At 41.6% G+C, this 121,896-nt stretch overlaps 7 protein-coding genes across 21 annotated transcripts; 4 read left to right on the forward strand and 3 right to left on the reverse strand.

Moving 5' to 3' along the window:
• Window positions 1-20,393: 20,393 nt before the first annotated feature.
• Window positions 20,394-23,853, reverse strand: hbegfa (heparin-binding EGF-like growth factor a). 2 transcript variants are annotated; one of them, XM_085290650.1, is made up of 6 exons: window positions 23,613-23,853; window positions 22,578-22,832; window positions 22,280-22,478; window positions 22,036-22,188; window positions 21,832-21,918; window positions 20,394-21,710 (listed from the first exon to the last, which is right to left on the reverse strand). In XM_085290650.1, exons 1-5 carry the CDS (start codon window positions 23,653-23,655, stop codon window positions 21,846-21,848), a joined length of 723 nt encoding a protein of 240 aa, XP_085146776.1. In that variant the 5' UTR covers window positions 23,656-23,853; the 3' UTR covers window positions 20,394-21,710; window positions 21,832-21,845. The 2 variants fall into 2 exon arrangements, with proteins under 2 accessions (XP_085146776.1, XP_085146784.1); XM_085290658.1 differs by lacking the exon at window positions 21,832-21,918.
• Window positions 23,854-27,429: 3,576 nt separating this feature from the next.
• rufy1 (RUN and FYVE domain containing 1) lies at window positions 27,430-33,114 on the forward strand. Its single transcript, XM_085290725.1, has 17 exons — window positions 27,430-27,776; window positions 28,001-28,180; window positions 28,269-28,386; window positions 28,487-28,588; window positions 28,667-28,790; window positions 28,880-28,941; window positions 29,101-29,236; window positions 29,343-29,444; window positions 29,540-29,656; window positions 29,761-29,928; window positions 30,038-30,135; window positions 30,222-30,341; window positions 30,550-30,679; window positions 31,628-31,722; window positions 31,814-31,862; window positions 31,946-32,023; window positions 32,129-33,114. Exons 1-17 carry the CDS (start codon window positions 27,443-27,445, stop codon window positions 32,270-32,272), a joined length of 2,157 nt encoding a protein of 718 aa, XP_085146851.1. The 5' UTR covers window positions 27,430-27,442; the 3' UTR covers window positions 32,273-33,114.
• Window positions 33,115-33,118: 4 nt separating this feature from the next.
• Window positions 33,119-43,069, reverse strand: hnrnph1 (heterogeneous nuclear ribonucleoprotein H1). Of its 5 annotated transcripts, none has more exons than XM_085290757.1 (13): window positions 42,929-43,069; window positions 39,488-39,587; window positions 39,237-39,329; window positions 38,235-38,331; window positions 37,995-38,150; window positions 37,758-37,901; window positions 36,499-36,637; window positions 35,535-35,740; window positions 35,269-35,381; window positions 35,019-35,154; window positions 34,849-34,932; window positions 34,646-34,738; window positions 33,119-33,918 (listed from the first exon to the last, which is right to left on the reverse strand). In XM_085290757.1, the coding sequence occupies exons 4-13, from the start codon at window positions 38,314-38,316 to the stop codon at window positions 33,824-33,826; spliced, it is 1,248 nt and encodes a 415-aa protein (XP_085146883.1). In that variant the 5' UTR covers window positions 38,317-38,331; window positions 39,237-39,329; window positions 39,488-39,587; window positions 42,929-43,069; the 3' UTR covers window positions 33,119-33,823. The 5 variants fall into 5 exon arrangements, with proteins under 5 accessions (XP_085146883.1, XP_085146863.1, XP_085146889.1 ...); XM_085290737.1 differs by having other exon boundaries at window positions 39,191-39,329; XM_085290763.1 differs by having other exon boundaries at window positions 35,562-35,740; window positions 39,191-39,329; window positions 42,929-43,067.
• A 172-nt stretch (window positions 43,070-43,241) lies between these two features.
• Window positions 43,242-76,219, forward strand: ankhd1 (ankyrin repeat and KH domain containing 1). 6 transcript variants are annotated; one of them, XM_085290670.1, is made up of 39 exons: window positions 43,242-43,696; window positions 46,610-46,763; window positions 60,659-60,815; window positions 60,962-61,124; window positions 61,250-61,397; window positions 61,481-61,714; window positions 62,131-62,225; window positions 62,847-63,002; window positions 63,322-63,403; window positions 63,548-63,739; window positions 63,839-63,948; window positions 64,237-64,324; window positions 64,711-64,838; window positions 64,952-65,095; window positions 65,233-65,335; window positions 65,471-65,733; window positions 65,906-66,187; window positions 66,291-66,708; window positions 66,826-66,965; window positions 67,069-67,180; window positions 67,297-67,442; window positions 67,527-67,669; window positions 67,752-67,965; window positions 68,821-68,996; window positions 69,238-69,400; window positions 69,491-69,586; window positions 69,675-69,791; window positions 69,882-70,050; window positions 70,169-70,368; window positions 70,466-70,818; window positions 70,954-71,106; window positions 71,336-71,485; window positions 72,250-73,807; window positions 73,917-74,109; window positions 74,313-74,435; window positions 74,642-74,893; window positions 75,004-75,188; window positions 75,279-75,455; window positions 75,570-76,219. In XM_085290670.1, exons 1-39 carry the CDS (start codon window positions 43,418-43,420, stop codon window positions 75,627-75,629), a joined length of 8,076 nt encoding a protein of 2,691 aa, XP_085146796.1. In that variant the 5' UTR covers window positions 43,242-43,417; the 3' UTR covers window positions 75,630-76,219. The 6 variants fall into 6 exon arrangements, with proteins under 6 accessions (XP_085146796.1, XP_085146805.1, XP_085146812.1 ...); XM_085290679.1 differs by having other exon boundaries at window positions 73,920-74,109; XM_085290686.1 differs by having other exon boundaries at window positions 60,977-61,124.
• Window positions 76,220-77,358: 1,139 nt separating this feature from the next.
• On the forward strand, window positions 77,359-79,036 carry higd2a (HIG1 hypoxia inducible domain family, member 2A). The gene is made up of 2 exons (XM_085290812.1): window positions 77,359-77,583; window positions 78,482-79,036. Exons 1-2 carry the CDS (start codon window positions 77,397-77,399, stop codon window positions 78,646-78,648), a joined length of 354 nt encoding a protein of 117 aa, XP_085146938.1. The 5' UTR covers window positions 77,359-77,396; the 3' UTR covers window positions 78,649-79,036.
• Window positions 79,037-79,781: 745 nt separating this feature from the next.
• cltb (clathrin, light chain B) lies at window positions 79,782-85,727 on the reverse strand. 2 transcript variants are annotated; one of them, XM_085290786.1, is made up of 6 exons: window positions 85,292-85,727; window positions 84,697-84,740; window positions 84,415-84,532; window positions 84,010-84,121; window positions 83,077-83,130; window positions 79,782-80,843 (listed from the first exon to the last, which is right to left on the reverse strand). In XM_085290786.1, exons 1-6 carry the CDS (start codon window positions 85,443-85,445, stop codon window positions 80,672-80,674), a joined length of 654 nt encoding a protein of 217 aa, XP_085146912.1. In that variant the 5' UTR covers window positions 85,446-85,727; the 3' UTR covers window positions 79,782-80,671. The 2 variants fall into 2 exon arrangements, with proteins under 2 accessions (XP_085146912.1, XP_085146922.1); XM_085290796.1 differs by lacking the exon at window positions 83,077-83,130 and having other exon boundaries at window positions 85,292-85,723.
• Window positions 85,728-88,307: 2,580 nt separating this feature from the next.
• Window positions 88,308-121,273, forward strand: pdlim7 (PDZ and LIM domain 7). Of its 4 annotated transcripts, none has more exons than XM_085290823.1 (11): window positions 88,308-88,499; window positions 90,658-90,756; window positions 98,876-99,027; window positions 102,809-102,836; window positions 103,634-103,830; window positions 113,898-113,950; window positions 114,131-114,374; window positions 117,027-117,207; window positions 117,305-117,425; window positions 119,791-119,906; window positions 120,239-121,273. In XM_085290823.1, the coding sequence occupies exons 1-11, from the start codon at window positions 88,470-88,472 to the stop codon at window positions 120,323-120,325; spliced, it is 1,308 nt and encodes a 435-aa protein (XP_085146949.1). In that variant the 5' UTR covers window positions 88,308-88,469; the 3' UTR covers window positions 120,326-121,273. The 4 variants fall into 4 exon arrangements, with proteins under 4 accessions (XP_085146949.1, XP_085146974.1, XP_085146955.1 ...); XM_085290848.1 differs by lacking the exon at window positions 103,634-103,830 and adding an exon at window positions 105,972-105,988 and having other exon boundaries at window positions 88,311-88,499; XM_085290829.1 differs by lacking the exon at window positions 88,308-88,499 and adding an exon at window positions 89,753-89,911.
• Window positions 121,274-121,896: the final 623 nt, after the last annotated feature.

Below are 121,896 nucleotides of genomic sequence, written 5' to 3' on the forward strand. Positions count from 1 at the left end.
TGTTACAGTCAGTGCGGGAGCGGCGTTTGGACGCACGGGTGTGAACGTCTCCTGCCCCGATAGCTGCTGGGGGAGGACTATCCTCCGCTTGTGAGCGCTTTGGCACGGGTGAGGTGCCCACGGCAGCACCGCTGCTTGTTGAGAGTAAGAGCGATACGCATTTCACGTCAAAAAGTCGTCATAAATAAGTCTCCAATAATACCAGAAAAAGTCGCCAGATTTGTCGCTAGTCGCCTTTTAGAAAAAAAGTCACTAAGGGGGTCTGAAAACTCGCTAAATATAGCGACAAAGTCGCTAAGTTAGCAACACTGCAGGCTGCAGTTCAAAAAAGCGCCCCTCCGACAGCCAAACCCATCTGTTCTCTGATTGGATTGTTACATTTGTGATTGACATGACATTGACCAATCAGATCAAAGGAAGAAAAATAGGGTCAAAATTCCTACTTGTAACTTGTAATCTTTTTTACGCACGCACAAATCTTTTTTATACATACAAATTTTTTTTACGCACACACAAATTTTTTCTACACATACAAATCCTGATTTACAAGTACAAAATATTTATGACCACATTTTGAGCCCATAGTATGACCTCCTTCTGTAAATCATGTCCTGTTCTGGTCTTACCTGTGTCGAGTTACAAGAAGAAGCTGGCCCCAGGTTACATTTATTACTTCCGCCCCTCCTTGCCTTCCTTATACTACTTTGCTGGCACACCTTATTTATTGCTTTCCTATTTCCTGGCAGAACCTGCATTTGAACTGTCTGTGTGCTTTATGTATCACACGTGAGCCACCATATGACAATATCACACAGAAATCCTGCCAGTACATTTTGAGATCAAACACATGTACAGTTGCTATCGCGGTCTGCTGTTGGCAAACATTGTTGAAATAGTGACTTCATAAAACCTGGCCGACAGCGGTCAAAAAATACAAGGTGGTTGTCAGGTAGTTGGTCAGAGGAGACAGTGTTTCCCAATCCAATAGTGCCCGTGTCACCCTCTTTCTGATATGGACTGATATTAGTCATAATGCCCTAATAAAAGTGAATGCATGGCATTTTTAATGTAGCAACATTTGAGTGACAGTTTATTGGTTTGTGAAATGGCCGAAACAGCCACTCCACTCTGTTGCTGAACAATTTTTCAACCGTGATGCAACATCTTGAACATCAAACAGCAGTTACTCTGTGAATGCTCACTGGACATTGAACTTCCCACCACAATCAAGTCAAAATCTCAAAGCAGGGGGGACACTGATTTTAGGGGAGGGAAGGAAAAAGGAGTGACGAGGCAATGAAGACAATCATAGACATAATCGGAAATCTCGCAGCTTATAGTCTGGAAATAAAACTTGATGCAGAGAATTATAGTACGTATCGTCTCTGTCTAAAAATGATGTTTTTATGTTTACATATTTACTTCCTCTTGTCCAATTTAGGGTCATAGTAGAGCTGGAGCATCTGCCATAGGATGGAAGACATGGTACACCCTGGGACCAGTCGCTAGTTAACATTGCCAGCACAAAGACGCAGGCAACCATTCATTCTCACGGTCACACCTACAGTCAATTTAAAATCAGCAGTGAACCTAATGCTTGTCTTTGCACGCCCAGTGAGAATATGCAGACTGAGCTCAGAGGCCCCAGAGAAGGCAGAACCTTCTTGCTGTAAGTGTCATGATTCTTGTTTTTGGTTTTCTAGTCTTTTTGACACTTATTGTTTCATTATGGTTTGGATTTTGAGAAGTGCGATTGTTTCTAGATTATATTTATTATGTTTCATTTCCTTGTGTTTGAGTTTTTCTATTCCCTGTCAGTTTGCTACTATATTTGAGATCTCCAGTTTACATCCTGTTCCCTTATTCTTATCAAGTTAAGTTTATCATGTCATGTCTCGCTGCTTGCTTATCTTTGGTCTCCCCAACCCAACACACCCCTCAATCTCTGTCTGACTCTCTTTCTGTCTATCGGGTGTTTCTTACTCTCGTTCTGCGTCAGTTTCTGCGTCATGATTATGAGTCTCTGTATTTGTCATGTTTCCTGTCTTATTTTCATAGTCCTTGTCTTATGCACATTATAGGCATTGCCTCTTTACTCATTACTTCTGATTTGTCCCTGCTGTGTTCCCAGCTGTCTCCACTTTCCTGATCACCCTATTGTGCTTATAATGTCTCAGCCTACCTTTAGTTTCTTGTTGCAATGTCAAGTCAGTCTCCCCTTGTGTTTTCAAGCCTAAGTGCTCTTCTCTGTTTATGTTCCTGGCACTTTGTTTCTAGTTTACCTTTTGTATTTTATGTGTTGCTCATTGTTGCATCCCTGTCTTTAGCTGGGATAAAAGGCTTGTCTTTCATTTTACCCTCTGCCTCTACATGCCTGCGTTTGGTTCATCGCGCCAAAACCTGACAGTGTGGCAGCAGTGCTAACCACACTGCGATGCCTATTGTACCTTGTCTCTTGTCTCTGTACCTTTAAAGTGTAGTAGTTGGTTTCAAAGGAATTCCAGAGTAAACCTTTTTATTTATTCATATTATTCACTCAGTGTATCTATAAAGATTTCCTAGCTTACTGTGGCAATTCAGTTAACTCTTAGCTAAATCACTAGCAGCATGGCTTCTTCATCAGTGCTTTCCACACTTCTCATTCTGGCAAAGTTACACACTCATTCAAAATTAATTTTAGCAAGCTCCATTGATGTCACAGGGTGTCATTACTGCTGACATGAATTTTTGTTCTGACATATGGTACAGAAACTGAACACTTGACAGTATTTCCTATTCTCTGATCATTTCTTAATAACATTTCAATTTACAATTATGGAATGAACCGCGTGTGGGGAATAAACGTCATTAGCAGATGTCTCTGAAAGTGCTGTAACTAAGTTCAAGTTATCTTGGCATATGCCACACAGCACAAAGCCCAGCTCCCTTGCCTTGTTAATAGTCCTACATCCTCACTACAAATACGGTCTTCATTATATCTACAAAAAGAGTTTGTTCCTCTCAATCAATCAACACTTTATTTATATAGCACATTTAAAAGGCCAGAGGTACTCCAAAGTGCTTCTCAATAATAAAATATGAAATAAAATTAATTAGATATGGATACAGATACATAAAGTACAAATACATTCCCAGATTAAACAAAGCACTAATTAACCCGTGAGTACTATGTTAAAAGAAATATTTCACACCTAGTGTAAAAGTTAGGTAAAATCAACACGGAAATATCAACTAGAAAACCCCAGCAACACAATAGGTTAAAATTACATACAAATGCAATAAAAGTACAAAATGTACATCCGATAAATCACTAACTAATCTAAAATGCAAGATCAAATAAATACGTTTTCAATCGTGTTTTAAAAGTTTGAATAGATCCAGACGCGCGAATATCAGCTGGAAGACTGTTCCAGAGGTTAGGTGCAGCAATGGCAAAGGCACAATCACCTCTGGTTTTCAGCCGGGACCTAGGTTGCACCAAGAGCATTTGACTCTGTCCTCTGTATTTAAAAAAAAGCCCTATGTAAAACTATTCATAGCTAACTGAAGAATATAAAAAAAACCTTTTCAGCACCGTAGCCAGACTGACAAAGAGTTAGAGCTCTGTTCAGCCAAACATTCCTTTAACCTTAACTAGTAATGACTTAATGATTCTTTTCATAAACAAATCTTTAACAAAGAGAGAGAAATTATTAATAACAATCTCAAAGACACTACTTTCAGTACTATTAATAGTTGCTCTGACTCTTTCTCTCAGAGCGATCTTTCTCAGTTATCTTTAGTAAAACTGTCAGTGTGTCTATCAGCCTCCATTCCTACAAGAATACTCAAAGAAGTCCTTCCACTGATCAGTGATTTAGTATTAAATATTATCAATCTATCTGTATTGGGCTACATACCACAGGCCTTTTAGATGGTAGGAATTAAACTATTACTTTAAAAAGCCATCATCACACCCAGCTGTCTCACAGACCAATCTCCAAAAATTCTTGAAAGACCATTTGTAAAACACTCAACTTATCATCATGTTGCCCACTGCTTGTCACAGGAGGTTGTCTGATTGCTGGGGTTTTCTCTCTACTGTTATTATTATTGTTATAATTATTATTATTAATATAGGGTCTTTACCTTGCAATAAAAATTGCATTGAGGTCATTGTTGTTGTGATTTGGCACCATATGGGTGAATTGAATTGCATCTAAACAGAGGTTGTTGATCATTCTCTGCTTGTAAAGCATATTTTTGATTGTCTGCAGTTTGGTATCAAAATAAAGTCATAAACTGAAGCCATGAAAGAACAATTGCAATATAACTTCCGTTATGACAATGTTTAATAGACTCCATTACACTTTTTTCCATCAGTGAGTGTTTGAAATGATCTAATCATAGCACAGCAGCTTGAACATGGCTGCATAATATATCCAGGTTTAAAAGGCCTGGTGCCTGGCTGTCTCCTAACATAGCAATGTTAAAGAGTAATGCTGCTTAGTAATGCTTGGCATGCCGGCCTTGTCCACTGGCTGAGGTGGACACTTACTTTAGTTATAAACGAGTAAGGGTCTCGCATAATTTTACACACATTCCATAGAAACAACACAAAAGCTCATGAAGGCAGTTCTCTTTAACGGGAAGCTCAGCTTTTAAACCTTTAAAAATGAATAGCCTTTTTTAATAGATACTAAGAAGGCCAAAAACAACCAGGAAGTGGGTTTTTGACTGTGTGCGTAAAAATACTAACATGAAACTGAAATAGCCCAAACCCGAGGGGAAAATGTGAAAGTGCTACCACTCCGCAAAGGGCTCCCCATTGTGGTATTGTGTTTTTGCCTGTCTGTGAATTGTGTCCAGCCAGGGCATTTTTTTCCCCATTTATTCACTTGAAGGTCAAGACTTTAACAGCAAAACACAAAAATTTCTTCCATAAGGAATACAAAACAAAAAGCTATTTCGAAAAGAAAAAAAAAGGGCCTACTTCTGCTCTTTTATCCTCACAACAATTAAACTTCCTCACATCAAACACTGTTATTTCAGCTTCCCTGTGTTTATGGAAGATAGACTGAAGCTCTACTGTTTAATGGGGAGCTTGTGAGGCAATTTCCTCTTAAAACTGTGCTCTGCTATTAGCTCAATCAGTGTATGAACACTGGCCATGTCACATGTATTTAGGTTTTTCACTGAAAATTATCACGCAGGGGCCAGCGGAGGCCACCGGCATTTCCATGGCATCACAGAGGCGCAGTGATCTCACTGGGCCACCCTCTCTTGACGTCTCTCCATTTGTCACTGCAGCCAGCCTCAGCCCTTGGCTCTGTTCTCCTCTCTTTCGTTCTCTGTTATGAGACAGGACCGGAACTGGTCAGGGAAGAATGTGGTGGCACAGTGGCATGACACAGCCGGAGCTCCCACACAGAAACAAACCAAATTAGAACAAGAAGGAAGGGGAAAGAGTGAGAAAAAGGTGTTGTAGTCAGTGAGACTACAGTATTCGGAAGTCAAGACGTTAATGTGACCACAATGGTTCAAATAAGGCAAGGAAGTGGTCAGTGTGTGTGGTTTCAACTCCAGTTGTTATTTATCAGAGGAACATGAACTCACATTGTCCCACACTTAATCAGTGAAATATGAAGGTTTTTCATGGTCTTTACACTTACAGGAAGAAACGTGAGACCGTTTTTGCAGTGTTTTTGTATCGCACAGTCAAAATCCCACACGTTGTAGGAGGGCTGCTGAAAAGCTAAACTGTTCTCTGGGTGAGAAAAAGCTTATATTTTGCTCCTGGTGGTCTCTACTTGGCACTGCACTTGTGTTTAGGAGTAATAATGTCCCATATAAGTTGGATAAAGAGTGTCATGTGGTCACCATGTAGCTTAAGCTGTCATCTAGTCACACCGAGGTGTATAATTTGTGCACGTCGCACTATTTTCAAAGAGGATTTTGGTCACATTGCGATCTCATGACACGGATGGAAACAGACATGTGTACATGTAGAAGACACCTGACATAATGACGCTAGCTGCACTGAACCTTTTATCTACATCTACTTTTCCCCCTGTACTATACAAAAGCATGGAAACCAATAACAATGGCAATAACTGGACAATCAGTTGTTTTGTGTATGTTTTAGAGATCGTAGTGGAGCTGAATGTGAGATCACAAACATTAGTTTGCTAGCTTTCAAGTACAACGTTGTGATGTTTGATTGCACCCAAGTGAGAACAGAGCAGGTAGCTGTCTGGGGAATAAACAAGATCATTTCAACACCTCTGGTGGACTACAGGTAGGTCCATATGTGTTTAGACAATGACACTTTATTTTGTAGTTTTATGGGTTTTAAATCATGAATAACCATGAATTATTTGCTGTTAGATCGATTTTATACAGCATTTCTGGATCATGTTCACATATGACTTCCTCTTTGCATCACAGAGCTTTAACCTACGTTTGTGGATGGCTGATCCCAGTCTGTGGATCACAGACTGGGATTTACTGGGAGTGTTCCTGAGCCAATGCAGTCATTCCATGTCAAAATCATGCCTGTTTTTAAGACAGTACAGCCTAAAGGGCCCAAAGATCACATTTTTTTACATTAATCAGAGTTCTTCCAGATTCTTTCAGTCTTTTGATGATATTATGTACTGTAGATAACAAGATATTCAAAGCCTTCATAATTTTGCATTGAGGAGCACTATTCTGAAATTGTTCCACAATTTATAGATGCGCTTTTTTTGCAGATTGTTGAACTTCTGACCATCTTTACTTCTAAGAAACTGAGCCTCTCTAAATGCTGTTTCTATACTCATTCATGCTACTGGCCTGTTGTCAATAAAGGTAATTAGTTGAAAAATGTTCCTACAGCTGTTTTATTTTTAGTACCCCCTGACTTTTTTAGCTTTTTTCCCCATCCCAATGTTTTTGACACATTGCTCCCATCAAATTCAACACAAACTAATATTTTTAATGAACTAGTAATATCTCTTTTTTTTGTATTTCTATGTATTTTATTGTGAATAAAATATGGGTTTATGACAAATGTAAAATCACTCCATTCTGTTTCTATTTGAATTTTATACAGCCTCCCAACTGTTTTGGATTTGAGGTTGTAAATCCACCAAAAGAACCTGTGTACAGCTTTTATTCAAAGCATATCTGTGTTTGTTTCTGTGAATATGAAAGGCAGATGAAAGCTGTGACCCTAATCATAAACACAAACTCAGTGTTCAGACATTTGTTTCTATTCCTCCACATCCTCTTCTCCCACTGGTTCCTTCTTTTGTGTATTTTTAGGTCCTTTAGAAATTCATATTTTTAGTGTGTTTGCTGCTAAAGTAACACCAGTTTCTAAAGAAAGCTCCTGAAAATAGCACTACTGACAGACAGATGGAAGAAAACCCTGGTGAGGGACAGCCTGCTGGAAAAACAGAAAGATAAAGAAGAATTTCTGTTTATGCAAGACAGGCCTTTTCTTGGGCGTGTAGGGTCAGCGGTGTGTCATCAGTGTGTGTCTTTATATGTGTATGTGTTTTGGTGCTTGTGTGCCCCTGTGCCTGGTTGTATTTCCGTTTATGACAGTGCAGTAATCAGCCAAGGGGAAGAGCCTGTCCAAGTGCAGACGGCGTATCTCCCTTTTGCGTGCATCCACTCGTTTTGACATACTATTAACACACAAGTCTAAAAACACACTTGTGCATGGGTAGCACCATTTGACAGACTGTAGACAGCAACGTGAGGAATTAGATTACAAAAGTGTTACAAAAACAGCCGGAAAACACTATTAAAAAAACTTTTAACAAAACAGAATGGGCAACAGAAAGACAACAGTGAAGTGCTGTTTGTATGCTATAAATAGAGACAATTGTATTGACAGAAGGCCTATTTTTAACGACATATCAAGATAAGAGGGTGGAAAACTGTGTTAGGAAGAATGGAATGGAGAACTGTGCAGGGCTTGGGAGGGGTGACACAAATGTCAGAAAAACATGAACTAAAATAATTCCTGCTTCTGCTTTAGGGCCAAGAGTTGCCCTAAATCATTTCTAGGGTTTTTACTGTAGAGGCTTAAGCATGTTTTTGTGATTAAGATATAATCTGCTTTTTATCTGTTTTTCAGTAGTTTGGAGCTGTTACCTACAGACATTATTGGCAATCATATCTGAAATGTATTTAACTGTTGCTTTAACCTCCTAAGACCCGAACTCTTCCACGGCATGCATTTTTAATTTCTCTTTGATATTTAGGCTGATTGGGACCTGATGAATGTAAAAACAAAGAATTACCAGAATTTTTTTTTTTTTTTTACCTTATTTTTGTTTTTAAGAAAAATAAGAGCCACATATGAGGATATTCATTTAAAATTTTGATGGAACATTAGCAGTATAATGTCCTCGTAAGTGGATATCAGGCCCTTGTAGAGCAAAATTGAGTATTTTGGTCTAAATAACCCAAAATGTGATGTCCACATATGTGGACGCCAGGTCCTTGGAGGTTAAATAACTGTCAGTGCTGTCAGTCACAGGTAACTATTTACAGCTGCAGAAAAAAAATTTTGTGGGACAAAAGGGGTGCCTCTTGGGGTACAACCTCACAATAAACCCATATCCCAAAGGAATTAAACCCAATTCCTTCGGGATTAATAAAGTATTCTGACACACACACACACACACACACGTACGTGTGTGTGTAACCACTACTATGAAGCCTCTATTTTAGCCTCTACACACACACGTACGTGTGTGTGTAGAGGCTAAAATAGAGGCTTCATAGTAGTGGTTTACACTTAAGCCGAAGATCCTTGGTCCTCAGACCTGGGAGGAGATACAGATTCATCTGGGGTTGTATCAGGACCAGTATCCAATGTAAAAATTTGCCAAATCAGAAGATGCAGATCTACCTGCTGTGGTGTGTCCTTAGTACCATTTAAATTGCTGAGAAATACTTGACTACTTACACATTTTGTAGACATGGAGACACACTGGCATTTCTTTGTTAGTGGCCACTAGCTATAACTGTAAGTTAATTACCCCTGTCCTTTTAGTTTTGAGTGATTAATATAGTACTGATACAGCATAATATTTCGATATTTTGCATTTCAATACAGGGAGACCAAATATTTATATTGAATTACTTAAATTAAAAAACTTTGATTAATTTAAAAAAGAACAGGAGGGTCCATCTCGGTTAACATTACCTGAGAAAACTTACATTGAATTTGATTGAAAAACCATCCTACACTGGACATACCTAGGCAAAACAAAAAACTCCTACACTCACTCACATACAATACATGACAAAAGTTTAAAATAAATAAATAAATTTTAAAAAAAATGCAGGACAAAGAAAATATTTGAAGTTTCTCAAATGATAAGAGACAGTCTTTTGGAAACTGGGTGTGGGATCCCCTGAAGATGACTGACTAACCTTGGCGAGGAAAAATGTGTATAATCTTCACTGTCTCCTGTAATCCTACAGTAACTCACAAGCGCACAAAACATTTCTTTCAGCCTCACAGAGCAACATCTGCAATCAATTACTCCCACCCACCCAGCTATAGAATCCAATAATGACACTAAAGCACAACAGCAATTTTCTTTTATGATGTTGTTTTCCCTGCTTGGCATTGCTTTCGGTAACTATAGGGATGCACAGCAACGGCTGGCACTGACTTGAGAGAATTGGGTGGTCACCGGGTGAAAAATAGGTGCACCATTACTGACTTCACTGAAGGCCCAACTGTTGATTCACCCTCCCTGTTTTTCACTATATAATGTGCCATAATGAGGACTTACACACTCAGTTACACACAAGACGGATTTGATAGTCATCCTGGACGGTAGCCAGGACCTACTCACTCTTCGATCTTGGTAGGACTGAAGCGAGTCCATGCTGAAAGCAAGCCTCTTGAGCAAACACTTGTGATGTGGTAATGTCACTTCCTGGCAACTCTGTTTGAAGTGGGGCCTTTGTTGGTGCTTGAGGGGGCGAGGTGATACCCCACTGGGATGGACGTAAGCTGAAAGAAACCAGAAAGGAAACGGGGCAGCTAATGAGCACAGAAGCAGGAGGATGTTGTGGTTGGTCATAGCAGCTGCTTGGTTGACCAAAGTCAGTTCAATCTGGGGCTTCCGCAGCAACCAGACATAATTGCTCACCGGCCTCTGACTTGAGCGTTAGGTCAGAAAGTAATATAACAACACACAGATATGGAGGGAGTGTCTGAAGAGAGACAGTGAGAGAATTTAGTGCCAATAAAGATGACAGTGTAGACCCTATAATTAGTGTCAGGGAACTCCCATAGCTGAAAACACACCTGCAGCCTCAAACAATCACACCACTGTCTTAGAAAAGAGAAGCGAGGCTTTACAAGAAGACAACGTGTGTTTGTGCGCACGTGTTACTGTGTGTGTATGTGAGAGCGGGACAGAGGAGAAAATGAAAACAGGTGGGAAGGACAGTGATTGAATTCCATCATCAGAAACAAAAATAGCATGAAAACACACACTTGGGCACGCACACACGCACACACTCATACACCAGCTCAGCCTGTTTGATTTCAAGGACAACCCAACAAGGTCCGGGCCAATTCAGTGATCTCAGACAGCATTTTCTGCCTAAAGCCATAACACACAAAGAGAAAACGCAACAAAGGCTGACCTTGTGTCTTCTGTTTAAGTTACACCACAAAGAAGAGCATGTAATATTCAAGGTTTCGTCCCTGTAATTATCCTACTGCAAGTTTGTTTAAAAGGATGTGCTTCATGCTCAGAAAACCAACAGGAAGTATATCTGATAAAGACTTTAACTGGTGTTTTCGGGAAGTGATCTTTTGGAGGAAGAATTTAAAAGACTCTGTAGAAGCACAAAATGTGCTGCTGGTTATCTTTTCAATTGACTCTATTTGAAAAATGGTCAATGTCACGGTAAAGTCACCTAGAGAGTTTTTGGCCATGGCCATCTTGTTTAACATTGGGGAGTTTTAACCCAGACGTGACCATTTTTGGATAAAAGACCAGTGCTGGAGAGTCATCAGCTAAAGTCAGCACTGGCTAGCTAGCTAAGTTAGAGACAGTATTGTCAATTTGTTGTTATAAATAAATGGATGGTTATTTTAGTTAGTGAAAATCAGGCTTTAAATAATTTACTTAGTGAACAACTGACTCATTCTTTTAGTGCAACACTGAAAAATATTAAATTTGTCACTCAAAGTGGACAGTTGTAATAATTAGCATTGCTAGCATGAAGATGGCTTGCATTCAGGAGACAGATTCAAAGGACCACTTGAGGAACTGCATTATTTACAAGGACTCCATACTGTCCAAGACTTCTGTCTTTATATTTTGCTAGGAAATGTGCAAACAAACATGTAATCGTAGGCAAAAAATAACATTTGTACAATTCTAATAAGCTTGAAAGTTATTATTTAGTATGGCCACCTTTATTAATCAACATAGCCTGAACTCTCTTAGACAAGCTTGATTTTCAATACAATTCAATACTGTGGCTATTTCTGATGAGGCTTCAGTGAAGAGTAATGGATCAACTGAAAAGCTAAATGGATCTCTCAGATCTTGTGTCGGGTCTTTGCCGCATTTTTTCTGTTTCTTAAAGATCTGACTTTGAATAAATAAATGAAAACAAAAACGATCAGGTACAAGGCTGGTTTCTTGGTTGGTTTTAAGACTTTTGTACAGATTTGGTGAAATGGGATCTTCCACAGTATTCTACCATTACATCATTTGATATTGCTTCATTTGTCTTAGCAAATCAGTCAGTATCACTTCCACTTTACTTGAATCACAGATAACATAACAATGAGTTCAGCTGCACAAAAAATGATCACCACAGCTGGAGTACTAACATCTGACCACCCAAGTCAACAATTAAACATGCTTAGTCGGCCAAATTAAAGTGAAAACTACTGAACAGTGACAGACACACTACATAAGATATGGGTGATGTTCATACAGTTTATACATTGAGCTGACGATGAACTGTTAGGATATCAATCAACCATCAAAAATGACTCCAACTATTCCAGCTCACGGGAGGAGACCTAAAAAACAACATCTGCTCCCACATTGATGTGTCACATTCGGATGGTGGCCCCATTGTCGCCTGACAAAGCTTCAGTGCTATGTCACATTCCCATAATCCACGCTGGAGTAAGGGGCTCAGGGAAGGTTATTATTTTTCACACACAGGCATAAAGCCACAGAGCGGCGGTCTCCCCTCATGACTCATGCACAGGGAGAAAAAGGAGCTGACTAATCACAATAATAACCATCATCATCCTGCCGTCTCGACAGTTGCTTCTCCTCACTCAATCAGCGCGATAACACAATTCAGATCACTCCTCAAGATGAGACAGTATTGCTGTTGAATCAGCTGTGTCAGTGCATATGTCTGTGCTGAGCATGCTAATTGTAGCGTGTTACTGGTCAGCTCTGTCTCTCAGCCAGTAATGGGGCACATTTTAGTAGGGCTTTTCACATGGCTAAGCTCTCTAAAGTGGTCTTCTGGGGCTTGACTTTACTGCCTTATGCAAAGCCGGCTGTGTGGTGTGTTGATAAAGACAGAGCAATCTGGAAGATTAGCTGTGGTGTAATGGGGCGAGATGAAAACTAGATGTCATCTCTGCTTCCACGGGCTCAGCCCTTCTCAGCATGTGTAATTGTGAGCGAGAACTGGCAGAGGGAGGTCAGGGGCGCGTCTGCCACGAGCTCAGCTTTGGCTCTGAAAGCGACATCACCCATGACCTCATCTAAGGAAAAATCCCCCTCTCCTGCCTTTCTCTCCTCCCTTTTCTCTCAAGGAGCTGAGCTCTGCTTCTGCATTCCTGCTCTCCGAACAGCTCCCACACTGTCTCCAAACTGTGGCAGGAGAGAGGGAACACACAGGGGAACAGTGGGCTGATGGTTAGACGGAGAACAGCAGAGGGGAAAGTCTTGCTGAGGTCATGGACCCCACTAATAGTCTGTGGGCAGTTCAGACGGCCTCCAAAGGAATGGCAATTTGTTAGACAGTCAGACAGATGAAAGCACATAAATGAAGAAATTCAAAAGAGGCTAACTTATTCAGTCACTTGCTTTAATTCACTGGTCTTTGGTTCCATTATAAGGCAGCTTGACACCTTGCCCTTTGATCAAAGGAAATATCCCAACAGTTACTGAATGGACCTCCATGAATTTGGAGGTAGTGAACACTGCAACAACAGTTCACCTGCTGAGCAGTTTGGAGCTTCTTTATTAGGCATCAGAGTTTTGTGATTGTATCTGAACCACTTCATGGAAAATACCCTTCTTGTTTTTGTAGCAATTTGTCAGAGGGACAGTAACTGTCAACACTCCACTCCACCACATACGTATCTTAGAAATGCGCAGGTATTTCTCCACAAGGAAAACCCCTTCCCTCATTTCCTACAATTCATACAGAAATCTGTAACAATGATGATTGCTTAAAGTGTGTGTTTTCTTTGGGGAGTGGGGAAGGTTTAAGTTGTAGTGGAAGGGTGAGGTGTTCTTTCGGTTTCAACAGCAGCCAGCCACAAAGGGGAAACAGCCAATAAGAATCCCTGGAGCCCAATCCTTGCGGTAACCACAACGGGCTTCCAGCCTCTATGACAGCCATCCGCTCCTCCTTTGTCATACGCTGCGGCGTCAGCCAGCTCAGCTAGCCAGCACGCGTTGAGCTGATCCTCTAAAACCATCCTTAGGTGCCTGCTTATCCACACATACACACATGAATGCTGGGCGGATATGGGCGGAGAGATTTCTAGTTATTTTCTTTCAGAGAGCTTCAGGTCATACTGTAAGGGGTAGAGAAAACAGATGAGTCAAGCATGCAGTCATCCGGTCTTCCGGTCTATTTGCCCTTGTTTGTTCAAGTTATTTGTGTGTGTGTGTGTGTGTGTGTGTGTGTGTATTAGACGACAATAGCGACTGAGTATGCTTTCTCCTCATGTCTTTTTCTATTCTCCTGTTCCTTCCTTTCGCCTGCCTCCCTTCCTTGTCCCCTCTTAACCCATCTCCTCTGGCTCTCTCTCCTCTCATTTTAACCAGTAGGTAATGTGATGCTGCCATCAGCCTCCTCTGGGCCTAAATAGACCACAGTGAGAATTTAATAGTGTGACCATGATACATAACAAGTGTCTGTCCAGCAGGGTGACATCAGCAGCGGGGAATCTGCTGGTATCCCTGCTGAGCTCCAGCTAGCTTTGGGGGCAAGAGGAGAGGGGCAGAAGTGAACCGAGCTGCTTTTTTCAACATGACGGACATAGAAAGCAGCAATATGAGTGGAAGCCAACTGTGAACATGGCTTTTTTTTTTTTTTTTTTACCTTAATAACTTTTAAAATCACACCAAGCTGTGATTCTGTGGTAAGGTATGCCTTTGGTCAGCAGCAACTAATGTGTTTGATTTCTGCAAAACAATTAGTTTTTGCATTTGTCACACATGCACAGGCGAATTACAGTGAACCATTGCGGGATGAGTCAACATTAAAACTCATTGTCAACTGTCTTTTCCAAGGTGATTTTGAAAGGAGTTCTGGGAAGTCGACTTGACTGCGTGTTTTACCAAATAAGCATAAAGTAGAAGAGATGGACACAGCCACCATGACATCATCCACTGGTTTGTTGGCTCCCGTTCTGAAGCCTCGTGTTTGGCACTGTTTTCAGCATCACAGTGTCGCCATGTCCTAAATCATACGCTGTTTTATCATCTGCTTTACTCAAAATAGGACTATCATTTACAAAATTATCATTATGTTGTATTTAAATAGACTTAAAACCAGTAACTGAGACCACTCATTTCCATTTAATTCAGTTTTATTTATATAGCACCAAATAACAACAACAAATGGCCTGCATTTGTATAGCGCTTTACTCAGTCTCTAAGGACCCCAAAGCGCTTTACACTACATTCAGTCATTCACCCATTCACACACACACACATTCACACACTGGCAATGGTAAGCTACGTTGTAGCCACAGCTGCCCTGGGGCGCACTGACAGAGGCGAGGCTGCCGGACACAGGCGCCACCGGGCCCTCTGACCACCACCAGTAGGCAAACATGGGGTTAGTATCTTGCCCAAGGATACTAACAATTGTCTCAAGGCACTGGAAGGTAAAGACCCTACAGTAATGGAGAGAAAACCCAAACCCTAAGACAACCTCCTTTGAGCAAGCACTTGGCGACAATGGGAAGGAAAAACACAAATTTTTGCTTGTGGAATAACAATACTTACTTTATTCATCTAATTGTTACAAATGTTGGTTCTTTTTAAGTCAACAACAAAGATATACGAAGACTTATGCACCCTCTTTAGGACCTTCCCATCCTTATCATCTTGAATCAGCACTCCCAGATCCGCGTCCCTCATAGTTTCAAGAACAGAAGAAAAGCCTGAAGTTAAAAAAGAAATTCAATATATAGAAATCAGTGATGCAAATAACAGCGGTACCTACTGACTTTTTCTTAGTAACGAGTAATCTAACTAATTACTATTTCTATCGTTGCAACGCTGTTACCGTTACTAACAAGAAAATGCGGTGCGGACACATTACCATTTTTCACCTCAGACAGCTGTCATCTTCTTACCGGAGCTAGGGGGCGAAACAATCGCACAAGTCCTGCTGATTGGCTGAGGAAGAATGAAGTAGTTGTGGTAAACCAATCACATGACCAATTTAAGATGACATAGCAACAAGATGCTATATACCAGTTTTTAAATTGTGTTGATAGGCCACGTAAAACCACAGTCATGATAATAAAAATATACACGTTGTTTTTTCCTGAATACTATCGTCACGTTTACTGTCTAAGGACAGCGCTAGCCCCCATTCTCTGCTGAAGACCAAAAGAAAACGAAACAAAAAAACACCCCTTTCATATTGGTGGAAAAATGTACCATATCGACCAATCAAAAAATTATATGGCAACGTGGCATTTGGATGTTTAGCAAGAGGGGTAAGTTTTGGGAGTGACGGCAAGAGAAAGTTTTGAGATGTGAGAGATTTGTAACGTTTAGCATGTTTGGAGTGCGTAGTGTAGTGTGTTGTCTTTTGTAGTAAGTGTCTAGTGTAGTGGAGAGTTTTCTTTAGTGTGTCAGAACTATGAGGCGACAGGTGAATGTCACAGATGCTCCCAGAAAGCCACCAGAGGCAGATTGCAATGTAAACACTGTCTCCAGGTGGGAAAACAGGAGGGTTGATATGCCTCCTGTTGTTAGGCCTGCGGGTATTGGGCTTGTGATGTTCTCCTTTATCTGATAGTGGACTGAAATTATTTTTCTGGAGTGGCATGGCTAATTTGTGTGGGATCTTATTTGATGCAGAACACCTGATTGTGCTGTAAATAGTTTGAAATGGTTATTTTAAAAAAACCCACCTTGGCTGCATTTTAGGTAAATGGCTACATATAACTTTGTTGTTTGCAAAACTTGTGCATAGGTTTTTAAAATCTACAATTTCTAATTGAATTTGAAGTTATGAAAATGATTCATTAAACATGTTTGCGGTTGTTACAGTAAAAAATACAACTTTTTTTCTACTCGGAATTTATGTTTTTTGTCTGATTTTAGATCAATTGTGTTAATACAGTATGTCAAGATGAAAAAATAACTGTAAGTTTAGACATGTGAGGTTGTGCTGAAAAGAATGATACCAAACAAGGCAAGATAGTTTTTAAACATGAAAAGTAGTCAAAAACAGCCAATTATACCCTAAAGTTACTTTACCTAGTAATTAGTTCGTTTTAGAATATTGTAACTCAGTTACTAACTCGGTTACTTTTTTTGAAGAAGTAACTAGTAACTAGAAGTAACTAGTTTTCAAAGTAACTTGCCCAACACTGATACAAATATAGCAAGAGCCAGGAAATGATCTAGGAACATAATATCGAGCTTGAAGACGCCTGAAAAAATGTCCTTTAAGGAGAGAAAAGACAAATCTCTCAAGGTTCTTGCACCCAGCCTAGCCCATATAAAGAAAGTGTTATTCAGTTGTGATCTGTATGTTTGATTTGGCAATGATTTGAGCTAGATGCCCTTTCTGATGCAACCCTTGGCATTTATCCAGGCTTGGGATTGGTACTCGGAGTATACTGGCTCCCCATGGCTGGATTAGATGAGAAGGTGAATAACACCTTATTTACTTGCCCCACACTGGGACAACATTGAGTTTACTGGCAAGACTGAGACCTAAAAAAAACCCAGTTTGCTCTCAATCTTTGCAGCTTTTGGGGGCAGTTGTAAGAAAAATAGCTGGGCCTGATGAAGTAGTGGAGAGAGTAGGCATGAGTCAAGAATGACTCGTTTTTCATCTAACAAATGAGGGGTGTTGGTCAAAAAGTAAACGCCATCAAAGTTGATGAAAAATGAGATTTTATTACTTAATATTTCAGCCTCTTGAGGGCCGCTCTGCTTACACAGACCGTCATGTTTGCCTTCGCCAAAGGTCCTGCCTTTGGCTGCACGTGTCAATTTTAGAAGCCTAAGGAGGAAGAGAAAGAGCAGACAGGAAAAGGATGAGGAAATGGAGAAGACAAGGCTGCATGACAGGACGGAATAACAAAAAAGAGACTAATCCACTTAATGACAGGTAGTGACAGAGTGACTCTTAATCTTTTGTAGGCGAACGCACCCTCCAGAGCAGAAGTTGTCACCTTGACCCATTCTTTGTCCTCCCGTCTATCCCTCTTTCTCACGTTACCCCTTTGCCCTAATCTCTCATTCCTTCTCTTCATTTCTGTCATCCTCCCCTCCCTCCTCCTCCTCCTCCTCTTTTGCCCTATGTGCTGTGCAAATGGGCCGACACAGACTGCGTGCAACACGTTGATCCTTTGCAGCTTTTTATTGTTGCTCAACAATCACTCCCTCCCTGTCATCGCTTCATCCACCAGGAGTGGCACGCTGACATTTGGGCCAGCATTTCAGGTTGACCTCACGGGCCTGTGAAAAGCATATACACCTAAAACAACCTCTGACATGCACAAAGTAATCAATTTCAGGTAATAATGTGTTCCTGTTGATGATATCCGGCAAGAGAATGATTACATTTCCAACTGCTGGCGTGCGCACTTCCATATTAGTGTGGAAACTACCCATTGTTGCCTCTCAGCAGAGCAGGAAGCACCTTTCACAACAAACCTACCCTCCTTATACCGATTAAATCCAGTGCAGCTGCCGTAGCATCTGATTACTTCAGTCTATTTGGCAATGACAAGAAGGCAATGGAGCAGTTTACTTATTAGCTTTAGATCATTTTGGCAAAAGTTAGAAATAACTAATATTTAATGTTTGAATGTTTCGATAAATGAGCATAGTAGTCCGCTCCACAGCCTTTGATTTGGCTACTTTTTAATGCTACTGTTTTTCATGTGTACCTCAGAATAAAGCGGAAGTCTTACATGTGTGTGTGAAGCAAACTTACTCTAGGAAAATCACAGCCCCCAAAAACAATATCAAACACAATAGGCTTGCTGGTATTTCCCACAAGCGTCTGGCATGCAATAAATTTTGCCACTTCTAAAGAATCTCGGCCAACCTGCGAGGAAATGCCTTAAAGCTCTGTGGAAAAATAATCTCTTCGACTCTCTAGGAATAAAAAATAACTTCTAAGGGCAGGACAAGCTCAAAGACTCTGCGGAGCTGTTTCTCAAGCCCAACAAGGAAAATTCATGAGAAGTGCAGTGCTGATGGCTGATGATGGGCCACCATCCTGGCCATTATTTCCTGGCTGGGGTCCACGAGGCCACCGAGAAACAGAACGCAGTGAACTCCCTTCTTCTTCTCTCTCAGCATTCTGGCTCTCCCGCCTGCGATCAGGCCCGGGAATAGCAGCTATGTGAGCATGACTGCACGACACTATTTCTGTGCGCTCTGCTACTTGACATTGAGAGGCCGGGATTAGGTGGCCCCCCACTACTGTAAATGAATAGCTCCCGTCACTCACACACGCACACAAACACATGTGTGTGCTTTGTAAATACACATATGAATCCCCCTGAACATAAAAAAATGTGACTGAGAAACTGGAGTTTTCTGCACATTTTCACCTTCCTGTAAACGTCACGTGAGGATGATGAAAGCTGAAGTGCTGTTTTTCAGTTTCTCAACAAGCGGTATGAAGAAAGTTGCATTCTGAATCAGGTACCATGCCCTCGGTGGTTCAGTTGAACATCTGTCAGCCACCACCACCTCCCCACCACCCCCTTGTGCGAACATGAGCTCCCCACAGTATGCTGCTTATTCAGTCTATATGGAACGTATGGGAATCAGACCCACAAACGGTGCTGAAAAAGATCACATAACAAACATGCATGTTTTGCTGTGGATTCTTTTCTTGGTAATGGTTCGGTTAACCCTTCAACCCACTCAGAGTCAGCTCTGAAGCATGACTGTACCACATTCCCACTTACACAGACACACACACTGCCAGTGTAACAACATCTGTGTAGGAGGTGACTTCAAGGGAGTGACTAACATTTGGCGGGGCCTCAACCTGCCTTTGAGTCCAGCTGGGTCTTTTGACCGTCCTTACCTCCATTAAACCTGTGTGCGGCATACATGACAGCATTGCTGCATCCTGCTATTTGCTGTATGTGGTCTCTCTGAATACTGTGGTATTCGGGGGCTGGTCGAGGCCTCAGATGTTGTGCTCAATCGCGTGTCTTTGAGTGCGACATCTGTTTCAGCTGCGTGAGTAATGGTGTGTGAGGCAGTGGCTAAACATCAGGTGTTTGCCGTCTTGCACATCTCAGATCTGTTGCCTTTCTCCTCCCCCCCACAGCTGGAATGAGTCCTGTATGTATCATGATTGATCTGTCAGTGAGTCTGACGATGCTGTTGTCATCACATAAAAAAACGACTAACGTCTTCACTTTCCTCACGGCTCGCTTAGACAGTCTGGCATCAGTTATTTGTTGAATTGTAAACAGTGGCACGCACAGATAACCCCAATTACATATAATAACTGAGGAAGGATTTTTGATTCAAGATCTATGAGCACTGGCTAAAAATAATAACAGCACCAATGTGCAGGATACAGGTGTCTCAGTTTAAAGCGACTGCTCACACGCCAGAGACGGGAAATAAAAACATGATGTTTGCTTTAATTGCAGATCCTGAACGAGCTAGAAGAGCAACAGCGGTGTTATCGTTATTAAGACAGGCATTAATGCACGGTCCAACTCAGGAAGCAAATGAATGACTATAAGTTTGGAATAATAAAGATTTAACCCTGCGATAGACTAGCTATCTGTCCAGGGTGTACCCGCCTCTTGCCCTGTGACATCTGGGATTGGCTCCAGCCCCACCATGATCCTGAATCGGATAAGAAAGCGGGTGGATGGATGGATGGATGGATGGATGGATTGAGAAATAACAGAGAAACTCCAGAACTCACATATTGAGATGTTTATTTATTTATTTTTTATTCTGCTCTGAAAAGAAAATCACAAATATAAATCACTTCAAAATTGCAGGATTTGAATGGATAAAGCACTTGAATTCACATTGTTTTTCCTTTTTTCTTGACAGCTTAACAGTTTCTCCTCTAACAATGATAAGACATAAACACAACATATTTATACCCAATTCTTTCTACAGTGCATTTCATATGTGACTCCCTTCTAAAAAAAAGAAAAGAAAGAAATACAGATGTTGAGAGCACAGTTCTTGTGGTGCTTATAATCAGTACATAGCAGTGTGCCTAATGATCAGCGTTACCTCTGAAACTGAAACCTAACGTGAAGTAACGGTCCCCGAACCTGCAGGATAAAGCCGGGTGGGGGGGATGGGAGAGAGTAGGGCTTTGCCCTCCCTCATTACCAATACTGATGTGCCTTTGAGCAATTCACTGAACCCACATTGGAGCCACTTAGTGGCTGACAGAAGAGACTGGTTGCCCCAGGGGCAGTTTCCAGGTGTGACTGAGTAATCGTGAGTGTGGTCAGTGTTGGAAATCATCTGAACCATTGGATCATTAAAAATAATATCAAATAAAATAAAATCTCGCGTATTCAATGATCAATTTATTAACCACAGTGCTATTGATCATCTAGTGAGTGCCAGAATTAAAGTTTATGCCATATTTTTCATGAAATACTGAGCTTTTGCTTCGTTTGCTTCTGTTTCATAAATAAATAGCCTCGAATAAGAAATATAAAAACACTTTTTTTTGTTTTATTTTAAAAACTGCTAAAAGGTGGTTAAAAATCTCCATAAATACAGTTAGCTTAAATAAATAAATTAAAATTATAAATATACCGTTTACTGTACACACACAAGAAAAAACAAATCAACAAAAAAAAACAAAAAACACGTGACGGCATTGAGCAGGAAAATACAAAATGTTGTCTTTTGAGAGAAAGAGAATCCAGATTGAGCTCTGATTGTTGTTAAAAATCTCAAATAATTTCAGAGACAGAGTCAAGACGCATTCCTCCTTCTTCCCGTTCCTCGTCGCCTGATTCTCGACACACCTCCTCTGAGCGGTTTAATATTCCAGTTCCAGACCGGGAGTTTCTTCTTCTGAAGCCATCAGGAATACATTCACGTGCCCACTCTTTATTTGAACGGCCAGCAGAACATTGGGCAGACGTCCTTCTGTTCTCTTCTTTGCGTACGTTCAATTTATTTTCCTTTTCTTTTCCTCCGGGACGACCTGTTGCTGTTCACTTTTCATTTTCAGCTGAGGTAGAATTTCTACATCTTTGCCTAAAATAAAAAATAAAAAAAAAAAGGGGGGGGGGGGGGAAATGAGTGAAATCTAGTCGCACTTGATAGCGGCTGATGTCAGTCGGTGTACGTGTTTGTAGCCCTTTCCCTAACCACTCACCTCTCTTTGTTGCTTCAGTGGTTGGATGCTGACCCTAGCTTCACCTTCTCCTCATTCTCTACATCATACTCTCCCCGCTTGTGAAACCTGGAATAAACGAAAGGAAAGGAAGCTCGTTCAGTCTTCTACGTATCGCCTCGTTATTAGCTAAGATCCTAACCTGTGCATGGCTGCGAGTGCGTGCCGGGCGTGTGTTTCGCTCACCTGAGCATTAACAAAAGTCCGATGATGGTGAGGCACAGAGACGACAGCACCACCGCCACCACCGCCAGAGCTGTGGTGCGGTCGTAGCCCTCTCGGGACTGCGATGGCAGCAGGATAAACTGACACCTATCGCCGGAGTAATTATGGTGGCACCTGCGAAGAGGACGGTGAAGGGAAAACTGTTAATAATTGATCGACTTGAGGTGCGCATGATGTGCAGGTAAACAGAGAGCTAAATACTCACACGCATGATGGTTCACGGAGGTCTTTCAGGTAAGTGCAGGTCCCGTGAATGCAGTAATCTTTGTACTTCTTCAGGCAAGGATTCCTCTTCCTTCCCTTTCCTTTTCCCCTCTTCTTTCCCTTTCCTCTCGTTGTTTTTCCCTCAGTGTTTTCAGCTTCCAGGATGGTAGAAGGATCTTTGGGTTTGCTTGACATGGCAACTAAAGTGAGAAAAAAAAACAAGACCAACAATTACATGTACTGTCTTTGTTAAAAGCCACTTAAAAGCACCAATTTAAGACATTTTTTAAGTGCCTTACCTCTTGGCAGCTGCAGTTCATAGTCTCCAGATGTGCCATCTTCATACTCTTCATAATAGTAGTAGTCATCATCGTACTCCTCCGCCTCGCCATCCTTGCTGTAATCTGCTGTTGTCGCCCTCACGCCCCGGTTCTCCTCCTCCTCCTCTGCTCTCCTGTCTCTGGTTGTGTCCAGGAGGCTGATAACAGAGGTGTGCTGCTGCTTGTTGCTCTGGTAACGGTCTACTGCAGCACCGCTGGCCAGTCTGGACATCACTGAAGGAGCAGGAAAATCAAACGTTATGAATGAGGTCCTCTTTTGAACATATATACACCACAAAAACAAACAACAAAAATCACAATCAGAAAACTCTTCCTCTAGGGGACAACCAGCAGACAGGTTAGTGCATCAAGCTGGGTGAGCCTTCTCGGGCAAGTTGAAACATGTTGTACAGGAAGAAGCTTCAGGCAGGATTTTTTTAGGGATGCAGTAATTACCCTGCTGTTCTCTCTTAGGAAATACACCGGATCAGACATTGTCCTTAGGGATTGATTGAGTCAATGCCCAGCTCAGGATGCACTCAAAAGGACGCCAAATTTTAAACTGAGTGACTGAGTTTGACCCGCATGTTTAATGTCAAACAGACTTTCTGAGTTACTGTCCTCAAATTCGTGGACATTGAGATATCGGCCTGGCACACAGCCTTCCCCCCTCTGTATCTCATAACACACGCACAAAATGCATGGGCAGACAGTTAGCTAATGTCAGGCAAGAATATGAGTTAAAAATAAATGTATCCAGTTACATAAAGCATGCTCTAAAATAAGAGAGATGACCCCATTAGCTCCTGAATAGGCTGGCATCATGAAAACTGTTGCCTAAAAGATTAAGTTTACACGACATATTATAGCTCGGTTATTATAGAGAGGATTACACTGACAGCCAAGAAAGAGAGAGAGAGAGACACACACACACGCACACACGCGCGCGCTAAGTGATCCATTAATGAACACAGAAGAAACACTGGTTAAGTTGCACAGGCACATGAAACGTACCCAACGCGTGAGCCAGCAACAGCGCAACAGCGAAAATCCTCATGGCTTCCAGTAGCTTTAAGTAGAAAAATTATTTAAATTAACAAAAAAAATCTAAAAGTTATATTCCGTCCACCTCTCAGTATTCCTTCCTTTTTTTTTTTTTTTATATGCTTTTTCTTTTTTGTTAATAGAACTCCTCTCTTCTCCTCGCGTCCCTGCTGCCGCTGTCTCCTCTCCAGAAAGACTGGCGACTGAAGCTCACGAGCCTTTTAGCCTAGATAGATATCCCCGCCTCCTGGGTGTTGCCAATAACCACAAGAGCATGTTGCGGCAATTAATTCGTATTTTAACTCAAATTATCCATCATGTTACTTGGTACTCCCAAAGATAGAAAATAAAATACAAAAACTGTCGGGAAATTAAAAGAAACAGGAAACTGAAACTTAATTTTTTTAAAAACAAACTAATCCTTGGTTCCTTTTGTACATATTGACTCATTCTTTCTGTCTGAGTGCCGTCATAGGGTTTGGTTGTGTTTAATCCAGGTAAATCCGGTGGTTAAAGCAGTCACAGATTTAAAGTATGCGTGTCACAGAATCAGAAGTCCAAATATTAAGTAAGATACATTAACAGTCCATACTTACATTTAAGCAAGATAATTCAACAGCAAAGCTGTTGAAGAGGAGGACAGGAAACGTAGTAATACATGACAAAATATACAACTCTGCAGTAAAAACTGGAGATCAGATGATGGGCTTCACTTTGGCTCCAAGTATTAAAAGCGCCTTTAACGGGTACGAAATGTGAGCGCCACCACGTGGTCAAGGATTACACTACACTGTTTTACTGTTTAGGTTCAGGTAGTTTCCAGAGTTAGAAACAAGCGAAATTAACTATTTATTTGAAAAATGTTTAACTTTGACTTACTTTTTTTATCAGCTTTACAGTTAGTCGTGTTTTCAAAATTTCACAACAGACATTTCAATACAAACACCACTTCTTAAAGGGCAGCTGGTTCACAGTAATGTAGACCTCCCAAATCTAAATAAAGAAAGGCTACAAAGCATCATCAGGCCACTGTGATGCCAAAGGTTACTAAAACTTAAGGCCTTTCCTGTGCGTTTCTATTTTCACTTTGTTTTGTGATAACACACGTTCTTTTCAGTTATCTCCCTGCCTTCCCCTCTTGTTTTTTTTATTTCAGGTAACTGCAATCAACTACAATGTTTTTCCACACAGACTTGGGTAATTTGAGAAGCGAGGTGGTTAAAACTGTCAACTCACAACGTGAAGGTTCTTGGTTCCCAGGGCTTCTTGTCTGTCTTACTTCTCTCCATGTACTCCAGCTTCTTCCGCAGTCCACAGATGTGCAATTTAGGGTTAATTGATGATTTTAAATCGACCATGGATAAGTGTATAGCATAGTGCTGCATAAATGTATGTTTCAAATTGCTTTGAATGGTCAGTAAGTCTAGAAAAGTGTTGTATAAATGCAAGTGCATTACATTACATAGAGGAGTAATGGTAGATTTTCTAAGTGCAAAAGGAAGGACGGCGAGCTCCTAATACATTTATTCACTGCCAGTTGATCTTTTTACTACTGGTGTCATGCAGTTCTGAGGTAACAACAATTATTCACAAGAAAATTATCTTTTGATTGCAATGTGAAATTCTCCCTTCAGCTCTCAAGTGCAAAAAATACCATCAATAGGTTAATAGCACAAGTGCTTCAACTGGATTAAAGTATAGTCTGACTTCATGGATGGCTGTGTTAACAACATTCTTAGAATTAATAATTAAAGTTGGAGTCAATTTAAAGCAACACAAAACGGATCAAATAAAGATAAAATAGATACACAATACATCAGTATCACAGCTTTTGATGTTATTACTACTGCTGGTTTTCTAGAGATTTATGGGCTTTACTTCTAAGTGCATATTCTTACGATTCCCGTCACAGTAAAGCCTCTTTGGCTAAAGCTTAACTACGTTGTAGTGTGTGTTGAGGTCACATGTAGGTCGGCTGCTCACCACGTATGGGGGTAATGAATATGTCTGCCCTTTGTACTCTTAGGCATAGACTAACTCTGATGTGATCGTAGACAATAAATCTGGTGCGCCAGAATGTCATACTAATGAGATTATTTTAAATACACGCACAGTGATGATGCAAGTCTGATCAGAAACAGTTTATTTCCAGGCCAGGGAGCAAGAATGAGAAACAATTCTAAAAACATAATAAAATTACCACCGAGCCTAGATAAAACAATTCTAAAACTGGTAAGAATGCAATTTTCTGTATGCACTAAAAATCCCACCCAGTCCCACAACCCAGGACGAATGTTCGTTATGGGTTCACAGGCCAGAAATTCCTCTTGCGGAGCTGCGTGCATGGCAGCCTCGTCCCAGGCAGACGAGGATGAGCCTGCTATCCCCTTCTCGTCCCTTTACTGGGCCCATCACATCCCAGCTCAGCTCGCATTCTGCACTGAGTCCGTTGCTCGATCGCCTCCCCTCGCGTCATCGCCCTGTAAGTAAACAAATAGGGGCCACAACCATCGTCCTGGAAGCTGCCCTGGCTTATAGCCATGGCGACCCTCTCCCAACACGGCTGCACCCGGTGAACAACAGTGGAGACGCTACTCACAAATGCTGTCAATCACAGGCGTTGTCTCCTATTGTCGCCGTTCCTGCTGTCGGGACTGCGTCGCTACGTCACACTCACCTGTCCGTCTCCAGATGAGGCGCCGCACCCCCGCGATCAGGCAGTGATTCCCCCTATCTATCTATCTATCTATCTATCTATCTATCTATCTATGAATGAATGAATGAATGAATGAATGAATGAATGAATGAATGAATGAATGACCTGGTCTTCTTGTGTTCCTTTTCATATCGTGTGCCTCTGTCATCCCAAGCCCCAGTCAGCTTCCTTTTAAAGGGTCCCTTAAACAGCTGATAGGCCACCTCTGGACACACCCATGTCTCAGGTGATCACTATCAGCTAATTTGTCCCATGCCCAGCCAGTCCACAGTGGATTAAAACAATGTCAAATAAGCCACTAAAAACCATGCAATACAAACAGAATAAAATCATGCAAATAAAAACTAAACTCACAAATAAAGACTAAAAAACAGAATAAAACCAATATAAAAGATAAATACAAATTTCCTCTGTGTGACATGAACATTCAATCTTAAGTAACATGACTTTTTCTTCTTCTCTATCTTCTTCTGTCATCTGCTTCCTTCCGCTTCCACAGCAAATGATCTGCACCCATCTCACTCCATCCTTACCATCCTCCTCTGTCAGCCCTCTGCATCTCCTCCTTCACTACATCCACAAACCTCCTCTAAGGTCTTCCTCGTTTCTCTTTTATTCTTTCCTGCCTGGCAGCTGCATTTAGCATCCTTTGTCCCATATGTCCACTATCCCTTCTCCAAACCATCTCAGCCTGCCTCTCTAACTCTGTCTTCAACCCTCTCAACTCAAGGTGTCCCTCGAAAGTAATTGTTTGTCCCTACTGGTCACTCCCAATGAAAATCTTTATCTTTAGTTCTGGCTCCTGTCCTGTGACCCACACGAACCCAACACACTAACCTGAAAGGCAAAACTAAAATTTCATTGACTGTGAATAAATAAAAACGCGATCTTTAGTTATTAGATATTTGTCAGTCCGCCACTCTCCAGCCAAGTCCAACAGGTGGCAGTGATTTAACTCCAGTGTGTTTTGCTAACCGCCAATGAATCAAAAGTAAAAGAACGTCAGGCCTCACAAGCGTCGCTTATTGGTTTAAGGCGATCACGTGAATTATACGCGAGAAAGGGGGACGGGGGGAGGGCAAACATGGCTGACGAAGCAGGGGAAGTAAACACAGCTGTTACAGAGCGCGACGAAAAAGAAGAACAAGATGAGCCCAAAGTTTTACGACCAGCGACTAATGGCGAACCGGATGGGGGCAGCGAGCAGGACTGGACCGAGAGGCAGGCTCCCCAGGTCGCAGAGGAGAACAGCTGGTCGGCTCCTCTCCTGTCTCTGGCTCGTAAGGCCACAGAGACGATTAGCAGCGGGATCAGCTACGCTGCCATCCAGAGAAAGCCCTCACAGGGATACGCGGCGAGCTCCCCGACCGAGAATGAGGCCGAAAGTGACCTCAGTAACTCAGCGAAAAAGCTTCCAGGTAGACTTTGATTTTTCTGATGCCTGCTAGTTAATACACTTTAAGATCGAACCATTGCGGCTGTCACAGGCACTTGAAACACTGTATAAGTGTCAGCTGTCACATCACATGACTCCAAGATCAGACTCTTGGTTTTTTTGGTTAGTGAAGTGCTCCTTTTCCGGCTATGTCATCTGACAGAATTAACCTCAGAGCTTCTCCTTTTTTTCATGCTTTCTGTACAGTTGTTCCCCCCAAAGACTCAATGGCAATAGAAAGATCCAACCTGCTCAGCATGCTGAAGCTCAGCATCAGAGTGTTGATTCAGTCTTCTATGAGTCTGGGCAGGACGCTTGACTCGGAGTACCCTCCTCTGCAGCAGTTTTTTGTTGTCCTGGAGCACTGCCTCAAACACGGTCTTAAAGGTTAGACGTAAATAAATCTGACTTTTGCTGTTGTGCTATATTTAGCTGCCTGCATGCTGAAGTTAATTCTGCATGTTGTCTGATTCAGCCAAGAAATCCTTCATTGGTTACAACAAGTCTATATGGGGACCACTGGAGCTGGTAGAAAAGTTATGCACGGAGTCTGTCAACATCGCCACCAGTGCCAGAGACATGCCTGGCATTAAGTATGCCATTAAATGCCATTATATTATTTCTATAATAAAACTGCATCGCAACTGAGTTTAATTGTACTTATACTGTCATTCTTGTTTTTGTTTTTCTTAGGACTGGTTTGGGGAGAGGAAGGGCTTGGCTGCATTTGGCGCTTATGCAGAAGAAAGTAGCCGACTATATGAAGGCCCTGCTGGACCACAAGGACCTCCTGAGGTCAGTTACACTTGTTTTATAGTGCATTATAAACATGGGTTTCTTCCTAGCATCCACTTTACCTTTTAAATCCCTTAGTGAGTTTTATGACTTTGGAGCACTGATGTTGGAAGACGAAGGGTCGGTAATGGTGGGGCTGCTGGTGGGCCTCAACGTAATTGATGCTAACCTTTGCATTAAAGGGGAGGACCTTGATTCACAGGTTAGTGATGCTGTTTTGTAAGAATCAGTTTCACTCTGAGGAAGAGTTGGATCGAGATACAGAGTGATCTGCTCTTCTTTCCCGTTTAGGTAGCAGTCATCGACTTCTCACTTTATCTGAAAGACTCTGCTAGCAATGAGACTCCAAAAGAGTAAGCATCTACACTGCTTTACATTATTTTTTTAATCTGGACTGTTCTATATTGTTATTACTGTTTAAAGCATGACCCCATATTAAAAAATCCTTACTAAACTTTGGTTAGATATGTGTCACAACTATAAGATGGTAATTGTATCGCTCCCTTCCTTAGTGATTCGAAGATGACAGCCATATTGGATCAGAAGCACTACATTGAGGAGCTAAATCGTCACCTAAGCGGCACCGTCACTGACCTTCAGGCTAAGATGGACTCTCTAGAGAAGACTAATAGCAAGCTTGTAGAGGAGGTTAGGCGTGCTTTGTGTGTGCAGCTGTGGGACTGTGTTCGCACTGGATTGATCCTCTTTAACATCAGCTTGTGTGTGTGTGTGTGTGTTTTCTCCTCTTCTTCAGCTGACAGCTGCCACAGACAGAATCAACTCTCTACGGGAAGAACAGGAACAGCTGAAAAAGGAGAACGAGACGATCTTGCAGTCCAGCCAGAGAAAAGAGGAGGTGTGGGGGGGGGAAAAAGTGTCTAGGACTAACTGCAGCTGAAGCCCCTCCAGATTTTAAGAAGGAATGAAAAATGCCATGTTTTTATTTTTCAGGCAGTGCTTCAGGACAGCCAGGCAGAGCTGGAGACATACAAACAGACTAGACAAGGCCTGGATGAGATGTACAATGTGGTGTGGAAGCAGTACAAGGAGGAAAAGCGCATTCGCCAGGTCAAGTATCAGTGACCTCCAGGACAGACTGAACCAACACTCCACACCTGGTGTTTTTGGGTTTTGACTCAACTCTAACTGAATTTGACTCCCTTGTGTATTAGGAGCTGGAGCGTGAACTGGAGCTGCAGGTGGGGATGAAGCAGGAGATGGAGGTGGCCATGAAACTGCTGGAGAAGGATACGCATGAGAAACAGGACACGCTGGCAGCCCTACGGCTCCAGCTTGACCAAGTCAAGACTCTCAATGTGCAGATGTTCCACAAAGCTCAGGTATAAATAGATGAGCATGATTATAACTTTGTCTTTCGCACTTACACACACACACACACACACACACACACACAGATTGCGCATTTGTCCAAATCGTGTGGTTTCTCAGGACTCGGACCGCCAAGCAGAAAAAAAGCAGGCAGAGGCCGTGCAGCTTGAGCAGAGGATGAATGAAATGGAGAACACCATGAAGGAACTTGAGCAGAGGTATGCGTGCTTGCCTAGGTTGAGATTCAGTTTCGCATTTACATTCCTTTAAATTGACGCTCCTCTTCATATTTTGTGACTCATAGACTACAGAGATCGGAGCAGGAGCGCAAGCAGAACGACCAGTCGGACGAAGACATGAAGGTGGAGCTGCAGGGAAAAGTCGATGCTCTGCAGAAACAGCTAACAGATCTCGATACGCTAAGGTGAAGAAATACAATTGTGGGTGGGGCGGGGGGGTTGAGTGTGGTATTAAGCAGTATGTAGAGAAAAGGTTCATAAAAGGGCAAAGTTGCAAATGTGATTCACCTAAAATGTTTGTTCTCAAACTTTTCAAACATTGTGTAGATCGAGTCCATGCAGTAGTTTGCAGTTTGATGACTTGAGTCACATTTTTGTGTTTTCGGAGCACAGGCTGGGGTTGGAGAACGAGCTGCGCAGTGAGAGGGAACAGAGACAGAACTTGCAAAAAGCTCTCCAGAGGGAGCAGGACAACAGCACCGAACTGCGCACACAGCTGCAGCAGCTCCAGGGCCTGCACTCGGTCAGCATCTCTCAAACACACACACAACCTGTGTCACGTTACACTTGCTCGGATCTAAATAGGCGAATTATAGCGATGGAAAAAAAATGTGTGCGCTCTTGACAAATGAAGTTTTATTTTCAAAGTGAAAGGCAACCTACAGCTGCAGCTAAGATTACTCCTACACACAGGCATAAAATACTGTAATCCAATGCCAACATTTAAAATGTGTGATTGGCTTTGTAGAGACTGCTTCTAGACTCTAGCAATGAAGCTACATTGCTAGAGTTGGCTACAAGTCAGAATAAGAGCTTTTTTTTTTATTCTTATGTTCATTAAAAAGTACCTTTTGTAATTATGGCCTTCAAAATGCAGCAACGCCTTTCACCACCAGGGAGCAGTGTTTTACCAGTGGGTGTGTTGAGATGTTTTTGAATGTGTGGTGCTATTCTTTTAACTTTAGATACTCCTTTGTGTCCAAGGTTCTTAAGAAGCTTTTCCTTTTGTAAAAGAGAACGTGCTCATCCTGACTTACCTGGTTATTAATTCAATTGGCTTGATGTACCATCTTGTGGTACAAGGTGGTATTACAAGAAAGTACTGTGCAGCCCCAATCCAACTTCACTGAATGTCATCAACACAGTACATAGATGTTTTAGATTAAAAGTTATGCGGTTTGTTGTTGGTTATTTCTTCAAGTCTGCTGGTAACGTTTCATATTTTAAACACAGGAATTTAGAAACTGTACCTTTCAGCTTCATCACCAGCGAATTATATATTTATGCCAGATGACATTACCTTAAAGAAATAGTTTATTTTACAAAAATATTATTTGTATGACAGCTTTAACAAAGCCTCCCTCCTGTTTCATCCTCTTGTAAGCGGTGTAAGAGCATATTACAAATTCTTGAACATAAATGGGATGTTATGACCTTTTTTTCTTTTGCTTCTTATGGATCGACTTTGCAGGAGCTGCAGGAGTTGAAGCAGGAGAAGCAGCAACTGCAGCAGAAGTGCGAGCAGCAGGAACAGGCTCTACAAGAAATGGGACTGCATCTCAGCCAGTCAGTAACTGCGATGTTTTTCTTTTTTTTTTCTTACTAAGGAATGCCATTTCACGTAGGAGAATTTATGCCACTTTCATCTTTCTCAAAGGTCTAAACTGAAGATGGAAGATTTCAAGGAGGTCAACAAGGCCCTGAAGGTAAAATGTTAAAGAGTCGAGGGTGGTTTACTTTTATTGTTGACGCTGTAAGACTTGGAATGAGAAACCATTGCTCTTCTCAGGGCCACGCTTGGCTGAAAGATGATGAAGCCACTCAGTGCAAACAATGCCAGAAGGAGTTCTCCATCTCACGCAGAAAGGTACGTTCCGCCCACCCCCATTACATTTCACTTGAGAGCCGCTTCCGTTAACGTCCGCAGTCACATAAATGTTGCCACGTCACGCTGTATGTTTTGCATGCGCAGCACCACTGCAGAAACTGCGGAGACATCTACTGCAACAGCTGCTCCAGTAACGAGCTGGCCTTGCCTTCGTATCCACGGCCTGTGCGAGTGTGCGACGTGTGCCACTCCCTGCTGCTGCAGAGAAGCTCCTCCACAGGTTCCTGACGACATACCCACAGGCTTTAATGTTTTCTCCACACGCTCCAACACTGAATATACTCATTTAATGAATTTAAATACTTGTGTTATGAAAAGGAAAAAAAAAAGGCGGGAATGTGATTTGGTGTTCCATTGATGCAGTTACCTGAAATTCAGGCATTTTATTTGTACTGACAATGGTCGCCTTTAACGTTGACAGGATGGATTTTAATAAAAAGTAGTTTATGCAGACTTTATGCTAACGAGACTTTGCATAGACATGGAAAGGCTTGAGTATCTGCCACCAGTGTTTCCCTGGGTTGGATTAACAGAGTTTAACAAATTTGGTAATCTCTTGATAAACTGGCCTTTTGATATGTGCAGTTTTTCTAATTCAAACTGTGGATGTACTGTTGGGATTTCAGCTTGAGCTGAGAATCTCTGCTGTTTGCAGGTTTGTGTACTCACAGAATGTAAAGGCACACTGCTTTCTTTATTTAGGATGATTTTCAAAATAAATTTAACAGAAATAACCTGAATATTTTACTTTTGTCTTAAAAGATTATATTTAAACCTTTGTGAAAATCCTGAATTAGAGGGGTGCATTTTTAATTCTGGAAGTGACTTTGATATTCAGCCTTGTTATGCACTTTCCCCCCTCCCCCTTTTTAAGATCAGCTCTAACCCCACTGCTGGATGCAGGCAGAATTGTGTAAATGACTGTAGAATGTTGGCAACAGCAACACTATTTTAGAATGTATTCTATCAGGATTTTATGGATCACGTCAACTGCTACAACGCCATTTTCTTAATTTGACTTCTTTTAACTTTAGATATTTGATAAATGAATAAAGCCTCCTGTTTTTCCACCACTTGTGTCAATTAGATATTCCAGACTAGTTTATTCACTTTGTGCACAAGAAATACAAACAGCATCTGAAGCAGTAGAAACCTTCATGGTAGCAGATTTGAAATGAACTTGCTCTCTGTATAGCCCTCATCCAGGAACAGAAAAAGAGCACTAACAGTCACACCATAAGAAAACAAAACATGCTTTGACCATGTTAAGTCCCAAACCTAGATTAACATTTTGTACAGGAATTTAAAATGAAGCTGAACACTATGTAAAAGGTGAAACAAGGTCCAAACATTAGAAGATACCGGACATTTTCAGTTTCTGTTCATGCACTCGGACACTAAAACGTTTTGTTAAATCCACCAGCACAGGATGAGTTAACCGTGCTTAAAGAACGGTAACACAAAACGGCACGCTTCCAGGGAAAGATAAACTTAAAGCACAGTTTATGTTATTTGTAAATCTGTGAGGAATGGGGAAGACAAACATCACTTTGACACATTTATTGTGACGAACATATGATCTCACTGCTCTCTGAAGATCACCCACTTAAAAAAAACAAAACAATAATAATACAAACCCTACCCTTTGTTTTCCCCCAAAACAACCCCACCAGACCCTATCTGAATTATTACGAGAGACTTGCATTTCCAGTCCTTTCAGCAAAATGCTGAATTAAAAAAAAAAAAAAAAAAAAAAAAACTAAATGCGAAAAGAAAAAACTACATTCCCCATCCCCCACCCAGTCCATTCATTGAGCCTCTGCTTCCTCCTCCACCGCCGCCATAGTAACTGCTTCCCATTCCGCCCTGGTTACCTAACAAGAGAGAGAAAATACACACTATAGGACCGAGGAGTTCATCAAGGAGTCACGCATAGAACGACAAAAGCTTTCCAAGTTTAAAGGGCTGAATTAGCCTGGATCCAAGATGACAGAACTACACAGCACCTTCTTCCTTAGAACCCAGTGTCATTAAATACATTACACAGCAGTTTTGGAAGCAGCTGCTTCAATTTTTTTTTTTTTTTTTTTTTTTTTTTTTTAAATGATGGGGAATAACAGCACTCCTCTGGTAATTAACCACTGTTTCCACCCTTTGCAACACTGTAACAACCCAACTTTAGGACACTTTTTAGCTGCAGATTTTTCTTTACTGTTACTACCATATGTTAAGTAACAATATAACTATTATTTATTTCAAAGTGTGCTTCAGAATTAGCCAGCTAATAAAAGAAAGGTGTTTTACAAGGCCAGTTTAAGGTGTTACTGAATATTTATGACTTAAAAAAAACAAAAAACAAAACAAAAAAAACAACTTAGTAGCATCTCATTTGGTGCCAGACAGCAAACACTTACAGCTGTCACGAGTTTAAAAATAAACAAAACAGTCACAGTACACAAATAAGGTTTTATGGCACCTTCACCTAGGACAACTTCAATTTCACTTATCAGAGAAAAGGGTTAGACTATAAGTCTTTGCTCAAACCTTTAAAGGTTCTGTAAAGAAATATATTTTAGGAAATACAACAGAGCTGACACTCACTATAGTCACTGTAGCCACCCATGTTTCCTTGGCTGCTGTATCCACCAGAGTACCCTGAGCTCAGCTGGCCTCCACTATAGGATGACTGGCTCCCTGTGGAAACAAATCCCATTGGGCTGTATGAGTAAACCAACAGATACACAAGCATTTTAAGGGAAATAACACAGGGCCCTATTTTCAATATCACTAAAACCTTGACTCACCCATGCCCCCCATCATCTGGCTGCTGTATGCTCCATTACTGCCACCTGCTGTTGAGTTCAAAAACAGCTCCACGTAGCGGTGCTCTGCAGAACAGGAACAAAAATCATAAGAATTAACACGCAGCTTTAAAAGGGTGGGGTGCTCAAGTTATTTTTTAAAGCAAACTCACGCATGTTAGCTTTATCTTTGGACATGGCTGCTACAGCATCTTCGTGTGTTGCAAACTCTACATCTGCCTCCCCGGTAACTCTGCCATCTGGGCCAATCTCAATATGGACCCGCACCGGATTCAAAGGTGAAAAGAACTAAAAAAGACGAAAAATAAATAAATGCACAAATCACAAGTGTTGTCTGCTTTTAAGCCCCTGCGGCGACACAAAAGATAACAAAGGACTGTCAGTGATCTCTCAACAACTTACATTGTAGATGTCTGTTTCTGTGGCTCTGTATGGCAGGCCCCTCATATGTACACAGTGGCCTGTTGTGCTCTGAAAGGAAGAGCCGCCATCGCCATACCGTCCATCCGATACACCTGAACATACATAAATGGAATTAACACAAGGTCTTATGAGGATTTTATCCTAATCTTATTAATTGTTATATGAATTGTTAAGCATGAAGAGACATGAGGGGGTGTTTATTTAAAAGAAACTTCATGGGTAAAGACCAGTAAATCTGATTTCACCTGCTCTCCAGTCCCACTTGGACCCACCTCCTCCGTAGCCTCCTCTGCGCATTCTGTCATAGGACCCCCCTCGGCCCATCATGTTGTAGCCGCGTCCACCAGAGGGCCGGTCATAGGGGCCGGGTCTCTGCATGCCCATAGGCTTCCTCTGGGGTTCGTAATGGGTCCGCACCTCAGCACGGCTACTCTTGAAGATCTCAATGTACCTGAGAGCATACAGATACCACAGTGAGGGCATGGAGAATGGGTGAGAAACTGCATTTGCTTAATACTGGTGAAACTGGGCTATGCAGATGCTGTCATGGTGTAGTCCATAGGTAGTAATAGATTTAAGTACTTATTGCTAGTCGTTAATAAAGAAGATTAAAAATAACTTATTTACTGATCAATAAGGAAGTTGTCCAAATTGATAAGGGCCTCAGTGAGTTTTACACTTTTCTTATGGTTACCTGAAGCGACTCAGATCTGTTTCAGTGTTTCAATAGTGGTATGTGTCGTTGCCATGACAGCTTTTGTCCTGGTTTTAGAGGCACAAAGAGAGCTCCAGCCCTTCTGCAACCCACTAAGCATTACCTGTGACAGTGGGCTCCAGATCCTTGTGTACAGTGGCCCTCTGATTTTTACTAGCAGGGAGACTCCTTACCATTTATCAACCTGGACTCATTTTTAGTGCTGAGACACCATTTGTTCTCCAAATCGGGCATGCACTCCATTTCAGGATTCGCCTCATATTTTTGAATGGTGACCAAGCACTAATCTTCCCCCTGAACATTGTGAATATATATATATTTTTTAAAACGTGGATCTAAGATAGCAACTTGTGTGTATGTGTGTGTGTGGTAAATATGACAAATATGCTTCAAGTAGCCAAGATAAATGTGTCAGTTTTGCATTTGGTTCAGATGTTGAAGGTGCACACCATAAGAAAAGCAACTTATCCAGCCAACCAACCAACCATCCCCACCTGTGCCCTATTCTTTCCTTGTGTTTCTTTAGAGCCTTTTCAGCTATATCCTGTGAAGCAAACTGCACGAAGGCCTCCCCCGTACTCCTCCCCTGGATGTCCACCGGCAATGTTATCCCATTTGGCACGATTTCCAACCCTTCAACCCAAGGACAGATAACCCCAGCAGGGGACATATTAAATCACATGCCCAATCACAGAGAGAACTTTCTCTAAAGAGAGAGATATTAGACTTATGGAAAACTCTATACATCATCACACATACCAATTCATTCCTTTTTTGTGTCTTTTTTCTTTTTCTTTTTTTAAACCAGTGACTTTCCATTTAATTTAGTTACATTTACTGTATTCTAGGGGATAAGATAGAAATGGCAGGATAGAGGAAGACTATGAAGAAGGGCACTGTGTGGGGGATATCGGGCTAGTATTAATGTGCTGATGAGGAGGGTCTAGGTGGGTGACATGAGGAAAATTCGTGGTTGCTCTTTCGTTAAATCTAAGAATTGGCATATCCTCCTGAGAACTGAGGAAACAGGAATCTTCCCATTGAACTTTTTTGGTGATTTCCTTCCTCTTTGGAGCTGAAAGAGGCCACCCAAACACATGGGATATCAATGGAAAGCCCACAATGTCCTCTATTAAGTACATCAGGACTTAATATGATAGCTCAAATAAGTCAAAGATATAGACCAGAGGGCATGAGTGAATAGGCTGGTGCTCAGGAGGATATACTGGGTTTAAAAAAAAAAAAACTTTTAAAGATAAAATTATTAATACATGGTGGGGAAGAAAAAAAAAAGTTAAAAAAAAAAAATTGAAGACAGAGGCTATATCAGTGATGAGCGGGACCCACTCAATAACTAGTGTATTACCATTAGGCTGAGACTATTTTAAAATGTTTCCACATAATGGGGGGAAAATGTGAAGAAGGCTGAAGATGAAAATGAGGGGCAAAGATAGGAAAGGGTGTTTGCATAACAGATCCCTGCCCTTGTACAAAACATCAGGTCTTCAAATAAATTCTCTATTTAAACTTCAACTGGCTTCCTTTTCCAGCATCATTTCCTTCATTCATTGTTTTTAAGTGTAACCACATTAGATTGTCATTTACAATGGCATACTGACTTCTTCGTAAATTAGATGCAACAAGTTTTGGTGTCGGTAACCAGAAACAAGAAAAGGAAGATCGGAGGGGAGAAATTTAAATTACCAGCATTAAGGGGGTTTATATTTAACCAGCGAACAAGGTTTGTTGTTACCTGAGAAAAACTGCACAATTTCCTCCTTGCTGCACCCGAAGGGAAGGCCCCGAAGCCGCACAAGCCCGTCCCCAGCTGTCTCTGGACAGTTTGGGCCAGTGTGCTTCATGACCCAGTCCATTTCCACATTGTTTGATTTAAACACTATATCAGAGAAGAGAGAAATTACTTCGCTCAAACTGGTAACTTATATAGCATTTATCAGACATTAACTCAGCTGTATGCTGTTATACGCACCTTCTACATATCTGTGACCCATCGTTTCTCTGTCCTTTTTCACTGCAATCTTCAGGTCTTCTTCTGTCTCAAATTCAACGAATGCCTCTCCGCTGGGACGCCCCTCTCTTGTGTAGGTGAAATGGATGCCACTTCCATTGTTTAGGATTTTGCACTCTGCAATCAAAATGCATTATCAGATCATTTCTAACTGTGTTACGTGCTTAAGTATTCTTTTGAAAAACAATAATGCATAAATACCTGAGAAAAACCTCTGAACTTCATCCACTGAACAGGACCAAGGAAGTCCCCGGATTCGCACTACATATCCCTCATCAGCCATGACTGGTCACGATCCCTGAAGATTATGAATAAACGCTTCTTTTAATGTGATTAACCAATACAAACTAACAAAGATACAATAATACAGAAGTCAATACCCTGGTGCTTCGTTTACTCTTTTATTTTCGTTGATCCCCTCTTCACAAGAACTGACACTGTCTCTCTAATGGGGACACGACTAATTCTGAATACAACTGCATTAAAAAAATCCGACTGGCTGGTTTATACATATACATTGACTACAATACGCCATAAAAGCTTTCCTTGATTTACTCTGAGTTATTTCAAGAAAAAGGGGCCTATGTAGCAGCGCCATCTTGAGACAGTTTCGACAGATATTTAAGAAAAATTGCTTTACTGCTCATACTCTTCCGCGGAACAAAGGTTGTTGTTGTCCAAACGTAAGTCCAGAGCAGTCGTCACAATTTCCTTATCTATCAGTACTCGCTAGCGAACTACCGGCATCCACGTAACAAAAAGCGGGAGCTCCGAGTCGGTGCCCGCTAGCAGCACAAAATCAGTAGCCAGCCACTTTCATTCGACAATATTTCCGCGATTGTTGGCTTTCGTCAACTACTTAAGAGTTCGAAAGAGCCATGTTGTTGATTTGTTACGAAATATCTCACTTACTTTAAACGCAGTGCACGGCCCTTAGCATATTAACTACCGCACCCACACAATAGAACAAAAGCGGCCCTCTTGGCCTGCGCCATGTTATTAGCATCGGCAGTTAGCTCTTAAGCTAGTACCGTTAACTAAGCTACCTGTATTAAAGCTGATTCACACATTCAAACCTGTACCTATGTACATTATGAGAAAAGTTGTTCAAACCATGATATAACCAAGTAAAACGAGAGATACATTTATCAATATACCTGATACAAACGCAGATGCAACACGCCGGAGTGTGTGTAATCAGACCTGCGTGGTGCGGCTGAAACTCTCCACTGGGTTGCCAGAATTCTCCAACCATCCCCCCTTCAGGAACCAAAACGGCGCGCCTCATCATGGCATCTGCTTCAAAAGGCCAAAAAATGACGCAAATAAAATACGTTTATAACAAATTTTATTATTTATTTGTGTTTTTAATTGTATCAAAACCGAAGAATGTATAGTTTGTGAAAGGGTGTGTAATAAATAACGTGACAGAAAGGGTGGATTTTTAAACACACCTGGCAATCCTGACGAAATAACCAAACGCCTCCAACTGGCCTGTGTCCACGCCCAAAACCGATGACGTTTCTGCTTGAGGTCTTGGCGACTTCTCCTGGCCTACAAATCCAAGTAACCCTGTTTACATTCGTCAGTAATCCTTTTCAGCTTTTTTCTTTTCTTTTTTGAGTTAGTGTATATGAATGAGCTACTTTTTATGGCAAGGCCAAAGAGTTCATGTTTATCAATGCCAGCTCAAAGTACCACACTACATCACTAAAAACAACCCATTTAGCTACAAGCCTCAACAGATATTAATTTCGTGCTAGGGTAGTTTGTAATAGTAACCTAGTTCGATGAGGCTTATTTTGATTATTGGAACTAAATGATAATACAAGCCTCAGTTACCGGTTTTGGTGACTACTATGCCTGAAAGACCATGTTTATATACAATAGGGACTGTTTCCCAGACTTGGATTGAGCTTATCCCTGAAGTAAAAACTTTTTTTCCCCAATTATAAGCATTGTCAGAGTTTTCTTTTAAGATAGGACTAGGCTTAATCCAAGTCTGGGAAATTAGCCACGGGGTCAGCAGCCCCAAGTAATCCAGATATAGACCACAAGTGACCCAGACCTGCAGCAGGGAGTTGGTTGCAAATCAGTGACACCATTAAAAAATATGTGGAGTAAATGAAGAGTGTTTGTTAATTTATTATCATTATTTCAGTAATGCTGCTTATTCAAGGTTACACTCATCTAGTATTGGTGTACACTGCTAGTTAAAACATATAAAGCACACAATTCTGGAAATAAATGCTTTCAAAAAATGTATGAATAGTCACACAATAATCAAACACAGTCACATGGGGTTTAACCAAAGGGAATGAAATACACTGTTTTTAACCACACTCAGTCCTTACTGAATCAAATGTGATCTATAAGGTAAGGTGTAAACACAATCTAGGACCTTTGTGTAGTTCAGATGTCTTGGTTCATGGTGGTGACAACCCTGAATTCACTGGTAGTTCTGTAAGATTACATCAAACACAAACAAGGCTCCAGGTAGGCTTTTGACTTTACGAGTACATTACAGTGATCTTTTGGACTAGAGGGCAGTCCAAGTGAAGTATTTATTCATCACTGAAGTCACCATTGTGTATTTAATCTTGTACAAAAGTCGCCAAAGCACGCACAGTTCAATAAGCCTCAAGGATATCTTGTGACAAATGGACTTTCTTTCACAGTAGACATTTGGACTTGTTAGGGTATAGTGGTATACAGGTGTATTAATGTTGGCTGCATTCCTCTCATGGGAGGGAAGGTACTGTTTTCATGCGTGGTGTTTCACTTTCAGGACTTATCGGGACACACTGAAAACAGAACAAATTCTCAGATCTCTTCTCTGGAAGACATCATTCCCGTTAGATGACCACTCAGAACTACTTTACATGTATTTGTGCAGACAATTTACCCAAATTAAATAAGTGGACCAGCAAAATGTCCCACCCCATAAAACCCCACAATGAGAACCACTCATTTTGGAGGTTATAGTTTCAGAGCATCAATTACATTGTTAACTTATCTGTGAATGAAAAGTTTGTTCATCATACAGCATTGTTTGTTAATTTTTGTTGTTTTTGTGTGCGTATTTTTGCTAAAAAAATATTTTTTTGTTTTTTTAAATTATTATGTATGATTACCAATAAATTATTTAACTGCATTATATTTAATTGGAAGCACTCAATAATGACTTGATACCCGTTATTTCACATTTAAAAAATCACACTAAATGATTCATTATAATTTACAAAGAGTGTCAGTACCAGAGGTGTGGACTCGAGTCACATGACTTGGACTCGAGTCAGACTCGAGTCATTAATTTTATGACTTTAGACTTGACTTGAAAAAATGTTCTAAGACTTGTGACTTGACTTGGACTTTTACACCAATGACTTGGGACTTGAATTGGACTTGAACCGGTTTACTTGAAAAGACTTGATATTTTACCCCAAATATAAAATTTAACATGCATATTATATAGAGATTGAAAATGTGACGTCATTCACGGGTAGAACCGCAAAGGATTCTGGGAACTCGTGGCAAGCGGTACTAGCGCACGCAGGCTTTCAATTAAAATCAGTTATACAGCGATAAAAAGAAACACAAAAATGTCAAGAAGCTGTTGTATTATTAACTGCAATAGCCGGTCGCATGACAGCCACGGGAAGCCGACGGGTAAAGAGATCGGTTGTTATCGGATTACGTCGTTGAAGAGAAATTGTTCGAGCCATGTTTCCGAAGTAACAAAGAGGCGACTGGATTGCAGCCATTCAAAGACCAAATATAACGTCCCAGAACACTCCAGCTCACAGGTTAGTCTGCTCCAAGCATTTACACAAAGGTCAGTCTGCTGTTGTAGTTAATACGTCATTTTTCTTAACATAATTGGTGATATAGGTTACAAGCAAGTCTGGCGCTGAACAGAAATTGTCGCGCTATGCTCCTTTATTTATTGTGCATAAATAGTGAATTGTCCTGACACAATATTGCGTTTCGCTTCTGTTATTATGGTACATTGACAAAAACACATACTTTTATTCACAGGATAAAACAGGTTTTTTGTATCACTAATTGCCCAGTACGATTACAGCATACAGTATTATTGTCACTGCTACATTTCTGTGATGCTACCAGAAATTATTTCCACTACTAATTAATTACCATTGAGCTCAAAGGTCCTATTAATAAACGGTTAAGGAATGTGTATTTATGACGACGATTTGTGAGACTGGTAAACTTATGATACGTACGATGGTCTTTCGTTCTACACGGTGCATTTCAAGGTCCTGCACCCATCCGTCGGTAAACTGTACCTGGGCTTGTTGCAGTGACCTGAAGTTACTAAACTTCATGAGTGTATGCACTCACTCCAAGAACCGTATAATTATAAATATGCATATAAATATGCTAAGATGAGATAGCTGACTTCATCTAACTAGCAAATGTTTTCCAGGCTATGTTGGTGATACAGTTTTTTTTAATGTGTATGATATTTTTGTCATGCGATTTTAAAGCTGGTCCTACAACCGCATCCAAGAATAACATGCAGCTTATCTCAGAACTGTCGGTGAAAATTATTCTTGGAGCTAAGTTTAATTGAGCTGCATTTTAAAGAGGTGCAATTTCACAATTTGTGTATATTTTCTAAGTTCACTATTTTGTATGTGTTGAGAAAAACACAGATTTTAAAATTACATGGTCTAATATTTACATTTAGCATATAACTGCAACATTATTTTTTCGTTTGTTTTTTTTAAAGACTCGAAAGGACTTGAAATTCAAAGTTTCAGACTTGTGACTTGACTCGGACTTTTACACCAGTGACTTGAGACTCGACTCTGACTTGCCTGACATTACTTGAGACTTGACTTGAGACTTGAGGATAAAGACTTGAGACTTACTTGAGACTTGCAAAACAATGACTTGGTCCCACCTCTGGTCAGTACACTTTCGAAGTAGTCCTTATGTGCAAACGGTATCCCAACATGAGTTTACATCAACTAGTAAAACTAGCAACTAGTTAAGTTGGCCTACCATGTCATGTCTTGACGTTCGTTCTACTGCCTCGTGATATTGGTAAACCTAACATGACGTCGCGGGCTCATTTTGACAAGCATCAGCTTTAACCAATAGAAGAGACATGTCTCTCCTGATGAACCAATACGGTCGAGAGGATTTTCCACAAGGGCGGCGTTTCTCAGAAACTGTGCGTATCGGGTTAGGTTGTTAGAAAGTTAATGGCTGGGGGAAAGAGATCCTCCTCAACCCTCGCTTCGGGAGAGTTTCTGGATTCCCTGAAGTAAAATCACGCGAATATTCCACAAGAACGCGCCTGGACAGACATTTAAGTCAACAACTAGCACGTTAACGCACGTATCGTGAACACAAGTATGCAGGATGCAGTAGCCGGGACGGCAATGCTGACGGACGGCTTCGAGGACGAGATTGACTCGGTGACTCCTCGCTCCCCAGTGGCAGGGATGGGGGTAGGAGCGACACCAGGAGGAGTCGGACTAGGGGGCATTGGGATTGGTGTAGGTGGAAAGAAAGTACGTTTGTACGGCGAGCCAGGCGGGCCTGCTGCCGAAAGACTGGATTTCAAACTAGCGGCCGCAGCCGTCCTCTCTTCGGGTCCAGGATCCGGCAGCGACGAAGACGAGGTTTCAGAGGTAGCTACGCTAAGCTAGTTAGCTAAGCCTAACCATAGAGCTAGGCAACATTCCTCTCCTAGCGCGAGCTGGCTCCTAGCTAGCACATTAGCTCGCAGTTGGCAGCCACCCCCTCCCAGGCCGCTAAAATTACGTAAAATTAACCAACCCGTCAACAGAATAACACCCCTCGTCAGTTGAGACGCTTATGGACAGTTTACTGTCGATCATGTTTGGTGAGACAGGAGCAGTTGTTCACGCCAACCGGCTGAAATGTTTTATTTATGCAGCGCAGGCTGTGGCCACGGCCTAGTTCGGGTGTAAGCGACGACGGCCTCGTTTGGAGCTGTCGTCTCGCAACACCATCACAAGTTTGCAAGCTATCCAGCAGCTTTCCAGCCACGGCAAATGGATGATGCCCACAAACCCACGGACGTACACGGCCAGCTAAATATCTACCATTTCATAGTTGTGGTGCAATTACGTCACTTTTCCCACCACACCATGTAAATCAACACCGATTGTCCCTTAGGCTAACTTTTCGATAGGTTTAGATTCGGATTTTTAAAAATATAATTATTTTGCTGCTCGTATTTCCACAGTCGGTGTCGACTAATTAGCTAACTGGTCTTCCAGCCGTTCACCTAGGTCGTTCAGATGGCCACGGTGACTGTCAGCTTTATTTGCGTTGTCACATTTTGAGGGCGATTTGAGTTCACGTTGAGAGGTGTCCAACTTTCAATGTCACACACGGCGGACAGGTGTGACTGCATCCCGTCAGCTAAACGCACTTTAGACATGTTTTGTCATCTGGGATGACATAGTTTAAATTGTGTGTAAAACCCTCAGTCACCCTGTCATATATGCATTTCAAATGCACGTGTGGCAGAGCCACATCTTAGGGGATTTTTGTCAACATCTTCAGAGCTATAGTCACTCATCAAATGCCTCGCTATTTTATTATTTTTTTACAGCGTCCGTTTGAACGTTATGAGACTTTGCAGCTTTACTGTTCCCATATAATTGAGTTTACCATATCGTATGACAGCAGCAGACACTGAAATGGAAGTTGTTAGACTGCTTGATTTGCACAAACTTGTCAGATGTCCATGTGACTTTTTTCATGGCAACTTGAGGGTTAGTGTACGGTAGTTTGTACTATTTAAAAAAACGCTTCCATTGAAAAGTTCTTGGTGTTCAACGAACCTGCACCAAGGAGCACTGGACCTGTGGAGCTGTCTTGTTTATGGATGGCTAGTATGTGACCAGTGGATTCTCTGTCTAAGACACACTGCTACACCTTTGATAGACAAGTGAGGGTGTTAGCTCATCCAGCTGTCAATATATCCTGCTGTTTTTGCCTGAACATTAGCTCAGCTGTGTAGCAGCGGCAGAAAAAAATATTTAATTTGTCACTTGCCTCAAATTGCAAAGGCATGTCATTGCAATCATGTTTTCTTGCTCACCCAGTCTACTTTATAAGGCTGAAAGGGAGCATTTGTTGTGGTGTTTCACTCCTGTGGAGAACACGCTGCACTGGGTAGTAGCAAAAATCTGAGCCCCAGGATTAAGTAGATGCCATTCTAGGCCTTTCCAGCTCTGTGGATACCAACACTGGGAACTGTAGTTCATTAATACTGAAGAGTGATACCCATTGTTGATGATAAAGGCCTCTGTAGAACTACATCCCCCATGGACTGTTGTGCACTGCACTCCTTTCATATAGCTGAATTCCTCCACATTGCTGAATGCTGACTCCCTCACAACAGTTTCTCTCTGGACCAGACCCCGAAAGTCTGCTGCAGCTTGTGTGTGTGGACATAGAGATATTGGTTCTTTCTCAGGTTTTGCTGGGGGTTGTTTGAAAATGACCAGTAATTTATTCAAGATCATATTTAGAATCATACCTTTCCTGGTAGTCTCTCTGTCTGAGGTAATGTTTGTGGTATTTATATTGGTTAGTAGGTAATCTGTATACCAGACCTACTGTACCATAAATACTTGATCAAATGCAATGAATCCCCTTGCATGAAGCCCTGCACAGATTATTTATATATCCCATGTTGGTGTTCAGACAGTTTTGTTTACTTCACCTGCTTTTTAACAAAATCATTTCCACAGCTATCTGGATACAGTTAAGATGTTACTTTGAAGATGCAAACAGAATTAAACATCCAGCTGTCAAAGTCTGACTTAAAAAAAGACGCTTTATTATTTTTTTCTTAGTTATTTGTATAGGTTATTTGTTTATATCTGTGATTTGTCATACTCATTAATGGTTATGGATAGAGGAGTATACATTTTCAAATGTGAGCAGATGAAAAACAATCTTTTTTTCATTTTGACCTTTAATTTCTGTTTTTCAGTAATATATGTGACTGTAGATCCAATTTAGCCTTGTGCTGTAGTCACATTTACAAAAATATTTCATTGATCCCCTTCTTTTTTAAAACAAAAACTTTTTTTATTTTGTGAAAGAAACTCTGTAGTACAGACTATGATATCTGAGAGCCAAAGCTCAGGTATGAGGTTGTAGAGCTCTGCTTGGGCAGCTGACTCTCAGCTGAATCCGTGTGTGTGTTTAGGGGCTGTAATTCCCGGCCGTAGCACTTCCTGTGCTTTGACTCTTATCCTTGTGCTCCTTTTTGCTTTCCCTCTGTTGAGAGAAACCATAAATAAACAAGAGCCACATGCCTGGTCTTTTTATAGGTGGTGCATTTGTATGCGTACGGCCGCTTTTTATACAGAGTAATGTAAATAATGTTTTCAGTAGTGTAATTTCTTATTTTCCTTTTGCCTTTTTGTATTTTTATAAATACTAACCTGATATAGATTTGATACTCTTTAATTAATGGCCTGCAATCCAAATGGTATCATAAACTAGCTCTCAGTGGGGAAAAGATTTTGTTGCTGACCCTTACCTGTCTCTCCCAGGTGGAGTCATTCATTCTGGACCAGGAGGACCTGGATAACCCCATTATGAAGACAGCGTCAGAGTTACTTTTGTCCAGCGCTACAGATGGAGTAGATTTGAGAACAGTTGATCCAGAGACACAGGCCAGACTTGAAGCTTTACTGGAAGCTGCAGGTATGACTGCATTGTCTGAACTCAGCTCGCCATAATTCTTGACAAATATTAATATGTAATCAATCAGTATGTCATTAACCACACCCATTTTTATACAACCTGTTTTAATTTGTGCTTCAACATACAGAACCAGCAAACCACACCTTTCTACCTCAGTCTTTTTCCATAATCCATTCCCAGGCATTTAAAAGTGGAGGCCTTATGTTTTTTAAATGTTTGTTTGTTTGTTTTTTTTAAGGCCTGAAATTGTAATAAGGAGAAACTGTCGGTTCTGTAAGTGTCATATCAGCAGATAGTTTGAAAGTGATTTGGATAAATTAGTTCAATTAGAACTTGTAATCTCAGAGTAAGAAGGTCTGTGTAGATTAATCCATTAGGGCTGGGTGTCCTGGCTTCGTTTGGGCACGTGAACATTACCATGCAGATTAACACTGGAACACGCTTGAGCCTCCACAGCATGCACAGAGCTTGTGTTGAACAGCTAATGGCTAATCTCATTCTATTCCCCTTTCTCTCTGGCCGGTCTAAACAGTACAGCTAGTAACTCGCGTTACTGGTTTACTTGAGATCTCTACAACCATGTACAATAATGAAAAATAAGTTGTTTATTTATGTTTTCATTGATTTGTTAGCTTATTTGTATTGTTTTTATATAGATTAGCTGAGAGGAGTAGCGTTTATGTGAAATGATTGTGGCATAAAGATCTGTACAGCCTCCTTTCATTCCCTGCATGAGCAAACTAGCCAAATACCAAACCTGTCAAGACCATCCACAAAGATGCCAAGTGTCTGGTGAGATTGGTGGAATATTGACTTAGGCTGTTGTTTATTGCAAAATATATCTAAATATGTTGGTATGGATTTATTATTTGGGCTTATTTGGAGTTTTTCCTATTTGTTTTACATGTTGTCCACACATAGGAAAGTATATGTAGCATTTTCAATGCATTTTGCTATGTCACTCACACGGAAACTCGGCTCACTAGAAGTGGAATTTTTGGAAAGCTCTTCCAAGTGTAAACAAGATAGGATACCGCAAACACAACGGTGTTCACTGACAGCTGCTAAGTTTTGAATTGAAAATACATTTGTTTGGATATAGTCTGAAATGCCCTAAATGGGGAGAAAAGAGCAGCAGTTTGCACAGTGTTTGATAAAGATATATGCACTTTGAAACTAAGTCTGATATATGGGAAATAATATTCTTATTTTCCAGTCCATTGCTGTGGATTGTGATAACAAATTAAATTATTTAATAGATATGACCTTATCTTCCTTAGCTTGTGTTTTTTTTTGTTTGTTTTTTTTTTGTTTGTTTTTTTTTTTTTGTAATGTGCCCAAACAGTCTGGTATAACCTTTTCAACAAATCTGGTACCAAAGATTTCAGGTATATAAATTATACCATGTAGAGCAAAACCTAAAAAAATAGCCCTGGTGTTGTGCCTAAAACTACTGCTGCCGTTGTCAAGGTTTTATTACGTTCCTAACAAAGGGATTGATATAACATTTAAAAAAAAAAAAAGAAGCCAAACTTTGTTTCACCGCTGTAGCCATCTGGATGGAGACTAAACAAAGCTGTCAGAATTGATACTTAGTTGCAAAAGCATCGATGCCTACAGTGCCATCTTTGCCACCTCTTGTTGACACCTGCACACAGGACCTCTTATCACAAGTAGCTGAAATAGTGGATGTTCCCAATTCTTTTGGAGGAATTTTGAGAGGTCAATAAAGCTCCCATTTCATTAATATTGATGTATGAAACAGTTGCCATAAATGTTAACCTGGTCAGCTCACATTTTAACATTAACTGTTAAACTGTTAGGTATTTTCTGATAGTCACCTTAGCCATCTGTTGTCATTAAGACTGGCTATGGTTAATTATAAAACAATAATGTCAATGTTGGAGCTAGGCAGCAAATGTTATCAGTTCTGCTTGCTTAAATTGAGGCGAAGAAAAGTGTTCTATTAAGTAGACAAACAGTGACAGTCTACCTTACCATCAAAAAATATGGCGGTCACCATACTGGGTTTTTTTTTTTTAATTTTTTTTTTTAAAAACATTTTAATTCTATTTTAGGAGGGGGGTGGGGGGTCAAGTTATGTTGCTGTATTTTTTTCCATTATGTCAAACATCTGCCTCCAGCCTCTCTCTCATTCACTGTTCACACTGCTCTGCGTTAGTCTGGATCTCCTTACATCCTCAGCTCTGCGCTCCAGAATTGAAACCCATCTAATTTAGCTGCTCTTTATTTGCTCAGATTAGTTCTCCACACTCTGCAAAAATGCTCTGCACATTCAGCAACCCAAATTCTGCACGTGTCCTTAATTAGCTCTGTCAAGGCTCAATATTCCATCCGTAACCCACGGTTTTCTAGCTGCTGAATTAATGACAGCAGATGGCCAATGTGGTTATTGGGTAATTGCTAATAGTTATGTGGCTAATATGTGCCTTGGCCAGGTTAAGATTTAAGATCACTGTTTACTGCTTACATGTTGGTGAAACAGGAGCTTTATTGACCCCTTTAAAGTCCTCCTAAAGCGTTGTGAAAGTTAACTTCTTCAGCTATTAGTGAGGGGAGGAGCTGTGTGTCTATCTGGCCACAGTGGCGTCGTGTGTCAGCTGGAGACAAAACACCACTGTCTGTATTGATATAGTTACAAATAAATGTTGTAATTTGATAATAGTTTTAGTATTGATTTAATATCTGAGTATCATTTTGACAACCGTAATCTTACCCCTAATTAATTTTGGCCAAATATAACTTTATTTATACATACATACATACATACATACATACATACATACATACATACATACATACATACATACATACATACATACTTTAAAAAAAAAAAGGATTTTTTGTGGTTTGGTAAATTAGTGATTGCATATGAGAAATGGCTTCAAAAGTGTCCACAGTATAATGGTATGCAAGTTTGCCTTTTGGAGCTGTTAAAACGTTGTAGTAAATGTAAACAGTTAAAGAGTGAACTGGACATATGACTTCTGTTATCGTTCAGCAGTTAAAATATTACCCACTTTTCTAACGTTTAGCAAACTGTAAACCAAACCATAGCCTAAAAATGAGTTGAACCGAGCTGTTGATCAGGAGAATTTTACACCCCTCCTAAGTAAATTGAACTAGCTTTACTAGTTGTGACATAGTAATAATTTATGCTAAGCATACATGGTTGAGTCCTGCAGGGATGTCATATGCAAACATGAAATAAATGTTTGATCAGGTTAAATATCTTGCTGGCAAATTCGGATTATTTTAATAACTACATTAACAATTGTTTCTGTAATTTTAATTAAATGTTCCTTGTTTTGTGTTATGTTTTATAGAGACTGTAAATGCTCAGACTTAATTACAAGAAATGCATGGTGTAAGACAAGTTGCACATGGATTATAAATGAAGGCTACTGTTACCAGTAGCCATACTTGTATGTACTTGCGTAATATCTCCCTTTCTCTTTACTTCTTAATGTAGATGTAGTGAAAAAATAAACAACAACAACAACCAAACAATTGTAACCTGAGAAAACAGAGTCGTAGTTAGGGAAGCAGGATGTTTACAGATGGGCACTACTGCAACCTTAGAGACCCTCTTGTCTTCAGCCCAAATGATATGTCCTCTATTTCCACACTTTGATTTTGCAGACTGTGGGGCAGATTCCTTGATATTCACTTCATTCATATAGTCCATCTTAAATGAATAGAAGCACAATAGTGCTTTAATTCGAATTTGCAATGAACTGAACTGAGTTCATAGTGACACGTTTTCTGAAGTTTTCCTAAACCCAAGTAATGATTTCTACAACAATGTTGTTTCATGTTTGTAATGTTCAGTAGTTGTTGTTGTTGTTTTTTTTTCCCAGTCTTGGCACACTCAAAGAAACATTTCTGTACTACATGTCATAAAATCCCCTAAATTCATAGCAGTTGTACATTGACAAACCTAACTGATAAATTGTCAAAGTAAGATATTTCTTTAGTTTCCAGTGAATGTTGAGTCATTTCAAATACTTTATATTTTTTTTAATTTTATTTTGAATTTTTAATTACACAGAATTTTTATTCCTGCAAAGTTAAGTGTCAGTGGCATGCTATTGTTTGTTTTCTATCAAATCAGCTCACTGACCTTTTGCAAGTTGATCTTAATGCTAGATGTAAAAAAAAAAGAAAAGTGTTTTTGAAGCCCAACTCAACTTTCCCCAGCTTTTCTTCTTGCCTGCATAAAATTTAAAATTCACCCTTGTTTCTCACTGTTTGAGTCACATGATGTAAGAAATTGTTCAAATAATAACTACTGGGTGGCAGAATCTTTAACAGGGCAGCCAGTACAACAATTTGGTAACATAATTTGAAGAACTGCACAAGTAACATGCTAGGTAGCATCAGTTTGCTAGCAGTTTAAAGGTTTGCTCTTTTTAGAAAAGTAACGGCAGATGAAGAGGGACTGCAAGTGAAGTTTAAAAAACAAACAAACAAAAAACCCCACAACACTCAGACTTTTTCAGTAAAGAAAAATATTTTGCTATGTTTTTGATGTCACAGCAACAGGGTACTAGGTGAGGTAAAGATAACACATTACATGAACCTAACAGGTGTTGTTTTTTTTTTTTTTTTCAAACAATCGAATAGTTTGTGCAACAAAATCTGGAAGTATAAGTTCACATGGTAATTGTTTCAAAGCTACACTTTGGTGTTGCAGTGGAAGTGAATGCTAAGGAGGCATGTGTCGGCTTTGTTTAGAAACGGAGGCAACAAAGTGTCCGTACATATAACTGACTCTAAAGCCAGGAATAAAAGGTTTGATATTCCTGTTCTGTTTAATTCGGCTGTTATGGCATTAAAGTTTTTAATGTTATTTTGTTTATTATATATCTTATTATATATAAAAACTATTAATATCTACTTGCGCAGAAATATTTAATAACAATGATACCAGGTTACTGTGAAACTGCCAGACTCTTAAATAACCATTGTGCCTTTTAATAAAAATAAAAAATTATCATGCCACCCAATGATAATTGGGTGGCAATAAAACCTTATTAGCAAATGTTAAACTGAACATTAAGACACTAAAAGTGAGAACAGGTGAGTGGCAGGAATGTATTGTTACTGTTGGATGTAGGTCTTGACTCCAGTTTGTGGTTAATTCAAAGTCTGTTATTAATAAACAGAGGAAATCTGTAGAGGTAGCTGTTGTGAAATGCCTCCAAAATCCTAAAGCTTTGTTCTTGGCTTCTTCTATGCTATGTTAGCTCTTTTGCTAGCGCCCCATACACTGCTTCTGACCCGTGACATAGTAAACAGAGCATATAGCTGAACTTAATAAATCGTCCACATTTATTTACCTGCTGACACAGATACCTGATCCAGTTGTTTGACTCAGGATGGGATCAAGATCAGTTCATCCTGTGGCGTTGTAGTTATGTCACATCCGGAGTTCTCTGGAAAGGCTATGCAAAAAATGTGGATTATGTGGAAAACCATTTGGAACATGGGACGGGCTGCAATGTGTGAAGGTTACCTTGAGTTTGTTTACAGCGATGCCCAAGTTTGAAGTGCTTAGGCTGACTTCTGTTTAAGCAGCAAGATAATGAGCTGCTTTATTTGTTGTCTCTTATTTTGTTTTGTTTTTTGTTTTTTTAAAGATGCAAATCTATTGACTGTAATTTTACAGTGTATTAAACTGAATGAGGCGCATTGTTAGACTAAGGCCTATCTGTTACATATGACGAAATAATGATGGATACCTTTATTTTGAGTTTGATGTGAATTCAGTATAGCATAAGCTGGATCCAATGAGGAAAACGGATGCTCAAGCCTTGATTGAAGTGCTCTAATAAGCATTCAGCAGTCATGCACGCTTGCATGCACTGGCTGTGCTTGGCTTTGATAACCATCAGTACTGCTGCAAAAATGTAACTTGGGCTGTCTTATATGGGTAGGAAAAATTGTTCCTGTATCCTTCAGAGAGTCAAGGTAACACACTGTATGTTGAAAACTTGAACAAAGCTTGGTGTAAAAGTAACAAACATGATGTGCAGTAGAAATTGTGGCCTCTGAATGTGTGTGGTGACAGTGATTCATGCTACCAGCTCAGCCTTTTCCTTTAAGAAGATGGCCTTGTGGCCCCTTAATGTGGAAATGTCTGTGTCAGAAGTACCTTTAACCGCATGAAGCCACAGCCTCTGTAAAGTCATCACTGTAGTTGGGTCCAGAGTTTAAATAGGAGTTGCTAGTTATGAGTCAGGCTAGATTAAACAGGGTTTACTTACATCAGTTGTGGTTTTCTTGTACTGTGCCAGGACAAGATTGTCAACCCCTCCCAACCCCCCTACAGGCCTGCCCTCACACAGTGTTTAACAATCTGGGTCCCAAGTACACTTCACTTTTTCTCAGCATTTCAGTTCCCACCTCTTGCATTTCTTCTTTTATGCACACAGCCTAAAAGAAACACTGCTGCAAAGCACAAAGATGGCAACTAAGGAATGTATTTCAGGGCTAAAGTGGGGCATTTTCTTTTGGACTGCTGTTCTCTTATAGAACTTTTAGATTTAATAGAACTGATTTTACATGGAGGCAGCTGTTGTTGAGGAGGGTGTTGGTGCTCCAAGTTTGGGCTTGGTTACTACATGTATACCTTGAGTCAGCCCACTACACAGCAGGCACACTAGACAAATGAACTGGAATCAAGGGGTAAAATGTGCTCAGGCACATTATGAATTACCTTGCTGAGTGCACACTTGGTCTAAAATCAGAGGTAGGTTCTGCCTATCACAGTTAGTAGCCACAGGTCTAGAGGGTTGCGTCTATGCGTGCATGCACGCACGCTAGGGCTGGGCCATATTATACCGTTCACGGTAATACCGGTATAATGTTAGGCTACGATAGGAAAATGAAATATCGCGATAGAATATGAGTAAAACGCGCATGCGCAGTGCCTTTGTTTTCATACGCACATGGCCGATTGTTGAGTGAAACAGATGAACCAGAATTGGTTTGTAAAAATGGTGCAACTTCAGTGATGTGGAACTGGTTTGGTGTTTGTCCGTCAGATACACGACAAAGCACATTTTTTTGCAGAACATGCAAGCGGCCGTCGGACTAAGATGCCCTTAAATCTGGGAGTAATCTGGGTCCTAAACTCCGTATACTTCAGGTCAAACGAACACTGCAGCATCACTAAGAGTTAAAAACTGTCTAAATTCTTTCATCTTTAATAAAACGATCAGCATTGCTGCTTTACCAGGTGTAACTATGAAGTTTAACTTCCAGGCATCCATGAAAACAAAATGTATTACATTTAACGGAGTTAGAAGCTAGCGGAAGTTAGCTCGCTAGTTTCGCTAGTTACCTAAGCATGATATTGCATGTTCGGACTGAGAGATTTCTGAAAAAAATCAAACGTACAGCTCTGCTATCACTTCCAACATAAATGAAGACAGGAAACTAAACAGCAGTGACGTTTGTAGGGTTACTGAAGTTGGGCTAGCTGGTATATAATTATGTGCTACGTGATCGCTAGCGACACAGCTATGTTAGCATAACATAAACAGTGAAGCTGGAGGACAAACACTAACACTTTTCCACTTATAAAAGTTAACGTTAAGGTTCCTCATGGTTAGAGACAAATGCAATCGCATGGCAGGATGCTGTAAACGGACCAATCTTCAGTCAGAAGAACAACTGAGATAATCCATCCACAATACGAGGTTAGTCATTAATATACTGCAACAACATGGGAATAGAGCAGCTGCCAGAGAATTCAACATTAATGAATCAATGGTACAGAAGTGGAGGAAGCAAGAAGAATGAGTTTAATAAAGTTTGATTTATCTGACTGCTTTGTTTTGCTTAATGTGCCTTATAATCCCGTGCACCTTATGGTCCGAAAAATACGTACTGCACACTGCAGTTTAATGTTGCAAAGCACCTCTTTTTAACTTCAGTGGATATTATACATGGTTATGCTCAGGATATGTCAGCCCATTTCTACTGGAAATGCCTTTTGGTTAAACGTTCAGCAAGGAATTTGCATTTGCACTGTTACATTTTTATAAAGCTTTAATGTACATAAAAACCAGCTTCTTGTTTAAGTGAAAATAAATGATAGGTTGTCTTTTTGCGCTAGTAATGTTGTGGAGTTGTATTTTGTCTCGTATCAATTATATCGTCAGTTATATCGTTATCGCAAATTTTCAAATATATATCGTGATAAATATTTTTGGCCATATCGCCCTGCTCTAACGCACGCACCAGGTATTGGGATAATAGCTAATATGCTGTGGGATTAATGTGATCTTTGACTGCTAAGTGGATTTGGACACAAGTCCAAATTTTTATTTTATTTTTTATTTTTTTGCCATTTTCCTAAAACTTTCAAAACTTCTAGATTAGCCCACAAAAGCTGATTTTATTTCTTTTGTTTATTTTCAATTTTTAACTTGAGGAGGTGATGATTTAGTAACGATGTTTAGTCATTGTAGCATCTACATAAGTGATTTAACATATCATTTAAAAACTTGATTAGGATTACAAGAAACTGTTAACCATCACAGTCTACACAGTGCTATTTCTGCCCTTTAGCCAGCATCACTAAAGGGGCAAATTTTTATTCTAGCAGACTGCCCAGATGTATACCACTTTATGCTTATCCCTGTTGCATGGGGGTGTCATTGAAAAATGATGTCATATCCTCTGGTGTCTGCCACTGTTTTTGTATCAGGTCAGCTGGTCGTGCACCCCTCAATTTTTGTAGCTTGGCATGTTGTATCTCTGTCGGTTGACAGACTCTGCCAAGATTCCCCCCCCCCCCCAAAAAAAAAAAAAAATGTCTTTGCTTTTGGCTTTGACCTCTTCTCCTCCTACATTGGTGCTGTTCTGGTGGTGACACCTGTTGTTCAGGAGAATACTACAGCAGCTTCCTGTGCTTTCTGGCAAGTGTAAATAAATAAAAATAAATATAGGGAATGTAGAATGTTTCAGCAGTGTGGAGGGTACTCTGGTGCTGTGTGTCTGTGCAGAACAGTTTAGTTGTTTAGTTTTTCTAGTTTTCAGTTGTGGCACAGAGGGTTACTGGGAGAGGGTTTGGGGCAATGTTGTCAGTTAATATTGGCAACTTAAGCATTCGAAACTGTTCAATAAGCCACAATTTTTCAGACAGTTTTGAGATTTGCAGACAGTTGAGACAACAAAAACTGGCAATATTGGAATGGCGCGTTTTTGCTTGGCTGTGTTGGCAGCCAGGATTCTCAGTCTCTTTTCACATGCAGTATACATGTATAGAATATATCAACATCTGTGACTGTCCCATTCCTACAAAATGACGGATGATGATTGTTAAAAAGACCAGGTTGTTATGGAACTCTGGATCTACATAGATTAAAGCAGAAATTATACTTTTATTTTGATACTCTGGGGTCCACCCAGGTCCCAGTGTCATAAACTTTGGCATGAGTAAGTTGCATGAGGGTCTATCTAAACGTCTATGTGCCTACCTGAGGTTTTTGTGATTACGGCAACTTGTTGAATTTACATTACAATGCAACGACTGCGCATGCGCCCCAGGCGGCAGACTTTGAAGAAGTATAACAGGAATGTTGGCTCTCCAGTTGTCTTTGTCTGCAAAACTGCATAATCCTCAAAAATCTTCTCCACCCCACACTGTGCCATCAAACACAGACCATGAATATTGGAACTACATGTATTGTGAATTATGCAAGTCCTAAGTAGGGCTGTGCGGTATGACCAAAATCTCATATCCCGATATAAAACCTCTATCGTCCGATAACGATATAAATCACAAATATTATATTTTCTGTAAATTCTGTGAATCTCTGGTAGGTGAAGTGTTTCCAGCTGGGCGTCATGTACCTGGAGTCGAGTGTTTTAACCGATGCATGAAACTACACATTTTTAGACATAGGTTGTAACGGCCCCCGTTTTCTTTGTATTTATTACACGGCGTGCTGCAGGGAAAAGCCTGTTCTAACGTTTGAGTCTAAGGTTTGTTTTGGCTTTTCATCCGTCAATACTTTTTCACGTGATTCCATTTATTTTGAAAAGTGTCAACAGGATCTTGAGCTTTATTGTGAAAGGTTTATGGGGAAAATAAACAAGCGGACATGCGATGGTTTTACCGTCGTTGTTACTAATGACGACCCATAAAAACAGGCCCTTGTCCGTCCTTAGTGTGGTTATATTAAATACAAGAGAAAGAGAGAACTTAATATAGCCACTACAGTGACCATCAAAACGATGAAAATATATTGCCGTAAACAGTTTATTTTGCGACACCACGAAACAAACCATAGCGTAAAATGAAACGATAGACGTTTTTATATCGTCATCCGATATATATTGTTATATCGAACAGCCCTAGTCCTAAGTGTCAGTATTTTTTATCAAAAATTGACTTGCACATCTACTATTTCATGAGTGGTGGCAGTGGTTGAGCTTAGCAAATGAAAGTGAAGTGACCACGTAGGAATGCACCAATTTTTTTTTTATTTTTTATTTTTATTTTTTTAAATCCATTGTAGAGGGGGAAAAGTCAGTTGGTGAATGGTGAAAGTTGTCTAGTGGACAAAAGGTTACAATAAATATTATACATGATACACATATCACATAAGAATCATTTAAAACTGTTTATCAAATTCTTTTATAATAAAGTTAGATTTTAAATTAAATTATTCCTTAGAACTAAATGTGTGTAGACCTTTTTTTTCCAGAGCGCTCCTGTTGGAAAGTCTCAGGATTGCAGCAGCACTTTTGGGATCACCAGTTTATCAAAACATAATTGTTTCTAGCAATTATCCCGTTGTGTACTTTTTAAGAGTTGAAACCCTTTCATTTTCTGTCTGGGGTTTCCTTGTTGCTCTGTGTGGGGAAAATTATATCAAAAGAGCTTGCTTTCATGATGCTGTTGCAAATACAAAGCCTAGTTTATTACACTTACATCCTCAGATTCAGTTCCTGCCCCTTTGTCATGTCTTGGCAGTTACTTGATCCTTTTTTCCCCCTCCTACACGAGAGCCACCATGATTTTGCACTCAAGCATTATACTGAAAAACTGGTTTTAATAGATTAGTGGCTGCTCTTATTCCACATTACCCAGACACCAGAGACTTTACTGGTACTGCAAATGAAAGTTCATGAAATAACGAATGACATGCAATTAAATGTTCATTTGAAGTAAGTTGACTTAAAGTTTACGTACCTAAACACACAAAGAAATAAGTGGTCTAAACTAGAGTGTCTGCTTAGTTTAACAACATTAAGATGAGCTCATGCTCATCCCATTCTGAGATTTTTAAGATCTCTGGCTCTCACTAGCTAGTTTAATTCTACATTAAGACCTCTTAAATGAGGGGAAGGGCGGGTTGCTCACATGTAATTAATGGCCACAAAATATTACACTAAGTTATTAGCCAGCGCTTACCAGCAGTATTATTGGTTGGTTTTTACCTAGAAGGCAACTCATTTTCTCTGAAATGGTACTAATGGTTTCGTCTGACGTATTGTTAGGATAGCTTACATTTTGATCTAGTTGTTCATTTCATTGCACGTAAATGCTTCAAGAATGATTCCTGTTAGACTGGTGTCGGTGCCAGTTATGTTTTCAGTAGGCATTTGGTGTATATACACTTGTCCTGATAAATTTTATTTTAGTTTAACACGATAAAAGATAGATGGTGTTGTACGTGTAAACATGGCAGAGTTGTAGGTGGAGCTGAGCAGGAACAAGTGCTTATGTGTAAACACAGTGAAGGTCTTTTAAATTGATGTTGTGACTGAAATTCTTGACTCATTCACTACTTCCTGCTCTGTTTGGTAGTTATATGTAGAGGATTATACACAGGAGAGGGGATTTGGTGACGGCTGATATCTAACCTATTTATTCCTGTTTAGTGAATGAAGTGCTTGTGTTCTCTGAGGAAAAACACGATAAAGTAAAACATTAATGATCAACTTCCTTGACCTCTTTGCTTGTGCATATGAGACTGTTGTGAAATCTTTGTCTGAGAGCGGTGCTAAGTTTAGCCCGAGTCAGTGGTGAGAAAACACAACCTTAAGGACTGAAGCTGTCTTGTGCCTGGTTAATGGATGGGTTGAAGTTGAGGCCGAAAGGTTTAAAGCCAACTTTATTTATTTTTTTCCCTTTTTTTTTTTTTTTTCTTTCTTTCTAAAATGCACACTGTTACTCCTCTCACAAGTGGTTTGCTGGTTTGGAAATGTTCATTGTTTTCCTTTGAGAGATCTTCCTCTGTAGGTCATTAGCAAAAGCAGTTGTTTTCATTTTGCTGCTGCTTGCCTTTCACTCTGGTCATTGACTTTTCTTCTTTTTCATGCCAAAATAGACACACAGACTTTTTTTTTTCCTGTCATATTGCATTGTTTTCTTCAGTTCTTCTCTTGCTTGCTGGCCACTGTTCCTAACACATCATTTTCTCTCATGGTCACTGCTTTTTACCCATCTATAATTCACACAGGATGAGACAGTTTTCTCTTCGAACATTAACAGCTTGAATCTACATTGGTTCGTATACACTACTGATCAAAAGTTTGGAACGAATCTGAACGTGCTAAAATATTTAAATAAGCATGAAAAGAAGAGAAAGGATCTTATTTTCATGTTCATTATTTAACCTTGAAGTATTGAAGCACATCAATTCTGAGATCGGTCCATCTGTCAGTCAAGGCAGAGGAAATGTGTCTAGGAAAGTGTGAGATTTGAACAAGAAAAGTTTTATTTCCAAACTACTTGTTTTAATAAAACACCAGTTTGCTGGTATTGTTATAATGAAATCACCACCAAAGTAATGCTAATTGTCAGTCCTATTGTAGGACGCTAGACTGTAACATACAGGAAGTGCACATTAATATTAAACTAATTTAACTTGAAGTCATTTTCAAGAAGCTTGTCTTTACGGCAAAATTATATTCAGTAAATATCAGAATTTCTCAGCAGTGTTACAATGCAGTTCATTTAATGACTTAAGGAAAACTGCAAAATTTTGACTCCAAACCTTTGAGCCTTGGTGTATACAACAGCTTCATTTCACTGGTATTATTGTTCTGAACTACTGAAGTACTGTGCAAACGTCTCAAGTCATTTCTTTTTATTTTGTTTCCAATGAGCCAAAGTGTCGTGTCATTTTTTTTTTTTAAATTTTTTTTAAAATATATTTTATTTTTAAATAATCTTGAGCAATAGGTCTCCAGGCTTTCTAAATGGCTCCGTTTGACATTGGCCAGTACTTGTACCTGATTGTTTTACAGAGGATTTGTTTTCCTCCAAAGAAGAGATTTGAATGTCCTTCAAGAACTATTAATGAAGACTACTTACGGAAAGCCTGACTAAGGGTTCCGGCTGTGTTGGGGGAAAAAATGGCAAATACTGACTTAAAAACTCGTTAGATTTGTACAAAACTATTTGTTATGTTTGTACATCTCAATAAATCGCTGCACCTTTTTCCCGTTTTCCTAGCCCAACATAAAGAAATGAAGACTGACTTGAGACTTTTGCACAGCACAGTAGATACTCCCAATATTCCCCTTTTATTGTGTACCTTACTATTTGATAAAGAAATTGCGACTCTTAGGTGGTTTATTGAAAAAAGATATATTAAGCCACATTAACAAATGCTTGTGTTTTCTGTGTGATTTTTTTTTTTTTTTTTTTTTTTTTTTCCCTATTCATTTTTAAATTTTTATTTTATTTTTTTCTTTATTGATTTTTTTCCCTCTTTGTGTTTGCTGCTACTAACCCTGGATTGGATTTGCTGGACTGGACTTGCTTCTTCATCTGGTCTGGTGTGGTTGTGCTCCCCTGTGGTTTGCATTGCCCTATGCACCTCTGCCCTTTTGGTGTTCGGCAGGCATCGGTAAACTGTCCACTGCCGATGGTAAAGCTTTTGCAGACCCCGAGGTGCTACGGCGACTGACGTCATCTGTGAGTTGTGCCCTGGACGAGGCCGCAGCCGCCCTCACCCGGATGAGAGCTGAAAACACACTCAATGCCGGCCAAGCAGACAAGTATGTATCTCGCTCACACCATCAACTCACTGCTTCATAAACAATACCTATGAGCATGCGTGTGTGTCTCTTTGCTGCCTGGAAGTAATTGTGTTGTTGTGAGGGGTGCGTGTGTTCACCTGCCACAGTGGCAGTAATTGTAGCAGTCTGGTTATTTTCAGCCGTAGTTTAGCAGAGGCGTGTTCGGATGGGGATGTCAACGCCGTGCGCAAATTGCTGGATGAGGGCCGGAGCGTCAATGAGCACACGGAGGAAGGGGAGAGCTTGCTGTGTCTCGCCTGCTCGGCTGGCTATTATGAACTTGCACAGGTATGGAAGAGGTTAGATTGGTGTCCAGATTAAGTTCCTGCTAAATACTTAAGGGGCTGTATTCCTTTGACAAGCCTATGAATATATATTTACGTTTTTTTTCTTCTTCTGTTTTCTATTCTTAGGTTTTGTTGGCTATGCATGCCAATGTGGAGGACAGGGGCATCAAGGGGGATATAACACCACTCATGGCTGCTGCCAGTGGAGGTTATGTGGACATTGTCAAACTACTACTTGTCCATGGGGCAGATGTCAATGCCCAGTCCTCTACTGGTAAGACTACTTTAACTTCTCTATTTATAAACCATTTAATGTGACTTCAAAACACACGGTATAATCTCACTTTTGTCTTTCAGGCAACACAGCTTTGACGTATGCATGTGCCGGTGGCTTCGTGGATGTGGTGAAGGTGCTGCTCAAAGAGGGTGCTAACATTGAGGACCACAACGAGAACGGACACACACCTCTCATGGAGGCGGCCAGTGCTGGCCACGTAGAAGTGGCCAGGGTACTATTGGAGTATGGCGCTGGCATCAACACACACTCCAATGAGTTCAAGGAGAGTGCTCTCACACTTGCATGCTACAAAGGTCAGTACTTAAGTATGGAACTTGTATCCCTAGGTTAGTTTTTATGTTGAGGGTTTATTTTTAGAAAGGAATAAATGCGCATTGTCCTTTTACTTTTTTTTAGTTGTTATGCAATTTAGCGCCCTCGTTACAAAGACTTGGGCTAATACTGTTGTAAAATAAAGCTCTTACATAAGTTCTGTTAGCTATCCTAACAGTCAGCTACTCTTTAAAATTCAGCTGGTTATTTTATTTTTCATTTTAATGAAATGTTTTTTAAAAAAAGTCTACATCTTAAGATCAGTAAAATTGGCGTACTTGCAGTCGACTCTGAACTGATCTAACTTGTTACTTTCCCCCAGTGGCAGGCTACTCCCATAACCTTGTCCAAAGGCCTGTAAAAGATTAATTACATTGATTTTGTTTGTCCTCTGCAGGTCACTTGGATATGGTGCGTTTTCTCTTGGAGGCCGGAGCAGACCAGGAACACAAAACGGATGAGATGCATACGGCACTGATGGAGGCCTGCATGGTAAGCATCTGACCTAAAACCTCACTTCACATTTCACACCTCAAACCACTTGTTATGACTTTGTATTTGTAACTATAAACAGACAGTACATACGTTGAAGTAATCGGCATGGTCAAGAATGAATTGCTTTATATATCTTAGACTCCCTTTTGTGTCTCAGTACAGCTCAAACAAAATAAACTTTAATATTAAATTTGAAAAAAAATAACATCAGAAACATAACAGCGGGTCTTATTCAGTGTCCAAACCCAACAGAGTTCTGCTAATGGTTGGGTACTCGCATGGTTAAGTGGGAGAAAAGTGGACTGAAAGAAGATTTTAATAATTTACACCATCTCCCCTGTGCTAATTGGTTTTTATCTTGTTTGCAGATCAGTCGTGCTAAATAATTGTGGAAGGGGTGTGCAGTTTTCTGTAAACATTAATTGTGCTATTGTCGATGGAAATGTACAGCAATGTTTTTAGATGCCTCTTTCATCAGTCTGCTAAAATGTCACTACTTTCTCGTTTTAAACACTTTTTCAAATTGATGGTTTAAATTCATGTAGCTTGACTAGAAATTGATACGTGTATTTATTCAGGTGCTTATCTCTATATTCTCTGTGTGTCTCGCTGTCCCAGGATGGCCATGTGGAGGTGGCACGGCTGCTGTTGGACAGCGGCGCGCAAGTCAACATGCCAGCTGATTCCTTTGAGTCGCCCCTTACCCTGGCAGCTTGTGGAGGACATGTGGAGCTGGCAGCCTTGCTTATAGAGAGAGGAGCCAACTTGGAGGAGGTATGCAAAGATACACTAAAACAAAATGGAAAAAAATTGTATAGCTGTAGATACATTTGCTGTGAAGATATACTATAAATGCTCCAAACCAAAAAGTGTCGGTCCTTTTTAAACAAAAGTGTTTGCTTCCAAAATTGGAAAACGGCTAATTTTTCACTGTTATCTAAAATGTAAATGACAACATTGATGTAACTGGCTAAATGCAGTTGGATGACAATTTCTATCCACATAAACACAAGTCAGGGTTGTGTCCGTGTAACCTGCGAGTCATTTTCACCCTTATGTTTTCTGATCTGATGATGCTTCTGTTTGTGTCCAGGTTAATGATGAGGGCTACACTCCCCTGATGGAGGCAGCCAGAGAAGGCCATGAGGAGATGGTAGCACTGCTGCTGGCTCAAGGTAGCAGCATTTGTTCTTGCATCTCTGAAACACCATAAAAAAAACAAAAACAACTAACAATTTTGACATGATCACAGTCTGTTATCATTGTTTTCCCATTTTAGTAGCTGAATATAACAAAACTGGTCTTGCTCTGTCGTCTAGGTGCTAACATCAATGCCCAGACAGAGGAAACCCAGGAGACCGCTTTGACCCTAGCATGTTGTGGAGGCTTTTTAGAAGTGGCTGACTTCCTCATTAAGGCAGGGGCAGACATTGAGCTGGGCTGCTCTACCCCGCTAATGGAAGCTGCACAAGAAGGCCATCTGGAATTGGTGAAGTACCTACTGGCTGCAGGTGGGCAAGGAAGAAGATGCAGCAATGGTAGAAAGAAAAGACACATCAAAAATGTCTTAGACTCTTGAGCTCACACTCCTGTAACTTTTTCTCGTTCAGGAGCAAATGTTCATGCCACGACGGCAACTGGCGATACAGCACTGACGTATGCGTGTGAGAACGGACACACTGATGTGGCAGACGTGCTACTGCAGGCTGGAGCCAATTTGGTACGCCGTACTCTTAAATCCTCTTAGTCACTTATGATTTGCCCTGCTTTAAAAAAAAAAAGTATTTACATTGGTTCAAGTGACAGCGGGGCAAGAAAAGATGTGTAAAAGTTTTTTGTGTGTAAATGTATATTGATTGAACTGAGCATCTTCTATTGTGTGAAGCAAGACCTTGACCTTGTAGAACCTGCACCTACAGCAGCAGTTTTCAAGATGAATACAGATTATAGCCATTTTGTTTAACTTCTGTGTTGAACTCAACAAATCCACTTCATCTTTTTCCTTTAGGAGCATGAGTCTGAAGGGGGACGGACGCCCTTAATGAAGGCAGCGAGGGCAGGGCATCTCTGTACAGTGCAGTTTCTTATCAGCAAAGGTGCGTAACTGAGTAGCTCTTGGATTTAAATACAGGTATTTGAGGGGGGAAAAATGCATATCTAACCTGTAGAGTCAGAGAATTGCCTCTCTTGAAAGGGGAAGTAGATCGTTTATATGGGAGGGTTTTGTTTTGTTTGTTTTTTTCTGCACATCTGTCACTTAATTTATTCACTTCAATTAATCATAGTTTATTTCATTGCATGAAGGTATGAGAAGTTTAAAATTTCACCTGAAAATTGTTTTTTCCACCATTACGCTTAAAGTGGAAGACCAGCAATTGTTATTGTGTCCAGGTTAATGATGAACCCCATTATTGAATATCTGGCTGTAGATATGCATTATCATTACTCTTATAATATATACATTTGTCTTTGTCTGTGTTAGGTGCTAATGTGAACAGAGCCACTGCCAATAATGATCACACGGTGGTTTCTCTGGCCTGTGCTGGAGGACATTTGGCTGTGGTGGAGCTGCTGCTGGCGCATGGGGCGGATCCTACTCACAGACTCAAAGTAATGCACCCAGTCTGGATTAACACCAGCTGCTTTAATAACGATTATGCTCATTTGCATGTGTTTAATGATAATGCTGATAGAGAAAAACATGCCATGTTTTTTCTTTGTAGGATGGCTCAACCATGTTGATAGAAGCTGCTAAGGGTGGCCACACCAATGTGGTTTCCTACCTGTTGGATTACCCCAACAACATCCTGTCTGTCCCAGCCCCGGACCTCTCCCAACTCACTCCCCCATCGCAAGATGCCTCTCAGGTATATGCAGCAACATGATAACCCCCCCCCCCCCTTTTTTTTATTTTATTTTCTTTTTTAACTAACATTTTTGCAAGCATGGCTGTTTTCTTTCTTTTTTCCATTGCTTTAACACAACATATCCTCTGTCATAACAGGTTCCTCGTGTCCCATTCCAAGCTCTCGCCATGGTAGTGCCCCCTCAGGAGCCAGACAGAACCCCATCAAACATCGCTACGCCCCCTCCCGTCTCTAGTAAAGGTAAACTGTCCTAGGTACCCGCTCGGTATACTTAAAAGGTTCTACTTACAAAGTGCACACTTCACTGAGCTGTAGATATATTTATTTTGCCATTTTTAAATCTCAACATCTTTGATGTGTTTTGTTCAAATTCAGGCGTGTCCAAACAGAGACAAGCAGCCCTTCAGCCCGGTGTCCCCAGCTCTGTTGGCCGGGGACCTGAAGCAGAGCCTCTGCCACCCTTCCACTTGTGCCAGCCCCTAGAGTGCATTGTGGAGGAGACGGAGGGAAAGCTGAATGAACTGGGCCAGAGAATTAGCGCTATTGAGAAAGCCCAGCTAGAGTCGCTAGAACTCATTCAGGGGGAGCCGCTCACCAAAGACAAGATTGAGGAGCTGAAGAAGAGCCGAGAGGAGCAGGTATAATCCATCATCCACTTAAGATGTGGTCTCATTTTGATCTTAAGTTAGGTAGCCTTTAACTTGTAAGCTAATTGACCCTTCAGTGCCCCCCCCCCCCCCCCCCCCCCCCCCCCCGTATGCATAACAACATATCACAAGTTAGTCAAACAAGGATGTGACTCTTCCTTAGGTTCAGAAGAAAAAGAAAATCTTGAAGGAGCTGCAGAAGGTGGAGCGTCAGCTGCAGCTGAAAACACAGCAACAGTTCACCAAAGAGTACATGGAGGCAAAGGGCTTAGAGCAGCAGGAGGCTGGACAGAGCCAGGGTCCGGGCCCGGGGCCTGGATGTGCATCGTCTGTTCCAGTGCCTCTTCTCACCACACCGGGTGCACAAGTACACAGTGGCTCTGACAAGGACGAGGAGACAAGCAAAGATGGGGAACAGGAAGAGCCGGAGGATGACGTCGAAGAGGTGAATTTTTTTTGTATTTGTTTTCTTTGTTTGAATAATGTTTGTTCCCTAGCACTGTCCTAACAGATCCGAGAGACTTAATATGCTCTCTGTATTCTTTCAGGAAGAGGAAGATGATGATGATGAAGAGGGCTCAGAGGAAGAACCAGATGGAGAAGAGGATGATTACCCCAAGCTTCCTCAGGTGGACACAATCATGGGTCACAGGGATGGGTCGCAGTCACGACAGCAGCCGCCTCTTCCCCCTTCGCCACAGACCCAGCCCCAGCCGCCTCCTCCCCCTCTTCAGGCAGCCTTCGTTCCTATCCAACCTCTGCCAGACTACAACCCTGCAGACTACCCAGGAAGTACCAGTCCAGAGCTGCAGAGGGTACTAGTAGGGCAGCAGATGTTGGGGCAGCAGCAGGGTCAGCAGCTGGCTGGGTTAAGCCCAGGAATGATACCTCAACAGGCTCCAGATGGGCTCTTGGTAGCTACACCTGCACAGACGCTCACAGACACACTGGACGACATCATGGCAGGCAAGTACTCAGAAGTTTAACTGTTGGGTGTGAGATGCGAGACTGTGCTCTACAAAGTTTTGTTTTTCCTTTTTTTTGGAGGTGGTGCTTACATTTGTTTTTGTTTCTTTCTTGCAGCTGTGAGCAGCCGCGTGCCCATGCTGAACACTACATCTTCACCCACACCCCTTTCCCAGCCGCCCACACAGACGCCCGCAAACATCGCTTCTCCCCCTTCAGTCCTACCCCTTTACCCCTCTGTTGACATAGACGCACATGTAAGCCAGTTTGACATGACAGTATACATATTGTGATAATCCAAGTTAATACATTTATGTAAAAAGTAATATGCCCTGTTAAGAGAGAGTGTTTTCTTCACAGACGGAGAGTAATCATGATACGGCCCTGACGCTGGCGTGTGCAGGAGGACACGAGGAGCTTGTGTCTGTCCTGATTTCACGGGGAGCCAACATTGAGCACCGGGATAAAAAAGGTATCTTAGAAAGATGATTAGTCTTCTGATAGTATGGCAGTCTGGAGGGTTAGAGTTTAATTTTAATTCAAAATAGTTTCATTTAACAAAGGACTCATTATTTCTGTTCTCTACAGGCTTTACGCCGCTGATCCTGGCTGCCACTGCTGGCCATGTAGGCGTGGTTGAGGTACTCCTGGACAAAGGGGGTGATATTGAGGCTCAATCAGAGAGAACCAAAGACACACCCCTCTCCCTGGCCTGCTCTGGGGGACGCCAGGAGGTATAAAACTGTTTCAGTTTACTCTCACAGTCATGACATTCCTATACTCCTGCCGCTAACACCATTATCATCCATGTTGGTAAGGTTGTTGAGTTGCTGCTGCTGCGGGGAGCCAATAAGGAACACCGCAATGTCTCAGACTACACGCCTCTCAGCCTGGCTGCCTCTGGGGGTTATGTCAACATCATCAAAATACTCCTCAATGCTGGTGCCGAGATTAACTCCAGGTGAGCAACAACTGATACCATACATGTAGCATTTTCTCTGTTTTACGCTTCTTTTCTAAAGACTCTATTTCACTCTTTTCAGGACTGGCAGTAAGCTGGGAATCTCTCCTTTGATGCTGGCAGCTATGAACGGTCATGTGCCAGCAGTGAAGCTGTTGCTGGATATGGGTTCAGACATCAATGCCCAGATTGAGACCAACAGAAACACAGCTCTGACCCTAGCCTGCTTTCAGGGGCGGGCTGAGGTCGTCAGTCTGCTGCTAGATCGCAAGGCCAACGTAGAGCATCGTGCTAAGGTGAAGACTCGTGATCACATATAGCAGGACTCTGCTGCCACATTCAGAAAGTCAAATATCTCAGGGAGGTTTCTGAGTCGAGTGCACTGTGAAGTATCTGCAGGGACACCTTAATAAGAGCTGGTTGAATTAGCTTAATAATAAGAGAAGTTATTTAGTGCTTCCTTCATTGCCTTCTTTAGCAAAATGAACATGGTTTAAGAATGGAAATGAGACGACAAAAGAAATCATCTATATATATTTTACTTTAATTACAGATGATCTAAAGGCAGAGTTGAGGAACTAGGAGTAGATGGAACAAAAATCAACCATCACAAGCATTTCACCATTTATGTTCCTGTTTGTTTAAAATCTGAGCAATGAAGTGACATTTTTCTTTGTATGTAAAATGGATTAAACAATCCAATAAGAATAGACTGATTAAACTATTTGGGATGAGTTTTTGGTCCCATTTCAGGACCTGAGTTTCATCATAGCAGACTCAGTCCCGGCACCAGTACACGTTTCTTTTGTTAAATCCTTAAATTCTTCTTTTCCTTATCCTATGATGTTTGTAAAATAGTAAAAAATAATTACAAAAGAAGGTGGGAAGTAATTTTTTGGGACTGGTTGACCCACCAATTATCTTCACCATGGTTGAGCTAGGATTTACTTATTATACTTATATCCATCCTTTTACAGAGCTTGACATAATGGTGTGTGCTGACTACACAACCTGTTTATTATACAACCTTAAGCCCCCTAACTTCTCCCACTGACTCCGTGTCATGTATGAATTATTGGACGATACAAACACTATTTTTATCCTTTCGGGTTACCCTCTTGGCCTTCTTAATAACTGATCGGTTTAAACAGACTGGTCTTACCCCGCTGATGGAGGCAGCATCAGGAGGTTATGCAGAGGTGGGCCGAGTGCTGCTGGACAAAGGCGCCGATGTCAACGCTCCCCCTGTTCCTTCATCCAGAGATACTGCTCTCACCATTGCTGCCGACAAGGGCCACTACAAGTTCTGTGAGCTGCTCATCAACAGGTGAGGACTGTTTTGAGTTAAATCTCACTGTGATTCATCATTTAAGGGAATTGGGTTGAATGCAAGTTTATTTCTTAGTGAAGCAGATGTTTTAAGCCACGCTCTTTCTGGTTTTTTTTTTTCTTTCTTGTTTTTGCTTTTAAAAACCAGATGCTTGCCATAAATTGTGTTCTGTCTTCTAACCTCATTAGCAAGGTGGCTTTCATTAACTGATGAAGGCAACAATTCTGTCTTATTTCAGAGGTGCGCATATTGACGTACGAAACAAGAAAGGGAACACTCCCCTCTGGCTGGCAGCGAATGGTGGTCATTTTGACGTGGTCCAGCTCCTGGTGCACGCCAGTGCTGATGTAGATGCTGCTGACAACCGAAAGATCACCCCGCTCATGGCTGCTTTTCGTAAGGTGCGCAGTTGAAGAAGACCTAAGAACGTTGCTTTGTTCTGCTGCACTTTAGGACGACTGCAGTTACTAATTCTTTACTTAAAATTTCAGGGTCACGTGAAGGTGGTGCAGTATCTTGTGAAGGAGGTCAACCAGTTCCCGTCAGATATTGAGTGCATGAGATATATCGCCACCATTGCTGACAAGGTAGGTATTGTTTGCATTTCAGTTAGTAGTCACCTACAGAACCTTTAGAGGAATATGCAGAGCTAAAACTCCAAATGTGACCCTGCAGGAGCTGCTGAAGAAGTGTCACCAGTGCATGGAGACCATTGTCAAAGCTAAAGACCAGCAGGCTGCCGAGGCCAACAAGAACGCTACCATTCTCCTCAAGGAGTTAGACTTGGAGAAGGTAATTTCAGTCACATGTGATAGTGTTTTAGGAGGTAAAAGCATTTTGAATAAAAGGCATAGATAAAAAGAGATTTTATGACTCTTGCAGTCTCGAGAGGAGAGCAAGAAGCAGGCTCTGGCTGCCAAGCGTGAGAAGAGGAAGGAGAAACGCAAGAAGAAGAAGGAGGAGCAGAAGAGGAAACAGGAGGAAGAGGAGGGGCAGAAAACCAAGGAGGAGACATTTGAGATGCAGGAGCAGAAGGAGGATTCTGCTGAAGGTATTGTTTCATTGAAACTTTTAACTCAAAAGTATTTTCATGACTTGGATACATTTTAACTAGAATCTTGTGGCCCGATTCTTCCTAATGCCTGAATTTTACCCTTCGCCTTCCTCAGAAGCAGAGGTTCCAATTGAACCTCCGAGTGCAACTACCACCACCACCATTGGTATATCTGCCACCTCCACCACTTTCACTACAGCTTTTAGTAAGAAGCGAGCGAGTGTGGCCACTACCCCAAGCACCAATCGGAAGAACAAAAAGAACAAGACCAAGGATTCGGTGCCCAATGAACCCATCATATTGCAAGATCCGCAGGTGAGCACTACTCTTTTTAATCTGCCCTGTTTTCATCTCCAGCTTATCCTAAAGATTGAAGAGGGGGAAATGACCAAATGTATGCATTTCTTAACAGGTTGCACTAGCACAGCACAAAGCTGACAAGAACAAGATCCACGGCGAGCCACGGGGTGGGGGTGGGGGAGTGGCAGGCGGCAACAGTGATTCTGACCCCTTGGATAGCACCGACTGTGCCAGTGAGAGCAGCAGCAGTGGGAGCAAGAGTCAGGAACTCAACTACCTCCCTGACCTCACCTCCTCCGGCACCTCCTCCTCCTCTTCCTCGTCGTCCTCTTCTTCCTCTGCCCCCTCCTCAGGAGCAGTCCAGGCCCTCCTGTCCGGCCCAGAGAAGAGACACAGTTCCCAGACGCAGAGTGACGGCAAAGTGGAAAACAAAGTCACAGTCTCCATCTCAAAACCAACGCAAAAGTGAGTCTCTGATCGAGCGGGCACGTTTGTTGTTTGACATGTACTTTTGTGTGTAACTTTGGATCTTTAGACATAACAACTACTACTTTGTTGCGTCCTATCATGTCTGTAAGCAAACAGTCTGTCTGGTTCCAGAGCTGCAGATGCAAGCGACTCCACCACCAACTCCCTGCCCTCCCCGTTCAAGACCATGGCTCTTCCTGTCACCTCACCCAACAGTAAGCTCAGCCTCACGAGTCCAAAGAGAGGCCAGAAAAGAGAAGAAGGTTGGAAGGAAGTCGTCAGAAGGTCAGTTTATGAGTTTGACTCGACGTGTGCAAATTATCAATAGCAATACTTACTTTTTTGTTCTCCCCATTGTCAAATTTTACTTTTTTCTTTTATTATATTATTATGTATACATCTTAAGGCAAGGCATTGCTTGCACACAAAGCCAATGATTGCATGTTTTTTGATTGAATTAAGAGACAGCTATAGTACAAACATTAATATCATCATTTCACGTGTTCTTTTGAAGATCAAAGAAGCTTTCTGTACCAGCGTCCGTTGTGTCTCGGATCATGGGTCGAGGAGGCTGCAACATAACAGCCATCCAAGATGTGACAGGAGCTCACATTGACGTGGACAAGCAGAAGGACAAGAATGGAGAGAGGATGATCACTATAAGGTAAAAGCAGCACCCTCTGCTGGACTACAAAGCCATTACAGCTAAATTATATCAGATGGACTGGTATATGAAGCCTTTTTATTTTTTTATTTTTTATTTTTTTTGGGGGGGGGCATGACAAAATACAGATCTGACATTTAATGTGCGAAATATGCAGATTTTCTTTTGCTAGTATTTTCCTCAAGATACTCCCAGTTCACAAAGCGGAGGTGGAAGAGTGAGATATCATATAAGGAGTCTTTGCAAGACATTGCGTTTTTTCAGAATAAAGGCAAGAAGCATATTTTGGGATTGAACGTATGCAAAGCTTGCCTGTATACCTCTACATAGCCTGCAAAACAGCTTTGCCTCTATTGCTACATATGAACATCCATGCTATTTTGAAAGTATGGGTCAGCCTCTTTAATAGGTTTACTGCTCTTTATTCACATCATGGATGCTTAAGGCTGAAATGAAAATGAGTGATTAAAATGACTTACGAAATTGCGGCGAGCTATACTATATTCAGTGTGTAGAGGGAAAATAATCACATCTAGAAACTTTACTTCCTCTTTGGTGTAGTTTTGCAGCTTAATGTTGTGTATTGAGCTTTTCTGGGTTTGGTGTTTTGTATGAGGTGCAGAACCTAGAGCTACAGTTGGTGGGCAGTTATTTGGCAAAATAATAAATGACATATTTTTAAAACCCTTTTTTTTTTTTTGCCAGATTTTTTTTTTTTTTAAGGACATATTTTTGAATAAGCATATTCTGGTGTTTGGTTTCAGAGGAGGCACGGAGTCTACAAGGCATGCAGTCCAGCTGATCAATGCTCTGATCCAGGACCCGGCCAAAGAGCTTGAGGATCTGATTCCCCGGATTCACATCAGAGCACCGGGCTCGAAAACGACCTCAGCTTCCTTCCCCAGTACCACGGGGGCCACCAGTGGTTCAACCACTGGGCCAAAGGCTCTAAGCTCATTGCCCACGTCAACAGGCGTCTCGTTCCAGCCTCCCTCATCCTCGTCTTCATCCTCTTCTCAGGCTGGGGGAAAGATCGGGAAAGGGCTGTCGTCAAACGTCAGGCAGCCTTTCCCAGTGTCCCTGTCCCTGGCATACACCCACCCTCAGCTGGCGCTCCTGGCTGCTCAGACCATGCACCAGATCAGGCACCCTCGTCTACCCATGGCGCAGTTTGGTGGCACCTTCTCTCCTGCTGCTAGCACCTGGGGACCTTTCCCCGTGCGCCCTGTGAGTCCCGGCAGTGCTAACAGCTCCCCCAAACACAGCGGAGGATCCAGTAACACAGGACCACAGGCCAGACCCAACTCGAATCACAGTGAACACAGCAGCACCGCAAGCTCAGGAGTCCCAGTCACGACCACCAATACCGCCACCACCAGTGCTCCCAACACATCCGCTGCTATAGCTACACCTCTTACGCCTAACCCTACTCCATATAATCCCCAACAGAGTGTCGCTACGCCTTCCTCTGTCAGAAAACAGCTCTTTGCCCCAGACCCCAAGCCTGCCGGTGTCACACCCGTTTCTGTTTCGTTGCCTTCCAGTGGCAGTAGTACAGTACGAGGCACCGGCTCTCCCGCACATCACAGTTCCACTACAACTACGGCAAATGCTCCTCAGCAGCCAGTGGGACCCATTTCACAGCCCCCCATCCAGCCAGTTAAAACAGAGCCCAGTGCTGCTCCCCCTGCTGGAAAAGACAAGTCGTCTCTGCCCGTAGAGAGCCAGCCCGCTGCTGTCAGCGAGAGCGGCAACTCTGTGAGTTTCGCGGCCCCTGCCATGTCCTTAGCTCCAAAGCCAGAACCCCGCCAGCAGTTACCTCCCCCTCCCTCCTCTGTACCATCCACAGATGTTCCACAGCCTCACCTCAACCCACAGCCCAGTTCTCACCTACCCACAGCACCTGCTGCTGTTTTCTCGCACAACGTCGTGCACCCCAACAACACAGTACCCCACTTCTCAGCACCTGCGCCCAGAGTCTCCCATCGTATGCAGCCACCAGGGCCTTATTATTCCCTTTCTGAGCAGCAGCAGCAAACACAGCAGCAACAACAGTCTGTATTTGTACCCTTCAGCACTCACCAAGAAGTCCCAAAACAAACCCAAAACCCAACTTCCCAGCCAACAAGTTTGCCTCCACAAGCTCAGACCCAAGCTCAAGCCCAGATCCCAGGCTCCCTTCAGGTCTCTGGTAATCTTGGAATGATGAACGGTTCTCAAATGCAGCATGTCGCCAGTGCAGGCAAGCCTCAGCAGATGCACGCCAACCTCGGTCATACAGGTCTCTTCAGTTTCAGCAGCATCTTTGATAACAGCAACCAGGTAGGCGTAAATAAATCTTCACAACTACAACTTTACTTGACCGTGCATTTACTTTGGTAAGGGCACCATTCAGCTGGATTGTGATAGTAATCAGTTGTGCTTGCCTTAGCAGGTGGGAAACAATCCAGTGTGGGGTGCATGCCATTTGCCTACTCGATCACCCCCAGAGCAGTCTTTCTCGGCTCAGCAAGCGTACATGAGCATGGGCCAGATGGAGAATATGATGCCCCCACCTCCTCCAGACAGCTCAAAAGCCCCTGGCTACCGTTCCACCACCCAGAGGATGGTCAACAGCCCCATCGGTATGGCTGCATTTTTGTTTAATTCCAGTTCTTTGGGTTTAATAATCAAAATAATTATCAGAATAATTTCAGGAGAAATAAAGAAGGGTGGTGATTACAGTACACATGCAACCGGATGTGGTGAATCTATGTTGACATGTAAGGTCTTATTTATATTTAGTACTGTAAAGCTGACAGTCTCCTTCTATTGTCTGTGTCCTTAGCGTTGCCTAACTTTGCCACCGGGATCTCTGGCAGTGCTGTTTTTCTACCTGGTCATACAGCTGGCACACCCTCATTCAGCAGACAGCACTTTTCCCCCCACCCATGGAGTGCATCCACATCAGGTACCAGGCTCACAGACCGCTTCTCTTTAATTCTTTTACATTTTAGGCCTTAAATGTACCCCTGACCCCTTTTATAATCCCTTTAACATTAATTTAATATTAGAGAGTTTAATAGCATTTTTCCATGCTTGTTTAAAAACAAAAACAAATCACTCTTAAAAATTATTTGGAAGTGCTCTAACCTAGGCTTTGTCTTTTCCCACCAGGTGAATCTCCTGTCCCACCTCCCTCCACGGTGTCCTCCTCTGCCCTTTCCACCTCAGCGGTTGCTTCACCTCCTCAGCCTAAGCCAGGCAGCTCCTCGCAACAGGACCGGAAGGTTCCCCCACCCATCGGCACAGAGCGGTTGGCCAGGATCAGACAGACGGGGTCTGTAAACCCACCTCTGCTCACAACCAGCTACACGGCATCAGTTGGACAGGGAGGCATTTGGTCATTCGGGGTTGGCAGTGGTTCAGGTAAGAGCAAATTGGGCCCGTGTGAGAGTTGAACACAGCCATATACAGAAATGGGTTCTCAGTAACTTTGGCGTCCAGCGATAAAACCGCCTTGTGTTGTTTTGGTACAGAGGCCATGTCTGGTTGGTCCCAGCCCTTGATGAACAGCCACATGATGCACCCGCAGATGCACGCGGAGCAATCGGCCTTCTCTCAGCACCAGCCCATGGAGCAGGACGACACGGGCATCGCAAACCCTGCTAACAACTACCACCAGCCGCAGCATTTGCCCAACAGTTACATGGATTTCCCAAAGGTAACTCAGAGTAACAGCTCTGACGGACTTTCAATGCCCATTTGTCTGTGTACTTGTGTTTTAACGGCTATCTGTGTCCATTTTGTCCAGGGGATGCCAATGTCTATGTATGGAGGAACCATGCTGCCCCCTCATCCTACCATGGCAGAAGGCCCAGGGGGGCCGATGTACAATGGTTTGCACGCTGGTCACGCTGGTGACCCTGCATGGAGCCCCATCATTAAAGTGGTCCCAAACAATGCAGATAACTCTGACCCACAACAGCAGGTAAAGTTGGCCTTTATTAAAATCAGACTTGCGACACTTGTGCAGATTTATGCCGTTTTATAAGGAGCAGCATTTGACTAATAACCCCCCTGACCTTTCTCCTCTCTCCTTCAGGTGTGGACCGGTACCTGGGCACCTCATGTGGGCAATGTGCACCTGAACCATGTCAATTAGACGGCATCCTACAGCAATCAAACACACACAGCATGACCCACAGTGCAAACATGTAATACCAACTGACCGACACGACCGAATAAGACGACGAAAAAATTAACGCGTAAACTTTTAAACTTTAGTAGAGACCTGAAATGCAGAGTAAAGGTTGAAGAATTGGAAGTTCTCTTTGACGCCATTCTTTGATGTGCCTATCTAACGAGGAAAGAGGAAATTGGGCCAGAGCTGTTATCAGTGTCCCAATGATGCAAACACACACACGCGCGCGATCACCTGTTCAACAGGATCCATTCTCTGCGTAGTTTAGCGATTTTTGACTTTAAACCCGCGTACACCGTTCTTGGGCTGCGGGGTGGGGTGGGGGGGGGCTCAACATGAAGTAGCTATTTAAACTTGGCCCAGAACTAGATGATGATTACCTGAAGAGCGAAATCAGAACCTTTTAGAGTGGTAAATACATGTATAATTGTTTACATACTAAAAAGGGTTAAAATGAGAGTAAATTTCATGTCGTATAGTGGCTCTACTTTATGTAGCCTGTATTAATGTGAAATATTTACCTTAATATTCAATAAAAAGATTGAAAAATATTTGTGCTGAAGCTTTTTTGTTTATCTTTGTTGATGCATATGACTCCTGAGTCTTCAGTTAAGTTTTGTTTTTTTATCCACTAGATTTTGATTTTTTTTATTCCTCTTTGGGCTCAAGCTTCCTGACTGCATGATTTCTTAGGCAGACATTAAAGTATTTCATTCTAAGTGCTTCACTGAGGGGGAAAAGTGATTTCATGTTTGAGAATCAGTGAAGGTTGTACAATACTGCCACTCAGTGGTAAGAGTGGGGTTTATTTTGTGAAAAATTGAGAGCTATGTGAAAATCCCAATATACCGCGTAGCTTTCCTCCCTATAGCAAACAATTTGTGATTTAAAATAAAATGTGGCACCTGTAGATTCGTTTAGATTTAATGTGTAGCTGTTTCATTGATGCGTTGTACAGCACATAAGGAATGTGCCACTGGAAAGTGAAACCTCACATTCAGGAAAATTAGAACGTCCAGCAGTTGCTACAAATATTTATTAGGCCACTTTTTTTTTTTTTTTTAAAATATGGGATTCAATTTCAAGTAATTACAAGTCATGACATTTTAATTATCAAAATGGAACCATCCTGCTGTGTATATAGAACCTCAATCTTGATTGTTTGTGGTAAGTATCCAGTTACATCACTGGACAGTAAATGACCTAAATTGAATTTAACATCCGCTGAACTTTATTCTAAAACAAATCTGACTTTTTAATTTCTGTTAAAGTTAAAAAACTGCGCATTTAACACACCTGCAAATAGGTGGGGGGAGAGTTTAGCTTTGAGTTGAAAGTTGTGCATTGAGAACCTGCAATAAAGTGTACTCTAAAGTAAAAAGAAAAAGCGCAATTATATCTAAAGAAAAAGCACTTACTGCGCACAATCAGATATTGGATCATAATATTGCTGCAGCTGGGTATGCTTTTAAATACTTGTATACTAAAATACTTGAATATCTGCACTAAGAGGCCGTGGTCAGTGTTTAGTCTAATTTATATTTCTGTTTTATATTTCTGAAGTGAAAGATTGATGAATTTGTCCAAGGCATTCCTCTCTAATCAAGGTAGACTTTTTTTTTTTTTTTTTTTTTTTATAAATATTTGGACCTTTATTGTGAAGCCGTGGAAAATTTTAACCGGAAATGTAGTTCTTGGGATTTCCTGGTTGTCATACCCAAGGTAAGCATGGCGGCAGCAGCAACACCCGGAGTTGCAGAGCAAACACCCGGAGCAGCTCCGCAGAGAGCTGTGCCGTTTGATTTATCCCAGGCTCCAAACATCGAAGGCTTCAACCCTTTGCCTAAAGTCAAAGATGAGACTTTCAAGGAAAAGTTTGCGAGGAAAACCAAGGAGAACCCATTCGTCCCGATAGGTGAGTTACACAAGCGGAGAAAAGCGCTGCACCGTAAAGTCACAACTGCGGTCTGCTATGTCCTCTACTTCACACAACTATGTTAGCGCTTAAATATAAAACATAAAGGCTTGGGTGAGTGGTGGGCACGACATCAGCTGATAACACAGCAGAGGTGTGTGGCTAGATCGACGTAACCGATGACATATTTCCCAACGATCTGCTTTCGGTACCGGAAATATTCCCGGAGCTGCTCCTCCAGCTGTGCGGCAGCGTCCTCCCAACCCCCGGAGGTCATTGTGGTCATTCTTCATATATTTTGTAACTCGTGGTCTGCACAATAAAACCTTCAATACATCAAAGCGTATTAAAAGCCGTTTTAAGTGGATAATGTAAAACCGGACAAACATGTTTGGGATATAATTGGACTGTATCTCACATTCTTGTTCATCTGTCAACAGTTATTTACGCAATTCTGTATCTGATATACTACTTACTGTTGCTTCACGAGTGCTTTATTAAAATAGCCTGTGCTGTTTTCTTTCATTGTTACTCCCAAAATCATACATATAGTCCGTTGATGCCTATGATATTATTGCTGATTCTTGTTTTGTGTTCCCTGAAGCGTTTAAGATTCTAATTTAGAAGCTGTTTACGCTGAGGTCATCTGTTGTTGACATCTGTAGCAATAATGCTGTCATTAGAAATGAACAGTCTCCTTTTATTTTACCGTTGACTGCAGCCACCCTGATAACTAAAAAGTGTCTGTGCCAAAGGAAAGTGCAGCTTTTATATCTCCATCACCCCATTCTACTTGATATTAGTTACACTATTCAGCCATGAGTTTTTCCTTGTCTGTGGATCCAGTTAACTGTCCTAATAAACTGGGTTTATAAGCTATAATTTCTTTATTTTCCAGGTTGTTTGGGAACAGCGGGAGCGCTGATTTATGGTCTCCGTGCCTTCCATCAAGGGAAAACCAGACAGTCCCAGCTCTTGATGAGGGGACGCATCTTTGCTCAAGGCTTCACTGTAGTTGCCATTATTGTTGGTGTTTTTACCACGGCTCTGAAACCCAAGCAGTGAAATGGATCGATCCCACATCTCTGCCATTGTCCATTCAGTGTGTGGAATCGCAGCAGACTCTGGACTTCTTTAAATGAACTGAATAATGTATTGGGTCTTTAACATTCTTCAGACACATATGTAAATGTCAGCATTATTTATTGCTGTTTAAAAACTGTGAATCACTCACAAAAAATGATTATTTTCGCTTCTTGCTGACAGTGTGGAACAGCAAAGTTGAATCGGCTTGTTACCAGTAAGCAGGCTGGACTTCTTTAACACTACTAAAATTGTGTTGAAGCAAATTGCTGATAAATGTAAATTGTTTTCTTGCTCATTTGGTGAGCTCGGCTTCAAATGTATCCCCCATACTGTTATTATTATATTCTAATAAAATGTCACATTTGAACCTGGTGTCATATTTAAGATAAAGCACCATATCTTGTGTTTGAGTTTCCTGGTGTGCTAACCTATAAGGTTATATTGACAAACTCAGTGTGGAAATTCGTTGTTAATGACTTGAGTTAGGCCCAAGTCCACCTTAAAACACTCAACAGAATAAAATCCTCCTAAGAAGACCTTCAGGTGTTATGTGTAGTGTAATAGTGTAAATTATACACTTTATAAAGTCACCTCTCAGAGAATTGTGCTAGCCAAGTTAAGCATGATATGTATAAAAAATTATGCTTAAAAGATTTAAAATATCTGTAAATAACCCAAACGTGGTCATAATATTAGCACTGACTTTAGAGCTACCTTAATTATTTGTCGCACATATGGTGCTGGAAACATTCCTCAGAGACTAGAGCAGATGTGGTCTTCTGATCTGCATTCAGAGATGCTCTTCTGCATACCTTGGTTGTACCAAACAGTTATTCAGGTTACTGTTGCCTTCCAATCAGCTTGAACTACTCTGGTCATTCTCTGTAAACCTCAGAGTTGTTTGTGTGGGGAAATCTCAGTAGATCAGCAGTTTCTGAAATACCCAGAGCAGCCACTCCAGCACTAACAACCATGCCACATTCAAAGTCACTTAAATCACCTTTCTTCTCCATTCTGATGCTCTGTTTGAACCACCTATCAAAGTTGCTTGTATGTCAAAATACAAGGGCATAAGTAAGCAATTATCACAGCTAAGAATTGAAGACAAATCGTTTGAAGTGATCATACTACACTGTTTTTATTTTCCAGTTCCCTTTTAACATTCACTTTTTCACTATTCCTTAAATCCAAATAGGCAGCATGTGAAACAGTGTGAAGACATCGCTGTTGTAAATGACCCCGTGCATCATTTCTTTAAAAAAAAAAATTAAAATTTGTTGGCGTAACAGAAAATGGTATAATATAGCAAAATAAGAAACAAGCCGTAAAATGTGTGAACTCTGAAAATTTCAATGAAATCTTTGGTTGTAGTTCAATGTTTCTTAATTTAGCTGAAATCTTGCCAAATTGAAGAGAAATTCATCCAGCTAAGTGCTCAAATTGTAGAAAGAGGTTGATCAAAAAAGGCCACGAGCTTGGGTATGTTATAGTGAAAAATATGCTAACTTAAAAACAGTAATTAGGGATATAATATAATACAGTGAACATTAATGTGCTTCGGTTAATGGTTTATAGTTGATGAGGCAAAACTGGTTACAATCTAATCTGTAACAGTGCTTAATCGCTAAGTGTTTGACCGTAATGCTAATTTATAAATTCAACTAAAAATGTGCATCCAAAATATCAGGAAGTCATGCAATAAAGTTGACCTAGTAACAATTTATAAGTTAAAGGAGAAAGGGAAATTACTGAATTTACAGTAACAATATTTTCTTAATATAGCAGTGATGAAGCTGACCAACTAAAGGATGTTGTAACAGTAATCCCTCCTCTCACAGGTTTAAGTATATTATTTGACTCTAACAGGCATCGTTAAAGGCAGGAAGTGTTTAAAGGTTATAAACATACCAGGGTGTTTTTCGTACACAAAAGGGCATACAAATCCTTCTGATGCAAAGTGAGATTAAAAGGCAATGTTTCTAGCTCCCCCCAGCGACATGCTCTAGCGAACTAGAGGTGTCTGTTTGAGAGAGATCAGCACAGAGCGCATTCGGGAAACATCCTTCGCCTGCTTGTTGGTTTTTGGATTGAAGTCACAGAGACGAGCTACTCTCTCCCATTCAGACCCGGGGCTGTTGCTGTCCGTCTCTGCCAGGAAAGCCTCCTCAGATGCTCTGTGGATGTGAAGGGAAGCACAGAAAGGTGTCGGTGAGCTGGAGGTTATCAGAGGGATTTCACGAAAGCAAACGCAGCCTGAGCCAAACACGGTTCCCAACCACAAAGTTCAATCACACCAAGAGCACGTGCTCACGAGATAGTAAAAGCAAAAAATACCTCATGCATGTCTTTATGCCGCAGATGGTGTAGAAGATAGATGTAGCTTCCAGATCTAAAACCCGAATCCTGCTTTTGTTTTAATGGCCAGCAGGGGGCGACATCCCAGACTAATAAAGGACTTGAAAGTAAATAGACGTGGCTGAAAAAGATCCTCGGCTGCCTCACTCTTTGACATCAGTAGAATTTTTCACGAGGACTTTATGGGCTCAGAAGTTTTTGGTCCATTTAAAAAACAATAAAATAAACAAACTAAAAAAAACCCCTGATTATTCTAAGGGTCAGATTGAAGCAGCTCATTGGCTAACAATTTGTCAATATCAAATCATGGAAAAGCATAATTGGACTTAAGGGTAGCTACTAGGGCTGGGCCATATTATACCGTTCACGGTAATACCGGTATAATGTTAGGCAATGATAGGAAAATGAAATATCGCGATAGAATGGGAGTAAAACGCGCATGCGCAGTGCCTTTTTTTTCATACGCACATGGCCGATTGTTGAGTGAAACAGATGAACCAGAATTGGTTTGTAAAAATGGTGCAACTTCAGTGATGTGGAACTGGTTTGGTGTTTGTCCGTCAGATACACAACAAAGCACATTTTTTTGCAGAACATGCAAGCGGCCGTCGTTATTGTCATATTTGTCGGACTAAGATGCTCTTAAATCTGGGAGTAATCTGGGTCCTAAACTCCGTATACTTCAGGTCAAACAACACTGCAGCATCACTTAGAGTTAAAAACTGTCTAAATTCTTTCATCTTTAATAAAACGATCAGCATTGCTGCTTTACCAGGTGTAACTATAAAGTTTAACTTCCAGGCATCCATGAAAACAAAAGTTATTACATTTAACGGAGTTAGAAGTTAGCAGGAAGCTAGCGGAAGTTAGCTCGCTAGTTTCGCTAGTTACCTAAGCATGATATAGCATGTTCTGACTGAGAGATTTCTGAAAAAAATCAAACGTACAGCTCTGCTATCACTTCCAACATAAATGAAGACAGGAAACTAAACAGCAGTGACGTCTGTAGGGTTACTGAAGTTGGGCTAGCTGGTATATAATGATGTGCTACGTGATCGCTAGCGACACAGCTATGTTAGCATAACATAAACAGTGAAGCTGGAGGACGAACACTAACACTTTTCCACTTATAAAAGTTAACGTGAAGGTTCCAGATGGTTAGAGACAAATGCAATCGCATGGCAGGATGCTGTAAAAGGACCAATCTTCAGTCAGGAGAACAACTGAGATAATCCATCCACAATACGAGGTTAGTCATTAATATACTGCAACAACATGGGAATAGAGCAGCTGCCAGAGAATTCAACATTAATGAATCAATGGTACAGAAGTGGAGGAAGCAAGAAGAATGAGTTTAATAAAGTTTGATTTATCTGACTGCTTTGTTTCGCTTAATGTGCGTTATAATCCCGTGCAACTTATGGTCCGAAAAATGCATACTGCACACTGCAGTTTAATGTTGCAAAGCACCTCTTTTTAACTTCAGTGGATATTATACATGGTTATGCTCAGGATATGTCAGCCCATTTCTACTGGAAATGCCTTTTGGTTAAACTTTCAGCAAGGAATTTGCATTTGCACTGTTACATTTTTATAAAGCTTTAATGTACATAAAAACCAGCTTCTTGTTTAAGTGAAAATAAATGGAAGGTTGTCTTTTTGCGCTAGTAATTTTGTGGAGTTGTATTTTGTCTCGCATCAATTATATCGTCGGTTATATCGTTATCGCAAATTTTCAAATATATATCGTGATAAATATTTTTGGCCATATCGCCCTGCTCTAGTAGCTACATCCATCTTTCATACAGTCTATACTTTATACCCAACATACACTTCATTGTTGACATATTTAATATTTATTTTTGGTATATAAAAACATCCAGGGCACAAATCAGTCAAAAAGAACACAAATAATGCCAAATGAAGCCTTTGACAAAAAAGAAAAAACAAAACAAAACACAATTCCAGTGTTGGGTCATGCATCGTGGGCAAAAGAGGTCATTCAGGGGGCAGATCATACAATATTAGAAGGCAGAAGAATTCTAAACGTACACAAAGCCTATAACATCAGAGTTGGGCTGTTTGTAGAAAGCCTTATCAGCAATCCTAGCGTGCAGAGCAAGGCCAAGAAAGCAGGAAAAAAGAAGGAGAGGAGAACAGTTTCAGTGTCAGTCAACAAGCAGAAAAGTGTTAGAGTCTGGGTTATTGTAAGCAACTGAGAAACATTTCTAATGAGGTGGAAACAGTGACTAAACATCTCGCACTAGTGTCATAAACAATCTAGGATGGTCTTTGCTCTAGCATGGGGAGGGGGCGACTGCAGCATTTTCTTTCTGCTGTCTGCATTCTTTTCAGCTAGCTAGTTTCCTGTTTTGCTTTCTGGGCACTTGAACTGGACACACAGCTGTAGACTAATATCTCATCAGAGTATTGCCTCTCAGTCCTTTATAAAAAAATAGAAGAAAAAAAGAAAAGAGCTACAGATGCAGAGCGGTACCGTGCCAGACTTGGATAGAGTCTGTTGGGAAGTGTGAGAGAATAACTGGTTAGCTTGGTCAAGAAAAGAGAGACTGCACAGTTTATGACACTGAGGGGAACCAGGCTAAATGAAGTACTAAGTATTATAGTGTTGTAATCTGTTGTGATCACCTTGGTGCAGTAAATTCAACACATATACCACAACCGTGTCAATTTATCAGTCAGCTGTAAAACATACACAGGTCTAGGATGTAATCTTGTAGAGAAAGGCACAGTTTCCCACACCTCGGAAGAACCTATAAGGACCTCCACTGAACCTCCACTGAACTTATAGTTTAGAGCGAGGCATGTTTGCTAACTGAACCACAATGTTTGTTTTACCAAGAACAACTACCTCTAACTACCAATATAAAATTCAAAACAAAGGTAGTAGAGTGATTACAGCATCACCATCATCGATTAATTCTCTGCACATTAGCGGTGGGGTGGGGGGGGTCAGATCCTAACCTGTTGTTGGTCTTATTCTTCTCCATCTGCTCACTTTGGTGTACGTGCCAGTCTTCAAGCTCCTTCTTCGCTTTCACTCTCCATTCTTCCTCTGCTGCCTTGGATGCAGAGTCTTATTAGGACGCAAGAAAGCAGAAACGTCACACAGTTGTATTACATTTAATTTCTTCTGTTTCTATGTGTGACACAGATCTTTTCTGATTAGTTTAAACTTTATCACCAGTGTGTTGAAAGCCAGTTTAGCCTCTAACAGAAGGGCAAATAGCAGTACAGTGAAGTGTTAGTAAATACGTGTGAAATGAACCAGGGACCTTGTAAGGAAAATAAGAAGAATCATAAGAGCTACACAGCACTAAGTGCATTACACACAATCACTGACAGCGGCAGGGAAACATTGTTACCAACCTAATGCTTCAAGGCGTGCCTTCTGCTCCTCCCTCCATTTGCGTAAACTTTCAGGTTCTTGCCTTTGAATATCCACCTGGGCGATGGCTGCGTAGCTGTCTGTTGGGCCATTGGACTCCTGTTGGGGTACGCAAAACATGTACACCATTAGAAGCAGCTATTCGGTTCATTTATGCGTGAACGCCACAGCAAACCCACTCCTTCATCACATGATTACGGTGTTCGGAATAAAACTCAACCACACATAGGTTATATAAAGAGACAGACAAGACTGAAGCTCACCTGAAACAGGTCTCCATTCAACGTGGCAGGCTCTTCAAACCCGTCTAGCATTTTTTTTTAAAAAACAAAACAAAAAAAATACAGATATAAGTTTAGATGAACTTCTTGGAGTTTATCCGCTTATACTTCCTTGCTATCTGGAGCGACTTATGCTCGCTGCTACTACTACCGTGGTGTAACTTTTGGTCTCGAAACGGATAAGACTTCAGAAATGCAGCAACACCTGTTTGGTTACCTGCTTAATATTGTCTGGGCTGCTTTGTGGGTTAGAAGGCCAGTAGCACTTGTTCGCTTGCTTAGTTTTAAGGTGCTAGTGTCACATAGCTAATGTTATGTGGGATAGCGTTAAACAAAACCTACGTTGTCGCAGCTAGCTAAGCTACAAGGCTAACGTACTGTTAGTTTGAATCTAAATAGGAAGCAATAAGAGTGTTAACCACTTATATCAGACAGCGGTGTTGTTAACATATGGCGGTGGGGCCTTTGTTGGCTAACTACTAAGCAAGTTACCGATGCAAGTTCCTGTATTAGTATTAGCTAGCTCTAGTTAGCTTTGTTTGCTCGTTAGCTGACGTTAGCTCAGGGACAAGCTTGCCATAGTTGTCGGTCTGCGGCTGCTGAACACCGGCTCCTTCTAGGATCCCAAATGCGTCGCCATCGTTTTCTATCCCCGCTATCTCATTCTCCTGTTGAGCCAGGAAAGCGGCGGCCGGGTCCTCTTCAGTCGGGTGCGCTCCGTTGTCAGCCATCTTTCACAAAAAGTGTAGAAGTTTGACTGAGCTTGCTTAGCTTGCTAAACGTTAAAGCCACAAAAAATCAGGCCACCGAGCTCTGCAACGTTAATAGTAACAACTTAAAAATTCGATTAGAGTGTTATCTATTCTAAATATCGCTTGGAAAAATAGAGTCAGCTAGTAAAGCATACGGAACAAACAATCTACGCGTCGATTAAAGGCCGTAACTGATGATTCATTATTTCTTCACTTGTTCAACCAGTATGTGTATGATGATAGAGCAGGGGCAGCACCCCGAGGGGACCTTTACATTTTGTTGGAGTTTGTCGCCATCTGCTGGCCATCTGCAGCACAGCACTGTCATCTCAAGGGTTGTAGTGCTAATGCAGTGACAGTAATAAAAAAATATATACAAACCTTATATAGCACAATTTATAAACAGAAATGGAAAATGGTTCGTAAAAGCATAAAGGTTATGCATTCACCCCCCCTGCAGGAAAATGAATATCCTCAGCAAAATCTACATGAGTGGATCATTAAAAGGGAGACGCAGCAGACATCCTCACCACTTAACTGGAACACCTTCAGATCCTCCCTGCCACCTGCTTCTGGATCAAAGATTTCCTCACTAACCGCCCCCAATCAGTCCGACTTTGCCCCCACCTCTCCCCCCACTCGCTGTCACTCTGCACCAGATCCCCCTATTGTATGCCCTCTACACTGATCTCAACCCACCCAACCAACATAGTCGTCAAATATGCTGATGACATACTGGGTTCATCTCTGATGGAGGCGTACAGGGCAGAGGTAGAGAAACTTGTCACACTGGTGCTCAGAAAATAACCTAAAGCTGAAGGTCCTTAAAACAAAAGAGCTCACCTTGTCCTCCGCTGGCCTTCTACTGCTCCACAGTGGAGCATGCTCTCCTACTGCCTGGGTGTTGGGTACGCAGGGGCCACAGCTGAGAGCAGGAAGGATGTGCAAATGTAATTAACATCGCCCAAAAAACCATTGACTGTCCTCTGCCAACCCTGGAGGCCAGGTCAAGATCTCCGGTCAGTCAGGTCCTACACCTCCAGACTCACAAACAGCTTCTTCTCCTGGGCCATTCGGACTGTTAAACACTCAACAAACACCCACACCCCACACCTGCCCACTCACCTCACCATGGTTTGAGTAATCCTCATCACTCAGGTGACTCACACACTGTCTATTCAGACCATGTATTTTCTTTACACTGCTTCCAAGCACTTTGGAACTTGTTCTCTAAAGTGTGCCTTTCTCTTATTTTTGTATATACCCCTCTTGACTCTATATATTTCTCCTGTTTGCTATTTACTCCTGCTACGGATCTTATTAACGGCCTATGCTTTGCATTTATGATCATTAGTAATGACCTTTCAGTAATGGTCGATGTGGTTAGTGTTAGTGGAGTTTTGTACCATTTAAAAATCCATAATTGGAAAAAACAGCACTGGATAAACAGTTTGGGGACAAAGTTAAAGAGACGAGGCTGATATGGTTTGGATACATGCAGAGGAGTGATAGTAGATATAGTGGACAAAGGATATTGAAGATGGAGCTGTCAGGCAGGAGGAAAAGACCACAGAGGAGATTCATGGATGTAGTGAAGGAGAACATGCAGAGGGTTGGTGTGGCAGAGGAGGATGCTGGCGATAGGATGAGACGAAAGTTGTAGCGACCCCTAGAGGAAGCAGCTGAAAAAAGAAGATACACATTAATTATTGCATAAATCTGGCTAGAACTGATATAGTGTCTGTCATATGAATGTTAATAATAAATATTACCCTCCTCAATTGTTCAAAAGAATCCTTTTTTAACACCTGTTTTTGTTTGCGAACAGAAAGAATTACGGTTTTTTTGTTGTTGTTTTTCTTAACTGTTACGTTAAGCAAAAGAAAACAACTCCATTTGCAGGTGCTGATAGCGCCAAGGGCACGAAACAGCATACCCATTGTAGTGGAAGTTCCGTTAGGTTTCACAGCGAGCGATGTGTATGATCGTTTTGTGACTTCCTCCCCTTTCTTTGGAATGTACAAAGGTACAAAAGAGCGAGAGCTCCACTTCTGTTCCAGGGACTGCGATTGATGACATGCGCATGATAATAAAGAGTGTTGATTGCAGCTGACCGTATCTGCGCACTTTCTTAACTTTTTTTGTTTTGTTTTGTTTTTTGGTGAGACGTTTATCCACTTATCCGTTTTCCTACCAAGGAGCTTCCCTCAAAAATGTTTCACAAAAGCATTTTCAAAGAAAATATAAACCAGAATCAGAATACTTTATTAATCCCGAAGGAAATTAGGGAAATTATAAAGCCAAACATAGTAGCACTTGCAGTAGAAGCAAATACTGCTTCTTCTTCTTTTTTAAAAAAAAACTAACTTCACTTTTCTTTTTTATTTTACAGACTCTTGCGCTATTTCATAGTATAAGGCTCTTACCATGCAGGCACCAGTGAAACTTTCATTTTAACTGTGTTGTTTATTGTAGACGTATATATCTGTTTCTCTCTCCATCTAGGATAAGTCATGTCAAATTAAGTTACCTATTACTATTAAATAATAATGGCTTAGCTATAGCTAAGCCATTATTATTTACTGTACTTACTATAGTAAGTACAGTAAACAGCGTGTGTAAAAAGTTATTCTTCAGGGGCGGTGTCCTGGATTAGTTCATGTTTATCCCTGAGGCATAGTCTTATTTATTTATTTATGTTCCTTTAGTTAAAACCGACGGAGTGATTGAGAAAAGCTGTTTCAGGGCGGCTATGATGAATGGCTTTAGTAGTAGCAGCTGATGAGTGCAACTCGGCCTCTGAGTGAAATGAAGCCTCCGCCCATGTGACTTCTGACGTCTCAGCAGAGTCCTGCTAAAAAGAATTTGAGGGAATGAGTTTGCTGCTCACCAGGGGGATCCACGGCGGCTTCCTGACGTTTGCTTCAAGGAAGTCTGAAAAGTTGCCTGCTTGCCAACCCACTTATCAAATTTTTTAATTATTTTTAATCCGGTACACTCGTGATGTCCGGCGAGCACAGAGAGACACAAGAGGTAAGCTAATGCATCTTTGTGTGTTTGTGTAACTTCTTCAAACCAGCTTTTTCCCCACAGAGGAGGTTTGTATGGGTTAAGCTGGTGCTCCAAACTGTGCAGGCTCATGCTTCTGGCCATCTTCCCCGAGCCCCTGCTGCTCTGTAGCTGTGCTAACTACTTTGTCAGAGCCGAGAGTTTTGTCGCGAGTGGAAACCTGGCTGTCTGCGGCGGTGTTAACCGGGATACAGCGTTCACAGCGTGGCCTTTAATTACCGCTGGGAAATTAGTGTGCTAGACGCATTGAAGAAACCCGTGTAAGCTCGTAATTGCGTAGCGTGTTAACCAAAAATTCCCTGTATTTGAGCTCTCATTAAGAGCAACACGAGTTCCTATAGAACTAATGCAGCAGCAGCAATAATATAGAAGATTATAAATAGCAACACCATAAGCATGGGGATGAGTGCCACACATTTATTGGCTTAAAACTGATGCTTTTATTCTCTTGCCTATCATACAGGGTGGTGTTTAATTAAGTAGAGTGCAGTCACATTAATGCTGTAACTTCCTCCGCTTTAATACAGTCTGAGTAATCAGCTTTCAGTGTGGTGTTTGTCACCAGTGAAATCTAGCCTCCATTACCTGCTGCTCCTGCTGCAGGTCTTTCTCTGTCGCCTTATGCTCCTCTGTATCATAGTTCATTTCCCTGGCTCTGAGAAAAACTAATTTAAGCTTTGCCAATAAAGAGTCAGGTTTGTACAGATCTAGAGGCTGCATTGACAGTGAATGAATGCGAATGCAAGTCTTTTTTTATTTTAAGGATTTCCATTAACTTTAGCAGATTTGCAGGTTTTCTTAGTGGGATTATTTGGGGTGCTAGGCTGGATTAAAGGCTAGATTTTCCTTATCTGTGAGCACACCACTGTCTCACCAGCCTTTACAGTGTGTGTGAGCGGCTCTGTTGCTTTAAGAGCTTGATGTTAAAGTATAATTGCTGAGGGTTTTTTTTTTTCTTGCTTGTACTATGTTTCATGCCCTACAGAAAGAATGTAGAGGGTTGTGTGCTTTGCTTCATTTGTGGCCGTCTGCCGTTTCCCAAGTGCAATGAACTTAGAGGAGGAGAAAAAAAAATCTCCTGGCCCGTGCCAGAATCCATGGGTCGTTGACGTTACCTCTCTCCATCCTCCTCTGCCCCCCTCCTCCTCCTCCTTCTCTCCCTGTGACTCATGTGGGTGTTGGGCTGAAATAGTTTGGTGTAGTTTTACATTCCTTATATAGCCTCTGAGGAGTGAGGAGAGGCTACGGCTTGCCTGTGTCACAGTCAGGATCGAGGGGGTAGGGTTTGCCAACAGAGAGGGAATCTGCTTGCTCCAGCTTACTGACTCTTTAGCTTTCTCCCAGGTTTGGGCTACCAGCTGACCTTTGAGGACAAGGTAGGTGGCATAGCTGTGTGTCACGGAGACCTGTGACACCTGGTAGGTTTGCGGAAGAGGAGGAGGAGCAGGGCTAGAGTAGCCGTGTGAGCACAGAGGTCAGTGGTCAAACCCTAACTCTGTGTAAGCCACTAACAGAGGGCTGCATCTCATGTTGCCCTTTGGTTCTTAAAACTACCTAGTTATTTAGTGCCTTGCCGCAGACTGGCAGTAATTAATTGCGTTGAAGCCACGATACCTGTTACCTGGCTGAATACAGCAAGTGGCACATTATCCCCCCCGAAGGAGGAGTTGTTGCTGCTATTGTTGTGCAGTAGATCTTCTAAATGCTGCACATTGGTGCTGCAGTAGACTGAAATGAATTAAACTCTAACTTCACCTTAGAGTTTAGCTTTAGATTATGACACCAGGCTATTTGTGTGTTTTGAAATGTGTAAAAATGGCACGTCCAACTGGCACTGCTCCCTCTTTATTGCCTAATTTTGACGTGCCGTAACATGGTTATTCCTAAAACTAAGACGTGACATTATCTGCTGTAAAAGAAAACAACTTGAGTGTTATTTTCTGTATGCTGTGTGTATGTGTGCTCTTGTGGGCTGGTGGTGCTGAGAGCCAGCAGATAGACTGTTTCAGATAAAGCAAAATAATAAAGGACCTTGAGAACCTTTTCCGGGCTTTCTGGCTAATTAAGATGTTTCCTTTCCCCCTTTTTTTTTTTTTTTTTTTTTTTTTTTTCTTTCCTCAAGGGTATGAATACGTACTCTGTAACCCTCAGCGGCTCGCCGCCTTGGGGCTTCAGGCTGCAGGGTGGCAAGGACTTCAACATGCCTCTCACCGTGTCAAGGGTAAGAAAGTGCACATGGAATCAGCTTTTGTACTTTTTTTGCATCTGTGCAGAGGAGCAGTTGAGGTGTTTGCACTCTCCTCGGAGATTTCCTCTAAGCTTCTATGAAAGCCTCGGCCTGTTAACAAGAGTCTGTTGGTTTTAAGTACCAGCTTGGCCACCTCAGTCATCAGGGCTTACCCTGCCTCAGCATATGCATGTGTCACATCACTTTTTTTCTTTTTATTAGGCACGGATAGTAAAGGGTTTTGTCTACAGAAGCATTTCCATACTATTCAAATGTTTTTATGGCTCATTTTGGTAACCCTTCCCGAGCTGTTCTAACATGCAGTTTCTTTGCATGACACTCCTGCTGTGTGCTTTGTACTCTGTGTGTTCGCTGCCCTCCTCCTTCCCTGGACAAATTTTCAGATACTCTTTTATAAACTTCTGTTGCTATTGACGAAAGCGGCGACCACTTTCCAGCCCATATAAGTGCAGAGCTGCTTTGCCTGACAAACATACAGACTCGCACTTGCAGCTACGCACACAGACGCCTGCACATTGCACACACATAAAATCATTCCAGCTTTCCTGCCAGCTATTGCTCACACAGATCTACTTTTCTACTATGCGCTCGCTGGTTTTATTGCATTATTGCACTGCTATCCAAATAAACCGGGTGATCTGTAAGTGTCAGTCTGACTTAACAGGTATTAATTCTGTAGTTATGTTCAATATTTGCAGTTTATTATTTCAGAGATGATTAGGAGTTAATAGGTTTGGACCCTGGTGTAATTATTGAATTGAGCTTTCTTTGTCTTTGTAGGTGCAAAAAAAAAAAAAAAAGATTGCATACTTAAAACAGACAAATGCAGGTTCCCATGAACTGCAGGGTATTGTGAGTAGCATCACACTGAGGTGCATGTAGAGCTCATCTAATCCTGTGGCGAAGGCAAACGTTATCGCCAACCCTGTCAGTACTTGTCTTGTATTTGCTCTACTTACTGCCAGGCATTTCAGTCAGAAACACAATGTTCCCCTTGGATTTATGACAAGAAGCATTTTACTTGTACCCATAAAAGACCGAACAGATGTAGAAACCTCTTTTGACGTACGGCCACAAACAAACTGAGACATAGCTGTTAACTTGGAGGAATTTCAGTCCAGGCAGACGGGGCGTACTGCAGGGTGAATATCAATGTGTGAGTCAGTAGATCTAGACGGCTATCAAACGAGTTCTCATCTAAATGTGTTGACTGATTACTGAAGTGGCGCAAGAGCCCAGTTTGTCTGCATTCCAGGTACATATCACACGCTGGTGATTTTTCCCTACTACAAAAACTTGTGTGATATTTTATAGTTTATGATTTATAGTATAGCAATATCCTTCGCTCAGGTTGGTCTAAGCTAATCGCTCCTAGCCGAGGAACAAAAACCCCTTAGTATCTCTAAGCTTGGAGCTGTAACGACTGGTCAGCGGCCAATATCTCTGTTTGCTCCAGCACTGGGCCTCGGGGTTCACAAGTTATAAAGATGTGACAGATTTTCTCTCTCTTTTTTTTTTCTTTTTTCTTTCTTTTCACCTCTTGGGGACTGTTTGCTCTCATCGTGATTGTCATAAAAGTAGGGACAGCGAGTCCCACAGTCGCAGAGGTTGAAAACAGCCCAACAAGGGGCCGTAAACCCCAATGATCTACAGTATCCCTTAGTAACAGGAAGAGAAGTCAGACCTACACTTACTGGGTTCGCATTAGATGGATGTGGTGGGTGGTCTGTGTTTGCTGGCTTGTAGCTGATGAGTATGTGAACCCAGACGGACGGTTAAGTGATTACAAAATGAAGAGAGTGTAGATTGATGGAACAAAAGGCTCTTGGAGTCTCTGTGAGGTGATGAGATTGCAACTCCCGAAGGATCCATATGTCCAAGTGGTTTTTGTTTTGTTTTTTTGGTAAACACCAGATGACAGTTGCCATTGTTTGGGAGTGGATTTGTTGAAGCCGATGGTTATTTAGGCCACTCGAGCTTGATCGTGCTGTGGCAGATGGTGATATTGTTTCTTGTACTGCACGTGGATATTCCAATTATCGATTTGTAAAGTTGCGGCTTTGACTTGCTACCTCCCCGTGTTTGGCGCTCGGTTTTATTGGTTTCCATGCTAGACAAATATGGTTGTTTCCTCCCTCTGTCTGCAGGCGGGGAAGGCTATGCTTTCTCAGCATTCCAGGGATTTTTCTCATATCCACTCTGTTGCTGCCAACAGACAATCCCGTTGTCTCCTTTCTGTGTCTAATACGTCTTGCCCACTCACTTTTCTCATTCACGTGGTGGACTCCTCCGGTCTCAAAGGGATACTTTCCCAGTGAGATCAGAGGAATGATGGCCATTACTTTTAAGTCACAGTGAAGGGAAAAGGAAGAATAACTTTTTCACCTTGGATTAATAGGTACACATTGATTTAATCCTGAAAGAAATATGTGCAGGGCTTTTATTTTGCTCAATCAATGTTCAGCTCTTGGGACACAGCTGATTTTCTTCTAGCTGTTCTAATTTTCTTCCTCGTGGTAATAGATGCTTAAGCATTTCTAGCTAGTAAAGTCATTAGTTCGCGTGACTCTTCACCATACCGCTAAAGAATTATCTATAAAGCATGTCATTATAAGCCATAAAACCTGACAAGATTATGCTAGTCGCAGCCATGCCCAGTGGACTTTGCTTCGCCCTCTCAACAACTAGGATCTGAGTGGTGCTTGGCTTTGGTTTCTTTTTTGGTTCAGACCTGAGCGTTACTTGAGTTTAAGTGGGTTTTAAAGGGACAGCTATTTCTTATTTCATATCCATTAACTTAAAGGACTTACAAGAGACGGCTGAAGCACCAGAGGCTCAGAGACCTCCACCTTTACTCCCAAGTATGAGTCAAACTCTAGAAAGACAGAGTCCTGAATTTTCCATAAATCTGTTTGATGGTTCCTTTTATTACATCCTTCCTGCCTTGTAGTGTGTTCATTTTTTAATACTTTACAGCTCTAGACTGTAATGAAGAATTTCCAGTATAAATATGTAGTCTCTCCCCGTGACAACATCAGAATTATTTTCTCAGACGTACTAAAGTTTCCTAAGAATTCCCCTAAAGCTGCAGAGGATGTTGGTATTTAAGGAAACGCTTGTCTATGATGAAAAATGCCAAACTTCACTTACTAGCATAATGTAATTCTTTAACCATGGTGGTATTGTGCAAAATTCTGTTTGCTTTTTGAATGTAAGACTGTGATGACCTTGAAGTAGGCCGTCTTCTTGACTCAACTTGTATCTCGCTCCGCATATTGACGCCAGTATCCTGTTTCAACAGGAAAGGCATGAAATATAGGAAGCAAGATGTTGTGGTAATGCAGTTTTGTCACTTTCCATGTCGACTGCAACGCGCTCTGGTGCAGCCCCGCAACTCTTCCGAGGAGTTTGTCCATATATCTGACCCAGATCTCGTCCCAGTGCGATTCCAGAAACATTATGATAGCATAACCGAGGCTTCTGAGTGCCATCTGGTTTCTTTTGACAAACACATGCCATACCACTGAAATCAGATGTTCATAGGAAATTACTAATGATGTCATGTCAATAAGCAAGTAGAGAGATTTGTAACCGTCTCTCCACCACCAACACCCATCCACCACCACAGCTGGATGAGTCATCGGCTCTTATATTCCGGTTTCTGGGTCCCAGTCTGACTAGTAGGCCATCTGTTGCTTTATCTCTTGTATCTTCTTAAACACTCTTTCTTTCTCACTCTCACACAAACTCCGGGAAGAGAGGCCTTGTTAGAGGGGTGATTTAATAATTCAGAACTTGCTGATACATCGGCTGCAGGGGGCATTTCTCCTAGTTGGATAAATAAATGTCTTATGATGCAGTGTTTTTAAGGTGAGTTGGTACTAGGTGTTCAGTTGCAGTCATGTTGGGGGGGTGACCACATACTTACAGGTTTGAGTTTCCATTTCTCAGAGTAATATTTATGGCTTGGCATCAGCTGTGCTCTGTGTGTGTGTGTGTGTGTGTGTGTGTGTGTGTGTGTGTTTTTGAGTGAGTGATGTAAGGACAGACTGTCTCTTGGCCTCCAAATAGCCCTGGAAAGAATAAAAGTGAGCTGGTGCAGAGTTACACAGTCAGTATATCAGAAGTTGCAGATAAACTTGAGGGCATTATTAGTTTAACCAAAAAAAGAAAGGCTGAGAGCAAGTGTGGGGGGCCCTGGATCACCTGTGAGGTTACCCAAGGAAAGAACTTCAAAGTTGAATTCAAAAAGCTGCATTTTGAGAGGCTGGCGAATGCTTTGAAATTCAATAGCATTCCAAAACAGCTTTGCTGCTCTGCCAAAAAGCCTTGAAACTGGCTACAAACTCTTCGGCTAGCCTCGCAGTTGCAAATACTTGAAGCTGGAGAAACGTCGTGTCATTGGCATGATCGCATTTGCACAAAATCATGTGTAACACGTAGAGCGTAAATAAACGTATATGATAAGAGCTGGCCTTGTCCCGCAGCCGTCTTTGTGCCGCGCCCGGGCTGTTGTGGGGAACAGTGGAGTGCGTTTCAAGAACATGTTTTCTACTGACGTTAACTGTATTGACAAACTGCTGCAAAGTGAACGAGGTGGGTGTAGGGTTTCGGTCTGCCCCCCACCAACCGAAGGTCTGAGCACAGCAACTTTAACTGCTGCCCTCTCAAGTAAGGGAGCAGCTGCACTCTGAACCTGAGCCAGAAGCACAGGTGTCCGTGTCCATCAATAACCAACTCTCTCTCACACACACATATTCGCCTAATGCAGTCCACAGCATTAGAACTTTATCTACATCATCTTTTTAAAAGCAAAACCAGTTCAGGAGGAGCACCATGACCATCCCAAACAATGTCATTGGTTCTTTTTATTCCTCCTAGAACAGCGGTCCCCAACCTTTTTTGCGCCACGGACCGGTTTATGTCTGACCATATTTTCACAGACCGGCCTTTAAGGTGTTGTGGATAAATACAACAAAATAAAACCAGTATAGGTACCAAAAAAGGGAAGATTTATTCATAACACATGGGAAAAGACCCAGGGAAACAGAGTTAACGATAAAAACATTAAAAAAAAATAACGATAAAAACCCTGAAAACCATAAAGCCACAACTCTTGCGGCCCAGTACCAAACGACTCCGGTCCGTGGCCCAGGGGTTGGGGACCGCTGTCCTAGAACACCTGCAGGCAGTTTTGTAACACTATCACTAAAGTCAGTAATATATTTTACCCGATAAAACATTTTTCACATCAGCATGGTGAATCGAAGTACTCTTGTTTTATTTCCTCCTATAAAATGGAAAAAATGTATTATGTGGCGACACTATAAAAAGGCTCTAATTAGAGACAAATTATGGACTTAATGGAAGTCGGTCCACCCATTCCTGGGATACGCGAGCCTCGTCTAGTCAAGGCGCAGTTGTCCTGCATCGCTGACAGTTGTTGGAGATGGATTCATTTTTGTTTTTATTTGAGAGGGGAAATGGCCAAATGACCCTAAACTCTGACCATCATATGAATTCTCTTGGAAATTACCACTAAGTGAGCTTCATGATAATCACATGACTGTAATCACGTGGGTAAAAATCCCCAACCTTAGAGTTCTAGGGTTAAAGAAGATGGCCATTTATTGCTTTGTAGTTGTTGGTTGGGGAAAGCTGCTGGCTTTTCCGTTGTATGGGCTTCCTTAATTTCTTAATATACCCCTTGTTAGGAGCTTCGTTGTTAAAAGCTTCCAAAATTCCTGGGGTTTTCTGTCCATATTCTATGGTTCGTGGGTATTTACTGTGTTGGTTAACATTTTAAAACCCCTTTTGATTTAAGGGAGATTAAAGATACAGCTCCCAAGTGGCTTTGCCAGCTTTTCTGTGGCCAAAAACTAAAAGGACATGCTGTTTAACAGTAATCAAATAATTGTTTTGCTCTGGCACAGCGACGAGATGCTGGAGTTTTACTACGCAGTGTAGCAGGGAAGCAGGACTGCAGCTCTCTGTAGTGAACCTCCATGGCATTATGCCAGGATGTGGCCCTTTTTTCCGAACACGTCACATGTCACAGTTGTTTTTCCCTAATATAAGCTGTTAAAGGCCTTTTTTGAAGTTCTTTCTAAACTAAGAAAAATCTTTCTTAACCCCTCTAATTGCTTCCAGTGAGTGAAAATCAAAGGCAATTAAAGTGATGTTTGAACTTGGCTGTAAAATAAGTGTAACTCGGATTGCCCCTTAGGAATGCATGTCTTCCTATTTTTAGCTTTGCCGTGTTTTGATGCCAGACTGGCTTTAACTTGCGTTGTCTTTGTGGGGCGCAGTCATTTTTCAGCCTTAACCGTCATCTGTTTATGATGCATATTTACACCCCACCCCCACCGACATCGCTGTTTATGTTTAAAGCGTGCAATCAAAGCGGCGAGTGCGACAGCTTAGCCGAACATGCCAGAAAGCTATTGATTGCACCACTCCTCTGAGCTTTTGATGAGCTAACATTTACAGGGATCCATGACATCAGAGAGTAACCCTTGTGGGGCCTTTTTTAAAAAAATTTTTTTTTATTCTTTGTTACAAATCTTGGCACTCCCTCACTTATCTAACGCTAAACACTTGGTTCTTCATTTATTTAGAATATGACACGTCTTTCCATTGGAAAAGCTGACTAAGCCTTTACTGAACACGGCGGGTCATCTCTCTTCTGTAGAGGTGTTGCCAGACGCGCCGTGCACATGTAGAATACCATTACTGCCTCTCTAAACTCTGTCAAGTTTTTCCTGTTGTAACAGGACCATATCCTTGACTCAAGCTCTGACTCAATAAGCCCGCGTTCTGTGTGACAGCCCGAGAGGATGATGTCATACTCCTGTCAGTAAGTGATTTACCTGCCTGCGTGGGAAAAGGTAGATGGTTCTTTCCAGTAAATGATGTGACTATTGGTAACACACGGTCCTTGTCTGCAGCTATCAAGTATGTCTCTGGCAGTCTGCGGTAAATCATAAGCTGCTGACTGATAACGTCATGATGACCCATAATGCCTGTCTCTGCTGGTAAAATGGACCCAGAAGCGCAGACTCTGTGAGCGGATCATCGAGTTTTAATGATCAACACAGCAAAATCAGTTTTGGCTCAGGAGGTGTAGGGGGTTGTCACTAATCACGAAGTTGAAGGTTGGATTCCTGGGTTTTTCTGAGCTGCTTGTTGAGATGTCCTGGGGCAAGATACTGAACACCAAATTGCCCCCAATGCGTCAGCATGTGTGAGATGCATAAAGCGCTGTCTAAGTCTGTGTGTGTGTGTGTCTGAATGTGGCTCACGGCGTAAAGCGTTCAGAGTTAAGTCTAGAAAGTGGCATACTAAAGCAGCCTGTTAATGACTTTTTATGTTTAGGTTGTTGTTTTTATTTGACATGCGTGAAGGGGGGCTGAGCTGAACATGGAAGTCACACAGCTCGATCTTTAAAGGAGGATTTATTAAGCTTTCTTTGACGTTATCTCTAAAAGCAAACTTAAAATACTCTCTAAAGCAGGGGTGTCAAACATAAGGCATAGGGGCCAGAATAGGCCTAGCAAAGACTTCAATGTGGCCCACTAGATGGTCCCTGTAAAATCTGAAGGAGGGCTTTTCCTACTGAGAAAAAGCTCCCCTGTTTTAAATGAAAGGTTTTTTCCTTCTTCAGTAATTTTACACATTTATTTGTTACAGTTTAAGCCCAGAGAGTCATGCTGATAGATTTCTGTCATTTATTACAGCAGTGTTTCTTTGTTATGTAGAAAAACTGAGACACACTGTTTTAAACGGCTCTTCTGTTTCTCACATTAACCCTTTGTTTACCACGGGCCCACTTGCGGTCCCATTTTACAAGCACCTTTAAATGATTGTAACTCCATTAACGTTTGTGCTAGATGGGAAACTCAAATGGTTTCAGAAGAAGGAGAAGGTGATCTTTACAGGGATATTTGGTGTGTCGTGGTAGCGCAAGGCATTCACAAGGTACTGCTGTCTGAACACGGACAGAAACCGTCCTCTCTGCCTTGATGTTACCATGTACGCTTCACATTACCATAGCTGTCTAACCTCCTGTCTGAATTTGTTTCTTATCCTCCAGCTGACGCCGGGCGGAAAGGCAGCTCAGGCTGCCATCGATGTTGGAGACTGGGTGGTGGCGATCGGTGATGCCAACGCAGAGGAGATGACCCATGTGGAGGCACAAAACAAGATCAGAGAAGCGTCAGGCTCCCTCACCCTCACCCTCAGCAGGTTAGCCGTCCGACATCGCGCGATGTAACGAAATGATACGCTTATCTCATTCAAACAGAAGCACAAATCCCCACAAAACAAATGCCCGATTTCATCCTTACTTTGACAAAATAGGACGACATACTTTGAGTGAAACTTGATCCAACGTGACGGATTTTAAATTGGTTTTTAGATTCGGGCACGGCTCAAATAAAGCAAAGTAAATATTTATTGGCAGAAAGGTGTTATTAATGAGGAGTTAACAGGATATCTGGAGAATAATTCAGAAGATTTCATTAGCATCGAACAAAAAAAACCTTCAGGCACATTTATAAAGGATTTGATCCTTTTTTTTTTTTCTTTTTTTTTCCTTCCTTTCTTCTCAGCAACATTGAATTCTGGCATTTTGTTTTTTGCACATGTGTATTCAATTGAAATGCTATGACATTTCTGCTGCACTTGGATTCACAGAATTGGGGTTGTGGAAGCCGTATTCAGGTGCTCAATTCGAAGCTTTTTTTATTTTATTTTTTTGAAATAAACGGCCTCATTACCAGCCTCATTCATAAGAGACTTCAGCCTTGACTTCACCCTATTAAAATATGATGGCCTTTTTGCTTGCAGGCAGTTTAAAAGACTAACTTTGTGCCTGTCGGTCTGAAATTAAACTTGATACAAATGAATTATTCACTGCATGTATTTTAATAGTAATGCTAGGTGCGCCATTCTCACTTATTAAAGCAGGGGAATGTCGTGGATTTGGCAGAGGTACAGCCTGTCTGAATCTGTCCTGGCTTACTTCTAACAGTAATATTCTGTCCTTCACATCATGAAGAAGGAAACGCAGCGATGAGTGCCGTCGGGTGGATGTACCGGCCTTTGTTCTGTTCAAATACACCATCTTCAGAGGAACCTTGGGCACCATACTTGCCTCAGTTCCATAATGAAATTAGAGAAACTTTTATTTTTTTCAGATGCAACACTTTGTTGTTAAATGTGCGGCAAGAAAATCTTTTTATTTTGCTTCAGTAATTTTTAATTAGCACTGCGTAACCTTCTATAGGCAGCACTTATACCTGCTCACATACTTCCTGCCAGAAATACTTGACAAAGTCTCTCAGTAGAGTCGAAGCCAGAATGTTTCATCAAGAGCTTAATTATAAGACAGCGAGGGGAAGGTGGGGGGGAAAAAATCCCTCCCAATGAAGGATCAAACGTAATCATTCAAGGACCTAAAACCTTCAGAAAATGAGAAGTATTGACTTGTTAAGTAACAACGATGGGCCGGCTGCTGTCATGGGACTCATTTTGATTTTGTGATCCTCATAAGTAAGATGAAAATGGCTGTGTTAACGTCTTCGCTTTATTGTTCCTACCAAGAGACTCGACTCTTTAATTCTTACAAATCTTCTTTGTGCGTTTAGTTGAATCCGAGCAGCCACAGGTCATTTATCAGGCTGCTCAGAAGGCAGAGCCATTACGTGAATGAATAGAAGGGAGATTTGGAGATATGTTTACGGCATTTTTTTTTTCTTTCAAATATTCCAGGTTTTCTTGCATTCGTACAACATAATAGATTTGGGTACTTGGCTTTCCTGCTCTTGTTTCCCTTTTTATAATGTTGATCAGCGTGTTGCTGGACATTAACCTGTATTTCTAAGCATTTTAAGCTCTCTTTCCTTAATTGGACAACCACTTAAAACAGGGTATAATGTCCAGGAATAAAAAGACTTGCTACATCCTGTTGATGTGTTATCAGATCAGTCTTATCATTCATTAAATTATAGTGTACATTACATTCTCCTGGCACTTTATTTGGTATACTTTGGTCGTACTGGGTTGGGCCAGATATGCCTTGAACAATAGTTCATGGTTCAACAAGGTGCTGGACACATTCCTCAGATTTTGCTCCATATTGACATGATGCCATCACACAGTTTCTGGAATACTTTTTTTTTTTTGGCTGCACATTCACGATGTCTACACTGCTGCTCAGTGGATATTTTCTCTTTCTGCTTTCAAAGTCACTTAAATCACCTTTCTCCTCCGTGTTGGTGCTCGGTTTTAACTCCAACAGGTCGTTTTGACCATGTCTACATGCCCAAATGTACCAAGTTGTCGCCGTCTGATTGGCTAATTAGATATTTGCATTATGGTGCAGTTGAACAGGTGTGCCTAATAAAGTGGCCGGTGAATGTAAGCGGTATTGCACTGTGGATATGGATGTCAAAATATAACGTTGCTTTGTATTTGAAAAATATCTGTTTAATTTAAATATGTGGCTTCACAGGAAATGGTGTAATATTTCGACAGAACAGTAACAGGTCAGCGTGTTTACTTTTCTTGCACTCTGTGGTTTTTCCTCCTCCATTTCTCGTCTCCTTGTGGAGTCCGGCTTTTGTAAACATTCTTCTTCCCATGACTCCCCAGTCTCCTCTCTTCATCTCACCCCGTCCGATTGTTATTATATTGTAAGACAAGCAAATATTGTTTTCCTGAAACTCTTTTCAGAGAGGAGCTATTGTCAGTCTTATTTATTCGTATCTTGGCTGCCATCCACGGTTTCTTTTTATGCCTAAAGAGGAGGACAGCTGCGCGATGATGAGATACGGTCTATTGTTTGGTTTGGCGTCTCATTTTGTTCGACACCAATGATCATCTTGTTTAATAGAAAAGGTTCACAGGAAAAACATCCCACAGCATCCACGGGGACACATTCGACTCATATTTTAGCCGGCCGCTGGACTGGAGGCTTGTGTTTGGAGAATGTTGGTGAAGTGTGCAAAGTTGATTACAGTATCATGGGAGGTTTTTGTTATTTCTAACTTTATCTAAGATCAGCTTGAAAGCTAAACGTGCATCAGCTAAGATAAGTGACCCATGAAATGAGGTGGGAAATGATCTCATACACCGTGCGTATTCGGTTTCAGCACAAGCAAACTGATTTCTTCCAAAAACACAGATGAAATCATCTTCATATTTGTTCATTTTAGTCCACCTTGCCAAATTAAACGCGGTAACAAAAGGGTCATGGCACGAATTCCCCATGTCCCAGATTTCAAATGTGTCTCATTAACTTGTCAGCCTAGCTAAGGTGAGCTCAAGCACTGTGTCACATCGATTTGTCTTCCAGAAATGTGACATGAGCAGACATGTCAGTATGCCTTCCCCTCGCTGCCCTGTCTATCTGCTCAGCCCTGTTGTCATTCTGTCTTAAACACTGCTCTATTAGCGGCTGAGCAGGCAACAGCATGAGCGGTTATTATTTTCTGTGTCACAGGAAGCGCGGCCCATTGTTTTTGTTGGTGATTATAGCCTCAAACAATGAGTAACTGCAGGGTGGATTCATTCTGGCTTAACCCTATTTGAGCTTTGTGCAGCGTGTAAGCGCTGGTCAAAGGGTGGCGGTGATTTATGTTCAATTATTTCAGGAGGAAACAGAAGTGTAAAGCCGGCCGCCTCCATGTTTAATGCGTAAAGATATATTCTAATAATCGTGTGCTCTGTCGGGGGCGGGGGACACCGCAGGGATGTTAATCCTGGGAGAAGCTTTAAGACCTGAACAGGACTGATTGACCCGCTGTATTCTCAGCTCTCTTAATAAGTTTATTAAAATGAAAATCCTTTTTTTTTTCTTTGTGAACCTTAAAACAAAGTACAGCACACAAACTGTAAAAAATTAAACACATTTTTCCAAGTTACCTCTTACGATAATGTGAAGTAAAACTAGTGGAAATATAATGAACAATAAGCACATTTTTTCTGACGTGTTGATTTTTTTTTCCCCCCTCTTTCTCTTTAGACCCTCCAAAGCGGGTGGAGACCAGAAGGTAAGCCTGCATTTATCTGACTCGCCGAGCTCACCTCAGCGTGGACACTCTGGATGGTTTGGCATGGTGTGCTGTGCTGTGACAGTTAAATTCAAACTTAATTGTTACTCACAGTTTTTCGTGTCACTTTGTGTTCTTCAATTTCATCTGAATCACCTGCCTTGTCAAGCTCTCACAGAGTCCATGCACTCTGCATTAGCCAAGCATCAGCAGGTTGCAAAATTAGCAGTTTGCTGGGCAGTTGTCGCTGATGCATTTGGGATTTCCCGCACAGTCCCTGATACCAGATAAATACTGACGCTTTAAGTCTGTGGAGTCACCCGGCCAGCTGATCAAACTGAACGGTTTTTAGAAAAGCAGCCGGCACATGACACAAACGCAGAGTCACTGTTCTATTTTAATAGTTGTTTATTTTCTTGCTGCAGTCCATGCACAATACTCAAAGAGGAAATCTCATTAGTGAGACACGTCAGTTATAGACGACAATTTGAGCATTTTCATTTTAGCAGCAGTAGCAGATTACATTGGCCAGCAATTGGCCGACTGCCAACACAAATAAAATCTGTGTTCACACTTCTTAAGCATTTTTTTTCCATGTGTAGAGAAAAGCCCGGAGGCTTTTGACAGAGCCGCCGTCGCAGTACAGAGTAATCTTTTTGCTATAATGAAATATTGGGACTGTGCTGGAAAAGCTTGGGCTTGTGCGACGGCAGATGGAGTTCTCTGTGCGTGTCACAAACGTCTAACTGCATGTCGTGCACTGTGCTGCATTGTCTCCTTCTCCCACACCCTCACAGGACTCGCTTGCTACAGCTTCTGTTCCGCCAAAGTACTCCTTTGCCCCGAGCACGACCATTAACAAGATGGCGAGGCCATTTGCAGCAGGTGGTGCTAGTGCCAACTCAGGACCTGCTATTAAACCTGTGGCCTACTCTCCTAAACTCAACACCCCGTGCTCGCAGGGGCATGCCAGTACACCCCAGCCACAGAATGGGTAGGTGGATGAATAAACGCTATTACCATTGGAACCGCAACGTGACTAATGTGGTTTTAATGGCATTTTTCTGACGTCTCATTATTCTTGTTTTAAACTTAAAAAGAAAATAATGCCTTTAGGAATTTAAAGAATTTAGTCCAATCAGTGCTGCCGTGTGGTGCCAAAGTGAAGTCACAGATTTTTTACATTTTCTTTTAGGGCATGTTAGAGAAAAGAGAGGAGGGCAAATGCAAGCTGACTCACTGTGGAAATCCAATTATTAACTGTGCCAATAATTTGTCTAAACTTAGGCTAATGCTAAACACAGCAGTAGTAGTTGCTGTTGTAGATTGTGTCCTGATTAAGTCTGGTGGTGTTTGTATAGCAGGAAATGTTTAGCTGAAATATGCAGTTCCAGCTGTGGATGAAAGACAGCTGCAGTGAAATCTATCAAGATGACAGAGAAGTATTGGGATTGGTTATATGTGCCAACAATCAGTCACAGTTTTACAGCCATGTTAAACTCTGTGTTCTTTGGACACTGTAGATGCTGTCACGGGTTTTTTTTCTTTTTCTGCATTGTTTAATCTTTGTTCCCATCATCCTCATTTTGTGTGTTTAACTTAATCTGTTTACTCAGTCACTTTCCTTTTTTACGTCTTCTCTAACCTTAGGACGGGGGGAAAAAACGAACATCATGATTTAAATCTTTAAGATTTATACAAAGACTTTGTTTAAGGCTGGATTCGAGTATAGATTAGAATGAGTAAGCGACAGTGGAGGTGAGTCTTTAGAAAATGATTGCAAGTCGGTGTAATGTGTGGGAGAGAAAAGCATTGATGTTGTTTTTAATAGTGGGAACTGAAAAGAAGATGCGAAATATTTCTTGCAAAATCATTTCTTTCTTATAACAGATTTTCCATTTCAGCAGATGGGTTATTGATCGAGCGTGATTATTACTCGTCTCTTGCATCTACAGTTAGCAGAATGAAATATGTAATGTTTGACAGATGCAGTGTGGCGCTTGACATTATGATTCTGATGCACAAATCTCACACGCTAATGCTGATCGAGCTGTCACCGAGTCCTGCTCAAGGACACTTCGGTACGTGGAATAGCCGGGGAATGAACGCCGGCCTCTGCATTTACGGGATAATCTGCTGTACCGCCTGAGACGCAGATTCCCAGAAACCATTTGATGTAGTTTGCTGTAAAAGTGAGCCTTTGACCTTGAAATGTTCATTGTTTTTTTTTCTTTCTTTAACCCGCTGAGTTTTTAATATTTTTTTCCAAGTATTCCTGCAAGAAATGTGTTTTAAATGATCTGGAAAGTAGAAGTTTGGCATGAAATGGTCTGTAAGGACAGGCCGGTCCAGTTCCTTTTAATTTGGGTCATGGCAGCGCTCCGTCTCCAGCCGCTGGTGAGATGTGGTCTGTTGCTGTATTTAGCCTCATACATTCTGTTGGTTTCCCAAGCTTTTCCTGCTCTGCTTTTCTTCTTCTTTGTAAAATCAACTTTTCTTGTTACTCTGCAACACTAATTCCTCTTGTCATGTTTGAAAAGAGTTGAGCGTAATCAAAACCACCAGGTTAATCTGGTGAGGACGTCATCTATTCTTTGATTCTCCACAGTTAATAGTTGGATCCAAAAAGCTGTCTAAGCCCGACGTGTTAGAACAGGTTTAGCATTGTGTTTGGACAGAGTTACCAGTAATACATCACTGCTGTAGCATTTATGATGAGCAGATCCCTCTTGTGCTCCTGTTGCCCGTGAATGAAGCCGAATGGCACAGAAATTAGGTTTAATTTTCCTTTCAAAAGGCTACAGCTGTGTACGTACCTCTGTGAGGCGTTTGTGTACGGGGATGAGAGGAGCAGGAAAGCAAATGTTTTGTGCCAGTCTGCTGAGTCCTTTTGGGTCAGGGTGACAATGGATGATTTGACAGTCAAACAATGCCGTCCTTCTTCCTCCTCTCACAGAGCCTACTGACAATAGCAGCATATCTCTACACACCTCTCGCATGGTTTCTGCATTTTGCAATGTTTTTGATCGTCTGTTGTGTGAAACCTTTGTCGTGTATAGACGTGCTCAGTTTCTCCTCCCCCTGAAATCTTAACTCTAACCTTTTTCCCACTCTTTTCTTCTTTTAACTCCACAGATGGAAGCTCATTACAAGTTAGTATGTTTCTTTTCTTGTTTTCATTTGCAGTCAAGTGTGTGTGTGTGTGTGTGTGTGTGTGTGTGTGTGTGTGTATATATATATATATATATATATATATATACACACATATACACACACACACACACACTTTTATAAATTGGCATTCACACTTTGTCTCATGACAAAGCTGTGCACAGCCTGATAGTAGTTCGGTTGCATGTCTTTACTGGGTGTGACTTCACAAAACTATTGTATTAGAATAACTTAATTTAAAAGAAGAATGCGAGACTAATATTGTGCACATTTTTAATTAGCCTTAAAGTCAGAGACCCCAAAAAGGAGAATGAAGTTGCAGTTTATCTCCTACTTCACAGTTAAACTATTTCTTATTAGATTGCAGTCTGTGCAAAATAAGAAATATTGTCAAATATCGCCTTCCATCTTCTCGTTCCTATGGTAACTTCACGAGCCTAGTGTTTACGTGCTCTTTGGTCTAATCCACAGGGGTGAAGCAACTTACTATGATGATATCTACCAACAGTCCAAGTAAGGGGCAGCTGCATGGTGGCTGTGCGGTCGGCTTTGTAGGCTAATCTGGCTGTTTATGTAAAAGCGAGAAAATGCTGATGCCCTTTTGTTAGACTGAGTGACTGTGTTTACAGAGCGAGGATGGCAGTTCATTAATGACTGTGTCTTTTGATATTTCTCTCGCTTGTTTACGAACGCATGCTGCAGTTGACCTACAGCTGTGCTTAAAATGAGCAGCTTAAAAAGCATTTCATTTGAGTGATTAAGTTGTTTATGAAAAATAAATGCCTCTCCTTTTAGCTTTTTTTCCTCTTCACATAAAGCCAGGTACTGAAGTGAAGTGGCTTTTCTTGCGCTGATTCTAATGACAGTTATGAGTATCTTCCGTTTATGAGCTTCTGCTGTGTCCCCATGAGAAATCTTAGTAATGGGTGTCCATTAGTGCTGTTATTGCGTGACTCTGATACTAAGCGTTCCTCCATGCGTTTGTGTGAGTGGGTAGTCCCTGGATGTGATTGTGTTAACCGCACCTGCTGTGTGCTCCTGCTCCTGGGTGTGTGTGCGCGGCAGGCACGGCCTCAGGGTGGAGAGCATCCCCTGTTTTATTCCCAACGACCGCAGCAAGAAGAGGCTGATTGAGGACACTGAGGACTGGCAGCCCCGCACTGGCACCACCCAGTCTCGTTCCTTCCGCATCCTGGCTCAGCTCACAGGCACCGACTTCAGTAAGTCAGGGCCTAAGACAGAAGTGATGGACTGTTACAGCAGAGAGTAATGGGTTTGAGGGGTGGGCCTCTCTGTTAGTCAAGATAAGGTGTAGGATGGGGGGCTGTTACTAAACGGTTGATGTGATTTGATCTCTGGGACTGAGTGTGACAGCAAGAATGAGTGACACAGAAAAGGTGGATGAGGGGTTTCTTCATTTTTCAGCTGAAGAGAGGTGGCTGGTGTTTTCACTGACATGTTTTGTTTTTTGTTTGTTTTTTTTCTACCCTGACTGTAACCAGTCTGACAAAGGAAGAAACTGCATAGCTAAATATAAGGAATATCATTACTTATTCTGAGGTGTTTGTCAACATTTGTATTAGTGAGGCATTCTGATGTGTGTCTCTCCTGGATCTCTCAGTGCAGGACCCAGATGATGAAAACATGAAGAGGTCCAGGTAAACGGATTGTCATTAATGCGACCGGTCACGTGTTTGTGTTTGTACACTTGCATATGTGGAAGCCTCAGCTTGGCAGCTACTTTGAAAAAAGAAAAGGAACAAAAAACCTCTCCTGTCAGTGTAGTTTAAATCGTGCAGCTCTGCCTCTGTGTACCACCACAATCTGATTTAAGTGTAGACCTGAAGGTCAACTTAAACTGGTTTAACAGAATCATTACACTGATCATTCAATAATTAGACTTTTTGCAATGTTTACAGTGAGATGGGATCATCATTATAAATGTGAGTTTATTCATTAGAAAGTAGCAGGATACAATTTATGTGCGCAGAGCTGTGTTTTCTGCTGAGATTCAGTCAAATGCTGCATAACTGTTCATGAATGGCCAAGTTAGGTCACCTGACCTCGACTAAACATGCTGCTCTCTTACTGTAGACAAAGCTAAAAGTAGAAAACCCCACAAAGCTGCAGCGACTGAAGGCAGTTGTAGTAAAGGCCCAGAAAAGCATCTCAAAGGCGGAAACGTGGCATTCGGGGATGTTTATGGTTTCCAGATCCTGCCTTAAAAATGATGCTTCTCAATTTGTACACATACCTTTGGGCCTGTAAAGGGATGGTACTGAGGCATTATATTTATATTAGTGATTTTAGCGTTAATCACGTTAAAATGACGTCACAACCGCATTAACGCCGCAAATCTCCGTTAGCCAGGTGTCAACGGGTTAGCTCGTTAACGCGTTAGCACCGTCCAGCCCCACTCACGGGGCGATTCCCGCTAAATTGCTAACGGAGATCTGCGGTTATGGCGTTAACGTCATTTTAACGAGATTAACACAACAGCACTAATTAATAATGAAAAAAAAGGTTTCTGATCAGTGTCTGTTAAACTCGTTGAATTAAAGCTAAAAGTCTGCACATCCTGACTGTATCCATGGTGGTGTTGTACAGATATAGCAACCATAATTTTGCTGCTTTGAACATCAGCATGCCCGGTGTGTTTTTGTTCATAGTGTGGTTTTGTTGTTGTTTTGAGTCTGCTCAGTAGCATAACATTAACTTTTTTGCTTTTTTGCTGTGTTGCTAAAATGCAGATGGGAAGAGTTGATAGTATTTTAATTTCTGGAGCCATCGTCCAATTACCTTGGTGCATGCAGCAGCAGTATGCTATTCCTCAAAAGTCCCCTTTTATTTTAATTAGTAGATTAGCAGGTTCCTTCTGTTTCCATACTTTTCTAATCGTTATATTTAAGAGTACTAAATGTCATAAATGTTACTACTACATCCCTCTGCTTTTTTTCTTCTTCAACTTTTCACTTTGTGCACTTTACTCCCTTTTCTGCTCCATCCCTCTCATCTCATTTATTCTCTCCCCTGCAATCTGTTTCCTTCCTGTCTATGTCTCTTTCATATCTGTTTTTGCCTGCGGTCAGGGAAAAGTTCCTCACTGAGATTCAGAGTCCCCGCTATGCCCGTCTGAGGGATTGGCACCACGACAGGTCTGCTCGCGCCCTCAATATTAAATCCTGAGCGACATCCTAGACGCCCTGGGACGCAGAGCCCAGCCAGAGCCGGCTAGCGATATCTACACTGCAACGACTACGTGATAAAGACGACGAAGATAGTGGACTGTCTCCTGGCAGTTAACAAATTCACCTCCTTAGATGCAGATGGACTGACAAAGAAATCTGGGGAAGCGAAGAAAAGCAAAAATATTAGAAACGTATCCTAGATGACAAAAACCTAAAGTGGAACCTTGCATACTGAGCCTAAGCATAAGATCTCCCTCTGAAATTCTGACTTGATGATTGTTGACAACACTGTGGACCATTGTGTCTGTAGCCCTATTTTCCATTTCACACTGCGTTACTCGGAGTAAACTGGTGGAAAGGTGGGGAGGGGGTCTCGGCGGTGGGAAGCACTGTTCTTTCTTCTTTGATTGTGAAGTTCAGACCCTCCTTTTGATCTCTGTCTGTCTCTTTTGCTGCCTGTTTACATTTATTGAGTTTTCATCTTTTAGAGTTCTCAGTTTTGATCCCCTCTTCTAATAGGCTTCTCGCACAATTTAAAGAAAAAAAACTGTACTTTTTTTTTTTTTTTTTTTTTTTTCCTGCTGTCATCAAAAATATATAAAACATCTGGGAAAAAAAGCAACTCTTGTTCTCTGTCCTTCTGTGTTTCTTTTCTTGTTTACTTTAAGCTTACAAGGGCATGTCTCTCTAACAGTTTTCTTTTTTTCCCCTGCTGCTAAGTCACAATTGCTTTACTTATAGTGTGCTGGACAAAAAGTGATTATATAGAAGCGAGGCTTTATTCAGTATTTATGCAGGTTGGAATTAATGGGATGTCTTAAAGAGCCAGGTTCAAGGTTTACTTTTATTGCCCCTGAGAGAAAATTGTTGTGCATTCGGGCATAAAAAAACCCAACAAATGTGCATACTCATTTATAAAGTGCTGAGATGAACTGTGAGGAAAGTCTGTCTCGAGTTATTTGCATTTTCCTGAAATGCGAAAAAAAAAAAATGTAATCCTGAAGCGCTATAGGTTTTGACACCAGACTAAAACAAATAGGTTTGGTAGGTAATGACTTTTCATCAGTAGTATTTCTTGTAGTAATGTTTCTGGATGTATAAAATCCATAACATCTATAGTGAAGGACGTCTATAAATCCCATTTTAAAAATGTCCACAGATGAGATGATTTAGAGCTTGAGGATACAGCTTTAAACCCTTTAGCTGTGCTCACACTCGCACATCTGACTCATGCTTATACTTTGTTTCTCGTGCTGTCCAAACAAATCTCATGTCATGTAAGGGGTGTTATATAACATTATAACTGCTGCTTGATGAGGGGGAAATGGTTGGTTAACCAACGCTGGTCCATAAACATCGAAATTCAGCTTGATTGGTCTGAAGCGCACAGACCCAGGTGGAAGACGAAGATAAATTATTAGCATATACTGACAGTTTTTATAATTTGGCAAATAATTCGTTTAACAAATGCAGCAGTAGTGAGGAGAGCAGATTTATGTAATGAGCTTGTAACACACTCACTGGAAATGCCTTCCTGGTACCTGATTGGACCCAGTGTTTTCCTTCAGATCCTTACTACTTTGTGCTTATAGACTCAACAAGGTGCTGGAAACATTCCTGGGAAATCTTGGTCCATACTGACATGACAGCATCACACAGTTGCTGCAGATTTTTCTTTTGGCTGCAAATCTATGACGTGAATCTCCTTTTTCATCGCACCTTGAAGGTGCTCTGTTGGTTTGAGATCTGGAGGTCAGGTGATCTGGCCGTGTGAGTACAAGGAGAAAGCAGTTTGAGATGGATATGAACCATTGGAAGATGAATAGTTTGTTCATACAGGACATGGTCAGCAACAATGATCAGGTAGGCTGTGCTAAAGGCCTCTAAGAAAATGTCCTCCACACTGTTACGCCACCACTCGGCTGAAGCATACAAGACTGGATGGATCCATGTTTTCATGTCGCAGCATAGTCAGAGACTGATCAGTCCTGGCAACATTTTACCGGTCTTTTGTTTCCAATTTTTGGCAACACGTGCATACTTTTGTAAAAGTGCCTGTTTAAGTTGCTTGTTGCCTTCAACAAAACATTTTTGATGCAGAGAACTGCTGCTTACTGGATATTTTATCTTTCAGACCATCTTCTGTAAACCTCAGAGATGGTTTTGTGGGAAATTCTGGTAGATCTGAAATACTCAGACCGTGCTGTCTAGCACAAACGACCATGATGAATTCAAAGAAATCTAAATTGCCTTTCTTTCTCTTTCCGATGCTCAGTTTGAACTTCAGCGGGTCATCCTGACCATGTCTACAAGGGTAAATACATTCCGGTGCTTCCATGTGATTGGCTGGTTAGTTATCTGGATTAAAGAGAAGCAGGTGTATCAAATGAAATGGCTGACAAATGTGTTTTAATGTATAGTGAAGTTGGAGGTATTACTAAGTGACTAATTAAGAAAAATTAGTGGAAAACTAGCTAGAGTAGGAATGTATCCAGACCAATGTGCTAAATTAGACAAGTTAATCGAGTCAAGCATCAACTTGTAGAGAAATTTCAACTGTAAGAGAGGATTTCAGAGGGGAAAAAATCAATGTGTAAAAATATTACTTTATATCTGTAGAAATAACAGTAAGCAGGAAGATACTGAAGAAAGCTTTGTGCAAAGCTTAGATGTGAAGAGCCAATAGGAATGAGGTTTCTCATTCAGCCCTCCTAGGCATGTGCCACCACTGTCGCACATGGTTTTTAGTCACATTCGACTTCTTGCAAAGCTGCATCACCTTTACCTCCTCACTGGGTGGAGGGGTGACACATGTCAGAGGCTTGTTGCTCCATGAAAAATCAAAACCTGCTATTTCCTTTGCCGGATGCTGAGCTGCCAGCAAAGTTCTCTGCTTTCCTCGTTGCTCAGGTTGATGCATCCCACAGGAGTGGATACCCAAAAAGGGGGGAGAGAAAAAAGAGAAACCGGTACAGATGAATCTAAAATCAGAGCTGCAAAGGATGAACAAGAAAAGTGAAAGGAAATGCTCCAGTCAAAAGCTAAATAAATAAATAAAAAATCCCGTCTGCACAGCCTCTGATAGAGAAAATGTGCACCTGCATCATATCAAGCCTCTTGCTGAGCAGGGAGGAGGAGGAGGAGGGGGGGGTTTGAAAGCAGGGAAAATGTCAAGGATAACGCAATCTAGGCTGTTCCAGGTGGGAAGAAGCCGACATAGAGGTGTAGTGCAATTTGCACCTGCAACATTCATCATAGTGAGGTGCAGCAGAGAGAAGAAAGAAACCTCATGGTTGCGAGACAGCCGAGCCATCGGCCTTTCAACACCTACGGGCAGCCTGGCAAGGGAATGTAGCCGGGGCAGCGGTGTTGAATAGGAGTTTGTTTTGTCAGTTGTTAGGTGAGGTCCCAGATGTGAGGCTTGTCAGTGTGTCTGTGGAGTGGAGGGCAGCTGACCCATGGTCTGTGAGTCACACACGGGCAGAAACAGCCTCTGTCCTTTGTTTGACTCCATCAGCAGACATCCTGCTCATCCAGCCTTCTGACTTCCTCTTACGCATTTTTCTTTCTTTCTGCGGGTTCTTTGCAAAAATCTCATGGTAGGAGGTCTTGCGATCCTTAATTTAGAAAGATTTAGCTTCCTTACTGTCACTAGTCCTATAAGCCAGATTCTTGGTATTGCAAAGGGATTTAATGTTCTTTATTATTCCAGAAATAGCAGACGGCTTTTAGGCTTTTTTTTTTTTCTTGCTAGATTGCTCCTAGCTGTAACTTCTGCCTCTGTAGCTACAGTTTTTTTTTTCCTCGTGTATTTGTTTGGCGACATAAATAACATTCTTTCATATACAGACTTAACCTGATAAAGGCACAACTATGGGATGAGGTTGGTGTAGGGTAATTGATTTCACAATCTTTCATTTTCTTTACGCTAATGAAAGGGGATTTCATCTCCTTTCATTAGTGTGTTTTAGATGGCACAGTTGATGATGTAAACACGATAGATGCCTAAGGTGCTTTTACAATCCCCGCCCGGTTCTTTTTCTCAAGATAAAAGTCTCCAGAGCTCACTGTCTTGGCTCAGAAGTTGTTTTTCTGTCTTCCGTCAAGATTTGAAGCTTTTTCTGAATATAGTGACGCTTGCTGCGGGTAACAGATCTTTGAAATGTAGAAAACTCTTTATTTCAACACTCCTGCACATGCAAGCTCTAAGCGAAACTCTTCCGCACCCAAATCTGAAAGCGACTGAGTTTCCAGTCGTCTAACTTTGAGCGACGTCAGCCGCCTGAGGAGATGTTGGTGTTTCTTATGCTTTCATGAGAGGCTGCGGCTCTTGAACAGCAGGGCGATGACGCTGAAATCACGTTCGACTTGATTGATTTTTGAGTCATGATAGAAACTGCTCACTGTTGCTCTTTGATACTGGTGAAATTTCAATTATTGTGCTGCTTTCAGTTAAATCTAATACACTGAATCAGAATGTGTGATCACAACAGGTGGGGGCACCACGCTACCCTGTTAATCCCAATTAATATTAATAATGATGCTTGGAATCATTCACACACAAGGTAATCCGTGGCACAGCATAATGGTGACAGCTTAGCCATGGCAGGAGATATCCAAACATGGCATCCATTGAGAAGTAACTATAGTAGGTGTGTGTGCGCATGTCTACCTTTTCTAATTAGTCATTTTCTCCCCACAGCCTTGAGCCAACTCCCTCACCTGCCAAGGCCCAAGCAGCAAATAAACCAGATGGTGAGTTTCTTCTCCTGCTGATGCGTTAAAAAGAGCCCCAGCAGCCTCCGGGAGAGGCTGCGCTAATCGATTCTAAGTCTTAAGTGTCAATACAGCAGCAACAACGCGACACTCAAAGTTGTCACCACAGACATCTGTTTGAAGGGTGGATTGTTATGGGATTTTTTTTGTGGTGTGCAGAATCGACAAGTGCCGCCGCCGCACCAAAGAGTTCTGCTCCTTCCTGCCGACCGCCGTGGGTCTCGGACCCCAATTTTGCCGACCGCTTTCACCCAGACAAGGTCAGCACCGTCGTGACCCAGCACCAGAAGCCAGCCCAGCCCACGCCTATGCAGAGCCGCAGTTCCATCCTGCAGGCTGCACAGCAGGCGCCGGAAGACAGCGGGAGGACCCCCATATGTGGTGCCTGCAACAAAATCATCAGGTGAGGCTGCACCGCTGCTACACACAGGCTGATTCTTTTTTTTTTTTTTTTTTTTTTTTTGTAATTGAAGTCTTTATTTGTTTTTTACGGAGCCCCGCAGGGGACATGGGAGAAAAAAAATTAAGACTGACTTTTGCGAGATCTCGCAAAAGTTTTAGCCGCATTCTTCGGAGGCCGCCAGCTCGAAGCCGACCGGGAGGTCGAGGCACGATGTGCCGGGAAAGCGGTGTTCCTCCCGGCTGTAGTAGGTCTCGACCGCCCGTTAGCTTCGAGCTAGTGGCCGCCAGCTCGAAGCCGACCGGGAGGTCGAGGCACGATGTGCCGGGAAAGCGGTGTTCCTCCCGGCTGTAGTAGGTCTCGACCTCCCGTTAGCTTCGAGCTAGTGGGTGTCAGATCTCCAAAAACGTCGGAGCACTTTTGCAAATATGTGATGTCTTGTAAACCGAGCAGGTATCTGACGTTTACACAACTACATTCACGCCTCAAAATATCTTAAAAGTGTATTTTGTGACCCAGAAAGAGTAACAACTAAGTAGCTGCCGCCATTGTTGGAGTTTTGCGAGATCCCGAGTTTGTTTTGCGAGATCTCGCAAAAGTCCGTCTTAATTTTTTTTTCTCCCTAATTTTTTTTTCTCCCATGTCCCCTGCGGGGCTCCGTAGTTTTTAACATTTAACAACATGAAAACATAAACAAAACAACAGAAAAGAAACAAGAAAAGAAAAGACAGCTTCCAATCCCATGGTTAATTCACCTTTGTATTTTGGGTCTATTTTCAATACTTACTATCGGTATACCCGCAAAAAAAAGGACAATAAAATCAAATTCTTAAGTTATTCCATTACTGAGTGCCTACACAAACATACAATGCAGCAAGCATAAAATTTAACTAAAGATAATTGCCCTGACCAAATAAATTCCAACCATCTCAGCCAAAAACGCATCCCCATGATTTGTCAAAACCCTCCCTATCATCATTAATCCTAGCCAAGAATTTTTCATACGACACCATTTTCAGCATATTTTCTTTCCACCTATTATATTCTGGAGGAGATGGTTCCTTCCATACACTGAGAATAACTCGAGCCGCTGCGATCACCCCCACCTTTATAACCACAAAGTCATATTTTGAAACCCCAGGTAACACCGACCGATCCCCTAATAAGCACAGTCTTGGTGACAAGGGTATCATCAAACCAATCCACCTTCCTATTTTGTCCAATACTTTTTGCCAAAAGGGATAAACTTTCCCACATTCCCAAATAGCATGCATAAATGTCCCTGGATCTGAACTACATTTCCAGCATATATTACTGGGACTGATTCCCATTCTATAAAGTTTGGACGGAGTGAAGTACCATCTGTGTATTAATTTATACTGAGTAAATTTACCCCTGGCCTCTCTTATATATTTATCAGAGAATGACAAGATTCTACACCAGTCTTCTTTAGAAATTGCACAACTCAGATCTGTCTGCCATATAATCCTCAAGTTTTCACATATCTCTTTTTTTGGATTGTTAAACAGTTTATAGAAAACAGCTGCTCTATGTGCTGTACTGGACAATTCTAAAAACTCCACCACCATATTTGAGCTTTGAGTAAATTTTCCTTTGGTAATACAATCCCTTATTTGTAAATATTTCCAAAAATTATTTTCTCTTATCAAACCATATTTTTGGGTTATTTCAGCAAATGACATAAACACTGCCCCTGAGTAAAGATCACTTATCCTGTGTATGCCTTTGACAAGCCATTCCTTCCAGAACACTGTTTTTCGCCCAATCTGTACAGCAGTGTTGTTCCATAGCGAGGTATAAGGTTGTCTTAAATGAGATGCTCCACACATCTTGTGCACCTCTACCCAGACAGCTTTAGAATACCCAAGCACTGGGTTATTATGAAAGTCTTGTCCATTAATTGCTGAGCCCTGTGAGAGAACATCCAAGGGTGTAAAAGGGCTCACTAGTTCCTGTTCGATCTTCATCCAGCTCAGCTCAGAGTCCGAACCTGTCCAGTGCTTGGCCAGTCTTGACATTTCAAAAGCTAAATTACACAACTTCACATTTGGGAGGGCCATTCCCCCAATGTCTTTAGAGGCCCACATTTTCTTTATATTCACTCTTGGCTTCTTGTTATTCCACAAAAAATCTTTAACTTCTCAAATTGACTAAATACGTGTAAAGGAATTCTTACAGGTACAGATTCTTTTTAACTCGAGCGAGGCTCTCTGTGTTTGCTCCTTGGAGGCTCCTGTTAGAGATGACAATTTAAGACTCTTAATATTCGCGACACACTGCCTGTCTGCAGCAAATTAAGCCAGTCAGCATATTTCACAGAGTGTGGAGACATCTTGTTATCACTCAGAATAACAAAGAAACTCTGGTTGATATTCTGGTCACCATTGCAAACAAAGAGCTTTTATTCATTAATTTTTGAGTGAAGATTCAAATTCTGGAAAACCTAAAATTTGTTTTCAGCGTTTGCTCACATTTCACACAGTCTAGTGTATTTTTGCTGAGTGCCTTTGGATCTTTTTTCAGTCCTCTGTTGAAGCTTTGGATTATTTAGCGAATTTATATTTAAAAAAACAAAACCCCTATTTATGTGTTACTAAGTCTTTTTTTTTTTTTTTTTTTTCTTCTTTTCTCCAGGGGACGGTACCTGGTGGCACTGGGACGGTCTTGGCACCCGGAAGAGTTTACATGCTCGCAGTGTAAGGCGGTCCTGGAGGAGGGGGGCTTCTTTGAAGAAAGGGGAGCCGTCTATTGTACCAAGTGCCACGATAACCGATACGCTCCGAACTGTGCCAAGTGCAAAAAGAAGATCATAGGGGTACGAGCTTCTGTCGTATCCAGCAAAATCAAAACAGCCGTTTCAAAGTTTTTAAAAAAAGTTAACCTTTTTCTCTCCCCCCCCCCCCCCCCATCAGGAAATCATGCATGCACTGAAGATGACTTACCATGTTCAGTGTTTCAAGTGTGCAGCCTGCAAGAATCCTATCAGGAATCAAGCCTTTTACATGGAGGAGGGTGAACCCTACTGTGAGAGAGGTGAGTAACTGAACCATTGCAGTCCAGACGTACTATACTTCCTATATTGCATACCTGAGCAATCTAAATGCAAATGGTTATTGTGTAAGAGTTGGAGAAGGTACAAAAAACAAAGACTGAAACGGCTTTTTTTGGAGCCACATTCACAAACTGATGCTACTGCTTCACATCCTACATGAAACAACACCAATGCTGTGACACAGTCGATTGTCTTCCAAGGGCCAGGGGAGGATACATACAACTATTCTGATTGGTAGTGAAGGCTATGTCGTCCTCTGTTGTGTAAAATATGGGGTGAACTCACACCTAGTATAAAAAGCTGAATTCCAATTGAAGCTAGTGTGATTTTACACATCCATTTCCCCTATAGGCCAGCAGGGGGCGACGTCTCTCAGCTTGACAAAGAAGTCAGTTTCTGTAGAAGTGCATGGAAAAAAATGAGTGTACTTCTGTCTTGATTAATGAGCTCTGTAACCACTTTCCTAATGAGTTTTTCTTCTGAATTGCTAGTTTCAAGTCTTATTTAATACAGCTCAGTGTTCACTTTGTAAATTATGGTTCCATTTAGAGTAAAATAGACGATAAAGCAGGGCAAGCTTTAGGGCATCACTATTTCACCATTAACAAGTCGCTACCATACGAGCGTGCAGTATCCTGAGTTTGAGTCTGATCCAAAAACCATAACATGCAGTCTGTGCTTCAACTGTGCTCCAAAAGATGGTAAATGTCCGCCTTTCTTTTACGATTTCATCACTCTTTAGGACAGTTTGGTTCCAGACTCGCGTGTCTGGTGAGAAAAGGATAGTTTACTTATAATAAAGACCTCAGTCATGACCAAATGTGTAGTTCGACTGTGTTTTCTCTCAAGGACTCTGTTCATTCATTCAAACAATACAACACTGAAGGCTTCACAAAACATAAAGGTGTCACCATGGTGAAAAATCCTCTGCTGGAAATAAAAGCAGTCGCATTTATGTCGTTCTAAGGAATAGTTGCTACTACTACTAATAACTGCAACAATGACAGTAGTCAGTTCTGCTGAGCAGATGGAAGCACCCACAGAAACCTGTGCTTTAATAAAAAGTTTAATTCTAAACTCGAGTCCAAGCCAGATAGCATTTGCCTGAGCGTGCTGAAAATCCGAGTGTGCAGATCAATTAGTTCCAGCGCCGACTGAGAACATCTCGACTCATGTAAGACGCCCCGCGACTTCACACGTGGATCGAGCCCGATTATAAATCTGCACTGGCCTCAAGTCCACAGATGAGACAGAGCAGGCTGACACCCACGAAGCACGTTTTAAATGGATGCTACAGCTCGGCCCACGTCATAGACGTCGGGGTACAAAATCTTTAAATTCAGCCAGTGCATGAATCGGGTGTAGCGTGCATTTTGTGATAAAATTGTTTCCTCTCTACAGTGCATCCTCTCCAGTCTATCTGAAATAATTGTGATTATTTTCTTTGTAAAAATCAAACTATTTCTGACACGTTTTGTCAAACATTGTAGTATTGCTGTGGGGTTTGGCAGAAACCTACATCGAGAGTCTCCTGGCACATGCCGCAGTCAATCATAAAGTGTGATGTTTTCATCTGCTGTAATCTATTTAGCTCCAGTTTACTTCATACATACCTCTATTGGGTTTTATGAATGGTGCGTGCTCTTCTATTATGATATAAATGAGTTAGCGGGGCATCTGACGTGGATTGCTGCTTTATCAGAGGCGAAGCCAGAACCTGGGTACTCATATTCTGAATAATGCCTTCAGCTCTGATAAACATTCTGCTGCCTCAGCATCTTTCAGGGATTGTACAGCTCTCACCCACTCACTCTTGAGAAGCAGCATTATAACCTGACACCCCCCCCGAGTCCTTGTGATGAAAGAGACTGGCAAATCCAGTCAAGTATCTGGAGCAATTTCCACCTCATCCTAATCCCACCCCTACACTCTGGAAAGGCACTAATGTACAGTGGGTGGACACAATAACACAAACAGTATAGATATCAAATGGCCAATAAGAAGAGGAGCCGGCATTTGGCATCAAAGCAGCTCTATACGTCTTTATTTTACACCGTTCAGTCCCTTAAGTGGTTGCGTGTAGCGTGTAGTGAGGATTGCTCATCTCGGAGCGGCAAACAGCCTCCACTTCTTCTTTTAAAGATGAAAGATGTGGAAAAGGATTTCAGTCTCTACGGATCCCGTAAAGGTTAAGCGATGTTTACAAACGGCGATTGCGGAGGCCGGGGCGATTCCTTGGCCTGATGCGGGCAACGATAAAAGCTCTTTTGAGTTAAAAATGTAATCTTATATTCACCTTATCTTACATTTCTTCTGCTCGCCACCCCTCCTCCCCCTCCTCTCCAGACTATGAGAAGATGTTTGGCACCAAATGCCATGGCTGTGACTTCAAGATTGATGCCGGGGATCGGTTTCTGGAGGCCTTGGGCTACAGCTGGCACGATACGTGCTTCGTCTGTGCTGTAAGTCATTTTGATGGATATAGCTCCTTGTGGGCTCTCTTTGCCCCCGTATCTCGCAGCTGTCCCAGTACAATGGTACCTGGAGAAAAAAATTTGCCTCCATGTCTGGACCTCAAGCTTTCTCTCTCTCTCAGCCTGTCACCTGCAGTCTATCACTCTCTATATCTCTCTCATTCTGTGAAGAAAACTGAAAGCAAATGCAGTCAAGTAAAGCTTGCTCTGGCCACTAGAAACTGTAAATTCACATCAGCAGTGTTGAAGTCTGATATCTACTCTGCCCTCGTTTCCCAATCCGTCTCTCTCACTTTGTGTGTCTCCTTTCATCTTTAAAGCTCTGCCAAATCAACCTGGAGGGGAAGACGTTCTACTCGAAGAAGGATAAGCCCCTGTGCAAAGGCCATGCTTTTGCTCCAGTGTGAGAGAGCGAGGCGCATCTTCAGAAGAAGGAGCACTGCTCTCTCCCTTCTCTTTACCCCCTGACACTTCCGTAGACGCACCACATCCCTTCTTGCCACACACCTTGTTAAACTAAGTCCTTTCTCTCTGTGCTGCAGACTTTTTGTTCTCGAGGCTTAATGCTGGCTGCACGTACCGTCACTTTACTCTGCTGTTAGGAGACTTCTGATGGCACTGCCTCTAATGCCAAATGCTGTGTTGCATAACTGGAAGGAGTCGAGGAATTATGTCACGCCATCGGTAACTTTTTGACTTCCAAGTTGTTTTTAGGTCATGAAAAAAATGTCACCGCAGGTCACGTCGATTTGTAGTTGTTAGCGGAGTAATCTCCTGCCTCTGTTCTCCTCGTCCTTGTTAATTCAAGTCACCAACTTGAAGGAGTCATTGAGCCTCTAATAATCTCTCATATTGCAGTAATGATCAAGCAATTCTCTTGCACTAAGTGTAGTGAAGTTCTGGCCCCATACAGGACCCCAGCCCACTCATCGGCTCTCACTGCAGCACCCTTTAATGTAATGGGGGGCCAGTCAAGCAGAAAAGGAGGTGTCCATTTCTGCTTGACTGGATCTCCTCCACAGAATCACTAACTACTTATTACTTTGACTCTGGCAAGTCAGAGCGCATACTCCAGCTTGAAGAGTCATTTAGAATGATGTAGTAATTAACCCATTTTTAATCGTCATACACGCGGGTGATGGAGATTGATTTTTAACTTTCCCTTTGATTTGACTTTTTTTTTTTTTTTTAAATGAGACAAACTAAGTCTTTAAGTGTTCCCCATGTCACTGTGATATTCTTCCTTAGAGTACTTTCAAGTCACTGAATCTGTATTTATATTGCTTCAAAAGTGGCCTGTAAGTGTTGTTTTTATTGCAGCTGAAAGTTTCAAATAAAATTATTTAGTAATTCCATGTGCCAGGTCATTTTGTTTCTCTTGGAAACACTCCCATCTGTAACAATTTTTAAAATTGTCAATTGCCATCTTTGCTCTTTTTTCCAAAACCCTGCTGAAGCCTTTGTATGCTCCCTATAAATATAATCAATGAAGTGATACTGAAATAAGTGGCATTTTATCTTAACTGGTAGGTAGCCAGGTGCTTAAAACATCATTCTTGCTGGAATAGCTACATTTTGTTTGGGTGAGAAGCTCCTCTTAGCATCAGCAGTGGTAGCAGTGGGTCAGCAGCTAGCCTGCAGTCCAGAGTTTAAAAAACAAAAAACTGACGCCAAAGGTGAAGCTCACAAATGAATGTTTCTTGTTGTTGTTTTTAAACACTCCTTGGTATAATGAGGCATATCTGCAACTCCAAAGCGTATTATCTTCTTTTAATCTTTAACCATTGGAGAGCGCTAAGCTAGCCATTTGTACCTTAAGCTAGGCTAATTGTTACAGACTTTAGCTCAATGGTTATGTGTCATGGAGATGCAAGATGAGGGTCCTGAGATGATCAGAGGTTTTACAGTTCATGAAATGTTGCACACTTAATTTATTTTTTTATTTTCTAAGACCAGTGGTCTCAAACTCCAGTCCTCG

Source organism: Mchenga conophoros, linkage group LG2, assembly GCF_057382185.1.
Source record: "Mchenga conophoros isolate Kocher_MC1m ecotype Shallow Benthic linkage group LG2, M_conophoros_male_GT1.1, whole genome shotgun sequence".
NCBI classification, from domain to species: Eukaryota; Metazoa; Chordata; class Actinopteri; order Cichliformes; family Cichlidae; genus Mchenga; species Mchenga conophoros.

What these genes read in the sequence shown, in the direction of transcription:
- hbegfa (XM_085290650.1), bottom strand. Translation starts at nt 23,655, where the DNA reads ATGAGGATTTTCGCTGTTGCGCTGTTGCTGGCTCACGCGTTGG. An exon ending in TGAACTGCAGCTGCCAAGAG is followed by an intron (nt 22,479 to 22,577) that starts GTAAGGCACTTA and finishes TTCTCACTTTAG; the next exon opens with TTGCCATGTCAAGCAAACCC. An exon ending in GGACTTTTGTTAATGCTCAG is followed by an intron (nt 21,919 to 22,035) that starts GTGAGCGAAACA and finishes CGTTTATTCCAG; the next exon opens with GTTTCACAAGCGGGGAGAGT.
- rufy1 (XM_085290725.1), top strand. Translation starts at nt 27,443, where the DNA reads ATGGCTGACGAAGCAGGGGAAGTAAACACAGCTGTTACAGAGCGCGAC. An exon ending in AGAGACATGCCTGGCATTAA is followed by an intron (nt 28,387 to 28,486) that starts GTATGCCATTAA and finishes TGTTTTTCTTAG; the next exon opens with GACTGGTTTGGGGAGAGGAA. An exon ending in ACAGATCTCGATACGCTAAG is followed by an intron (nt 30,342 to 30,549) that starts GTGAAGAAATAC and finishes TTCGGAGCACAG; the next exon opens with GCTGGGGTTGGAGAACGAGC.
- hnrnph1 (XM_085290757.1), bottom strand. Translation starts at nt 38,316, where the DNA reads ATGGCTGATGAGGGATATGTAGTGCGAATCCGGGGACTTCCTTGGTCC. An exon ending in AATTGTGCAGTTTTTCTCAG is followed by an intron (nt 36,638 to 37,757) that starts GTAACAACAAAC and finishes CTTGGGTTGAAG; the next exon opens with GGTTGGAAATCGTGCCAAAT. An exon ending in AAGGAAAGAATAGGGCACAG is followed by an intron (nt 35,741 to 36,498) that starts GTGGGGATGGTT and finishes GTATGCTCTCAG; the next exon opens with GTACATTGAGATCTTCAAGA.
- ankhd1 (XM_085290670.1), top strand. Translation starts at nt 43,418, where the DNA reads ATGCAGGATGCAGTAGCCGGGACGGCAATGCTGACGGACGGCTTCGAG. An exon ending in TCGCCACCATTGCTGACAAG is followed by an intron (nt 69,587 to 69,674) that starts GTAGGTATTGTT and finishes GTGACCCTGCAG; the next exon opens with GAGCTGCTGAAGAAGTGTCA. An exon ending in TCATATTGCAAGATCCGCAG is followed by an intron (nt 70,369 to 70,465) that starts GTGAGCACTACT and finishes ATTTCTTAACAG; the next exon opens with GTTGCACTAGCACAGCACAA.
- higd2a (XM_085290812.1), top strand. Translation starts at nt 77,397, where the DNA reads ATGGCGGCAGCAGCAACACCCGGAGTTGCAGAGCAAACACCCGGAGCA. An exon ending in GAACCCATTCGTCCCGATAG is followed by an intron (nt 77,584 to 78,481) that starts GTGAGTTACACA and finishes TTTATTTTCCAG; the next exon opens with GTTGTTTGGGAACAGCGGGA.
- cltb (XM_085290786.1), bottom strand. Translation starts at nt 85,445, where the DNA reads ATGGCTGACAACGGAGCGCACCCGACTGAAGAGGACCCGGCCGCCGCT. An exon ending in TGAATGGAGACCTGTTTCAG is followed by an intron (nt 84,533 to 84,696) that starts GTGAGCTTCAGT and finishes GTACCCCAACAG; the next exon opens with GAGTCCAATGGCCCAACAGA. An exon ending in AAGAATAAGACCAACAACAG is followed by an intron (nt 83,131 to 84,009) that starts GTTAGGATCTGA and finishes TCTGCACGCTAG; the next exon opens with GATTGCTGATAAGGCTTTCT.
- pdlim7 (XM_085290823.1), top strand. Translation starts at nt 88,470, where the DNA reads ATGTCCGGCGAGCACAGAGAGACACAAGAG. An exon ending in TGCCTCTCACCGTGTCAAGG is followed by an intron (nt 90,757 to 98,875) that starts GTAAGAAAGTGC and finishes CTTATCCTCCAG; the next exon opens with CTGACGCCGGGCGGAAAGGC. An exon ending in ATACGTGCTTCGTCTGTGCT is followed by an intron (nt 119,907 to 120,238) that starts GTAAGTCATTTT and finishes TCATCTTTAAAG; the next exon opens with CTCTGCCAAATCAACCTGGA.